The sequence below is a fragment of the Capricornis sumatraensis genome, chromosome 9 (genome assembly GCF_032405125.1).
Source record: "Capricornis sumatraensis isolate serow.1 chromosome 9, serow.2, whole genome shotgun sequence".
Taxonomy (NCBI): Eukaryota; Metazoa; Chordata; class Mammalia; order Artiodactyla; family Bovidae; genus Capricornis; species Capricornis sumatraensis.
In genome coordinates, this window is record NC_091077.1 from 57,259,528 (window position 1) to 57,399,469 (window position 139,942).

Consider the following 139,942-nt stretch of genomic DNA (forward strand, 5'->3'; position numbering starts at 1 on the left):
GCCCCACGTTTGGCTTTCCTGGAAGCCGACAGACACGTGGCTACCTGAGGCCTAGCCGTACGTGGGAGGACCTAGTTACGCTAACCTCGAGAGGGCGCCGGCGGCTCCTCGTTGCTAAAGTCTCGTTTTCCCATAAAGCCTCTGAGCAACCAATCAACTGACTGTCTCCATACCGCTTTTAAAGTCGGCGGGCCCTTTAACCAATAATAAGGCAGACACCACCCTCACCTTGGGGATTGATGGAGAGTTTGACCAATCACCTTACAGATCTTTGCTATCTCCGCCTCTCTCTCGCGGGATTGACGATCCACCCGGCCAATAGGGGACGCCCAGTCGGCGGGTGGATGAAAGCGGCCCTCTGTAATGGCGGAGCGTGGTGGGGACGGGGGAGACGGTGAGCGATTCAACCCCGGGGAGCTCAGGTAAGGGCACTGCTCCACCTTACATCTTGGCGCTCTGGCGTCCCAGAGGCTAAGCCTGCTGCGCGGAGAACCGAGGTGGAGAGTGGGCTGAGGAGGCGCGGCGGCTAAGAGCCGGGACCGCATGGGGTTGGAGAAGGGGGAAGGGAAGGCGGGTTGAATGAGGGAGCCGGGCCGGGTCTCGGCCGCGGCCTCCTGTGGGTTCTCGGGGCGCTCATTTCCGTTTTCGTGGGGCCCAGGCGCCCCTAGCAGCTTGCGGCCCACAGGCTGGGCCCGGGGTTCCCGCTTTGGGGCCCCGCCTCAGACGCAGTCCGCCTCCGCTTGGGCGGCCCTCAGCCTGACTCCCAGCTCGGCGCCGCCGCGGGCCCAGTTTTCCTCCCTGAAGCCCTCCATGCCGCGGGGCAACTCCTCGGCGTCCTGGCTCGGCCTTCTTCACGTCCTCCGCCGCCTTTTGGTGTCCCCGCTTCCGCCTGGTTCCTTTTTGCCCGCGTCGCTTGCTTTCCTTTAACTTCACTGGGCCTCCGTTTCTCTTATCGTTTGATCCCTTATCCCGAGTTTATAAGGAGTAACAATAGCGGCAGTCATTTGTTTCGTGCTTCCGAGAGCCAGAGAGCACTTTTCTTAGTGTTTTCTCTTGTGATCCTCACACCCACCTTTTGGAGTAGTTGCTCTTCTCGTTTTGCAGGCCCCGGAGCAAGAGCCACCTTCAGTTAAGTGACTTGCCTATCCTTCAGGTGAGGAAACTGACGTAGGGCCAGGTGTCTTTGGTAGAATCTTGGCTTCAGGAAGTGGCTTGAACGCCGGCAGCCAGGCTTGAGATCCTGCACTTTTCTGTCCTCCTTCCTTCTAGTCGTCTGCCCACGCTGTCTCCCTAAGGACGGCAGCAGTGACCTTTCTCGCCCTGGTTTCTGGGCTGCCTCTGGAATTTTTAATTGTCGTGGAGAGAAAAATCTTTAGTCAGTGGTTTTTAAGGAAAACGAGGTACAGAGCTTTACGTCTGTTTGATACTGTCTTTTTCTTGGATGGAAAAAAATGGCATTTCAGATGTTTAGTCCCCATTCTGAATAGTGCCCGTTGACATCCTTTGAGAATGAGGAAGAGTAGAATAAGTTATGAGGACTCTAGCATTGTCTAGAGCTCCAGATAAAATTGTATAAGGAAACTGGGTATTGTTACTAAAGTTTTCAGGGCGGGGGGAAAGCATGTCTTTGAGATGATGAGTTGTCACAAAAATTTTTAGTTTGGCAGGAATAAAGTCTTATTTCAGGGATGGATCTCAAATCTTTTAAACCCCACGTGTATACTTCAATACTAAGTGATCACAGTGCATTGTCAGGGTCGTTTAGTATTAGTAATGAAAGGGTTATACCTGATTTTGATCTCCAGAGGTACTTAAGCTAGCTTTATGGATTGATTTGGAAACATTACTTTGCATTTAAGAGAGTATCTTACTTCAGTTTTACAGTGAGTAGCCTTTTAGATTTTATTAATAGTAAGTGTAGACACTGCTGCAAAACTGATTTGAATAGTGCTTTAAATTAGGTGTTCTCTTGCAAATGTTTCATACCTTAACTTCTGGGGTTGGAAATTCCTTCCACAGCATGTGGTACAGACTTTTATTTTAGCATTTCTCATGTTTTAAGAGAGATTAGTTTTTTGTGGCCTCTGATGACGGAAATTGGGGCTTAATTTTTTGTATTTGTATTCTGAATATATGTCATGGTGTTGTCACTGTCATAGTGCCTTGCGAAGTCAGGTTTTCAGGTATATATATTGTAAATAAATTGTTACAGGAGATTTAGAGATGGTCCATTTATTGGACTCACATTTATTGTGTGCTATATGAGAGTCATGGACCTAGGTGCTGGCAGTAGTCTTGAACCGGACTAAAATCCTTTGTCCTCCAGGAGCTTCCATGCTGATTAAGATTGATCTAAATTTCAAACTAACCACATCAGATGAGGAAATCAGCCTACAAGTGTGAAGAGATTTACACAAGGTCACTGGGTCCGGATTAAGACCTAGGTTTCCTCACTTAGTCTACTTTATAATTTGCCTCCCATATATCAGCATTTAAAAATTTTTGCTCTGTTGTGCTAAAGTATTTGCAGTCCTCACCATTGGGAAGATTACATATCTAGATATAGTACTTCGAGGGAAATAATTTGTTCTTGGAAAAAAATTTTTCTGCATTTCTGTTCATGCATGTATGCTTCTATTTTCATAAAGATCCAAAGTGGTAGGAATGGGAATAATCCACAATAAGATTTATTTGGAGATCCAATACCTTTCTATTCCTTTATGAGTAAGAATCATTAAGATAACTTTTAGAGTCATGTTGGTACAGATACTTTACCCAGGGCCTTTATTTACTTATTAATGCTTTATGACTTATGACAAGGTGCTTGTCTGAATTTCCTCAACTGTATACTGGGAATAAGAATACGCTGGTGTTAGCACTAACTAACATGAAACAAGTTCTTTTTCTGTGCTATAGTTTCCTCAGTAAAACCGGTGCCAAACTTATCTCATTGAGTTTTTGTGATGATTGAAAGACTTAGTACATGTACTAAGTACATGTACTTAGTGCTTAGTACATAATGTCCCTATAAATGTGCTTGGTATAGAAGAAATACCTAGGGTTCACTCATTATTAAAACAGTAATTGAACACCTGGCTTCTGGGCTCTGGGTGGCATCAGTATACTAAGGAGAAAATACTAGTGAGTATAGGTAATATAAAACTAAATAAGTGTGAGATTTTTTTTCATAGCATTTACCTCATAGTTGTAAACTCAGATTGGGTAATGAGATAGAAAGGTGGTGGGAGAGACTAAGGTGGGAAAGAACTTGGAGCTTAAACTGAAGAATGAGAGAGTCTGTTACATAAAGCTCTGGGGAAGAGTATGCCAGGCAGAGGAAACAAGTGCAAAGGCTTTAGGGTAATGAAGTAGTTGATCAAAAGGATTAGAGTCTGTAGAGAGATCAGCAACGGCCAGGTTATATAGAGCCTGCTAATAATGATTATAATAATATTAACACTGCTACTAATATTAATACTGTTTAACAAGGTAATTTTAGTAGTCACTAAATTATGGGTTTTGATTACTACTGTTACTATACTGATGTTGTAGTAACAGCAATAGTAACTAATAAAAATGTGCTGAACACTGTTCCAAGTACTTCATTAGCTTCTTTAACCCTTCACTGCAGGTAAGGTTGTTGTGATAAAGTGCATATAAAGAGCTCAGCACATGTGCTGTACATATCTGACATTAGAAAATGGCAACTTGAGGCTGTCGATAGAGGAAATTATGTGAATTTTGCTACCATTTCACTGCAGACATTTGAAAACATCTACGTTTTCAGTTAGAGTACTATGCTAGGTTTTGTGGGAGAATGAAAGTAATGGTGGTTAAAATAGTTCACTGTGTCACAGGTACCATCCTAAATGTTTCACGGGGATTATCTTATTGAACAGAGAGAGAGGTTTTATTTCTGTCCCCAGTGCCCCTCACTTAAATCTGAGTATATTCAGGCTCAGAAACTATGTAAGAAGCCTGAAACAGAAGGCAGAGCCCTGATTTGACTTCCCATGGTTTTAGAGCCTAAAATACTTAAGTTATAGCTAGAAAGTGTGACATTCAAAAGAAAGAAATAATGTATAGCTGAAGGCTGAGATGGAGTATCTTTCCTTGGTGAAGATCTTTCCTGTCCCAAAGGTTAAGACATTGCTTCGGTAACAGTGACCATCAGCCTTTTGGGAGTGCGTATAATTTGAAAAACGCTGATTATTGTTTCTGCAGTCATTGCTTTTAACTCATACTTCTACCATTGAGTGTAGGATGATTTGCAGATTTGGTGAAATGTGTTTGGTATAGTAGTTCTGGATGTGTTTACAATCCTAGTGCTCTCCTAGAAGGCAAATTGGTTCTTTTATTAGGATTTTTTAAAATGTCAGAATTGAACGACAATGTGGAAAATTTAGAGAAAGTTGAAAGGGTAGTCTTAAGCACAGGGTTGAAAAGTGTAGGAAAGTTGGAAGAATCTGGTGAGGCCAGAGTGTCAGAATGATTATTATCAGATGCACATGAGGATATAATGGTTAATCTTCTCCTGAGCACTGGAATGTAAATTTCGTGTTTATAATGGAGAGAATTATTGTAGCTACTAGGTAGACTGTGACAAGTGCTCAGTAAATTCACAATGGTATATTACAGTAAAGATTTTTATAAGATTCTACATACCCTATTTATAAGGTACAGTATCACCTACATACTCATTGGTGCATTCAGCAAATACTTACTGAGCCCTACTATGCTGCTGCTAAGTTGCTTCAGTTGTGTCCGACTCTGTGCGACCCCATGGACTGTAGCCTATCGGGACTCCTCTGTCCATGGGATTTTCCTGGGAAAGGTACTGGAGTGGGTTGCCATTTCCTTCTCCAGAGGATCTTCCTGACCCAGGGATCGAACCCAGGTCTACCTGTGTTGCGGGCAGACGCTTTACCCTGAGAGCCACTAAGGAAGCTCTTTTTGAGCCCTACTATGGGCAGGCATAAGTAACTATGTGCTGGGGATATAAAGGTGAACGGGACAGACAATTCTTGCTCTAAAGGGGCTTACATAGCATGGTGTAGTTTGTAAGAGCCTTTCGCTGGTGTTTGAATACTGTCTTTACCACTGAACCAGCTGTGTGGCCTTGGACAAGTTGTTTTACTTCTGTGTGCCTTAATCTGTAAAGTGAGGTTGATAAAATCTATTTCAGAGTTACGTTGATTGTGTAAATGCTAAGTTGCTTCAGTTGTGTCCAACTCTTTGTGACCCTGTAGACTGTAGCAGGTCAAGCTCCTCTGTCCATGGGATTCTCCAGGCAAGGATACTGGAGTGGGTTCCCACATCCTCCAGCAGGAGATCTTCCTGACCCAAATCTTTTATGTCTCCTGCGTTGGCAAGCCGGTTCTTTACCACTAGAACCACCTGGGAAGCCCAGTAAGCACTTGTAAGAGTTAAAACATTATTAAAAAAAAAGCACTTAGGAGATGAAGAAAACCATCTAATGTGATATTGCTTATCTGCTTGAATGCCATGGAGAAAATAAAGGTGTTTTGCTAGAGATTGAGGACTGGGGTGGCGTGCAGTGTACAGAAGGGCATTTCCTTCTATATGAGAATGCTAATTATGTCTTAAGCTGTTAGCCTCCCCTGCTATAAAAACATTGTGTTTAGAAGTAGTTTCAAGATTCCAAAAAGTCGCAAAAACAAAAATAGTATGCTTAATGTTAATATTTTACCTATTCTCCTTTGTTGCTTGGTCGCATACGTGCTCTGTTACTCTGAACCATTTGTGGTAAAGGGCCACACACAGCATGGCCCTTTACCTCTAAATGCTCGAGTGCTTGTTTTCTGAGAATAGTGATCTTCTCTGATGGACAGCACGGTTACCTACTTTGTAAATTTAAATTTGCACTGATAAAAAGTAATCTTTTGTCTTTATTCCAGTGATGTCTGTTAATGCAGGATGTTCTTTATTGTATTTCTTCCCTCTAGTTTAGTATCCTGTCTAGAGTTGGAATTGTATTGTCATGTCTCTTGGGATTCCTTTAATCTAGAACATTTCCACAGCCTTCCTTTTTTCTTCTTTTTATAACAGCATTTCTGAAGAATATACTCCTGCTCCCCCCTTGGTTAGAACATTATTTTGTGTTTGTCGAATAACTCATTATTATTATGTTGAGATTAAACATTTTGCTTGGAATAGGTGGTATTGTGTCCCTCTCAGTTGTATTAGGTCAGTTTCTCTATTCCATAGTGTTTTGTTTATCCTTATTTCTATTGTAAGAAACATGTGGGAAGATACATTAAGACCATGCAAATAACCCCCTCATTTCCTCCTAGATTTGGTGTCCATTGATCATTCTTACTGATGCACTCTGCTACAGTGATACAAAATGATGAGTTTGCAACTCTGCTTGCTCTTAAGGGCTTTAAAAATTTGATGTAATCAGAGTTTAGTAGCTATATTTTTCTTACTTTGAGAAAGAAAATTTTATTCTTTGGTTTCCCATACAGGATGGCTCAACAGCAGGCCTTGAGATTCCGAGGCCCAGCTCCCCCACCAAACGCAGTGATGCGAGGCCCACCACCTCTGATGCGACCTCCTCCACCTTTTGGTATGATGCGAGGCCCTCCTCCACCACCTCGGCCCCCATTTGGGCGCCCCCCTTTTGATCCTAATATGCCACCAATGCCTCCTCCAGGAGGGATTCCTCCACCTATGGGCCCTCCACACCTTCAGGTAAAGAATGTAGAGATAGCTATTTCTTTATTGAGGTTAGTGTCAATAGTATGTATGAGTTTTGGTTTTAAAACTTGTATTCTTGGGTTTATAGGAGAATGAGAACTAAAGAGAACATCTTTATACTAATGTGTTGCTTCAAAAGCACTGATAATGATAATTCGTATGGAAATTCAGAAGGGAAATTTATATGGTGATGAAAAAATATGTATATTAGGATTGAATAAGGTTCTAACTTGCTTTCATCTCTGACCATTGTCTTTAATAATCTTCTTTATGGGAAATGATATTTGAAAGCTTATGTGTAAAGAGAGCGACGTTTGTTTTCAATGATATATATTACTAATGCGTTTAAATATATCTGTATATATCTATATATTCCTGAAGAATTCTTTCCGCGAATGATCCCTAGTATAGAATCTAGAATGTGACAATCAGCACATTTTGTAAGCACAGTATTTGAATTTTTTTCCTTTCCCAGGAAAAAATATGAGTGTCTCAGTTTTAGAAATCGAATTTTTGTGAAATTTCCTTAAATGGAAATTTTCCTAGTGTTTTAACCGGAAGCATATATCCTTCTTTAGTGAAGTTATGAAGGTATCAACTCTCAAATACCTACTTTTGAGGTTGTATTCTTTTTGACTATTTGAGTTTTCTGTTTATTTAACCTGTACAGTTCTGAAACCAAATACAGTAATATCACATGCCTCCTGTTAGTTTAGATAATCAAGAATGAATTTACTAAAAATAGAGATAATGAGGTACTATTTAAGTGATGTTAGTGCTGATAGAATTGTATTTATGGCAGACACACCAGATTTTAGTACTTTGCTTATTTTATTACCTTCCTAGAATAACAGCCTGTCCCTCCTTTCCCCCCAGCCCTCTTAAACAGTTAAATGGTTTTATATTTTCTTTAGAATTAGAATACGAAGTAACTTTTTGACTTGTTGACTGTGATATAACTTGTTATATGTGAATTTACTTTGTGCCTTTAAGAGTTAAACCTCCTTGTAGAATATTATAAAATGTCATGGGTTAATGTAGCCCTCTAATGGAAATATATCAGATGTTGTAATGGGATGCTTCCTAATGTGATGCTTTTTTTGGTCTTGATGGACCATTGTGTGATTTTACATTAAATCCAAATAATTTTCAGATAACTTTCACATTATTGGCATAGTGCCAATTCCATTATCCAGATTAAGATGCTTTGGATAATTAAGTTCTAATGTTACTTGTAGATTATAGAGGAAATCTTTTAATCCCTGTTCAAAATCTGTTTTCAGAATTGCAGACCTTTTTTCTACTTTAGTGAGTAAGATATAGCAGTTACAGTTAAATTCTTTGATTCAGGATCTTGGGTTGAGTCAGCAATCATTGAAGGAATTATGAGGGCTAGTGCTGAATCAGTGGTGGTTTCAGGAGATTTATTTTTCTAATTGTAATATATACCATTTAAATTCTTTTCCCAAAAGTAAAGTGAATAATTATTTTACTGTATCTTTTAAACTTACTAATGTTAGCATCTTTGGTGAGCTACATTATTATTATTTGAAAACTAGGAAATAAATGTTTTCCTAGCTAATAATTTTTTTCTTATAGGAAAAGAGAATAAAAGGTTAGGTATATCTGATTTTTCTTTTTAAGTTATTACTTGTTATTTGTAAAATAACATTTCTCTTACAGTTTTTTGGTTCCTGTTGTAGGTGAGCTGTCAATGCATTGGGTGGCTGGTGTTAAGAGAATCAGTTTTTTTCTTCTGAAAGTAATCTAGTGCCCAATATATGAACTAGCAGTTAAGGTATAAATAATAAAGCAAAACTTACCTATAATTCTACAACCCAGAGATGACTGTTATTAGTATCTTGGCATACTTTCTTCTAGTTTGTTTAGTAATCATTTTTATTACAGAAAAACTTTGCTTACACAACAACTTAGGTAAATGTATTTGAATTGACTATAAAGCTAATATCTCTTACCTTTTGGGTAGAATTTAGTAATAATTTGAAGGAAAAAAGACAAATCCAAGTGACATTACTTCTTGTGAATTAACAGAGACCACCTTTCATGCCTCCACCCATGGGAACCATGCCTCCTCCTCCTGGTATGATGTTTCCACCAGGAATGCCTCCTGTGACTGCTCCTGGAACTCCAGCACTGCCTCCTACTGAGGAGATATGGGTTGAAAATAAAACTCCAGATGGGAAGGTAAATTATGAAATGTAGTTAGGTTGTTACCTTCTTGGTGACAGAAGAGTAAAACCTGGGAGTTTGGCAGATTGAGATCAGTGACTGTATCCTTGCCAATTAAGAATGAAACTCAAGTAAGCCAGGGTAGGGCGGGACTCCAGGAAAGGTTCACTTGATTGGACTTTTGCACAGACATGAGGTGGCCTGGAGCACCTTCATAGGTTTGCCTGTGATTCTGAAACCTGTGTTTTTAAATACACACCTTAGGTCCCCTAACAGTTCTCAGGTTTAGTGATTACTGGGAGAACTCACAGGACTCAGCAGGTAGTTGTATTTGCAGCTATGACTAATTATAGAAAAAGGATACAGAGCAAAACCAGCAAAGAAAAAAAAGGTGCATGGGGCGTAGTCCGAAGGAAACCAAGCACAAGCTTTCAGGAGTCCTTTCAGTTGGAGTCTCATAACAGTGTGTTTAATTCCTGTGCCATGGAATTGTGAAAACACTGATACAGTGTTGTCTGCCAGGGATGCTGTCCTGAGCTGAGGAATCAAGGTTTTCATTGGGGACTGGTCCCATATCTGGTACCATCTGTCTTGCACCTAGCAAATTACAGACTTCCAGAAGGAAGGCAGGTATAGAGCATAATCTGCATTGTTTGCATAAATAGTTGAGCCATTCCTATCAGTTAGGGAATGGTGGACAATGGCTTTCTAGGGATAGTGGTCTTAGATCTGCTGTGTTAACTGTGCACAAAACATAGCCTTGGTTCTCCTTTTTTGATGTGTTAAAAATACAATATGCTCTTTATAGAAAATTGAGGGAAAAGGAAAAAGTGAAAAATTACCAATAATTTCATATGAACAGCCAATTTTGATGTGGTTTCTCTTTTCTAGGTTTTTAAAAAATGCTATTTAAGACAAAATATAATTATATTACTTATACATGATAGTTGACAGGTTCTTTGAAACTGATGATTTTGCTTCTTCTGCAGGTTTATTATTATAACGCTCGGACACGTGAATCTGCATGGACCAAGCCAGATGGAGTTAAGGTTATTCAACAGTCAGAACTGACGCCTATGCTTGCAGCCCAGGCGCAGGTTCAGGCCCAAGCACAGGCCCAGGCACAAGCACAAGCCCAGGCCCAGGCTCAGGCGCAAGTGCAAGTGCAGGCGCAAGCAGTTGGTGCTCCCACCCCCACGACCAGTAGCCCAGCACCTGCAGTGTCTACTTCAACATCATCATCAACCCCATCCTCTACCACTTCCACCACAACAACTGCCTCTTCAGTTTCGCAGACGGTATCAAGTGAGTATTAGTCAGCGTGTGTTTTCATTTAGGGACTAGAGAAATGGACAAGTAGGAATGCATTCCCTTATGGTCCTAGTTTAAGTATTATCCTTGATATTATTTAAAATACATTTTTGACATTAAGACTTTTGGCTAAAAAGAACAGAAATTTATATCAGTAGAAGAAATTATTTGTTCAATTGAAATTCATGAAGCTAAACTGGAAAAGTGCAGAGTTAGCTGTTCAACTTGGCCAACAGTAATGTTGGGTGCTGTGGATTTGCAAAATAAGTGTGAGTCTTGGCCCCTATCTTGCAGAGTTTCCAGTTTTTCTAATTGAGGAGGCAAGAAAAATGCATGTGAAACAATTAGAAAATAGTGTGCAGAGTTATACAGCGAAGCTAGAAGATATAAGAATTCAAGAAAACGGAGAGACAAGTGAGTGGACTACATGGGTATTGAGATGGATCATAAAGGGTGTGTAATAGGATTTGAATAGGTTCAAAATTTCAGAGAGGTGTTTAAGATGGGGGAAACATAGGTCAGGAAATGACGGTAAATATAGTTTGTAAGATTGTTAGGTGGGAAGATTTTTATTAGTTAATATATTGAATAAGAGACCAGGTTATGGAGAGTTTTAAGAACCAGGCAGATGAGTGAGGCAGGCAGGCGCTAGGTGGTTTGTATAAATTCAGTATTCTGGAAGATTTTTTCTTGTGCTCATTTTTTGGCTAGTGTTGAAATTGGGGAAACTTAGGGAAACTTGCAGTAATGTTTAAAGGTAGATAGGCCTCGGAATGATGTGCAGGCAGATGTAATGAGGACTTGAGTTAGAAGCAGTCCAAAAGGTAAGAGAACTTTCAGGTATGAAATCACAGAAGCCCAAAGGTACGTCTTTTCTCTAAAGATTAGCAGTGATGAACAGATTTCAGGGGTGAGGAGAGAAGAATGTTAATTTGCTTAAAAGACTGTCATTAATAGTTACGATACTGTTTCTGGGTTTATTTTTTTATATATAAATGCTGTACTTATTCTGCAGGTTCAGATTGAGCACCCAAATATTTAAATAATTTTATTGATTTGATTATTTAATATGATATGAAGATACATAGTTATCCTTATAAGGCGATTACAATCCTTAGAGTCTTTTCCTACCTGGATAATAGGTGAGAATAAGGGGGAAAAAAGAAACTCTTCTCCCTCCACCAGTAGCTTTGGGGACTAGGGAATTATTAGTGTATATTACCTTATAAGAAATAAGAGAAATCTAGTCATTTTAAAAATTCAAATTTGATTTTATTTATACAAGGAGTAACCGAAGTAGTAAGGTACCTGTGATAGGGAGACAGTTTTTTCAAAGGCCTTATCTGATATTTTTTAGATAGCTTTCGAGAAAATATGCTTAATAGAAAGATGTAAATAATGCTTTATTAGTCTGATTTCTTCTGTAGCTACGTTGAATTCTGAAAATATAGAAGTTTAGCAGTGATACTAGCTAGTTGGTTGAGGATCTTTGCCTTTTTATAGGCAAATGTTTCTTAAACCTGTGCAGCAAGGCAGAAAGCTGCCAGTTTTTATGGGGTACTTTTGGTTGAAATGGGAGATGGAGATCGTTAAAAGCAGTGTGGTTCTATGGGGGAGGCTCTGTGTTGATTCTGTTTTTCTCCCTGCCTTCTTCGAAAAGAGAAGTCCGTAGTACTTGTTAAGGAAAGTGGATAGCCAAAAACTTTGAACTGTTCTCTATATATTCCATTTCTGTATTGGAGTGGTCTATCAGTAAGCCCATAAGTGTCTTGTTAACCATTTTATTCAGAATTCCTGTGTTTTCATTTTTTTTTTTTTTGCACTACTCTTTAGTGATAGAAAGGAACATCTTTATTCTAAGAACAAAACAGTGAAATCTTGTTCTTTTTACTGCCTTTAAACATCAGTTTTGATGTTGTCTTTGAGTATTCCTGACATCTATTTTTATTTCGCTTGATTTACTGTATTGAAGTGTTACCATACTATAATTCTTAATATATTTTTTCCATCTCTTAGAGGTAGTCACTTGTCTTTAGTTAAGGTCCGAGGCTGGATTAGTAGTATATTTTGAGTTCTAGTGTTATACTAGTCATTTTAGCAAATGGAGTTAATAGAAATTTACTTACTATAAAGTCCTAGCTACCATTCTCCCAGCTCCTCATTTAATTCTTTTATTTCCTTTGTCCCTTTTCTGTCATGACTTGGCGGCCACTAATCAAATTCAGAAAATCCTGTTTCAGCAAGAGGATGAGTGAATACTTTCTGCCACCTCATTGGTGTACCTTTCCCCTTGAAATTTGATTCCTTTCTAACTCATTTTCCTGATTCCAGTACTTTATCATAATTTTAACAAATATTACTAAGTACTATTACCATAATTCTTTGAAAAAATGTAATTCTATTAATTGCAGTATAAATCTGTGGGTAAATGGAACTAAAAATTAAGGAGTTTATATTTAAACCCCAGTTGAGCCTAAACTCGTTTTATCTTGTGCAAGTTTGTGAAAAATGCTGATGAAATCCTACTTCTCAGGGAAGTTGGGAAATAACTAGATATATTTTCAGCCATTGCAGTAGATTACAAATGATAAATGGTATATGTATGGGACTGGGCAAATGTTGCATGTAATTTGTATTTTTCACACTGTTATAAAATTATATTAATATGATACTGTACCCTAAGGCTAGGTCTATGCTAGACCACCAATTCATTCCTGGGCCCCTGAAGATACTTGTTTGGCCCTGCTGTCTATTTAGCCAAGGTGAGTCCCTCATTAACAAGTATGAAATTGCACACATCTTCCCAGCCTAAGTGAGTTTTTCATTGTTAGGAGCTGAAGGAAAGATAGTGACAAATTTTTCAGTTGAATTATTGGGTGGTTTGCATTAAACAGTGTGCTTTCCCTTAGAATAAATTTGGCATAAAGGTTGGGAAAGCACTGTTTTATTTATAAATCTGATGAATTCATTCTTAGTCCAATATAGGTAAATTTGACATTTTTTCTTCTGTCAAGATAAAGATGACGTATTTGTTACCAATGAATTATAAAAACAAATTTTGTTTTGGAACTAGATGGTTTAGTTTTGTACTGTATTACATTTGAGAACTGAAACTTTAAAGAAGGGAAATATGAATTTTATATATTTCGAGAGTCACAGTTTGATTTTCTGTGCGATTACCGGGGGTGAAATGTTTTTATTTTTCATATCTAAAAAGAATGTGTTAGCAGAACCAGATTATCCTAAATTTCACAGTCTCCTGATCTCACATTGGAAACCTGAGTGGTTTCTTTTTTCCCCTCTTTTTTTAACCTTTTTATTTTGAAATAATTATAAAGAAATCCGTTTTTTTTTTTTTTTTTTTTTACTCCATTTGTTCATATCCAGTCAGTCATTAGTTATTGCATATCTTTTTCCCTCTGTTCTTCCTTCCTTGGACAACTCCAGATGTGTTGAAATTGATTTTCACATCTCTGTTTTTCCTTTTCTTCCTATGCATCTGCCAGGTTAATTCATCAAATGAACAGTGATTATTACTCTCATTCAGAAACCTTCATTCTGCCTCCACCCATCCCTTTTACATTCATGAAGTCACATAAATAACACGTGAATGCATTCTTATTAAAAAAGAAAAATCAAATCTGAAGCATGTGTAGTAAAAACAAGAGAGTGTATACAGATATAGTTTGGTGTTCATTCTTTTAGATTATGTCTCTGCATTTACATGAGTTCTTCCCTTTCCCTACCCAGTCAAGTGCAAACTCATTAGTTGTGTGTTCAAGGCTTCCCAGATTATGCTTCTTGCCTACCTTTCCAGTTGTAATTTACTGGTTCTGTTGGTATGCCTAGTGTTTGACTAGTTAACTGCTTGCCTTCTGTTTTCTAAACAGTTCCTTTTTGTCCTCTACTCTTTGCTTTTACTCAGTTTTCTCACCACTTGCTTATTTTCTCTTTTCACTTTGTCATTTTCCTTGTTAAAATCATAATCTTTCAAGGCCTGTCATCACAGTATAAAATTTTCTGTACTGTCTCACAGTAGAAGTGGTCTTTGGGTCTTGATTCACACTCCTGTACATTTATCCCATCTCACTTTGTATTTTAGTTATTTTTTGTGTTTCATTTGACTATTTTCAAGCTTCTTGAAGACAGAGACCTTGTTATAAATAGCTTGCAGTGCATGGAATGGGCCCTTAAATACTGAATGAGTGAATGATGAATGAGTATAGTAAAATCGTTTATGAACGAGTGATACATATTTTTGTTTTATTTCTTATCAGCACCCACAACACAAGATCAGACCCCAAGTTCTGCTGTTTCAGTTGCCACGCCTACAGTTAGTGTTTCAACTCCTGCTCCTACAGCCACGCCTGTGCAAACCGTTCCTCAGCCGCACCCGCAGACGTTGCCGCCTGCTGTTCCGCATTCAGTGCCTCAGCCAGCAGCAGCAATCCCTGCTTTTCCGCCTGTCATGGTGCCTCCGTTCCGAGTCCCCCTTCCCGGCATGCCAATTCCACTTCCAGGTAACCAGCGGGTGATAGCGGTTTCCCAGCTATGTTTCATATTGTCAGTTAGTTTGTTCTCATGTGTCTGTTACATTTGAAATTTGCCTTGAATCTCACTTGTTTGAAACATTTTTGAAAGATTCATGGCTAACTGCAATATTTTCTCTTCAGTTTTGGTAAATGTCCTTTTTTGTTATTGTTGTTTACATGTCTTAAAATTAGAGCCACATTTAAAGCTACACTCATTTTGGATAATGGCCTCAATGAATTAAAAGTGATCATCTTTCTGTGTAAATATGTTCTAAATGCCATATTTTAAGGGATTGACTGTATGAAGTTAAGAAATCACGTCATAAGAGTTACCACAAGTGATTTATATATCATCCATTGGTCCAAGGACTTTACATGTAACAAGTCGTGTAATTTTCACCACCATCTTAGGAGGTAGATAAACAGACAGGTTAAGGTTATTTGCCCATGGTCACATAGCTGCTGATAAGGTGTTGGGGTTTGAGTCTGGGCACTTCAGATCCAAATACTGTGCTCATAATAATTATGTTATACTGAGAAAAAATTGTGAGTCATGTAATTTTAAAAATTCATGTGAAACAAAACACATGCTTCCCCTGTAACAGTTGTGAAGTATAACACAGCACTTAAATGTTTACATAATTGCAGTGAATTCATGTGTTTTATTTTCTTAGGGGAAATCATTTCAACTAGAAAAGGAATTAAAAGATTTTGGAGTAAATTTTCCCCCATAGGAATTAAACAGTGATAGTGTTCAGCATCCTAAATAGGAGAGTGTTTGTTGTTGTCAGACACATTTACTCCTTAATCCACTGTCTGTTCTCCTAGATTTATAGTTCAAAATATTGATCCTTTAAAGAGGTCAGGGCTTCCCTGGTGGCTCAGACAGTAAAGAATCTGCCTGCAGTTCAGGAAACCCAGTTTGGATCCCTGGGTTGGGAAGATACCCTGGAGGAGGAAATGGCAACCCGTTTCAGGATTCTTGCCTGGGAAATCCCATGGACAGAGGAGCCTGGTGGGCTATAGTCCATGGTTGGACATGACTGAGCGACTGACACTTTCACTAAAGAGATCAAGTTTACAAGGCTAGTTTGTAGCAAAGATGAATAGAACCTAGGCCTCCTGTCTAATTTCACATTTCTTCCACGTGACTGCTGCTTTATTGCTTTATTGTGTTAGTTTTTGTGTAAAATAGGGTTGTGATACAGCTGTTAAGAGTTGTACACATGAATTATCACTGTTGCTCTAATTGTCTATTTCCTTGTAACTACTTTGAAAAGAATACTTCCAGCTATTATACCTGAGGAAGAAAGAAGCCAGAAATTTAAGAATTAGTGGGTTTTTTTGTAAAATCTTTTTCATGTTCTTGTAGTGTTAGATAATGCATAGTATATAATATTTAAGAAACTGAAATCATTTGAACGTAAGAAGAAAATAAATTTTCTCAAATACTAGGTATTACCCTTTTTCAAAATTAAAGATAAACAGCTACATACTTTCCTGTTTGGAGTACTCTTTGTAGAAAATGATGTGATAAATGGATAAAAGCATGATATAACCTCTTGCAATCTTGGTCTGCTTCAGGGCCAGGACAGTGTTAAGACCAGATCCTGAATTCTGAGTCATCTTAAGGAGCTGGGGTTGTTAATTCTGTAGAGAGAAGATTGAGAGGTAGCATAGTAACATGTATGAAACATTGGAAAGGCTGTTATCTAAAAGAGTAGTTTTGCTATGGAGGTTCTTAATAGTACCAGTGACTAGCAAAGAGTAGCTACTCTTGCTAGTACCAAAGAATAGCCAAAATTATTTTTATAGGAAGTGGAATTTTCTCACAATAAAATCCCTTCAGTTACAGCTGTCTTTGAATATTTTGGTCTTCTCTGGCCCTCACCCACCATTACAGTTGGTAAACATTTGGGTTACCAGATGAGGTAGCACCTAAGTTTGACAGCAAAAGATGTTTAATAAATGGCAGCCATTAATGACATTTTGTAGGTCAGTTGGAAGATGACCTGAATTAGATAATCTATAAAATTTTGTGCATGATACCAAAGATTCTTTGGAGAGGGAACTAATTTTTTATAGAAAGTAATATTAATATTTTTGAAGTAATATTTGTTGAATATTTATAGTAAGGTAAATGGGGGATCTGGATGTAATTATTCTTGGAGCCTTAAATGCTGTTTGAGACAGCAGTATGGCTCTGAGGATGATTAAAGAGGGGATACTCAAACAAAAAGAAGGAAAGGAGTGGAAGAGTTAGGTGTAAAATAAAACCTTCAGAGGTGGGCTTTGGGATAGTGAATTGGATTAGGATTATAGGATATCTACTGTAAAATCTTATTTGGAATTTTAAGAAGTTTATAGTCAGTGACATCAGGATTATCCAGAATACTAAATGGAATTTTTTAATTTCCTGGTAGAACATAATTTGAGGATGGATGGAGTTGTAGGGAAATTGAACAAATGCTCCTTTTAAAAAGAAGACTAAAAAAATAAAATTTAAAAAAATTTTTAAAAAAGTAAAAAGAAGACTAAAAATTTAGCTCTTTGGTTATTTTGTGAGTCTTCATGGTATGCATATAGTCACCCTCAGAAAACCTTAATTTGGTCTTTTTAACATGAGAGGAAAGAGACATGTTCTTTTATCGTGACCTGTGATAGTCAAATACAAGAGTTCTCTGTTGGCCCAGTTGATATTAGACAATGGCAGTTAGGCCTAAATATCAGTAGGTAGGATTTTCTTCTGTTTTAGTTGTATAGTTGAAATTATTTATTGGGGAATGTCTTCAGGAACAATCTTTGAGAATAAAGTTCATATATTCTAAGAATTGAATTTCTAGTGCTGGCTTACTAGGCTCAGTGGTCCTGCAGATGGCAGTATTTATACTAATTTAAACCTAATACATGTTGTAACTTCCTTAACCAAATGAATTTTTCCATTGCTTTCTTTAAACATGGAAAATAAAACTGTACATATAGCTACTCAGCATGCTTTTATGATCCAGTGCATTTGTTTTAGTTTCAGTGTTAATAGAAGGTTTAGCTTTATGTTTTTATTTAAAATGTAATTAAGAAGTTAAGGCAGTTTGCAAAAATTGGCAGTATTTTTGTGTGTGTGTGAGTGAACATAGGCACATTATTTATAAACCCAGGGGTTTAGCTTTAATTTTTTTCTCTGAATCATGAAGAATTTCTTTTCATGTACTTTGTGGGGAAAATAGTTTATTCGTTTTAATTTTTGTCAGTACCAAAATAGGTTTAGTATTTTTTTAGCCAAAACAAATAGGAGATAAAATTTAATTTCCAAACCCTTTGCTTTAGGCCTTTTCCTTTAAAGTTTTTTAAAAATTCACTCTAATTTCAACTTTCCTCAATTAAAAAAATCTTAGTTTTCCAGCTTTTCCTTTCAATCCCTTTTTATCATCATTGTACTGCATCGTGATGAGGCTTCATTCTTCTAAGAACTGTACGTAATTTCCATTCCTTTAGCTAGCTTAAACAAACTGAGGTTTCTAAATTAATCAACCCATGTAGTCATCAGTGGGGCTGTATTTTTCCTAATTTGATAGCCTACCTCCACAGTGTCCCAAGCCCATGGCATTCCACAGAGCAGGCACTACACGTGGATATTCTGTCTTCAGTTGAATGCTACCCTCCTCTTCATCCTTGCCCTTGTTATTATTTGCAGTAGAATATATGGATCTGTCTCCTACTTAATTTTCTTCCTTGCTCTCTCACTCTTTGTCCTATCTTACTGTTCTCCTTCTGCATGGTTGTGCTCCATGCCTCTGCTTCTGCATGTAGTTCCCACTTAGCAGCAGCACAGAGAAGGTGTCTTGTCAGTGCCATGCTGTGTCTGCCTTTCACTGGTTTCTTAAGCAGCATAGACTTGATGTCCTGTGGGAAAATGTCCCACATGGAAACCTGTTATGCATATGTAATGAAGGGACTCTTCCTTTGTTGCCTTTAAACTCTTAAGACTCCTTCAAAAATTACCAGCTGGTTTGATAAAAAGGTAATTGATGCTATAACTTAGAATTAGTTATCATTGAATTTGGCACCACTTCCCACAAAATGTCAAACAGAAATTTTACTCCATCCTTGGTCTTTTTCATTTGGAAATAACATTCTAAATTGTAGTGGTAAATTATTTCCCTGAATCCCAGTGGTAGCCGACATACAATGGCAGCTTTCCAACGTATGCTTGCTTATCCATTTTACAGGTGTAGCAATGATGCAAATAGTCAGCTGCCCGTATGTAAAGACAGTCGCTACCACCAAGACCGGTAATTTTTAAAACCATCTTAGTTTGTTTTGTCTGTAAGTTGGCATGGTAGTGAATGTTGTTGTTTATCCTTTTATTTCTTTATTTTGCCCAAGTGAGTGGATTTTTTTTTATATTTTTCTTTTTAATGAGCAGTATAAATACAGTTGTCATATTTGGCCAACACTTAATTTTCCCAGTTGCCTGTAGTATTAGCTTTGTTGGTTCACAAAAGCAAATAAGGTCAGATCACTTTATATCTTGATTTCTGTAATAAGTGTAAACAACTTCATTCTCATATTCATAACATTTAATTTTATTTTTGATGTGTGTTTTTAAGTTAAATATAAAAAATCATTTCCATGTGTAAAGTGATGTGATTATGCTTGCATGCTAGTGAGTTTATGTGTGTGAATATTTGTGTGTGTATAGTATAAATTTGCATTTTAAAGTTACTGAAGTTAACTACCTGAAACTTAAATTCTAGTATAGGATATGAAAATTCTTTTTTTCCAATTTTAATTCACATTTTTGATTATGTAGCACCAGCTTATTTAGCTGTCTGGTGAAAAATATAAATCTTGGCTTATCTTTTAAAAATAAAAGAAATGTTGCTCTCTTTTTGGAAAATAATAAACTGTCAGTTTACAGGGCTATGTGACTTCATCACTTAGTATGCTAAAATTGATTTGATAACAAAGTCAGGGACTTATTTTTGCTTATTTATTTTTTCAATAATTTACTTTTAAATAGAGTTTTATTCATATCCTTTTTAGGTATCTTAGAATAAGAAAATAATTTTACCTCAGGAAATATTCTTAGTGAATGTGCTTGTTGCTTTGATTTCATTAGAACTTAAGAAATTCTTTATAAAAATTAGAGAACTTATCATTTTTATAGTTTTATGTTATTATGATTTATCAAGATTTCATTATAGGTGTGACGCAAATTTCTGACTTTAAGGTACTTCTTGGGTTGAATTTCTGAATCTAATTGAATTTAGGCATTAGAAGTAAGCCAGATTTAAGTAATTAAATAATATTTTATATGATTTTTTTGTTTCATTTGGCTCATTCATTTATTGATGTTTAATAGAAAGATTTAGCTCATATTTTAAAGTCTTACTTTGTATCACAATTTGGTACTTGGATCTAATATTTTCTATTATTCTTCTTTTAGGTGTATTGCCAGGAATGGCCCCTCCTATCGTACCTATGATACATCCCCAGGTTGCTATTGCAGCTTCACCTGCTACCTTAGCTGGAGCAACAGCAGTTTCTGAGTGGACTGAATATAAAACAGCAGATGGGAAGACATATTATTATAATAATAGAACATTAGAATCAACCTGGGAAAAACCCCAAGAGCTAAAGGAAAAAGGTATAGTTGTAATGACTTAGTGGGACATAGTATACATAGAATGGTATTTGAAATTCTGAATTAATTCCTTTTTAAAACATTTGAGGGATTTTCTGTTTATGTAGTGTTGGATTATTTATTTCCACTGAATTGATAATGTATTTATTTAAAAAGCCACAGTTGTTCTGCTTACAGGTTTGTCTGTCATTTTACCATCTAGAGAAGTTAAATTATATGTCCACAGTAACAGATATATTTTTTACTGTTGTCAGGAATTGCATAATTGCCTAATTAGCTGTTGAATTACTGTCATCATGCTTACTGAGATTGATAGTAGTGACCAGGAAGGAGTGTGTGTATTGTGTGCGTGCTGAAGAAAAACTTTAGGCTGTTGGAACCTTGGAGGAAGAGGATTCATACCCTGTTTCTGTTTTTTAGTATGTTATCCCTTTCATTTGTAGCAAAAATGATACATGAACATAAGACTTTATGTCCTTCTGAAATCAGTAGTTCTTTTCTGCTGACAGTTTCCTAATTACTATAGCAAGGTATTTGAAGTTGAGTATGATATTACAGGAAGAATGTTTTATTTTTGTGGTTAAAAGCTAGAAATGGAATATCCTAACTTCTTAGTCTCAGAGTTCATCAGAAGTTACATCAGAATCACTATGTGATGTTATCTCCATTTTTTAATAGAAAAACTAGAGGAGAAGATTAAAGAGCCAATTAAAGAACCTTCTGAAGAACCTCTGCCAATGGAGACGGAGGAGGAGGATCCTAAAGAAGAGCCAATAAAGGAGATAAAGGAGGTAAAGGGCCATTTCCTACTGACGTGAGAGCCAGCGTTGATTGTTGGGTACAGTTTACTGGTAACTGAAAATCTGTTTGCTGTAGTTTTAGATAATTGCTGTAAATCTGATCCCTGAAATTTTAGGGTTCTTTGAAATTTGTAATTTAATTTTCCCTTTGAAAATTTCATTAAATTACTTCTTACGTGAAACCAAAGCCCCCCTAGAAAGAAAGGGCCCTAGACCAGAGCTGATGTCTCCTCCTGACTTACAGACTGGTACATGTTATAATTTTAAGTACAACTTCATATTTGGGGATTGTTCATTGTATTTTACCTGTCCTTTCTTGCATGGAATAATCTCTGAACAGCACTAAAAGAGCTCTGCTTTTTGGACGTTCTGCTGAGTAAGGAATTTAGCAGAAAAAGGAACAACCTTAAATGAAGAAATCTAATATTCTATACCCCTTTCCTTATTTCTACTCAGATAGTTAGTGACTCTCTAAGTTAGAAACATCTTCTGACGGGGTCTATATTTCTATGTGCATGCCTTCTCAGTCATGTCTAACTCTTTGCAACCCCATGGACAGTAGCCCACCAGGCTCCTCTGTCCATGGAATTTTCCAGGCAAGAATACTGGAGTGGGTTGCCATTTTCCTACTCCCAGGGATCTGCCAGACCCAGGGATTAAACTTGGATCTCCTGCATTGGCAGGCAAATTCTTTATCACTGTGCCATCTGGGAAGCCAATGGGTTCTACTGTCGTGGAATTCAGCTCTGCCTAAGGGGCAAAGATTTAGAAATTCTGACTCAGTCTCCCCTCTCTATGGTGGCAACAGACGTTATGTTAGTTTTACTTTAAGGTATTTGCAGTCTTGTGTTTGTGGGATATTCAAGTATAAATTTGTGATATGAATTTAATGGGAGTAATACAATTTCCCATAGGAGCCCAAAGAAGAAGAGATGACTGAGGAAGAAAAAGCTGCCCAGAAGGCAAAGCCAGTAGCTACTACCCCTATTCCTGGTACTCCGTGGTATGTAGGTTACTTAATTAGTAAGTTGTTTTATTTATTTATTTATTGCCATGTTTGATTATTACATTATTACACAATATATAGAGAAAGTACTTGAAAAAAAGTATGTCAAATACTGAAGGTTTTTTGGTTGTTTTATTTTGGATTCTCAAATCTAAAACTCAACTGCTGTAGTGTCTTGCTCTCACAGAATTCTCTGTTAATATTTACTGATTATAATTATAGATTTGAACCACTGTAAGATCCTGAATCTCCTTTTTTATTGTTTGAAATGTTTAAAAATTGCTTTTATATATATTCTCATAAATGAGTATGTTTATGAGAACTTTGTAAAAGTACATCTTTTTATCTTAGCTTTGAGTAGTCTGTTTTTCTTTCCTTTTTTTGTTTGGTTCTCCCTTTTCTTCCTCTCCCCACATCAGGACTTTAGTTACCTATTCTGTTTAATCTGTATTTGGTCTACTCATGGCAATGAGTTGGCTTGTTTCTTGAGTCTTGTAATGTGTAGATTCCCTTTCAAGTTAGTTTCCTTTTTTCTCCTTGGTTTTATTATTTGTTCTATAGAATCCCACAGTCTGGGTTTTATTACTGTATCCTAGTGGTACTTTTTAATAGAATCCTCCATTCTGAATTTCCTGTAAATTTAGCAGGCAGTTACAGAGATGTGATGAAATTTATGTTTGATCTTTTTGGCAGACCAACTGATGATGACCTTTCCCTCAGGATACATCTAGTTGTTCCTTTTGTGTGTGTGATTTTAGTGGTCATTGCTGATTTTTGCCTAGGTCAGTGGTATTCAACCAGAAGTAATTTTGGCCTCCTCCCTTTAGCCCCCTCCTCCCTGAAGTGGATGTTGGGCAAAGTCTGCAGGCATTTTTGGTTGTCGTAAGTGGAAGGTATTAAAAGCATGTAGTTACAGGCCTGGGCTGCTCCTAAACACCCTACCATATACAGGGCAGCTCCCTGTAAGAATTAATTATTTGGCCCAAATGCCAGTAATGCGGAGATCCAAAAACCTGGCCTTTTGGCATATTTACTCATTTACTTTTCCCACAGATAAGACCAGTAGTGTCAGCAACAGTATGATTACTAAAGACAGTTTAAGATTTTTTTCTGGTTATTTTTCTACCTAGGTGTGCTAATACAGCTCCAGTGTTATGAGCTGTCAGTGTGGAGTGAGAAGCTGTCAGGACATTTCAGAATTAATAGAAAGACTATGGACAAAGAATTCTTGTGTCACCAGGGCTTCCCTGGTGGCTCAGATGGTAAAGAATCCACCTGCAGTGCAGGAGACCTGGGTTCGATCCCTTAGAGGAGGGCATGGCAACCCACTCCAGTATTCTTTGCCTGGAGAATCCCCATGGACAGAGGAACCTGGAGGGCTACAATTCACGGGGTCGAAGAGAGTCAGAGAGAACTAAGCACTCAACACATGGACAAAGAATTCTTGTGTCACAAAACTACCTTGTGCTAATAATATGCATGATAAAGTGCTTAGGGTGAAGTGTACTGATAATCTGCATCATTTAATATATCAAAAAAATAAGACTGCTAAGATACTCAGAGGAAGGATAGTGATAAAATATTAAGTCTAAATCTAAAAAAATCTAGATGGTCAGTATATTGTGTTCACTGTTCTAGAGACATTCTTTGAATATTCTGTATACTTCAATTTTTTCATAATACTGAGTAAAAACCTATGGAAATAAACTAAAGAAATGCATCAGCAATTAATCAATTGATATAAATACGTAAATAAAAATAGTCACCATGCCAGTCTAGGTAAATATGAAATTTCAAATACTATAAGTTCAAAGATAAATTTTTCATAAGTTAAAATCCAACACAGGTTACAAACAAATTGTGAATGGCAAATAAAGGCAGCCTCACTTAGACTTCGTTGTTCAGTTGCTCAGTCATGTCTGACCCTTTTGGACCCCATGGACTGCAGTACGCCAAGCTTTCCTGTCCTTCACCATCTTATGGGGCTTGCTCAAACACATGTCCATTGAGTTGGTGATGCCATCCAAGCATCTCGTCCTCTGTCGTCCCCTTCTCCTCCTGCCTTCAGTCTTTCCCCGCATCAGGGTCTTTTCCAGGGAGATGGCTCTTCTCATCATGTGGCCAAAGTATTGGAGCTTCAGCTTCAGCATCAGTTCTTCAGTGAATATTCAGGGTTGATTTCCTTTAGATTGGATTTAGATTGGTTGGATCTCCTTGCAGTCCAAGGTCCTCTCAAGAATCTTCTCCAACACCACAGTTCAAAAGCAGCAGTTCTTCAGCGCTCAGCTTTCTTTATGGTCCTGCTCTCACATTCATACATGACTACTGGAAAAACCATAGCTTTGACTAAATGGACCTTTGTTGGCAAAGGAATGTCTCTGCTTTTTAATAGGCTGTCTTATGTTTGTCATAGCTTTTCTTCCAAGGAACAAGCGTCTTAATTTCATGGCTGCTGTCACCATCTACAGGGATTTTGGGGCCCCCAAAACTAAAGTGTCTCACTGATTCCATTATTTCCCCATCTGTTTGTCATGAAGTAATGGGACTGAATGCCATGATCTTCATTTTTTGAATGTTGAGTTTTAAGCCAGCTTTTTCACTCTCCTCTTGCACTTTCATCAAGAGGCTCTTTAGTTCCTCATTGCTTTCTGCCATAAGGGTGGTATCATCTGCATATCTGAGATTATTGATATTTCTCCCAGCAGTCTTTAATTCCAGCTTGTGTGCTTCATGTAGTCCAACATTTCTCATGATGTACTCTGCATATAAATTAAATAAGCAGGGTGACTGTACACAGCCTGGACATTCTCCTTTCCCAGTTTGGAACCAGTCCATTATTCCATGTCCGGTTCTAACTGTTGGTTCTTGACCTGCACACAGGTTTCTCAGGAGGCAGGTAAGGTGGTCTGGTATTCCTATCCCAGTTTGTTGTGATTCACGGTCAGAGGCTTTAGCATAGCCAGTGAAGCAGAATTAGATGTTTTTCTGGAATTCTCTTGCTTTTTCTCTGATACAGCAGATGTTGGCAGTTTGATCTCTGGTTCCTCTGCCTTTATGGCAGGCTAAATCTTTCTGATGCAGTCTTAGAACCAATTGGAAAAGTTACAAGTCTCCATGACCTTAAAGACTTTTGTTTTGTCAAAACATTAAAAACTTTCTTAGAACCAGAAACTAAAGTTTACTGAACCTAGCAAATTTCTAATTTTTGATCCTTCTTTATTCTTAAAAAACAAAAAAGTAAAATACAGTCAAACCTATGCTCTGAAATCCCAAGAAAAAAATTCCGGTGTAATTATTCTTGTTGCTAGGACTATTACATCAGTGCAATGCTAAGTAGAAGAAATGAACATCCCTGCCTTATTCTCCATGTAGGGGGAGAAATTCAGTCTTTTACATCAGATATAATATTAGCTTATATGGTTTTTAAAAATTTTGATAATGTTTTTATCATAAATCTGCATCTTTTGAAATGAGTTTTTCTCCTATATTCTTTTAATATGGAGAATTACTCTGAATTTTGATTGTTTAACTTTGCATTTCTGTAATAAACCTTAATCATGGTAGATTAATCTTTTTAATGTATTGTTGGATTTGATTTACTAATATTTTACTGAGTATTTTTGCATCTATACTTGTGGCATATGAATCCATAAGTTTCTTTTGTAATGTTTTTGTTGGATTTTGGTATTAGGGTTTTGCTGGTTTCAGGAAAGGAGTTGGATGGTGGCTGGTGATTTCTATTCCACTATTTACTGAAAAAGTTTGTAAGATAATACTTTCTCATTAAGGTTTTATAGAATTAACAAATTGTCTGTGATCAGAGTTTTTTGGGGGAAGATTTTTGGTAACAATTTAAACTTCTTTAATAGCTATAGGACCATTTTTTGTTTGTTTCTTCTGTTGTCTTTGGTTAAGTTGTATTTTTCAGGAAATTTGTTTATTTTGTGTAAGTTGAATTTGTTGTAATTATTTTCTTAGTATCCTTTGAATGTTTCTGTTATTATTTTTCTCTTAATATTGTTTAAATGTCTATGATCTGTGGTGATAACCCCTTTTTCTTTCCACATAGTGGTGATTTGTTCTCTATTCTGGACCAGTCAAGCCAAAAGTTCGCCTGTTTTGTGGTCTTTGCATAAAGACCACAAGTTTTAGGGTGGTTGGGCCTCTCCACTCTTGCCCATTCTTACTTCCTTTTTTCTGATTACTTTGGGTTTACTTTATACTTTTTCTAGCTGCTTTTTCTAGTAATTATGAAATTACTCTTAAGTCAGTGTTCTTTTCTTATCGTTTAAAGCTTAACGTAGTTTGCTTTTAAGCACTGCTTCAGCACCAGCCTACAAATTTTGATGTGTTGTATTTTCATTGCCATTCAATTTTTATTGTAAAATTTATTTTTGATTTTTGTCTTTGACTCACTCATATTATTTACAAGTCTTTTGTTTCAGTTCCTTAATTTGAATTTTTTGTATTTCACTTGTACTGATTTAATCGTCCTGTGGTCAGAGAATGCGCTTCCTTTGGTTTTGATACTTTCAAGTTCATTAAGATTTTTTTTTTTAATTGTTCACCAGGTGGTCTTTCTTGGTACTGTTGTTTTAGGGTTTCGTTGGTCTGGCAGTTGTTGAGAGAGTTCTGTTAATCTGTTATAAGAGTGGAATTGCCTATTTCATCTACTTTTAAGCTCTGTAAACAGGCTTATTATATATGTTTTACAGTTGTTACATGTTCCTGATTGTCTTTTTTTTTTTTTAAACCATTATGAAAAGACCCTATTTCTCTCTCATACCCTTTGTCTTGTGCTTTTTCCATCCATTTACTTTCAAGCTTTCTATAATTTTATGTTTAGAGTTTGTCTCTTAAAACAGCTTATAGTAGTGTCTTGTGTTTTTACTCACTTTGTCAATTCTTGCTTTTTAAATGGGAGTGTTTAGGCTGTTAACAGGAATGTAACTTTCGGTTGGATTTAAACCTGTTATTTTCTGTCTTCTCTATTTTTGTTCCTCCATTCGCCCTTTACTCTCTTCATTTGAATTATTTGAACATTTTCTAGCATTCCATTTAGTAATTTATCTCTTGGCTTTCGGTTGATATCTCCTTGGGTTAATTTTTAGTTTTTCTTGTATTATAATATATCCACTTAACCATCATAGCCTACTTAGAGCTTTTATTGTAGCACTTCATGTAAAATGTGGGAGCCTCATTATCATATAGGTTCTTTTTTAACCTTGTACCTACTGACCTTTATGTTACAGTTGTCATATGTATTACTATTACATACATTGAAAACCCCAACATGCATTGTTCATGATTTTTCATACATGTTTTGAAGAACTTAAGAGCAAAAAAATCTTTGATATTTTCCATTTCAGTTTTTTTTTCCCTTCATTACTGAAGATCCAGGTGCTGTTTGGTAGTTTTTTAGGTATTATTTCCTTTCAGCCTGAAAAACTTTCTTACAGGGTAATTCTGATAGAAATGAAATCTCTTCGTTTCCCTTCATTGAGAATATCTTCTTTTCCTTTGTTACTGAAGGATGTTTTTGCTCTGGATGGTATTCTAGGTTGGCATTTCCTTTTTTCTCCTGACTTTAATGATGTTGTTTTCATGTATTTTCGCCTCTGTGGTTTCTGGTAGGAAATCCACAGTCCCTGGACTTGTTTACCTGTTTGTTTTCTGCCATACTTTTTGTTAGCTGCTCTCAAGGATTTTTCTTTATATCGATTTCCATCTGTCTATGTTGTGTCTAAAATTGATTTTCTTGAAGTCTATCTTGTTTGGGGTTCACTGAACTTCCTTAGTATTTATGTCTTTTACCAAATTTGGAGATATCTTTGAACCATTTTGTCTTTAAATTTTTTCTGCCCCAATATTCTCTTCTGGGATCCCAGTGACATATCTGTTAGGCATTTTGATATAGTCCCATAGGTTCCTGAAACACCATTCTTTTTTTTTTTCCTTTTTTAACAGTTTCTCTGCTGAGAACCTCTGTCTTCTTTCAAGTTTTGGTGTATCTTTGTTTCGTTTTTCTTTATCTCATTAAGTGTAATTATAATTGCTGCTGTAAAGTGTTTGATCATTTCAACAATAGAGGCTTTGTCTGATTAATTTTAACATCTAGGTTACCTTGAGCTTGGCAGCTGTTGATTAACTTTAATTATCTGGTCATAAAGACCTGATTTCTCTTAGTTTTAGCTGCCTGTGCTACTATTACTGTGTAGCCGGGGGCCTCAGCAGAGGTTTGAGGGAGAAGAAATTTATACCCTTGCTTCTCTAAATTTTGACTCCATATCTGTGTGTTTTTTTTTTTTTTTAAACCTTAGAGAGCTCTTATGTACTTGTTTTTTTCTATATTGTTGCTGAGTTTTTAGTTGTAATTAATAGGAACAGTGGGTTGTACTGGGCTATAGTGTCATAGCACAATAGGTGCTTTTGTTTTTAAATACTTGATATAGTCAATTATTAAAAGCTTCATAAATAATTGCATTTGAGTTTGTAGTCTGGTTTGGTAAGAAATAGTAAGTATTACGTAATAGGTCAGATGCTGTGGTGTGTTCTTTAGCTTTAGAACTGCTTAATAGCATTATTATTTGCTGTTAGGTTAACACTGAGTGTGCCAGACATGTTCCTGAGCACTCTAACTGATCATGAATATTTTGCTTTTCCTAGTTTTCTGTTAGTATGTTGAGTTGCTGTTTTACCTCACCCATAGCCAGTCACCTCTCCTGTTCTGAAAATCATATTTGGCTCTCTGTAAGGAAAAATAATATGAGTGTGTCCTTTCCCACCACCACCACTTCCCCTTTTGATTGGATGGCATTAAAAGACCTAACTATAAAATATGTTCCATAACGTAAGAAAATGTTTAAATCTGTTCCTAGGTGTGTTGTTTGGACTGGTGATGAGAGGGTCTTCTTTTATAATCCTACCACCCGTCTTTCTATGTGGGACCGACCTGATGATCTGATTGGAAGGGCAGATGTTGACAAAATTATTCAAGAGCCCCCTCATAAAAAAGGAATGGAAGAAGTGAAGAAACTAAGTAAGTCTTAAATTAGGATTTATCCTCTAATTTTAATATTCTTTTAATATTTTTATGGAATATATGAGGCAGTTTAGAAATGTCTATTTTCAAGAAATATAAGGAAAGGAATATTTGAGAAATGGAAAGTAAACTGCGCTTCTAGATTGAGTTCATATAATTAAAAAATAAAGAATTTGGATAAAATTATGGTTTGTAAAATATTTATATATGTATTTTAAAAACATCTTGTTCTTTTCAAGGTTGTCAGTTAGTCCAGGATATGTTGGTACTGCTGATGCTTGCTTCATTCTTATTAATGGTACTAAAAATGCTCCTCAGTGAGCCTTTTAGCACCTTTTGTGATTAGTGTTACATATTTTGAAATAATCAAGCTGTGCAGAGTATTTTTAAAATATTTTTAATTAAAATTTCATTAAAACTGCAGTCTTTTAAACTTGATGAAATTTAGGGAAGTAAACCTTATTCTTGGGACTAGAGAGACACCTGCACCTTATTAAGAGTTAATCTTTTAATTCACCTTACCCTCAGACAGCCTTTCAGTATATAAGATATATAGTAAATATAAATATTTGTATATAATTTTTATTGCATTTTTTATTGAAAATTTGCCATGGTATTGATAAGATCGTGTTTTTTAAAAAACCCTTTATGTAGTATAGAAGCATGATAAATGACTCATTTAATACTTTAGTTGAAACAAATCCTGATTATATCATTTATAATAATTGAGAAATCTTCATATATTATATGTATACACATGGTACTAACATTTTCTGCTTGCTAGTGATTTCCAAATTATTGGAACTTGGTCTACCTGGTGCAAAAGGTATAAGGGTTTTATCCATTTATTTGATAAATTTTATGTTAATAAAAATTTCAGAATGAGTTAAGTTTAATGTAAAGGAAGAGTAATAGAGGAGTTGTAGAATTATCACGATTTGTTTACTGTTTTTTAAAGAAGTGTTATAGATAGATAAATAGTAATTTTATTAAAGAAAAGATTGTATAATATATGCATATAACTATTCATAATTTTTGAAATTTTTTTTGCCAGGGCACCCAACTCCGACAATGCTGTCCATCCAAAAGTGGCAGTTCTCTATGAGTGCAAGTGAGTGAGCTATAAGTTGCAGCTTTAAAAAATACTGCTGACACAAGTGTTCTAGCAGTGGTTAGCAGAAGGATTCATACCTAAGTATTTAAATTGTTGCTTGCTTATTTTTATTCTGACAGTTAAATTAAATTTTCTTATAGTTAAAGAAGAACAAGAATTAATGGAAGAAATGAATGAAGATGAACCTGTTAAAGCCAAAAAACGGAAGTAAGTAATACTTATAGTTTATGTAATTTAGGTAGATTTTTAACTTTAAAAGATGATTAGGCTACAGTCAGTTCATGATTAGAACAGGTAATGTGTGTGTGTTAGGAGGCAGAAGTTATCATTGCTCTCTTTAGGCCTATTACTAAGCCTTGGTTTAAGATGTAGAAATGGTGTCCCTTCTGTTTCTAGATGTGGGAGAGTTTTGGTTATTTAAATATGTATTATGAAGCCAAATGACATTATTATGATAAATTGTTTTCAGAAATTCATTACACCTGAATTTTATTAAAAAAATTTCCTTCCTAATGTAGACCCCAACAGATACTGTTCCAAAAATCTGATAAATGTAGACCCAGACTTCTCTCTCTTTTTATATACTTGTCATTTCACTTAGTCCTTGTATCCGTGGTCATTACTTGTTGAAGAGGGAACCCCTGAGGCTATTATTATTAGAAAGTGCGCTGAGAGAAAGAGAGTGGTATAAATGGAAGCCTTAGTTTGACCAGTGTGCAGTAAAATATGAATGTTACTAGTTATGGGGGGTGAATGGGTGGGGTAGAAGGTGTTTGTATATGAGTGGGGGAGGCATGGGACCATTATTTAGCAGCAAGAAGGAAAGTTTGAAGACATTATTATGGATTGGTTTATCATAGTCCTTATCTGAGGACAGATTGAATGCAGCCAAATTATGGCAAGAAATCAGTAAGACAACCCCTGTTAAGGGTGTTTCTTTTTTTAAAAAAGTTTCTTCATTGGCAACAGTGTTAAAGAAATTCAGATATTAAAGTGTGACTCATAATTGACTACAGTAACAACAGCTGTTTGAATTTTTACAGTTGACTTTTTAGTTCTTGACCAAATGTATTTTTTATTAGTTGTAATCAACTGAATTTGTGTTCTTTTAAAAATCTAGAATAAGAATTTGTTTTCTTAATTATTATAAATGACTGTATTCATTCTGTTTATGTACCATGATTTTGGATGTTCCTACAATGTTAAACTTTTAGGTTGTTTTTAATTGTTTGTTCTTATAGACAACTCTGTAAGGTTTTTAACTGCTTTTATCAGGAGAATGTCAAAGAAGTCCTTTATGTGGATTGCCCGAGCTTCTCTATTTAGGTACAAAGCTAAAAGCCTGTTTTTCCTGGCTTAGTTTTTCTTTTATTTCTTTTATTGAGATAGATAGTGATAGTTTGTATTGTGACATTTTCATTTAGTATAATTCTTTAAAGGTTATTTGTTTTCATTAGTTGTATTTCTTGTCTTTTAACTCTTTATATAAATAGTTCTTAAATAAATTATTATAAGAGGGTATATTGTTTGGCAAATTGCTTTTACCTGTTTGTTTTGTGCATATCTTAGGTCACAGACTATCTCGCTAAGTTCCTGCAGGTCACGGATTATATCTTCTATTTTTGATTCATTCCCTAAATTGCTAAATACCTCTCACCATATTTGTGGGCTAGCCTTAGTTCCATTTAAATCTCCTGGACTACCTTCATTTCCCTATATAGCATGATTTTGAATTTCCTAATGTTCTGTTTTCCTAATTCCCTTAAGTTTATGCAGGAAATATGAACCAATTTTATTTGTATACAAAGCAGATCAAATTTAAGATGGAAGATCTGCTTAAACACACCTGAATATTACTGAATTACTTTTTTTGATTATTCACATGAATGGGCCTTCTTCATAGGGCAGATGTGTGAGAGGTGACTTGATTTCATGTTCACAATGTCACCTGAGTACTGTACAACAGCAGGGTTGCCCTTAGCCCTGAGGTGCACTTTTGGAGAAACAAGAAGTAGTTTAGTCATTGATGAACAGTTCTAATTCCACCTAACTACTCCGGGGCCTATGTTGCTCTCTGGGACCTGTCCTTCAACTTAAATCTCAACTTATCACCCAGAAAGTGAGTAAAAAAAATGTCAGGTAGGTAAGGTATATATCTCACATATCCACTTGGCCAAATTTGCAGATATTTTATTTTCAAAATAAATATTTGAGATTAGTAAGACTTTTACCAGTTTTTCTTAGATTAAAAATCGTATGCATTTATAATGTAAAAACATTTTGGAAAATACTGTTTTTCCTATATCATTTCAAAAACTAAAAATTATATTCTGTGCTGTTTGATTCTAACACTTAGAGTTTATTGCAATATTGGATAAGTTTTGTTTTTAAGTAAGGTCGTTTATTTTGTGTATCAAGTAGTATCAGGGAGAGACAGCATATTAAAGGTATTTTTCTTTCCTAACAATGTAGCCATTGTAACATCATTAGAAGCTCATTGTAACTTTATTATTATAATGAAAGTTGCTTATCCCTTAGAGTTGATTTGAAAAGCTCAGTATAATTTGTTTTTGCCAAAAATACTCTGCTCAGTAGTGAGTCTTGAATATTCCAGTGATTTTAAGATTTTAGTAAGATTATATATTAATATTTTGTCAGTTGATGCCTGTATTTTCTTTTTTATAGGAGAGACGATAATAAAGACATTGATTCAGAGAAAGAAGCTGCCATGGAAGCTGAAATTAAAGCTGCCCGAGAAAGGGCCATTGTCCCTCTGGAGGCCCGAATGAAGCAGTTCAAGGACATGCTGCTAGAGAGAGGGGTCAGAAAACAATCTTTGGGGGAGATATTTCTGTTTTGTATAAGTAATATAAATATGTCTTGCTAAAAGGTCACATCTAAGGTTAGTGCTCATGTCGTGGGGGTGGGATAAGGGAAGCCTGTCAAATCACTGTGCTGTTTTTCAGATGGCCATTTTCTTGGCTAATTATATTATGTTTTAACTAAATGCCATTTTATTATCCTTTTAAGTACAAATAACATTTAACATTTATTGGGTCATTAAATTTTGGTAAGTAATATGACGAGTATTAACATTACAGAATGGCGGACTACTCGGGATAGGTAAGGTAAATGTGATTCTTTTAATATCTATAGAATGGCTTTTGGTTAAAGGAGTACTGGTACTTTATGATATTACTATTAATGAAGCTTAATTGCGAAGGGATTTCAACCTTTTGATTATATTCACAGATTCATTTGAGTAAGTAAAATTGTTCAACTTTACATCACAACATTGTTCACAAGATTAGAGCAAGCTTGGGAAATCAAAATGCAAATCTTCAAGGCTTTTTCTGATGTACTGATTTTTAAAATGTCACACAGTAGTGGTTATTTTAATGAGTAATTAAGTGTGTTATTTCTATATAATATAGAAATGTTCAGAGCCAATTAGTGTGGAAATTTGCTTTTGCCTAGCCTCCCACTGCTTGTCATTTATTAGTGATGGAAACTGCAGTATGGTTTTTATTATGTGTCCTTTTTAAGTAGACGTCCCGTAGATTTCAAGCAAAATTATATGACCTTTCAGTTTTTAGAGCCAACTTAATTTATGAGGCAATACATTTTTTTTTATTTTAAAGGTGTCTGCTTTTTCAACATGGGAGAAGGAGTTGCACAAGATAGTTTTTGATCCTCGGTACTTATTGCTCAATCCTAAAGAGAGAAAACAGGTAAAATGAAAATAACAGTAAGAAATGTATATCCCTTGCCAGCATAACTTTTAAATTGAACCTTTTCATACCTTAGTGACCCTCTGTGTGGACATTTCTGCCTCAGAAATACTTTGATATTTTTGCCATTACGGACGTGGCTTTTGCCTCATGAACATTTTGTCCTTATGTTTCATATATACTGATGTTATACAAAGGTTTCAAAATCAACTCATGTACATTTATTAATTTTTACTGGACAGTTCTTCCGAACTGATAGTTCCAGTGTTTGAGCCTTCCCAACTATTATGTGTCGGTATATACATATATATGTATCTGTATTGTAGACAGACAAGACTCAGCATGTTTTATCTCACACCTACGTATACATCTGTTAAGTGGCAGCTGTTAGGATGTCTTTTCATAATAAACTTAATGGACTCTTCAGGTCTCTACTGAACTAGAATTATAAGAACTAGAGTTGCCTTATTACCGAGCTGCTGTTTATTCCCATTGTGATTCAGTGATATATATCTCATAGTGAATGCTTCCTCTAAAGTATTGCACACTGCAGACTTTCCTGAATTACCTGGACCACCCTGACACTGATCTGTGTAAAACGTTGAGTATGTTGAACCACTTGCTATAGTGCTATTGAGGTACACAATTTCATTGGTAGAAGTAGTTGTCCATCTTCCATATTTATAATTTAATGGTTGGAATAATTTAGGTCTAATCATAGACTTTTTATGAAAAGAGGAAGTTTACACTGTGTCAGAAATGTATTTGAGACTCGAAATAGGAAGACATGACTTTCCATATGTATTTACACCTGTATTTCATGCACAGTAGTCTTTTTTATTTTAAACTCTTCATGTGTGATGGTCTCATTTTCACTCAGTTGATGGCCCTATCAGAACCTGTAAATTAGCCTTGATTTTTTACTTTCCCCACTGTGCATTTCAAGTCTTATCAGCACAGTCTACCTCAAAAACCTTTTCTAAATCCAACCTCTTATTTACCATTTCCCTCACTAAACCCTAATTCAAAATACTGTGATTGTGGTGCCTAATTGAACTCCTTGCCTCCTCCGTTCTTTCTGTCCTCTGTAGTCAAGTTCTTTTTCCACACAGCAGCCAGACTAATCTTAAAATTTAAATGACAAATTAAGGCAGTATTCTGTTGCTTGAAAAATGTGCACTGCTTACTGTTTGAGTTAGAATAGAGTTTCCATGGCTGTAAGATTCTCTATATACTCATATCTGCATAGTTCTCAAGGCTCTTAGGTTCATTTATTCACTAACACTGATATGCCTTGGCCAGTACTGGAATATTCTGATACTTACTAGTCCCTCTTCTGGAGTGTTCTTCCCCCAGGTGTTTCCATAACTTACTAAATCATTTACATTCAGATACTTGTCCAGATGCCTTCTGATCAACCTCTTTGCCTTCATTACTCTCAGTAGCACTCAGAACTCTCATCTAAAATTATTTTACCATCTGTCTTTTCCTATCACAACCTGGGGACTTTGATGTTTGAGAGTTTGCTTAGATGTCTTTGTAGACCCTGACTGCTAATGATTAAGAACAAGGCACTAAAATGCTCTTTGGGCTCTCTTAGCATCTGGGTGGGCTCTTACGATTGTTGGCTTTACTGTAGAACAGTGGTTCTCAACCAGGGTTTTTTTACACTGGAGGACATTTTAGTTTGCCCCAGTGAGGGAGTGCTGCTGGCATCTGGCAGCCAGAGATGCTTCTGAACATGGTCTGGTCAGTGCTGAGGTTAGAAACTGCCCTGCTGTAGGATGATTTCAGCTGGTTTATTGAGATCCTCTAGAGCAGGTCATTTTTAAGCTGGTGAGATCCTGGATAAGGGCTGAGTCTTGATAACATGGTATATTTTCTCAACGTGGTATGTTTCCTCAATGTATATTTTCTCAATCTAGTTCGCCTCAATCCTAATTTATGTTCTCCCAGTCCAGAGACGGTTTTGCCTTTTAGAGGAAGGGTCAGCAAAATGTTAACATGTAGGATTAGATAATAAATACTTCAGGTTTTGTGGGCTGTATGGTCTCTGTCATAATTGTGTAACTCTGCTGTTGTGATGTGAGAACACCTGTAGATTTATGTGAAGGAATGAGTGGACACTGAAGTTTGAATCTTATTTAATTTTATGTGTAATTAAGTTTTCTATTTTTTCCCCCACCTTTAAAAGTATCAGAACTATTCTTAGGCTGTATAGGAACGGGCAGCAGGCCAGATTTGGCCAACAGATAGTGATTTGCTAACCCTTGCTTTCTAAAATCACTCCTTGCCTTTTACTGAGTTTCAAAAGTGTCCTAGATACATAAAATTGGCAAGGAGGATCTAGTGATTAAACTGCTTTTTCAAAATCTTTGTTATAGCTGTAGTGTGTCCGTACTTCATGGGTATCTGGTGCTGTCAATTCTCGAGCTAGTGAAGGAGTCTCTAATTTTAAAAACTGGCTCTTGGTTTCCTGACTGCTGGTTTAGGGTCAGCTTTCTCTTGTCTGCCAAATCCTTTATTGCCTGTCCATGTGCTTTTCAAGTTCCCAGAGTTGCTGTTTCTTTTTCCCCCATTTCTCTGTTCTTACTGATTTGTAACTTAAAAATGGAGATCCTCTATTGTCATTTTATTGTTGTTTCAAGAAAGCAAGCAATAGATATGTATGTTCAGTTCATAATCTTGACTGTACATTATTAAATGGAGAAAATACACAGAATATACATATTCTATGTATATACATACATATATATGTATGCATGATTACATTTTGGTGAAAATAATTATATCTTAAAGAAAAGCACAGAAATAAGATTCCAGTATAGATTCCATCCATATTGTTAATGTTTTTTCTAAAAGGGATTTGTGAAGACAGATTTCTCTTTAACTTTTTATATTGCTTAAAATTTTAAAAATAAACCTGTACAGAAAGTAAAGCCATCAGGCACAGGCTTTTAACTTTTTAATTCTGGAAGCCTAAAAACAAGACTTGTATGCTTGTGTAATTCTGTCAATTGAAGCTTTAAAGTTGAGATTTGCTATAGATCATTGGCATATAATTGAGTTACCTATAATTAATATACTTTTCCTTTTTTGGGACAGATACTGACATAGCATTTTTTTTTCATAGATTCTATAGTTTGGTATTTAGAGTACCAGCTGAAAGACTGACATCGATTTGTGTTTTTTTTCTAATAGGTATTTGATCAGTATGTAAAGACCAGGGCAGAGGAAGAACGCAGGGAAAAGAAAAACAAAATAATGCAAGCCAAGGAAGATTTCAAAAAAATGATGGAGGAAGCAAAATTTAATCCGAGGTATATGGTTTATTACTGTCAAATATCAAAGCATGTATGTATTTTCTCCTAGATCAGTTAAACCATATATATATATATATCTTTTGGATTTGGAGACATGAAAAGCTTCTTGTTTGATTATTGATTTCTGGCTTTCCAAGAATCTTCTTTCTTAATACATTTTCTTTGGAGGATTCCTGGTACTGGTTCCTGAGGCACTGGTTTTCAAGAACGTAGCTTGTTTTAAAAGATTCTCTTTGAGAATAAGTTTCTTTCTCTGAAAATAGTAAATGATTAAAAATCTACTGTCTCTTAAAGGTTTACACATAATAAATTGCAGAGCAGGGATATTATTTTGATTCAATTGAAATAATGTAGGATCTTTCATTTTAAAAATTTCTAAATCTGTTGATGATTGTTCGACACTTCTAATTGATTGTTAGTATATATTGAATATATAAGATGGCTGAAGGAAAGGAGATATTTTAAATTTACATGCTTAGGATTATAATAATGTCATCAATTATTGGATATCTTAGATATATGAACTTATACATATATGCAGTTAAAGTAACATGCATATGTATGTGTGTATTACCACATTCAGTCTTCAAAACAGCCAATATGATTTAGGCACTCATATCCTACTTTTTTTAGAAATAAGGAAAGTAAGATTTATACACATTAGGTCACTTCACTGAGTGGATGTAGAATTTCAACTAGATTGCAGTATTTTAAATTGCTATGAATATCCCAGAATATGGAGAATTTCTGAAACTATGGGGTAGAATCATGGAATCTCTGGGTTAAATGGTACTGTTTAAGGGTAATAGAGTTTGAGACTCTCCAGGAGATCTTGTGCTTTTTTCTTAATCAAAAGAGTAAAAATTCATGGGTCCGTGTAGTTGTGACTCTGTTATAAAATATTTTTTGGAAAAGGATTTACTCTTAGGAGATGCATGCTGAAATATTTATTGATGGAATCTCATGATGTCTACAGGTTACTTCCAAATGATTCCGGAAAATATATCCATAAAAACCCTTTGTGGATCTGGGAATAATTGAGACTCCAATGAGATTTCTCTTTTGTAGATTTGAAAAGTTAAATCTTGCTGTATCACAGTACCCTACTAATATTCTTTTGGGGCAGATAAAATTGTTTGAGTGATTTTTACTATGCAGGTTATATCAGAAAGTAAAGCCATCAGGCACAGAACTGGAAGTCTTACCACTTGGGGCATTGGGCCATATTGCTAAATTGACGCATTTGACAATTGGCGTAGAGATTACGACCCATTTTAGTAAGTATGAAACAAAGAGGAAAAACTTACTAAAGTTGAGAAAATACCATCCATAGACTTTCTTTGAATTGGAAAAAGACTACAAGCACAGAACTCTAAAGCACTAGAGTATATTCCAAGGGAAAGAATGACTGGGAAGAATTACCTGACTTTAGTGCCTGTTTTTTCTATGTCTTTTTTCTTTTTTGTTGGAAATTTCAGGTGTACTTCCTATGGTTAACTTCAAGTCATTATTACTCTTTCTCATCCATTATCACCAAAAACTATCCACCTCACTCTTTTCTGTAAAGAACTGTTATACCATGTCTGTTATGAAGTATGTAGCAAAATGCTATTATAAATCCTTTGCAGTAGCATTTTTGGAGTTAAAACATGAGTCATATGAAAACATCTCTATGGAATCTAATGCTAAAACTTCATTTTAGTCTGTCCTGATAAAAATTTGCTACCATTTTTTTAAACCTATGTTAAGTAATAGAAATATGTATTAAATGATTGAATTCTCACTTGTTCATTGATTTTACATTTTTAAGAAGTTTGTTCTTTCATCATTGTAATACTTTTTCTTAAAATTATAAAGTAGGGTACCTAATTTAACATGAAAAGAAAATAGATTTATTGGACTTAATCTTTGTTTTAATACATGAGATAAAGTATTTTATTTTTGTATTGAGATAGATGCTTTTTAAGGGAAAAGTAAGTTTTATTTTTCACCTCTAAAAATAAGCTAAACATGGGAGCATTTGAATTCTTAAACTATGTATAATAAGGTAAAAAGCTTCAGATATTGAAATATATCCAAATATATGAAAGCTTTAGAAATGCTTCTTTTATTCATGGAAAAACTTCTTTAATACTTGGTTTCATTGTCCCTCATAGACTTGATTTTCCATATTTCTACCGAAGCTACCTAATTGTTCATCCATTTTGATCATATTTTAAATTTTTTGAACATATTTTTATTTAATTCTTCCAATATAATTATAGTAGTTTGAAAGATTTGTCTATAACTCAAGCAACAACTGGGTATCTTGGGTTACTTTTTGTTGCTTAAGGTTTCCCCCCCTCCTGTGAATCACATGTTTCTTTGTATGTGTGTGATTTTTAATTGAATATTGAAAACTGTGGAATAATAGGTATCTTCCTCTCAAGAGTATGGATTCTTGTTTTAGCAGGCAGTTCAGTTACAGGCTGATGCCTTTAATTTTAGGTTTGATTTTATGCTGTTACTGTGAATCTCAGAAGGTGGGAATTGTTTTTGTCAAACTTCCAGCTTTGTCTCCCTGTGGATCTTTTGTGAGTTTTGTTGTCCTCATATTGTTCTTTTTCCAACACTTCTTAGTGTCTAGTGTCTCGTTTTTGCTCTTAAGCATGTAGCAGTTTGGTACAGGGAGTAGTTTTTCTGCTGTTTTATAGCTTGGTCTTGGCTGTCTACTTACTCATGGGGAATTTCTAAATGGTATTTTTCTGGGGTACCTTCTTTCTATAGTTTCTTCCTCTGCCATTTTTTTTTAGCACCCCCAACTCTGATCTTTGCTGCTTCTAGCTCATGGGGATTGCTGTACTCTTTTTGGACTCTAGCTGTTTGCATTTTGGGAAATTGTCCTGAGGCAAAGGGGCCATGGGGCTTCTTACACAGTTTTACCCTACCTGTTGTCCAGTGCTTGAAATCAGTTGCCTCATATATTTTGTCTGATTTTATAGTTGCTTTTGGAGGGAGAGCTAATTCATGAAGAGTTACTCAGTCTCATCTTAGAGTGGAACTAAAGGAACTCTGAAGTTTCTTGAAATACACAGATTTTTTGCTCTCCGATGTCTGTCCCCCTAACATCATGCTGATAGTAATACAGAGCTCTAACCATGTTTTCACTCTTTAGCCCTTTTACTCTTTTCTGTTGGTAGATGTTGGGACTCATTGTCTTGTTGGCACATACTCTTAATGGGAAGATGATATCATCTGTTCCTTTCTTTAAGTAGAAATAGCTCTACCAAAGTTAGCACACTTGCCATTTTGTTGCAGAGTTACATTTAGTGAATTTGCAGCCAAGCATGCTAAAGATTCAAGATTTAAAGCAATTGAAAAGATGAAAGATCGAGAAGCCTTGTTTAATGAATTTGTGGCAGCTGCAAGGAAGAAAGAGAAAGAAGATTCGAAGACAAGAGGTGAGAAGGTAAGAAGGTTTTTGGTTCGAGTGGTGTGATTGATGGGAGTATGAATGGGAAGGGACTAACCTGGTGCTGTGTCTAATCTCATTCATGAGCATAAATATTAAGTTGGCTAAAAGGTTCATCTGGTTTTTCTATAACATTGTATGTATGGAAAAACCCAAACAAACTTTTCAGCCAACCCAATAACAAGAGCCATATTTACTGTCTAGCTTTTAAAGTTAACTTTTACAGTTGTTTATGTGTGTGTGTTTGACTGCTTCCATAATGCACATTTAGTAATGTCACGAAACTGCATAGATTTTCTTTATATTTTGTTAATTCTGTGCCCATTAAATCCAGAACTGGTTATTAGGCTGTTCACTGGTGCTTGTCTGCTAACATTTCGAGGTTCTTCATAGGCAGTAACATTTAAATTTTTCAAAAAGCTTCTTTATATTTTTTGCCCTCTAAAAGATAGCATTTTAGTGACTTTCTAATCTTTTAGTAAACATATCTTACATATGAATTATTGCTTATCAGAATTAAAGGTCAGCTATTAAAGATTAATGAATTCCAAATGTCATTTGATAGTGGTGTCACAAATGAAGAGGAGCACACCACTGGGGAGGCACACTGGTAGGGAGGTGGCACCAGTGGTGCGTGAACCATCAAAACATGCCGCCTCTCTTCTCAGTGACCCTGTGTGCTTTTGAATGGAGAAAAAGAACCTCTGAAGCTTTATTAGTCTTGACATTTAAAATTGCCTCTAATTCCAGAGGGTTAAAATATTTCAAATTCTATTGAGAAATGTTGTTGTGGAAATAACACCACTCTTGTTGAAAAGAAGCGTCTTTAATTGAACAATAACAGCAGTATTAAGTGAAATAACTTTTGTCAGAAATAACTGAAATTTCCTGATTATGTGATTTATTATGCTTCATGGTAGATTTTTCCAGAATCCTTTCACTATTAACTTTTTTGGGAGTAAATGATGGTGTTTCTCAGAGGAAGATTGAGTTTTACATAAGCATTTTGTCTGTTGAATTAGAATCATGTCAATGAATTGTTTGCTACGATTGACTTGATTGCTTTTAAACAAATTGAATGTTTTTGCATTTGTAACTGATGTTCTTTCTCTAAACATGTTTTTTGTAGCTATTTTATGTATTGTTTTATAACAAGTGAATAGACTTTTCAGTTTTGTGCTGTGTGGCCTGTCAGTCAGTTTGGTCTGACAGCTGTTCAGTTACTGATAATGTAATTCTCTGATGAGGAAAGAATTGGCATCTCCTTGGTGGCGTAGATGGTAAAGAATTTGCCTGTAGTACAGGAGACTTGGGTTCAATCCCTGGGTTGGGAAGATTTCCTGGAGAAGGGGATGACTATCCACTCCAGTATTCTTGGCTGGAGAATTCCATTAACAGAGGAACCTGGCAGGCTGCAGTCCGCGGGATCGCACAGAGTCAGACATACAATAAGCAACACTTCACTACACTTGTGTGATGCTTTCAGCCTCATGTGGTTCTGGTACATTGCTTTTAGGGGGGGGCAGTCTTTTTTCTTATAAAGTAATGAGAGTTGTGTCCAGAATGTGTTAATTAAAATAAGACATTAAATAAACATTACATCTAAATAAACTTAATTATTCAGCTTTGTTTTCTTTTGATTGTAAAATTTGAATTCTCTAAAGGTTTAGCCTTGTACTATTACATTTTGGGGGAAAAATAGGAAATTACTAAAGTGAAACTTTTCTTAGCCAATTTAAAGAATGCAAAGTCAATTACTAACTAGGTATTGAAAGTAGAGGTTTAAATGTATATTTTATATTCAAATTTGAGAAGTATCTGGCTAATGAAGTTTTATCTCTTCATGACTGCTGCTGTATATTCTTATGAAGTATATTGGCAGTACATTAAAAATTTCTCTTTTAGTATTTATTTACTTTTGGCTGTGCTGGATCTTTGTTGCTGCACACGGGCTTTCTCTAGACTCAGCAGGTGAGGGCTACTCTAGTTGTGGCATGTGGGCTTTTTGTTGCAGTGGTTTCTCTTGTAGAGCAAAGGTCTAGGGTACATGGGATTGATAGTTGTTCCTCGCAGGCTTCCTTGTCCCACATCATGTGGAATCTTCCCAGGCTAGAGATCGAACCCATGTTCCTTGGATTAGCAGGAGGATTCCTTACTACTGGACCACCAGCGAAGTCCTGAAGTACATTTTTTAATTGCATTTTAACTGTGTATGATTGAATAGTAAACTGATACATTGGAATTTCTTTGTTCTTAGGATTCCTAACTGGTCTTTGTAACAGATAATTGAATCAATAGCTGAATAGTAGTAATTGAAAGGTAATTTACTTTCTGAGTCAAAACTCATGAATGATACTGACTTTTGATGAAATACTTTTTTTTCTCTTTAGTTGGGATTTTCAAACTAGAGTGCAGTCATCATTTTCATGTAGCTTTCATGGGTAGTTTTATTTTAAAAATGCCCCTAAAACTTTTACTGGGCAGTTTTGTTTACCAGAGTAGCTACCCTTGAGTTTTTGTTTGTTTGATAATAATTTTTTATTATTATTATTCTAACCAATTTTTATTATTGTTTCAAATAATTTATTTTTTGGAACAACAGATTTGAAGCTGCACATAATGGGGTTAATCCTTTTGTAAAGTTGGCATTTTTCTCTCTTCCCTCTCTTTCAAATTAGCTGCTAAACATTTTTTGTTGCAGTACATTTGACTGAGGAGACTATTTCTCCCTTAACTAAACAGCTTAGTTGGTAAGATGCTTTTATTTTTAGAGAGGAAAATAGGGACGATAGGGTCTTAAATTGTTGCTAATGATAATTGACATTTTATAGTTTAGAAAGATTCTTATTTGATGCAGCTTAGCTATTTTATTAACATAAATTTTGCTTTCTGGGAATTTAGTGTTCATTGTATCATATACAAAGTAGATATGAACAGAAAAAGTGTTACATTGCTATTACATCAAGTAGTTTCTTTATTGCTATCTAGAAATACTGGGTTTATGAGTTATTTCTTATTAATCCAAACAAAGTCAAGAGCAGAGTTCCATGAATGGAGAAATACACTGAATAGTTCCTATCTTTTAGAAAAGTCTCTAATACAGAAGCTGTGTTTCTTATAACCTTACAAGTGTTTTCCAAAAAGGACATCCACCTCCCTTTTAATCCTCTTTTAGGAGAAATGAAGTTACAGGGAGAAGGGAGAGGGTTGAAATAGAACTAAAGGAATGATTCATTTTATTTTGTGGCCCCACAGAAATTCTGTTTCTCATTCCCTTGGTCAGATGGGAGACAGCAAATTTAATCCCTATGGGGAAGAGAGGATCTTGACATGGTTAGAATCCTCTGCTGAAATGAGTTTAGCTACCTCAGATGTCTTCACTGGTAACAATACACAATAACCTAAATGAGACTGAATTTTAAAATGGATCCTCAAAGTCCATAGAAACAAATGCTTGTTTATTCTCTTCTTCTCGTATTAAAAAATAAAAAGTAAAATTGAGAAGAGGCTTTCTAAGTATTGCATATGTTGACACTAAAGGATTGATATATAATATCTTTAGTATAATGTTACTAATTTGGTACTTAATTTGTTAACATAATTTCATTGACACATATTCTGGTGAAGGCATACATGTTTAATGGCTAAAAAGTGCAAGAAATCTGAATATAGGTTTTTTGTTTTAGAAATGACTAATTATAGAAATTATACAGTTTTCTTATACATACAAAGGTAAAAACATTGCTCTTTTTTTAAAGCAAAATATAAAAGTTTATTTTTTGTTTTTACACTTTTGACAGTAAGTTTCAGATTTGTAATAAGACTTGCTGTTTGGGTGCAGCTGTTTCCAAATTCCTCTATTAATTTTAACAGTTGTATTAATCTACTTTAAAAAATATTCTTACCATATTGATGTTGAAGTATTTTTGCCATTTGTTCATAAGCCTTAATTTTATTTTATTTTTATTTTTTTATAATTAATTTTTTTAAATTTAATTTTAAAATCTTTAATTCTTACATGTATTCCCAAACATGAAACCCCCATAAGCCTTAATTTTAATTTCTCATAAAAGAGCAGTTCTGATACTTTTTTGTTTTTGACTAAAATTTCACTTTAAATGTATTAAATTATTCTCATCTTTAAGGTCAGTGAGCTTTGTTCTAGTTGTAAATCTTTATGAAGAGTTTCTCATGGCATATTGTTTTCCTCCCACCTTACACCTGTTTTGAAATATAGATTAAATCGGATTTCTTTGAACTACTATCTAATCATCACTTGGACAGTCAGTCTCGATGGAGCAAAGTAAAAGACAAAGTAGAAAGTGATCCACGTTACAAAGCAGTGGATAGTTCATCCATGAGAGAAGACCTTTTCAAACAGTACATTGAAAAAATAGCCAAGGTAACCATTGTGTTTACTTTCATGGTAACCATGGAATAGTAAAACTGTTAATTGCGTTATAAAGGTATTTGCCACTTCTTCAGGGTTTAGAATTTTTCTTGTTGGTATTCCTAATAGAACCTTTAGTAATTAATTTTGGAATAAGTGTTTAGGTATATTCTTGGTAAAAACTAGGTTTGAAACCTTGTATTTGGCAAATTAGTTATTCTGTGGGATCATATGTTAATGGAGTTGGTAATTTCACTTTTACAGAATTTAGACTCAGAAAAAGAAAAGGAGCTTGAAAGGCAAGCCCGCATTGAGGCAAGCCTTCGAGAACGAGAGAGAGAGGTTCAGAAAGCTCGTTCAGAACAAACAAAAGAAATAGATCGAGAGAGAGAACAGCACAAACGAGAAGAAGCTATCCAGAATTTCAAGGCTCTTCTGTCTGATATGGTACATATTACTGTTTTGCTTTTTTCTGTAAAGTATTGGGTATTAGAAATCTGTTATATTACCTCATTAGTGGACATTTTAATATTCTTTAAATTGACTCTGAGAGTTGTAATTTATAAGTTACCTATAAAGTATTTTAAAATTGAGTACTTGGTATTAACACCAACAGAATAGGAAATCGTAGTTATTTAATATTTTCAGAAGTTTGATGTTTTGTATTTGTAAAATTTCATAATCTTTTAGTCTCAGAGCTTTTAAAAAATTGTCCTTGATGAAGTTGTCTTAAATCATCATATACTTGCATGGGACTTAAAAAAAAAATCCTCCTGTATTACCCAGGTTGTTCAGATATGTAGGGTTTTTTGTCCCTACAGTGAATGCCCTCAGGCCACCCTGCTGTTCTGCTTGCTTTTTCCTCCTCGTTACTGTCTCTCCTCCTATTTCTTCTAACAAGGCTCCTGTCATCACTCCTGTTGCTTCCTCTGATTTCTTCCCTTGCTTCTCCTGGTCGGTTCTCAGTGACTTTTTTTCTGTTTCCTGCGCAGTTACAGTTGTTTCCTGTTTTTTCTCCCTGCCTCTGCATCCCCCCGATTTATCCTCTTTATGGCAATCACAGAAATATTTGTAAAAGGCACATCTGATTCTTGTCACTCTCCCTGTTGCTTGAAGAGAGTGAAGGTCCTTGCTACTCCTGGCAGTTCTTTTTTATTTTGTATTCCCAGTGCCAAGCTCAGTGTTCACTTGACATGTTTTTAGGTACTTTTTTTTGGGGTAAATAAATATTTTTATATTTTTCTTCATTACTTTTTTTTTTTTGGCTTTTCAGCATCCTGTATTTCTTGGTGTTGGCAGCAGGGTGACTTAACTTGTAATGCCATTGCTATCCATGAAGCATGCCTTTCTGCTGGTTGCAGACCCAGCCAGAGCTATCACGTTGTCTGTTCTCTTATCTTCTTAATGATGTTCATTCCTGCTTGTATGTGCAAGTGTCACTTCCAGGGTATAGTTAAGTCCCAATTTGACCTTAAGAAATTTTTTCTTTGATCTGGTGAGCTGCTTATGCTGTAAGACAGTCCATTTTCTCTCTTATTTATATCCATTTCTACTACTAGAAGTTGGTAAGGTCTTCAGTAAAGTACCTAGGAACTTAAAGTTCTTAGGGACCGTGGTTTATGGGCGATAACTTCTCTGCATCCTTCTTACCTCTCAGCCCATACTATATAGCTTAGATGTGCTCTGGTAGATGAGATTTCTGGTTTTAAAGGAGTAGATTTTCAGTTACTGCTTGGCTAAGACGGAGTCATCAGAAGCTTTTTTTATTAAATGTATTGTTCCTAAACAAAATAAATGAGTCTTTTATTGACGAAATATAAAAAGATAAGTCTGTCTCAGGTGATGGACAGCATTCTCTGTTTTTAGGTACGTTCTTCAGATGTGTCCTGGTCTGATACTCGGAGAACTCTACGGAAAGATCACCGCTGGGAATCTGGATCCTTGTTGGAAAGAGAGGAGAAAGAGAAGCTTTTTAATGAACACATTGAAGCACTTACCAAAAAGAAGAGGGAGCACTTTAGGCAACTTTTGGATGAAACTTCTGCAGTAAGAGTCTTCTACTTTTCTGCTTTAATCTGGATGAATCTTTGTTAATAATTCCTATAAGTAAAATATTGATGTGATTTTTAATGTCATTGTCTTTAGGACCATTACTGAAGTTCATGGGTTTCATGGCTCTTCTCTGAGTTTTTTAAGTAAAATGGTACTCTTACTATTTAGAACTTACTTCATTTTTATTTTGTATTCCCAGTGCCAAGTTCATATCTATTCCCTTAGTAATTCCAGATGTTCTTATCTGTGTGTGAACATTGATGCTTCCTGATGATCGATTTAATAGATCCCTTCCTTTGCTCTATTTTCAATTTGGTACCTTCTTCCCCTAGTTTGGCAGTTTGTGCTCTCTGCAGGTTTTGCTCCTATTTGATCTCTTTTTTGGTGGTGGTTTCTTTAAAAGTTACGATATTGCCCATGGAGATACAGGGTTTGCAGTTGATTGTCATAGGTCACCTTGACTTGACAGTATGGCCATGAAAATAACTTGTGGCAAGCCAACAAAAAGAAATTGCGTTAAAGCTGCCTCCCTCTCCCTCACTAGTCCCATCACACTCGGGCCTAACGAGTGATTGCAGATCATTGTGTGCTATGATGTATCACCCCTCAAGAAAAGTCAGTTCTGTTTTTTTATTCACTTGTCTTTCAAAGATTACCTTAACATCCACATGGAAAGAAGTTAAAAAAATCATTAAGGAAGATCCTCGGTGCATTAAATTCTCCTCCAGTGACAGGGTAAGAAAATTTTGTCTTGAGATTTACTTTCAGTTTATAAATATTAACTGGGTGTTTAATCAGCAGCACTAGTATCTTGACTAAAATGAGGTTGATGGTTTTAAGTAAATAATGTTGAAAGAAATAAATCTTAAATTTTAAGTTTATGTTTTCTTTCTTGTATGATATCTTTAGCAAGACAACACAAGAGGAACTTTAAAATTTTAATCGTTGGGTTTAAACCTGTGTTTTGGGATCTTCTAAGAGATTAAATGAAGCTGTAGTTTTTATTTATTGTATAGTCAGGTCCCACTAGATATATTCAGGCTGGTAATTGGTGCTAGGCTACCAAAAGTGCTTAACCCTTACAACCACGCCAGCAGGAAAACGTAACATGATCTCTAGTTCTTAATGTCCCAGAAACTTAGGGGAGCCTCAGCTGTGTGAACCTTGTAGAAGCCCTCTTCTGGTACACTCTGACTCCTCTGTAGGAAAAAAACTCACCAGGGGTCTGAATTAGTGAGTGATGTCAAGGAAAGTGTAGCTTATTCCCATCCATTTTGTCCCTCGGCCTTCATATTTTCCTTCTTCCCATTGTTCTTTGTCCTGGTTGGTTTCTCTAGGTCTAGAGTTCAAAAAGCCCATGATCTAATATTCTTCCCCCTCCTACTCCATTAAATTTTAGATGTATGGACCACAAAATATACATGATTGGAAAAGTGTGGTAGCTGGATAGCTGAGAGATCCATGCAGTCTCTGAACTTTTCTGATTGTTTAGAATTAATAATGCCTTTTTAAAGCTTGGAGTTTCTGCATGTCTTTGCTGGTCCCTTACTAAGCTCTCTTACTGAGCTAAATGCTCAGTTGAACTTACTAAAGTTCTGAGTATTACTTTATAAATTATGCCACATTATTTTTGTGCTTGAAGATATACAGTCTTTAGGAATGCACATTTAAACCTTAATTTCTGTATTTTTAAGAGTGTCTACCATGTGAAGCTGTGATGAAGGGTTAAGGAGATATTTTATAAAAGCCTCAGCACAGTGTAGCACGTAGCAAGCCCCCAATATATGGTTATAACATAAAACATATATTAGCTGCTACTAATATATGGTTTCTTATTCTTGCTTTTTACCTTTAAAATGTACACTGCAGATTTTACCTTTAATGAATGTTGCATGAACAGAAATGTGTCTTACTGCTTTTTTCTTTTGAATTATTTTATGTTGTGACTTATCGCTCATTAGTTTAATAAATAATTGATAATAATTTTGGAATTAGTGGAATTTTCTCCCTAATCTTACTGTCTTTTTGCAGAAAAAACAAAGAGAGTTTGAAGAATACATCAGAGACAAATACATCACAGCCAAAGCTGACTTCAGGACACTTTTGAAAGAGACCAAATTTATAACATATAGGTATGTGCAATGAAATGTTTCATATTGCCAATCATTGTCTTTACTAGTCCTACTCTGATGGCCAAGCCTACTTTGCATTCACACACATGTTGACATTGTTAATTTTTAGGAATAAGAAGCAGCCAACTTTTCTCAAAGGCTGAATACAGCCTATATCTACCTTTTTTTTTTTTTTTTAAGAAAGGGCCCAGATGTTAATTCTTATTTTGCGTTACCCACCCATCTATTTTTTAAACACTCTTTTGTTTTTACTTCACTGCTTTTTCAGAAGTATTTTCAAATACATAAAAGTTGTATTTCATGAAGAGACTTAAAAAAAAATCCTTCACTGTCAATTATCTTTCCTCCTCTGAAGACTAAATATTTAGTGTGTTCATTCTAAAGCTTGAAATCATCCTGTTTAAACTCAGCAAATGCATTTTTTTCTCAGATGAAAGCAGTTTGCTGGATACATTTAAATTAAAACTTCAAAATTATAAAATCAGCACTTTAAAACAAGATTTTGCTGTAACATACCCAATAGTTCCCCACCCCCTAACAAGTTGTCATCGGGAAAACAGTTTTATATCGCTTAGCAGTCAGTGTGCAGGAAACTTTTTTGTTTCATGCTCCAACTTTTCTTCTTTTAAGAAAACAATTTGAAACATCTTAATGAAGGGTATGCACGGGAGGATAGATAGTGCTGAGGGTGTGGTTTTTAGGATTTTGTCATTGGATTTTTTGGTCAGGATCCTTAATGTTTTGCATCAGCTTGGGCTTTTAAATTAGATGTGAAGTAAGACTTCTTTCTACATTTTTGTAGTTAATTTAGTGAAAGATGTGAAAGTGAAAAAGCTTGTGAAAGATGCTGGGATTGGCAGCCCCGCAGACTGAAGTCCTCTGTTCATCCACAGAACAGGTACAGCACGGGCAAGGTTACCCACCCACCCTCAGCCCTGATCTGGAGGGACCACCAGCAGGGGTGGGAGGGTAATTCAGCTTCTGAGGCCCTTTCACTCCTTGGAGTCTTTGCTGAGGCGACTTACAAAGGTGACCACTGCAGTGAAATTTTTCTTTAAAAAAAAAAAATGGAAACACAATTAGGAACTAGATGGACATTTCCAGTTCATTTCTGAAAGACCTGTGAACAGCAGTAAGTAATTCTTGGACTTCTTTTCTTATTTCAGATCCAAAAAGCTAATCCAGGAATCTGACCAGCACCTGAAAGACGTAGAAAAAATTTTGCAGAACGACAAACGGTATCTAGTACTAGACTGTGTGCCAGAGGAGAGGCGTAAACTGATTGTGGCATATGTGGATGACCTGGATCGCCGGGGTCCACCCCCACCTCCCACAGCGTCAGAGCCCACAAGACGGTCAACAAAATAATTTGGAATACTCTTCCACAGGGTGTCTGTTCATTCAAAACGCTTGCATGAGCCAGTTTTCAGGTTTTTCATGTATGTGCATTAGTCAGACTATTGCAGAACCATCTGATGAGCAGAAGGAGAAGCATCCGTGAACAGTTTCTGAACAGAGAACACTTTGGAAATATTTATGCTTTTCTTTGTATGGCATGACTGACTTACATACTCAAAATATAGGCTGTCTCTAGTAAATCTAAAATCTTGAAGCTAAAAAATCATCCTTTTATGAGATGTGGAAGTCAGTGACTTTTGGTGATGTTCTTTCTAGCAGTGTTATAATACATGCAAGATGTAAGAGCATTTGTGGTTTGAACTTGCAAGATGCAAATACCACAGATTTCCCCCCCCAAAAAAACCTAAGTTAGGGTTTGTTTGTTTTGATTTTGTTTTTTAAAGCGGGTAAAAGAAAAAAACACTGAAAATTGAATTATCTTCCAGAGGCTAAGATTATTATAATGGACATGCTTTGACCTTTGTCTCTAAAGAATACTTTAGTTTCATTTGTTCACTTATGTGCTTTGATTATCCCCTTTGAATTATAGGCCAAGTCTTGTTGTTTAGCCTAAGAGAAGATTTATTTAGGAATTTCTTCTCAGGTATGGAGCCACAGTCATAACTAACATGTTGGCCAGACTAGGACTGCTGGTTAAACATTTTATTCACCATTAAGTGATCTTTATCAATATTCTGGATTAGACAACAAATTACCTTTCTTGGATGTTCCTTGTAAACTATACTCCTGTTTGAATGTTAATTTTTTGTTTCTAAAGTTTAATTTTGAGATGTTTGAATGTTCAGTTTATGTATTTGAACTACAATAAACCAACCCTTTTTATATATGTGGATTGTATATGATTACTGTTATATAATGTATAAATACTTCTTTTAAACCTGTTCTTAAAAGCAGCAGCAAATGCTGCAAAGAAGGTTTGAATCTTGAGTATCACGTCATTTAAAAGGCTTGAATATAATAAATTACTTGTACCATAAAAGGGAAGAAATTTGTAAAGAACCATTTTGGTGCTCAGTCTCGTAGCAATATCTTATTGCTTCATAGCAAGAAGATGCTGATGTTTGTCTGTTTTCTTGTTCTCATCTTTTATATTAACATATTGATGAATGCCTTTTTGGATTCCTTTCAGTGTGTTGAGTGCATCATACCATGAAACTTAGATTCCTGGTTACTCTGTCTAGCTTTACCTCTCCAGTTTAGAAAGATCTCTATTCATTCCTTCATAGATTTCTAGTTTGAATCACCACCATAAATAAAATGTTTAAGAAAAAATATACGTTAATAGGATAATTTATTTTCCCTGTTATCTCACACCTTCTACAATGGCGACAAAACCTTTAAAAGGGACGGCAATAGATACGTTTTATATGCATACAGACCCAGACACACATCACACACATACAAAAACACAGTCACATCTCTGTGATATAGTGCTTAGCTTAAATATATTAAGCGCCACAGAAATTATGTGGACTCTATATGTAGAGTTGGCTTCCCTGGTGGCTCAGAGGGTAAAGCGTCTGTCTGCAATGCAGGAGACCTGGGGTCAATCCCTGGGTCAGGAAGATCCCCTGGAGAAGGAAATGGCAACCCACTCCAGTACTCTTGCCTGGAAGATCCCATGGATGTAGAAGCATGGTAGGCTACAGTCCATGGGGTCCCAAATAGTTGGACACGACTCAGTGACTTCTCTTTCTTTCTGTAGAATGGATTATCTACAGTTTTAACTTACAAAATTGGTAATTGATGGTATTTTTACATAAATCCATGGATTGAAGTCTGAAGTGAAACTGAAAATGCGTGACAAAAGAAACAACTATTATAGAATTAAGATTGTCTTACAAAGGTAAAGTTTCTGGAATATTTATTTTGTTACCCTGAAATCCACATAGTATTGTGTGCCTGCTCAATACGCTGTTTCACACTGTAGAAAACTATGAAGAAAATGATTTGGTGATACCTATTTTAGTTGCCTACTTTTGCTGTAAAATACTTGGAATTAACCACATATGGTATAAATCAAACTTTTCTATGCAGATTTCTTTAAGGGGGCAGGTCAAGACTTTGTGTATTAGGTGTTTTTTTTTTTTTAATACAGCTGATTCGGAATATCAGGTTAGTGTCAGATTACAACACAGTGATTCATTTTTATATGTATATACATATATATTCTTTTTCAGGTTCTTTTCCCTAAAAGTTATTACAAGATAACAAGGATAATTCCCTATGCTATACAGCAAGTCCTTGTTAATCTCTTAATTAGTAATGTGTGTATGTTATACCTAAACTCATAATTTAAAACACACACACACACCCCCATAGGTTCTTATTAATGACAGGGTCATTGTAGTTACATTGTGTTTCAGTATCTTCATTTTGATTTGGTGCTTATCAGCAAACTTTTTAAGAATACATGATTCCTTGCTCTCTGATACCTGTGCCAGTGTTAAGTTCTCACCTTCCTGTAAAGCCCCCATGTGCTAAATGATAATTTTGAAAGCAGCATTGACAGGGTCATTGTAGTTACATTGTGTTTCAGTATCTTCATTTTGATTTGGTGCTTATCAGCAAACTTTTTAAGAATACATGATTCCTTGCTCTCTGATACCTGTGCCAGTGTTAAGTTCTCACCTTCTTGTAAAGCCCCCATGTGGTAAATGATAATTTTGAAAGCAGCATTCAAGACAAAGCTTAAGTCTCCAAAACTATCTGAAGCAAAGCATAATGTTTTTATTTGTTTACAAGTTGAAATAGTGAAAGCTTACATCCTCCATTTACTATAGATAATGATCACAAGTCTTTAATTGAGATAGTTCATCACAGTTTTAAAGGTAATCCTATTATATAACTGTTGCCTCACAAGACAGTGTTTTAGATACCTGTGTTTATTGTAGTTTAATGTGCTTTTGTGAGCCTTAAAATGAAACATGAACCAAGGCAAAAAGCCCTATCTTCTGTGTTAAAACAGTAAATCATGACCATTTATAAGGAATAAACAAAGCCACAGACTGTACATTAAAAAATTCCATCCACAGCATGTTTCTATATTTTCTCCATTGCTTAGCCTAAATGTAGTTTTGTTTTTCTCCAGAGAGAACTCTGACAATATCCCAGAATTCCATTACAGAGTAACTAAAAACCATGGATAAATATCTTTTTTATATTCAATAGGGGAAGAGATATGTCATAATTGTTTTGTTGGGTGTGTGTTATGCTATACATTTAACAGTTATTGCTTGTTACTCAAATTATACTGGTAATATATTTGGAAGCACAAAATTTAGTTTTACTGCTTAAGTTCAGTGTTAACTGCTAAAATCCCCAGACTTAGAAACTGGAAACTCACTGAGGTGCTTTAAAAAGATCAGTGAAGCAGATTTTTGCATGAGGCAAAGTCTGAATTCACTTAGACTTTGCCTGTAAAATAAGCCATGGTTTGAAATTAGCTCAGGATCAGAATAAGGATGTTCCTTATTCTGCAACACACAGTCATGGAAATTACGGATTTTCATCAAGTAAATTAACATTTCTAAAGCAAATGAAGATAACATTAAAATTTATATGTTAAATCTCTTAGAAGTAAATTTTGAGCTCTGGTTATGTGAAATAAGGTTTGATAGGTAAAGTTAGAGTTAGCAGGTTCAGGAAGAAACTAAAAGGAAGGAGACTGAGCCTCTGACATAAGCTTTACTCCAGCCAGTACACAGCTGGCCCTACAGACTACCCAGGGAAACAGCCACTGTGGACAAGTGAAAAAAGAGCTGGCCTTTCTAATCAGTCACTTCTGACAGAAGCATCTTAAATACAGCAGTTAAATCTTTGACAGCCAGATGATAACAGTTACTCTAATATGATGTCCTACTTAACCAAATTGTACATTTTGCAAATGCAGACTGCAAAGCATTTTTGTAATTCCTAATGGTATTAATTCTACTGTGTTTCATATGGCAAAGTCAATGGTACTGATAAGCAGCATTATAAATAAATACAGTAACCACAATTTATTTTGCTTTGAAACTATTCATCACAGTCTCCTGTCTCTTGATCTTCGTGTTCCCAGGGAATAGGATCATTGTCCTGTACACAAGGGACTGTGTCTCTGTCATGCCAAAACTGCTCGACATCAGGGAGGATGGGAATCTCTGCCTTCTTGGCTTTCTCTTTGCTGAAGGAAGGAGAGCCAGTTTTCTCTTTCTCTGACATGAATGGTGGGGATTCCAGAGATGGAATACTATCACGAAGGACCTGGGAGTTATCAGCTGGTGTCTCCTGAGACTCTGAAGCAGGTGGATGTTTTTTGGTTATCATCCATTTCCATATGCCTTTCAAGCCTTCCTTGAACTCCTCTGACATCACTAGAAAAATGAGAGGATTTGCTGAAGAGATGGAAAACATGAGGACTTGAGACAGGGCTATAAAACCTTGTGGGGGGGGCGGGCCTCCAGCCTTCAGATGCCACATCCACAGCCAGGCTATCCACTCAGGAAGCCACAGGATAGCAGAGGTGATGGCAATGCTCAGCAGCATCACTGTGAGTTGCTTTGAGCGCATCTGGTTTCTAAGATTTTGAGTTTTAGTTCCTCGTTTCTGACATTGGCCATAAGCTCTCCAGAAATAAAAGCTAGCAGAGAGTAACGGGAGGCAAAATGCCAGCAGCGGGTAGAGCTTACCAAACGTTGACGTGAACTCTCTCGCCATAGCGGGCACATCCACAAGGCACATTTCCACACCTGCGTGATGCCTGGTGGTGCTGAAGAACCATTCTGGCAGGGGTAGCAGGCTTGCCACAGCCCAAATAGCCACCAGCACTGACCAGATGGTGCGGTTGTGGATACTTACTGGCTTGGCTGGGTCACATGCATACATGAAGCATACCTTGGCCACTGCAACGATCGTCAGGCTCTTGGCTGCCATGCACGTGTGGATGAACCAGTCAGAGGACTTGCAGACAAACCAGCCTAGATCCCAAACACCTCTGGAGTATGCTGTAGCTCGGACAGGTGCAGAAAACAGCAGGAGAGAGAGATCAGCCAGGCTGAGGTTGAGAATCAGGGAGTGGATCATGGATGGCTTTCCTTTCCAAGCACTGTGGAGGAGGATGCCAATGACACAGACATTCCCCACGAAACCCACCAGGCAGATAGCCACCAGGAGAGCTGGGACTAGAGTCCTCCAGTCCTTGGAGTCTGAGGGCAGGTACCCGCCGGCAAAGTGGAGGTGAGCAAAAGACACGTTCATGGTGTTGGAGTCTGCCGAGGCAGCTGTCAGTGCATCCGCTTCCTCTAGCGCCTACTTGCAAAAGTTAGCTTCTTTTTGTCTTTCTGCCTTGGCTCTTTGGTGTAGGAAATAAATAACGTCATCGTCAGTGTCCAATGACACCTCTGGGCCCTCCCCTTGCTTTATTCCCTGAGAGCAGACTGTGAAGAAGGTTGACTGCTAAGCTCTTTGCTGTGTGTGCTAGTCCTTGACTGCATTGAGTGACAAGCAGCAGGAGCTCATGGTTGCTGCTCATTAGCAAGTCTAATGACATTGTCAGCCCAGCGGAGTGAAACGCCCCCCCCCCCCCATAGACCCATCAATGATAAATGAGAACATAGCATGTAAGTGGGTTATGTTCCTGGGGGGTCACTAGAGCCAGTCAAGGTAATTATTTTCAACTAGCTGATTTTAAATCTAGACCCACATCTGTAACACAGTCAACACCACATATGAGTAACCCACTTCTTTAAATGTAAGCATGCTTCAGAATCACCTGCACGGCTTGATCCATCAGGTCTGGAGTAGGGCCCCCAAACTTGCATTTCTATCAGGTTTCCCAGGGATGTTATGATGTGAGTCGGGACCACCCTGTTCAAGGAACTGGTGCTTCCCCTTTCAGCTGCAGGAATGAGCTTCCTCTTCTTTTACCCAAACCTCACCACCACTTCGGGTAAAGAATCCATCTGCAAATGCAGGAGACATGGGTTCAATCCCTGAGTCAGGAAGATCCTCTGGACAAAGAAATGGCAACCTGCTCCAGTATTCTTGCCTGGAGAATTTCAGTGAACAGAGGAGCCTGGAGGCTATTGTCCATGGCGGGACATGACTTAGCGGCTAAACAGCACCACCACTTCAGCCTATCAACACCTGGCTGAGATCAAATGCACAGAACTGGATAATGGAAGAAAAAAAAAGCTGCTGGTAAGAAGTCCTATTAAAAAGTCTAATTATGGATTACTCTAAGTTTAGTCTATTGTGAATTTTTTAGAGGTGATTTTAGAACAGTGCATTAGAATGAGTTTACATACTAAGAAGACTCTTAAACAAGTGATGGTGATTAAACCAACCAAATGTTGAATTAGATTTTCTTTTAGAGAGAATTCCTAAAGGATTTATGGAGACAAATGAAATAAAAGAAAATAATTTATTTGCAGAAGGCATGTAAGAGACTTTAAAGAAAACGACATTTTAAAGTTGGGAAAAGAAAAAAGATTCTAGAACCAGTCTTGAAATTTTACAATAGGCAGTGGAAAGATACTCTGGAGGAGGTCAGAGGAGCTGGAATTGTTCATGGAGAAGAGTTTGTGGAATTGAAAGGATTTTGAGGTCTACTCTGTGCTCAGTCAGAAATGCTTAATGTCGTATAGTGGAAAGTGTGCTGAGCTCAGAATCTGACCTTTAGGTTCTGGTTCTAACTCTGCTTTCACTAGTTTTTCTCTGGCAATTAAGGATGACATTTAAAATCTCCCTAAAAAAAACAAAAACAACTCCCTGAAATCCCAGAACTCAACAAGTAAGTACTGACTCAATAAAAACATACTGAATATCAGCAAAGCTGTCAGTGGTTCTTGATTATCTTTTCTGTTTTCCTTTCCCTCTAGGAAGTAGTTGTGTCTATGAAACAGTGGGGGTAATAACGTCTTGTCCCAGCAACTCACAGTAACCTCTAGTTAGTGCTGTGGACAGTGAAATAGCAAGTCTCAATAGCACCATTTTTTGGGGTGAAGAAGCCCACACCATCATATGGGAAGGCAAATGGTTGGGGGCAGGGTGTGCAGAGACACACCCTGAGTACTACTTAGAGCAAACGAATGTCTTGTGAATTACAGGCTACAACAGAGATAGTTCTACTTGATGTATGTGGAAGAGATGAGCTCAGGACCAGAAAGCAAATACTACTTTACATTATGGCTTATAAACTTGGGATGCTCAGGCTCCTGAAGATACAGAAAGCAAAAAGCTAAATGAGTTTGAAAAGGCTTTAAAAGCATGGAAATTTGATTCTAACTTTTTATTTTAAAATAATTGCAAACTTATAGGGAAAAATGCAAAAATAGTACAAAGAATTATCATTCTGATTTTCCAGCTGTCAACAATTTTTCACGTTTGTGCTCGTGCCCTCTCTCTGCACACACACATACGCTTATATGCATAGACACATAAACATATACATTGTTTTCTGAACCAGTTGAGAGTTGGTTTTCAGAAACTTTTGAGTTTTCTTCCTGGATTATCATTAGATATAAAAATCAAAATGAGACTATGTGCTTATAGCAAAAAGGAATTCTTTCCTTTGGCAATACTCATCACCCAATCCAAGTTTCTGTTTATCTTCTGATATACCAGCACTTGTGCATCTAAATATTAGACAAATATAATATGTAGCAGTATGTACCTTATATCCACTTTTTAACATCATTTCCATTTAGAGGATAAGTGTAACTTAGCCAACCTAAAAGAAGAATTACATCCTATGCATTTTTCTTATTTATATCATGAATTCAAATTATTTTGATCTTTCTTCATAGCACATAGTTAAAAAAAATTTTTTTAATACAGTATTCAATTGTATGCCTGGTGGACATTTGCCAAGTTTCCTTATTTTCATTGATTTTTGGAAGTTGCCTAGTATGTGAAAGTGTAAGTGTTAGTCACTCAGTTAGTTGTGTCTGACTCTTTGCGACTCCTTGGACTGTAGCCTGCCAGGCTACTCTGTGGGATTCTCCAGGCAAGAATACTGGAGTGGGTAGATATTCCCTTCTCCAGGGGATCTTCCTGATCCAGGGTTCAAAGCCAGGTCTCCTGCATTGCAGGCAGATACTTTACCATCTGAGCCACCAGGGAAGCCCCGCTTTCTTGTTTGATAGAAGGGATCTTGGAGAGAAATGATTTGGATGAGATAGATGGAGAAGTACAGTAAAAATACTTTAGAGTATTTGGGACGAAAACTGAAAACAACCCACCACCCCCACCCCAAAATACTGGAAACAGCTCTCCACCAGTTGGTGAATGGATAAAGAAATGGCTGTATTCATACAATAGACTAGTATTTAGCAATATAAAGGAATACATGCTGCCACATGTAAGAACCTCACAAATACTATGCCAATTGAAGCCAGAGACAATGACGTATTGAGAGATTCCGCCTATATGAAATATCCAGAAAAGGCAAATCTATAGAGAAGCAAAGTAGAACAGTGGTTCCCTGGGGCTACGGGTGGGAAATGGGAGTGACTGCAAATGGGCACAAAGCATCTTTTGGGGGTGAGAAAAATGTACTCAGTTGGGATTGTGGGGGTGGTTATACAACTCTGTAACAATGTACTGAAAACCTTGAATTGTACACTGAAAATGGGTGAATTTTATGGTATGTAAATCATACCTCAATGAAACTTTTTTTTAAAAAGAGTTATTTGGGATGGAGGAAAGGTAAAGAGCAGATGTCATAGCTCTTAGAATGCTGAGTGACCTTCAGTAAGAGGGAATATCCCATTCTGAGACTGTGATTAAAGTATATTATGTGGAGCCAGGGAGAGACTGTGATCTGGCAGGACCAAACCAAAGGCCAGTACTAGGTGGAAAGGGGCCGTGGGGAGAAGGGAATCCCAGGATGCTGGGATTCAGAGCCCTGAGGCTTGGCTTCCCCAGCTTGGAAATGGGCTTTTGGCAGAGCCCTCTCCCTCTGTTTCCACACTCCTGCTGAGACACCAGCAACAGGGCAGCCATTCCCAACAAGTATCTCAGTTGGGTTCCAGTCTGCACGTCCTTCCCCTGACAGGGACACCACTTGCAGTGATGATGCCAAGAGATAACTCTTGGAAATTGAGAAACGGTAAGAAAATAGATAAATCTGAGCCATAGACACGCCCCATTCCTTTAAAAATTTTTAATTTACAAGGGACCTCAGCCAGCTCAAAGGAACCAAGGCTAAGCAAATTGGTGGCTAAGATTTTAAGTGGCTCCTGATAAAAGCAGAACTAGGTGTGAGCTCTTACTAGGAGCAGGTAAAGTTTATCCTATAGCTCAGTTCCATCCAGGGAAGGGGGAATAATAAAAACGTCCATTTTTTGGAGTCCTCAGTGCCCATCTTTGTGCTAAGCATTCTATGCCCCAAATCTTCACAATAGCTCCTAGAAATACTATTACTTTCTCCTTCTTACAGGTGATGACCTTGGGGCATAAAGAGGTGAATAACTTGCCTATGAGGCTTTCCTCGTGACTCAGGGGTAAAGAATCCGCCTGCCAATGCGAGAGATGTGGGTTTGATCTCTGGGTCAGAAGGTTCCCTGGAGAAGGAAATAGCAACCCAATCGAGTATTCTTGCCTGGAGAATACCATAGACAGAGGAGCCTGGTGAGCTATAGTTCATAAGTTCTCAAAGAGTCAGACGTGACTTAGCAACTGAACAACAACAAACACCCCCATGGGAATGTAGGTTGTACAGCTACTAGATGAGAGTTGGGACAGAGACCCCCATGGGTCTGACCCCAGAGTCGGGGTTCCAGAGTGAGTATTGGTAAGCGGTATGCTGCTATTCTGCCCCACTAAGAACGTTCTGGGTACTCACTGTTCTCTAAACACTACAGTTGTGAAACTGATCCAACCAAGGCCAATATTCTAAGGCCCAAATAATGGACTATAGGTCACTTCAACAAGCATGTTTTGAGCCCTTGTGCACTGGGAATATAAAGTTCATGTATTCTTTTCTTCTTTTCTGGGGACCTGGAATCATGAGTTTAGGGTGGAGCTGGGACTGATGTACCTGGGTCTCTAGTGGTAGGTCGGGGACCTGGAATACCCTGGGTCTAAGAGGAAGTTGGGTGCTTCCGATTCCTGAGTCCAAGAGAGGTGCTGGGTATAGAGGATCCCTGAGTCTAGAGAGGGAGCTGGCTGTCTGGGATCCCTCAGTCCTGGCGAGGGGATAGGTACCTTGGGCCCCATAGTCTTGAGTGGGAGTTGGAAGCCTGCATGATGCTTGGGTTCAGGAGAGAAGCTGAGGGCCTAGGATCAGAGCTTGGACCTTATATGAAGCAGCTGTGAGGTGTGGAACTGGAGTGTGGTTCCGTTGGTCTTAGGAGGGAACTGAAGGCCCTAGCCTCTTGAGTTCTGGAGGGGAGCTGTTCCATGAGTCCTGGAAGAGAAGTCAGGGTTCTAGATCCCTAGCTGGAGAGAGAAAGGGCAGAGGGGATTGCTGGGTTTCCTCTTGCTCTCTGGGTCCCCCCACCCCCACCTTCACTCCCACCCCTGGAAGCACTTGTCTGCAAGGCCTCAAGCAGGCAGGTGCCTGGCCCACCTGGCGCTACCCCAGACTCCACCTATTTTTCTTTCAGTGAATATTTGCTGAGCCACTTTCCCTGGGCCACACCCAACGCCAGCCTCCGGGAACCCACTGTGGTTAGAAGAGTCCCATTTTCTCCAGGAGCTACCAGGTAGTGGGAGAGATGGACAAAGGAGAAGCTGTGGAGAGAGTGCTGCGAGATACTGGCTGAGGAGCCAAGGCCAGAGAACAGCCGCTTCTCATCAGAGAGGTGAGCGTGGCTGGCTCGCGGGGTCTGAGAATAACCTGCTTCCACCTGTGGGCTGTCAGGCCCTGAATGTTGCACGGAAGCTCTGGGAGGGGCAGAGTGGGGGCGCGCGGGGCGGTTCGGCCAGCTGCCTTTGGTTGGCTTGTTAGACAGCGCTCCGTTCCGTCTCTTCCGGCAGTAGGGAGCTCAGCCCTCGGGTCGGCAGCGTTTTTTGCCACCCGCGCTCCCACTCCCAAGGTCAGTAAACCGGTTGGTGGTTCCTTCTTTGAGGACAGCCTTGCTTGCTGAAGCGTCCTCTCTTCGGTCCGCTCACAGTGCTCCTTTCTGGATCACAGTTCCTGGTTTTTGTGAGGCATCCTTGGCCGTGGGGCTTTCCTGAGTGGCGTGTCCCATTACTTCTTGTCTGGCATCTTGGAGTGTTGTTCCAGACTGCGGGTGCAAAGCTGCGTGACCTTCCATCTCTAACGTGAGTAGGGGTAGGTCTGGCTGGGCCCGACGAGCCGGCACCTCGCCCGTCCCTTTTGTTTCTGCTGTTGGTTAAGCGGCTCTTAAGTCCACCGTGGGGAAGGTGGTGGAAGCAGATGGATTGTGCTGTTAGTTACAAAATGGGCACCAAGTATGGATACATAGGTCATCAACTTACCTTGTTTACATCAATAACCGTTTGTTTTATTGGAGTATAACTGCTTTACAGTGTCGTGTTGATTTCTGCTGTACAGCAACGTGGATCACCTCCCTCCCCGCAACCGCGTCCCACCCTGTTAGATCGTCACAGAGCCCTCCGCTGGGCTCCCCGCGCTACACAGCAGGTTTCCACTGGCTGTGTGTTTTACACAAGCTGGTGCATCTATGTCAGCCCCAGTCACCCTCCCCATGATGACCACTTGTCTGTCCTCTGCGTCTGTCTCTATTCCTGCCCTGCAAATAGGCTCGCCAGTACCGTTTTTCTAGATTCCACATATATGCGTTAATATATGATAGTTGGTTTTCTCTCTCTGACTTCACTCTGTATGACAGACTCTAGGTACGTCTGCCTCACTACGGCTGACTCACATTTCAGCCCTTTTATGGCCGAGTACTATTCCGTTGTAGGAACCGTTTATTCTGTGTTGGCACATGTTTCCAGACTGGATGGCCATCCTGCTGTATTTTACCTTCCTGACTGGGAGTCAGGTGATCTGCACCCTTCCCCGCAAAGGCAGACTGTTGCATCTGCCAGGGACCCTTTTGGATTGTCTGTGTCACGATTTTCCAGACGGGGAGGGAGATGCTCAGAAAGTGTAAGTGACCTGTTCTAGGTCACTTGGTTTCTCGGTAGCTGGGCAGCAACCAGGATTCAGGAGTCTCTTATTTTTTGTTCTTCATACTGTTGCGGACTTCTTCCTGCTGTGCTTTTTTCCCCTCTGTTAATAACTTGTGTTTTGACTTTAACAAGGGTAAAATTTGTAGATGTAGATGGGAAGCCTCTTTGGAAAGCAAGAGGATGGTGAGAACATAGGAGGTAGCTGCAGTGTATCAGCTGAGAACTTAAACTTTCTTTTCTAGAAACCAAATTTCCAGTCTTATAAAACACAGCAATGGTTGATATGATGATGTATTTCCTTTTATCTGTTTTTTTTCTTTGCAAGACTTTGTTTGCTTTTTACATTGTTAGAATGGAAATTATAATTGCAGCTCTGATTTTTTTTTCTTTTAATATTTTATTTGTTTGGCTGTGCTGGGTCTTAGTTGTAGTATGTGGGATCTAGTTCCTGATCAGGAATCAAACCTGGGCCCCCTGCACTGGGCATGTGGAGTCTTAGCCACTGGACCATCAGGGAAGTCCTGAAGCTCTGATTTTTGTTGTAATGAGAGGCTGTGATTGTCCAAAATGACCGTAGGGAGAACTGTCTCAGGGATTGATTTCACAAGTAGCGAAGATGACAGGTTGCTTTTTGTAGAGGCCATAGTCCTAGGAGAACAGCAAATAAAGGACTAACACATACATATGGGTACAGAATGGTTAAAGTCACGCTTTGAATGCAATGAGCGCATTCCTGGTTACAGCTATTTTGTTTTTGTAGGGTACAGTTTGCTGTGGATTCTTATTGAATGACACATTCCATTATTTAGAGGAAGGTCTAGTTGTTTAAAAAAATCAAAATTTTATTGCCACGTCCACCTTGTACAGTGAATTTTTTTGTATTCCTTTTAAAAAGCTTCATAGAGAGAGAGTTCACGTACCCTTAGCACACAGGCACGCACACGTCACCCAGTGAACGTTCAATTCAGTGGCTTTTGTTATTTTACTCTTTCACGTTCTTGTCCATGCTAAGTGGCTACTGTGGGTGTGATGCTCTCTTCAGCACCAGCTAGAGCTGTTTCCATGACTACCAAATCCAGCAGGTAGAGTGGCATCATTGTGCACATTTCAGACATCCCAGGACTAGATGGGCTGGGCATGGAACACGCAGCCTTCAGAGATCCCATGCTGTCTCAGGTTCCTGGGGGCCCATTAGAAAAGAGCGTACGCTGCCATCCCTGAGTCCCAGACTTTGCCCTCCTCTTTAAAATGGAAGAGGCAATCTATAGGTGTTGGCCTTCCCGTTTACTTTGAGGAGGAAAACATTTTTTTTAATTTTAAAAAATCCTCAGTAATGAAATATCATACTCCATATCTTGGAAAGAAAAGGTGTTTGGATGAAGGGGAATGAGGATTAGAGTTTGATTTCAAATGTTTCAACCTGGGTACAAAATGTTTGTCAATCAGCTATTCTGCTGAGTGCATTAAAACAAAAACTTGTTTAACATTTTTCAGTCCCTCATTCCCTGTTCCTTTAGGAAATTCTCCTAAAAGTTTAAAACTTTTCCACCTTGCTTTTTATTTATTTATTTGGTTGTGCATTATTTCCCTCCTTGTTCAGTAGTTGAAAAATTGAACTTTGCAAGTTTGAGTGCTTCCTGTGATGTCTATAAATTTTACCTTCATAAACATTCTAAAAATTAGGTAGAAGAGTTGATATTGTCATTATTTTGTATAGAAGAAACTAAAGCATCCCAGAGGTTTTTGACTTGCCAGTAGTTTCAGAACTTGTTAGTTGCTGGATTAAGAGAGACCCTGGATTCCTGATTCTGCTTCCAACTCTTCCACCAGATCAACCTTGCAGTGGAACATAAATCAGTATACTGAGAGATGTTTTCAGGTGTTCTGTATTAGTTGCTTGTTGCTTCTGTAATAAATTATCATGAATTTATAGCAGCTGAAAGCAACACAAATCATCTTACAGTCCTGGAGACCCAGAGTCCTAAAATCAAGGTGTCAGCAGGCTGCATTTCTTCTGGAGGATTTAGGGGAGCATCCATTTCTTTGTCTTTTCCAGCGTCTAGAGGCTGCTCACATTTCTTGACTCCTGGCCCCTTCATCTGCTAAGACAGCAGCATAGCATCTTTGTAACCAAAACTGGGGTCCAGCTGCTCCCCACTCAAAAGCCAGTAAAGAGGCAAGGTTGGTCATTATGTAGTTAACATCTTCCACCTGATGGGGGTTTCAGTATCGGCAAGACAGTTCACAGGATATGGCCCAGAATATTGTCTATAGCCCTTGAGAAGGAAATAAATGTCTTTAACTGTGCTTAATGACTCAACTGTTATTGTTTAGTCTTGTTGGACTGTTTATCTTTGTTTAGGCATTTTCTCACTTCTGTAATTAAACTTGCTCTTTGGCTACAGTTTCTCCACAGACAAAAGGCAGATGGAGGACATGGGGGACAAGGACCATAGGGTCCTGCTCCTTTTCATCTTTCCCTCTCTCTGTAACTTCTGCGTTCATCATCACATCTCCTTCTCTGGCTTCTGTCCCTTCTGCTTCCTTTTGTGATTACATCATACCCACTGAATAATCCATGAATGTCTCTCCATCTCCAAATCCTTACCTTAATCATATCTGCAAAGTTCCTTTGGTCATGTAAGGTGAATAGTCACAGGTTTCTGGGGTTAGGGCATAGGCATCTTCTGGAAATCTATTATTGTCACTTCCGTGTATTCTAAAAAAAGTTTGGTGGTAGTACATTTGGGACTTGCTGGACTAAACAGAATTAAACAGAATTTCTTTGCACTTTAAAAATGGTGATCAAAGCTTCCATTTGTTGAGACTTTAGTATCTGTGAAGCACTTTGTTAAATTTTATGTTGATTATCTCATTTCATTCTTGTGACAGTACAAAAAGGAGTTCTGTTCCCATTTATCAAATAAACTGAAGTTCAAGGTTAAGTGACTTATTCAAACTCACACTGCTAATAAGTGGCAGAGCTGGGATTCAAACTCAGATCTATGTGATGTTGGAGCATGAGTCTTGGAGAGTCCTTATATTAATGCTTTAATCTGGAAAGCAGGGGGTTTAGGGTACAGATATTTTCATATTACTTGAGCCAAAATCATAGCACCTTGGCTTTACAGGTGGCTCTAGTGGTGAAGGATCTGCCTGCCAATGTGGGAGATGTAAGAGACACAGATTCAATCCCTGGGTAGGGAAGATTCCCTGGAGAAGGGCGTGGCAACCCACTGCAGTACTTTTGCCTGGAGAATCCTATGCACAGAGGCTCCTGGTGGGCTACACAGTCCATTGGGTCACAAGGAATTGGACACGACTGAAGTGACTTAGCATGCATAGCATCTTACCAGGCTAGTGTTCTTCAGAGAACTTTATGAAACAATAAACTTGGTGGCCTTCATATCAGTGTTACCTGATAGAACTTTGTGTGATGATGGGCATATTCTGTATCTGTGCTATCCAATGTGGGAGCTGCCAGCCACATCTGGCTGTTGAGCACTTGAAATGTGGTCAGAGCAACTGAGGGACTGAATTTTAAATTTCATGTGATTTAAATTATAGAAATAATCATGTGCAACTAATGGTTTCTATATTGGACAGCCCAGTCTTTATTCTTCTAATACCTGATGTTTTGGTTTAGCCCAGGCGCATGCAGTTACTTTACTTTTGAGCATAATACTATCTTTGACAGTTTCTTGGTATCAAATGTCATTTGAAGAATGGTTGTTGAAAGCTTCTTCAGAAGGTGCTCCTGTAAAGAATGTGTCTTTGTGGTGGAAGATAATAGTAAAACAGGATTTCAGGTGTCTTGGGCAGAGTCAGTAGAAATTTGTAGACCACTGAGTCCTGTCTTTTTTAAAAATTTTATTAATTTTTTAATTGAAGGATAATTGCCTTACAGAATTTTGTTGTTTTCTGTCAAACTTCAACATGAATCAGCCATAGGTATATATATATCCCCTCCTTTTTGAACTTCCCTCCCATCTTCCTCCTCATCCCACCCCTCTAGGTTGATACAGAGCCCCTGTGAGTTTCCTGAGTCATACAGCAAATTCCCGTTGGCTGTCTATTTTACATATGGTAATGTAAGTTTCCATGTTACTCTTTCCATACATCTCACCCTCTCTATCCTCTCCCCATGTCTGTAAGTCTGTTCTCTATGTCAGTTTCTCCATTGCTGACCTGTAAATAAATTCTGGAAGACAGTATGGAGATTTCTTAAAAAACTAGGAATAAAACCACCATATGACCCAGCAATCCCACTCCTAGGCATATACCCTGAGGAAACCAAAATTGAAAAAACACATGCATCCCATTGTTCACTGCAGCACTATTTACAAAAGCTAGAACATGGAAGCAACCCAGATGTCCATTGACAGATGAATGGGTAAAGAAGTTTTGGTCCATATACGCAATGGAATATTACTCAGCCATATATATACAATGGAATATTACTCAGCCATATATACACAATGGAATATTACTCAGCCATATGCACACAATGGAATATTACTCAGCCATATACACACAATGGAATATTACTCAGCCATATACACACAATGGAATATTACTCAGCCATATACACACAATGGAATATTACTCAGCCATATACACACAATGGAATATTACTCAGCCTTAAAATGGAAAGCATTTGAGTCAGTTCTAATGAGGGGAATGAACCTAGAACCTATTATACAGAGTGAAATCAGTCAGAAAGAGAAAGATAAATATTGTATTCTAAGCATATATATGGAATCTAGAAAAATGGTTACTGTCTTTGATAAAACTACCTGGGGAGCTGGTTAGCTGACAGTTTCCCCTAAAGATGGATGTCCTAGTAGAAGAACTCTTCAGTCATTCAACAAGAAGCTGTGAAAAGATGGCCTAGATATTGTGGGAGAATCAAGGAAATAAGAAGGTCCTGTCCAGCCTTTGAAACAACTCTGGGGGAACAGCGTGCACTTTGGTGAAAAGACCATCTGTAATATCAGTGTGCTTAGTGCTTAGTCGTTCAGTTGTGTCTGACTCCTCAAGACGCCATGGACTGTAGCCCACCAGGCTCCTCTGTCCATGGAATTTTCCAGGCAGGAATACCGGAGTGGGTTGCCATTTCCTGTAATGCTGCATAAGACTGTATCATCGGAAACGCTGTAAAGAAAGTACCAAGTTAATGTTGCGGCCAGCGATGTTCGTATCTACTTCAGCTGTGGAAGACACCTTTTCAGGTGAAATCACAGGCAGAAGCTCAATAGCTGAGACAAAGGGAGAGCTGCCCTGGGACTCCCTTGGTGGTCCAGTGTTAGCACTCTGTACTCTCACTGCTGAGGTCCTGGGTTCAATTCCTGGTCAGGGAACTAAGATCCCACAAACCAAGCCACATGACAGAAAAAAACCAAAAAACGAAACAGCGCTGTCCTATGTGAAGCAAGTGTTGGGTGGAATCCTGGTCCTGGTTCCTGAGGCCCTCCCCTCATTTCCTGCTGTGGTCCTTGGCGTGCCCCCCTGAAACTCCAGGGCAGTGGTCCCCAGCCTTTTTGGCACCAGGGACTGATTTTGTGAAAGACAGTTTTTCCATGGACCGAGAGTAGGCAGGGGATGGTTTTGGGATGATTCAAGCCCATTTCATTTATTGTTCACTTTATTTCTTATTTAATGCTACTGCTGATCTGATAGGAGGTCCTCTGCCTGGAGGTTGGGGATCCTGTTCTAGGAGATGTAAGTCACTGACAGAGTCTAGAAAAGAGTTTAAAAACTCAGAGGCAGGAGCGTTCCTGGGTTTATGAGGAAATGCTGCATAGAAAGGTGAACTATGATACTTTCCAGGTAGCTCTCTATATATATTTTCAAATACATTTTCTACACACACACATATTTTGGTGGGAAAGAATGGCCCTTATTACTCTTAAACAGAAATGTGATATAATTATATGCTTATGGCCTCTGGTACACGCATATATAATTTTGAAAGGATCCTGCTGTATGCTATTGCTAATTTGCCTTTTCTTTTTATATCATCTCATATGCAACTGTCTGTCATTATGTGATCTGCAGCTTTAAAATGGTAGTTGAACATTCTCTGTTGTGTTTGTGCAGAACAGAGTACAAGTGGAGGAAAAGGGGCCTCCTTAGATCTCATGTCACTGATACAAGTCAAGTTCTTCCCAACATCCTTGGGTAGATTCTTCACCCAGAACCAGCCTCCCCCGCGCCCCCCGCCCCCAGAAAGAGCTATCCTTGTGCATAAATTCCAAATTACACTGGAAATCAGTGTGCTATGCTGTGTGTGCTATACTCAGTTGCTTCAGTCGAGTCTGACTCTTTGCAACTCTGTGGACTGTAGAGATCAGTGAATTGGCTTTAAATCTTGCTACCGAAGTGTGTATTTCCTGTGTTGTATGGGTACAGGGATCTCCTGGATAACTGAATCAGCTTGAATCTTTGAGTTCTTTATAGCATCTGTTTCAAGGTCTCATCTCACCCAATCTTTTTTTTTCCCCTTGCAGTATTTTATTATTTTTAATTTGTTTTTTCTTTTTAAAAATTATTTTTAATTGGAGGATAATTGCTTTACAGAGTCGTGTTGGTTTCTGCCATTTATTGACATGAATTAGCCATAGGTATACTTCTGTCCCCTCCCTCTTGAACCTCCCTGTCACCCCATCTCACCCCTCTAGCTTGTCACAGAGCACTGGTTTGAACTCCCTGAGTCATACAGCAAATGCCCACTGGCTGTCTGTTTACATATGGTAATATGTATGTTTCAGTACTGCTCTCTCAATTCATCCCACTCTGTCCTTCCCCCACTGTGTCCACAAGTCTGCACTCTATGTCTGCGTCTCCAACGCTACCCTGCACGCAGGCTCATCAGTACAAGCTTTCTAGATTCTATGTGTATGTGTTAATACATATTTGTCTTTCTGACTTACTTTACTCTGTATAAAAGGCTCTAGGTTTATCCACCTTATTAGAACCGAGTCAAATGCACTCTTGTTATGGCAGAGCACTATTCCACTGTATATATGTACCGCAGTTTCTTTATCCATTCATCTGTCAATGGACAGCTAGGTTGCTTCCATGTCCTTGCTATTGTAAATAGTGCTGTGATGAACTTTGGGGTCCATGTGTCTTTTTCACTTATGGTTTCCTCAGGGTATATGCCCAGTAGTAGGATTGTTGGGTCATATGGCAATTTTATTCCTAGTTTTTAAGGAATCTCCATACTGTTCTCCATATCAATTTGCATTCCCATCCACAGTACAAGAGACTTCCCTTTTCTCCACACCCTCTCCGGCATTTATTGTTTGTATATGTTTTAATGGTGGCCATTCTGACCAGCGTAAGCATTCCATTTCAAGAAGTAATGGATTCAAAAATTACGTGGCTAGTGAGTGATAGGCCTGAAATTGAACCCAGGTAGTCTGACTTTAGCATTTGTGCTCCAGTGGATCAACTTGTCTCCAAAATAGGCTTGCTTTCTGATAACTGTAATAGTAGGTAATGACTTGTCAAAGGAGTTCCTGGTGAATGGAGCAAATGTTAATAAGCACCGTCTCTCTTTCTCATATGAGGTGGGTATTTCTCCCTTCATATGGGCCAGAACCTAGATATTTCCTCATTGGGCTCCCCTCTCAACAGCAGCCTGCTTCATGTGAAAGTAACTCAGTGGTTTGGTGAACACCTTTCCATAGATGTCTTTATCCAGATTTACAAATAAATGATATATGTGTTCGTGATTTCAAATGGGATCCTGCTGCTGCTGCTAAGTTGCTTCAGTCGTGTCCGATTCTGTGCGACCCCATAGACAGCAGCCCATGAGGCTCTCCCATCCCTGGGATTCTCTAGGCAAGAACACTGGAGTGGGTTGTCATTTCCTTCTCCAATGCAGGAAAGTGAAAAGTGAAAATGAAGTCGCTCAGTTGTGTCCGACTCTTAGCCACCCCATGGACTGCAGCCTACCAGGCTCCTCCATCCATGGGATTTTCCAGGCAAGAGCACTGGAGAGGGGTGCCATTGCCTTCTCCGGGGATCCTGCTAGATTCCATCATACATGAATCCAGTCTTTCTTTCTGTGTGCTATGTGCAATACTATTGCTTAAAAGACTTTTTTTGCCAGAAGTGTGTGTGTGTGGAGGTGACCACGGGGAAGATGAGGCCGAACTCTGTTCAAGGTACGATTAATAAATATTATAAAATACCTAATAATGACTTGGCTTTAGCATTAATACTTGGTCTATTTCTTGGCATCAGACAAGTTCTTAGTTTCCTTGTCTCTCATAAACAAACAGTTGATTGTCATAAAGCTTCTACTAAGGCCAAATAGTTTTCCTCTTTATTTCATTTGGGCATACTTAATTATGGCTATTGCTGTATCAGTGGTGTTACATTTGGGAGTTATGCTTCTGGCCACTTACGCTTCTGCAATTTAATTTTTCATTTTCCCATTTGTTTTTAACACATTCACGTAATCACTCAATTCCACAGCTCTACCAGGCCTGCTACCTAACCTGAACTACTGATGGACAGACACTGCCCTCTGTGGACAGCTCAAAACACTGTCGGATGATGAAGAAAAGAGTGCATTTATTTGTTCTAAAGGGAGTTGGTTTTTTGCCCCTGTTTGTAGCAACAGGGATGGACCTAGAGATTATCATAGTCAGTGAAATCAGTCAAAGACATATACCATATGATGTCACTTATATGTGGAATTAAAAAAAATGATATAAATGAAGTTCTTTACAAAACAGAAATAGACTCAGGACATAGAAAACAAACTTATGGCTACCAAAGGGGAAAGGGAGGGGGGATAAACTAGGAGTTTAGGGTTAGCAGATACACCAACAAGGACCTACTGTATAGCACAGGGAACTATACTCAATGTTTTGCAATAACCTATAAGAGAAAGAACCTGAAAAAGATTTATATATATATAATATGTATACATAAAACAATCACTTTATACACATGAAACTAACACAATGTTGTGAATCAACTACACTTCAATAAAAAAATAAAAGTAGTTTGTAGGCATCAGTGACTAACATACAAAATAAAAGTTGACTGAAGTTTAGGGACTATTGTTGAATGGGGCATGGATGAAAATTACTTTAGCATAAGCATATTTGAGTGTACACAAGGAAAACGAACACAAAGAAAAAATGGTACCAGATGCCCATGAGAGGAGGTATACAGTCTTTTAAATTGTGGCTTGAGGTCCAGCTGCTTGGGTACTGCTTTTGAACCCATTAGAAATGCAGAATCCCAGGTCCCACCCCAAACTCGTATCAGAGTCTGCATTTAACAGGGACTTGAGATGACTCATCCACATGGTGAAGCATGAGAACCTCTTGTGTACAGCGAGGCAGGTGTTTGGCCCGTGGGCTTGAGATGTAGGTAGAATTGGGCTGGATTCCCAGCTCTGCCACTTATTACCTGTGTGAACTTGAGCAGGTGACATTTCTGTGCCTCAGTTTCCTTATCTGTAAATGGGGAATGTAACCAGTACATCCCTCACAGGAATATTGTCAGGCAACTGTCACTAGCAACATCACCACCATCATCACTAAGGATTAATGAGGGCCCACCCTACCCCAGGTGCTGTTACTAACACTTGTTACTAATTTGTGAATGGGATGAGGGAAGGCTGCATGCCTGGCAAAAGGTAAGTCTCATCAAATCTCAAAACCTGATGGCTTGTGATTGTTATGATCACTCTAAAGCATGGTCTTTAGCAAGTGGGATAGAATGGTCTTCCCCAGCTGAACAACTGAAGGTTGTGGATTTGGGAGTGGAGGTGGGTGCTGGGCCTGCTAGGGCGTTCAGGACCAAACTGAATGTCTGACCCCAGCTTTTCATTAGTGATGTAAAAAGGATTATTTAGGGTAAAACCAGTTTTCTGTTTTTGTTCACTCACTAAGTCATGTCCAACTCTTTGCAACCCAGGGGCTGCCGCATGCCAGGCTCCCCTTCATACACTATCTCTTAGAGCTTGCTCAAACTTATGTCCATCGAGTCGGTGATGCCATCCAACTACCTCATCCTCTGTCGTCCCCTTCTCCTGCCTTCAGTCTTTCCCAGCATTAGGGTCTTTTCCAGTGAGTTGGCTCTTCACATCAGGTGGCCAAAGCATTGGAGTTTCAGCTTCAGCATCAGTCCTTCCAATGAATATTCTGGACTGATTTCCTTTAGGATGGACTGGTTCGATCTCCTTGCTGTCCAAGGGACTCTCAAGAGTCTTCCCTAACTCCACAATTCAAAAGCATCAATTCACTGGTGCTCTGCCTTCTTTATGGTTCAACTCTCACATTCTTAATGAGTCAGTTTTCTGAGCATTTGCTTAATTTAGGAAGCAGCAGGAGAACTGTGTTTAAAACAGTGGTTCTCAGACTTTTTGGTCTGAGAGGACCTCTTTATCCTTTAAAAATTATTGAGAACGCCATAGAGCTTTTTGTTTATGTGATTATATCTATTGATATTGATCTTATTAGAAACTAAAGCTGAGAAAATTAAAAAAAATTTTTTTGAGGGGACTTCCTTGATGGTCCAGTGGTTAAGACTCTGTGCTTCCACAGGGGCACAGATTTGATACCTGGGTACAGCAAAAACAACTTGTGTCTTTTTTTATGATTTATTTTTCTGTTTTATTATTATTGTACATTTCAGTGCTCTCTCTCATTCATCCATTTCTGTTTCTTGTAAACTGCATAGTTAGGAAAATTCCTACCTAAACTTCTTGATTTTGATAGCATTCCATGTAAGAAAATTTTAAAATATTAATTCACTTAAAAGAAACTGTAATCAACCCGGTACATGTTAATGTTAAGCAATAGTTTTATAAGAAATAAATATATTTTCTAAAACAACAAAAAAAATAGTTCCTTGATGGCCTGCCTGTTAGGATTCTGGGCATTCATTGCTGGGGCCTGGGTTCAGTCCCCGGTTGGGGAACTGAGATCCTGTAAGTGGTGTGGCATGGCCACAATAAAAAAGGAAAAATCAGTGAGAAGAGTGGTGTTTTTCCACATTTTTGCAAATCTCCTTAAAGCCTGGCTTAATAGAATGAAACTGGATTCTCCTGTCTGCTTTTGCATTTGGTCTGTGGAAGTATCACTCATCTTGTGGCCTCTAGAAAACTCCACTGTATACTCACGAGTGAATGAGAGTGCAAAAGGCACATGATATTTTAGTATTACTAAAAATTAGTTTTGATCTTGTAGAGCCCCTGATAGGGTCTCAGGGAATCCCAGGAAACTGGAAATTTAAGAGATGAAAGTACACTCATTACAAACAAATATATGTAGTTGAAGTATTTATTCTTCTACATTAATTAAGTGCTTTATAGAGCAGAGCTCTGCTGGGACCCCATGATAAACTTGAAATGCATTAAACAGAATTTCTGCAAAATTTATAATTCTCCATTTTTGCTAATTTGGATTGGTCTTACACACCTGTGGGTTTTGTCATGTTTCCACAGGAGTTTTTGATTAGGGCACTTGGCAATTACCCTTAGACTTCCAGTTCAGCTGCAGAAAAATATTTGTTTTAACATTCTGTATTCTTTGGCTGTTGCTGCTGCAAGTTGGAAATTGGTGATTAACTTACAGGATGTGATCAAAGCATTGCTCTCTTGTCACATTTTATCTTTAGAGAGAAGAGAATAGTGGTGAGAATAGTGGTAAAATTAGAGCGGAAATCTCTTTAGTTGAATATATGACTTTCAAAATGGAGCTGTTAAGTACATCAGGTTGGTATGCTGCATGTGCTTAGCTGCTCAATCGTGTCCGACTCTTTGTGACCCCATGGAGTGTAGCCCGCCAGGCTTCTCTGTCCATGGGGATTCTCCAGGCAAGAAGAGTGGGTTGCCATGCCCTCCTCCAGGGGATCTTTCCAACCCAGGTCTCCCACATTGCAGGCTAATTCTTCACCTGAGCCACCAGGGAAGCCCACATCAGGTTGGAGTTGGTTATCAAATCTGCATGCAGATTGGGGCTACCCTGTAAGGCAGCGGCTTTCCCTGTTTGGAGTGTTGCCCTTGGCAGTAGCTCAGTGACTAAGAACCCCTGTGATGGCTACTGTGAGCACCGTCATGACAAGAATTCAGTCTTTGGGATGGCTAAGTTCAGTGTAGCTCACAGAAACTTCAGGATGAAATTAATCGTGCCTTAATCATATTCAGGAATGTGGTGGAAAATGATTTAATATGCTGTTTTGGGGGAAAAAATTAAAGCTTTGTTATGTAAGTGAAGTAATTCTGAATTCCATTCACAAATTATACTATAATGAGATTTGTGTTTGACGTTCTTGTGCACTTTTCAAATGATAGTCTATGAAAACAAAATCCAGTTTGCATTTCTTAAATACATATCATCTGATGCTGGGAGGAGATGAGGAATTTTTGTTTTGGTATTGATAAAGAATTTTGGTTTTTGAGTGGCTGACCTATTTGCAGACGATCAACAGGCTGGAATAACTTGGCAGTTTAGTGCAGTTGCACGGAATGGTCAGAAGAGGGCGAGAGACAGTTGCTGATGCTAACGCCAAGGAGGTGTATAGCCTGTGTGAACTCAGATACCTAGATGGTGAGGGTGGTGATGTTAATGAGCTGGAGAGGGGTTCCAGGTCTGAAAGCACAAGCTTGCAGTTAGTTCTAGCTGATGGTTGTTTTGTGAAAGAAAGCCCTCATGTTGCCAGTTCTGATTTTTCAGGAGAAAAAAGCATTCCAGGTTTCTCCTTAAAATTTTCTGACTTAAAAAGATAATTTAATTTCTTTTAAAGCATCATTCAGTCCAAAAAAAAAAAAAAAATCACATTAGTGGGCTGAACTTGGCCTGTGGTCCGCCAAGAATCTCAGGATTATATCAATACATGGCCCAGACTTATTCTTCTCTTTTTCTTAAAGGACATTGCCATAGTATTTCTTTAAAAGAGGGAAGAGTAGAGTAGAGACAATGAAAGTAGACTGGGTTTAATATTTTAGGGGAAAGTTGTGCCGTTTCCACCGGGATTAGAATTTCAAGGTGAATGATACATTTTTATGGAATTCTGATAGGAGTTGGCTTGCTTGTTAAGCATTCTCCTTCAAGTAATAAATTACTTTAAGTATTACAATCCAGACTTTGTGGGATTGTTGAACTTCTAAATACTCTGCCTTGTTTCCCTGTAACTACTTCTGTATTTGTCAGGATGGTGTCTTGTTTTTAACTTGGGAGATGGAGTGACCCTCTGGCTGGTGCCTCGCAGCCTGCCCTCCACCGTGTTAGTCTCCTGAGAGCTCTGTCTGCATTTTCCCCCACCTCCTCCCACATTGTTCTTTGTAATATTCCTCAGCAGGCAACCAGAGTCATCTTTTGAAAACTCAAATTTGATTAACTTTTTCCTGCTTCCGCATTCTTCCCTGTCCTCTTATAATCCTCCAGGGCCCTCCTACTGCTCCTTAGATTAAAGATAGACCTCTCCAGGACTATTTCTCCCATTTTATCTCAACCGTCTCCTCCTCTTTGCATTCCTGCCACCCTGGCCTTGTAATTGCCATGTTTCCTTCCCCTCACAGCTTTGAAATAAAGCTATTTTAAACCCCCCAAGAGAGCTTTGCTTAAAGTTAGTTAGAACTATACACAACAAGTTCCTTGGAGTGGGATGAGAAGCATTAAGTCAAGGCGGTGTAGACACAGGAGTTTCGAGTTAGGGTTATTCTTTTATTTAGTGACCTAAAGGAAAAGGATAGAGAATATCGGCAAACTGGGGAACATCACATTTGAGTTAAATCTCTCTGATTATCTTATTAATATAAACCTGCACTTCTGATTGTTCACTTAGGGGACTTCCCTGGTGGCCCAGTAGTTAAGACTGTGTTTCCAATGCAGGGGGATGGGTCCAATCCCTGGTCAGGGAACTAGATCCCACATGTCATGAGGTGCAAGCAAAAAAAAAAGTGGAGTGCCAAGAACTTTCTGGTAATAGTCAGTGTTTGGGTTGAATAGTTACCTTCCTAGGATTGTAGACCTGTAACTTTGAAACTGCTTTTACATGTAAGTAAAATGGCATTAACATGTTAACATGTTTGTTGAAGAATATCATTCACCAAATTTGTACACAGACCATAAGTTGATCGATCTTTTCTAATTAAATCCAAATGAAATATTTACAAAGAAAATCAAACAGAACCGCAACCTCATATCTCCTTCCCTGCTTCTAGTAGTTTGGATCAGCAAGGTCCAATAGCCCTTTGTAAGATGATGGAAATGGTCTCTCTGGACTGTCCAGTATGAAATGTGGTTGGTGCAACTGAGGAACTGGATAGTTAATTTTATTTTTAATATTTAAAACTTTATTTATTTTCGGCTGTACTGCATCTGTGTGACTGCACGCGGGCTCTCTCTAGCTGTGGTTCCTGGGCTTCTTATTGTAGTGACTTCTTTTGTTGCAGAGCATGGGCTTTAGGGAGCGTGGGCTCCAGTAGTTAGAGCTCATGGGCTTGGTTGCCCTGTGGCATATGGAATCTTCCTAGACCAGGGGTTGAACCTGTCTCCCCTATGTTGTCAGGCAGATTATTAACCACTGGAGTGCCAGGGAAATCCAGTTCATTTTATTTAATTTTAGTTAAAATTGCCACATATGAATATTGGTTAGTGCTATGGTCTATATGTTTATGTCCCTCCAAAATTCATATGTTGAAATCCTAACCCCCAAGGTGATGGTATTAGGAAGTGGAGCCTTTAGGAGGTGATTAGGTCATGAGGGCTGAGGCTTCAAGCATGGAATTAGTGCCCTTCTCAAGGAAAACCCACAGAGCTCCCTAGCCCCTTCTGCCATGTCAAGATAGAATGAGTTTATGATCCTCACTTGGCCATGTTGGCACCTGATCTTAGACTTCCAGCCTCCAGAACTGGGAGAAAAATATTTCTATAAGCCGCCCAGTGTGTGGGATTTTGTTATAGCAGCCTGAAAGGACCGAGACAGCTAACAGATACAGACTACTTGGTTGTTACATGTCTGAAAGACTATCTGCCTTCAGAATTTATTTTTGCAAGTGGGGCTTCCCTGGTAGTCCAGTGGTTAACAATTTGCCTGCCAATGCAGGGGACACAGGTTCAGTCCCCGGTCTAGGAAGATCGCACACGCCGCAGAGCAGCCAAGCCCACGTGCAGCAACTACTGAAGCCTGTGGGCCTAGAGCATGTGCTCTGCAGCTCAAGAGCAGAACCTGCTCTCAGCAGCTAGAGAAAGCTCATGCACAGCAATGAAGGTCCAAGAGAGCCAGAAATAAACAAATTAAAAAAAATAGGTGATTCTAACAGTTGAATTTCAAAGTGCCATGTGAACTCTGTTTTTTCATGAGATCTATGAACAAGGAACGATATAAGCATCTGAATGCAGAGTTCCAAAGAATAGCAAGAAGAGATAAGGAAGCCTTCCTCAGTGATCAATGCAAAGAAACAGAGGAAACAACAGAATGGGAAAGACTAGAGATCTCTTCAAGAAAATTAGAGATACCAAGGGAACATTTCATGCAAAGATGGGCTCAATAAAGGACAGAAATGGTCTGGACCTAACAGTAGCAGAAGATATTAAGAAGAGGTGGCAAGAATACACAGAAGAACTGTACGAAAAAGATCTTTACGACCAAGATAATCACGATGGTGTGATCACTCACCTAGAGCCAGACATCCTGGACTGTGAAGTCAAGTGGGCCTTAGCAAGCATCACTACGAACAAAGCTAGTGGAGGTGATGGAATTCCAGTGGAGCTATTTCAAATACTAAATGATGATACTGTGAAAATGTTGCACTCAATATGCCATCAAATTTGGAAAACTCAGCAGTGGCCACAGGACTGGAAAAGGTCAGTTTTCATTCCAATCCCAAAGAAAGGCAATGCCAAAGAATGCTCAAACTACCGCACAATTGCACTCATCTCACATGCTAGTAAAGTAATGCTCAAAATTCTCCAAGCCAGGCTTCAGCAATATGGGAACTGTGAACTTCCAGATGTTCAAGCTGGATTTAGAAAAGGCAAAGGAACCAGAGATCAAATTGCCAACATCCGCTGGATCATTGAAAAAGCAAGAGAGTTCCAGAAAAACATCTATTTCTGCTTTATTGACTATGCCAAATCCTTTGAATTTGTGGATCACAACAAACTGTGGAAAAATCTTCAAGAGATGGGAATACCATACCACCTGACCTGCCTCTTGAGGAACCTGTATGCAGGTCAAGAAGGAATAGTTAGAACTGTACATGGAACAACGGACTGGTTCCAAATAGGAAAAGGAGTACGTCAAGGCTGTATATTGTCACCCTGCTTATTTAACTTCTATGCAGAGTACATCATGAGAAACGCTGGACTGGAAGAAACACAAGCTGGAATCAAGATTGCTGGGAGAAATATCAATAACCTCAGATATGCAGATGATACCAACCTTATGGCCGAAAGTGTAGAAGAACTAAAGAGCCTCTTGATGAAAGTGAAAGAGGAGAGTGAAAAAGTTGGCTGAAAGCTCAATATTCAGAAAATGAAGATCAGGGCATCCAGTCTTATCACTTCATGCAAATAGATGGGCAAACAGCAGAAACAGTGGCTGGCTTTATTTTTTGGGCTCCAAAATCACTGCAGATCATGACTGCGGCCATGAAATTAAAAAACTTTTACTCCTTGGAATGGAGAAGGCAATGGCACCCCACTCTGGTACTCTTGCCTGGAAACTCCCATAGACCGAGGAGCCTGGTAGGCTGCAGTCCATGGGGTCGCTAAGAGTCAGACACGACTGAGCGACTTCAATTTCACTTTTCACTTTCATGCATTGGAGAAGGAAATGGCAACCCACTCCAGTGTTCTTGCCTGGAGAATCCCAGGGATGGGGGAGCCTGGTGGCTGCTGTCTATGGGGTCGCACAGAGTCGGACACTACTGAAGGGACTTAGCAGCAGCACACCTTGTAAGGAAAGTTATGATCAACCTAGATAGCATATTAAAAACCAGAGACATTACTTTGTCAACAAAGGACTGTCTAGTCAAAGCTATTGTTTTTCCAGTAGTCATGTATGGATGTGAGAGTTGGACTATAAAGAAAGCTGAGTGCCGAGGAATTGATGCTTTTGAACTGTGTTGTTGGAGAAGACTCTGGAGAGTCCGTTGAACTGGAAGGAGATCCAACCAGTCCATCGTAAAGGAGATTAGTCCTGGGTGTTCATTGAAAGGACTGATGTTGACGCTGAAACTCTAGTACTTTGGCCATCTGATGCAAAGAGCTGACTCATTTGAAAAGACCCTGATGTTGGGAAAGATTGAGGGCAGGAGGAGAAGGGGATGACAGAGAATGAGATGATTGGATGGCATCACTGACTCAATGGATGTGAGTTTGAGTAAACTCCAGGAGTTGGTGATGGACAGGGAGCCTAGAGTGCTGCAGTTCATGGGGCCGCAAAGAGTTGGACATGACTGAACGACTGAACTGAACTTTGTTGGTTCAGTCTGACTGTTGGTTCTTGACCTGTGTACATTTTCTCAGGAGGTTGGTAAAGTGGTCTGGTATTCCCATCTCTTAAAAATTTTCCACGTTTTCTTGTGATCCACACAGTCAAGGGCTTTAGTGTAGTCAATGAAGCAGAAGTAGATATTTTTCTGGAATTATCTTGCTTTTTCTATGATCCAGCAGATATTGGTAATTTGATCTCTGGTTCCTCTGCCTTTTAAAATAGAGCTTGTACATCTGGAAGTTCTTGGCTCATGTACTGTTGAAGTGTAGCTTGAAGAATTTTAAGCATTGCCTTGCTAGCCTGTGAAATAGCACAATTGTGTGGTAGTTTGAACATTGTTTGGCATTGCCCTTCTTTGATATTGGACTGAAAACTGACCTTTTCCAGTCCTGTGGCCATTGCTGAGTTTTCCAAATTTACTGGCAATTGCATAGCATTATTTTTACATATTGTACCCCACGTGCAATATTTCAACTTCAACTCCCCCCAACCCCCACCCCATACAGTATGTTTTAGAGATCTTAGCATGTTAGTACATATTGGGTTGGCCAAAAAGTTTGTTTAGGTTTTTCTGTAAGCTCTTATGGGGAAAACCCAAACAAATTTTTTGACCAACCCAGTATAAGTCTACCGCATTTCACTCACTCATGCATAGTATTCTGTATTCTAAAAATACTGTGATTTTAAAGCTATTTCTCCATGATAATCATTCCAGCTGTTCACTATTACAAGCAGTAGTGTAATGAATACCTTTATACAGTATTTTTTAGGCACACTTGGGTGTTACCTTAGTCTGTTCAGGTTGCTATAACAAAATACCACAGACCGGGTGGTATTAGCACAGAAATGCATCTCTTGCAGTTCTGGGGACTAGAAGTCCAAGATGTGGGTGCCAGCATGGCCAGGTGAGGGCCTTCTTCCGGATTTCTCTGACTGATGACTTCTTGCTATGTCCTCACCAGCTAGAAAGGGCTAGGGAGCTCTGTGGGTCTCTGATATAAGGGCACTAATTCCATTCAGGGGGACTCCACCATCATGACCTAATCACCCCCAAAGGCCCCACCACCTAACACCATCACATTGAATGTTGGGATTCCAAAGTGAATTTTCAGTTCAGTTCAGTTGCTCAGTTGTGTCTGACTCTTTGCAACCCCATGAACTGGATCATGCTGGGCTTCCCTGTCCATCACCAACTCCCAGAGCCTGCTCAAACTCATATTCTTTGTGTCAGTGATGCCATCCAACCATCTCATCCTCTGTTGTCTCTTTCTCCTGCCTTTAATCTTTCCCAGCGTTAGAGTGAATTTTAGGGGGACTTAAACCTTCAGAGCAAAGTAAGTGTCATATTCTAGAAGAGATAGTTGAGAATTAAACTGGTCAGTTGAAGCTTGTACACATTCAAAAATGGATAAGATTTGGCCAAATTCATCTCTGAACTGGCTCTCTGGTTTTATGCCCTTTCCATCTGTGGATGAGGGTTTTGTCTTACATAACTTTGCCTATATTCATGTTCTTCTGCTGTAAAGTTTTGAGCAGTTTAATACTGGATCCATAGAGTTGTCTGCTGAGACTAATGAGTTTGCCACTGATTTGATCCCTAAATTAGTTTTTATTTAAAGCTTAAAACATCCAGTCTATTCTGTAATTTTACCACCAACTTTGTTTCTCATTTTGAATGGAAGTGTCTCGTTTTACAGCACATGTTGGCCATCAGTGGCACAGGATTTATGTCAATAAGAGAGAAGACCTTTGTGTATTGGGGGCCTATTACTGAGAGCTGACATTGACTGAGCACTGAGTATAAGCTTGACATGCTATGTCCAAAGGTCTTCCCATTATTGACTTTCTCCTGACACATAAAGAAGGTTCAGTAAATTGACCACGTAGAAACTGGTAGAGTTGAGATTCAGATCAGGCTAAGATCTATTAAACATTCTGAAATATTACATATGTCTATGGTAGATTAATATTTTGAATGCGTAATGGTTATTGAGTCCTTCCACTCTGATAATGAGCGGTGTGGACATTGGGAGTAGGGAAACAGACAAGAGAGTGAATGGAGAAGTCTTAGCAAGGTCTTCTGTGCAGCCTTGGTGTTACCTTCAAGGCCCAGCTCCAAGCTGGAGGGAGATTGCGTAGGACTCTGCTGGTTTTTGCTGTAACCCTTCTTTCAGTCACAAACTTGTGTTTCATCATGACCATGATGTGCTGTAGGGGTTTCTGGGATGGGGAGGATGACTTTACATGGGAAGAGGTAGGCTGGGCAATTTATGGCAAACCTTAGTTGAAGTCACTGCCTTCCAGATCCTTCTTCTCATCTCCTTTCTTCTGCCTTTGTCCCATGTGGCACACAGCATGCTCTTTTTTTTTTTTTAATATTTTAAAAAGTGATTTCATTATTTATTTCTGGCTGTGCTAAGTCTTTGGTGCTGTGCAGGCTTTCTCTAGCTGTGGGGAGAGGGCTCTCTAGTTGTGGCGCAGGCTTCTCAGGGCTGTGGCTTGTCTTGTTGCAGAGCATGGGCTCTGGCGAGCATAGCCTGCAGTAGCTGCTGCTCCAGGGCTCAGGCATGTTGTGCTCCATGGTGTGCGGAGTCTTCCCAGATCATGGGTTGAACCCGTGGCTCCTGTATTGGCAGGTGGATTTCTTACCGCTGAGCCCCCAGGGAAGCCTCGGGGTGATCTTTTAGAAGTGAAAGCATCCCTGTAACCAGTGCTCTAACTAATCTGATCTTCTTGCTGGAATATACCAGGACACTTTCTCACTTCAACGTCTTGACACTTGCTCTTTTCTCTGGAATACTCTTCCTGGAGCCCTTCTCCTGGCAGCCTTCGGTTCTCCTCCAGGAGTTGGTTTTAGTGTCCTGTCAGGGAGGAGCTCCCTCACTTGTTCCTGTGGTCCCAGTGGGAGCCACCCAACCCTCTCCTCTGACCTCTGGTCCTGCAGGTCACTCCCTGGAAGTTCTCGAGCATCATGAGGAGCCAGGGTGGGAGCTCCACCAGGCAGAACCCTTGTCATGCTGCATCCCTGCCTGGAATAGCACCCTGGACAATACATGGCCGTTTCGTGAACGATGAAAGCTAGGGCTCTGGTGGATCAGTGTTTGTATTTTAAAAATTCACTATATTTATTTGGCTGTGCTGGGTCTTAGTTGCAGCATGCAAGATCTTTGTTGGGGCACGTGGGATCTAGTTCTCCTCCCAGGTATCAAACCTGGACCCCCTGCACTGGGAGCGCAGTCTTAGCCACTGGACCACCGGAGAAGTCCTCCAGATCTATGCTTAGTCCACTTGTGAGTTGGTCCTTTTTGGGATCTGCTTTTTCCCTTATGAAATCGAGGGAAATGAATATGTATATAAATTAACATAAGCAACTGCTATGCAGCATACATTGTGCTAGTTACTTGACTTACATATGATCTCATGAGAAGCTCATCACCATCCCATGAGAAAACTGGTGTTTCCATTATGCCGGTAGGGAAACTGAGGCAAGTGAGCCAAATCTGTCCCTCGAAAGCTCACGTCCTTCTCACTGCCCAAGAACTCCATGTTTCTAGAATTTTTCTTTTTAACCCCCACCCCAGGACACAACACAGTGGGGTTCTTTTAAAGATCCACAAGCAATTAAATCTATCTTCTATTCTTACCTTTCAAAGTAAAAACAAGCAAAGCAGTCACATCTTTACTTGGTATTGTCAGACTGGGTGGCACGGTATCTGCCCAGCTCAGCTCCCAGTTTGCCCCGTTTCACCACTAAATGCATTTTCTTAGACTGGCTGGGCTTGGCGGGAGATCACACGTGTGATGTCGGTGTACTTAAAATGTGGGTAATTCATTTGTTAAATGAATACAACCATTATTAATTTCAATTTATCCTGTTTATTGGGAACAGATGTTCATTAACATTTATTTAACTGCTAATTTTAGAGCCAAGCTAATTACCTCAAACACACAGCGCAGTGGTATCCAGTATGGAGAAGTGCTCTGACTGCCCTGCCTGTGCCAGAATGTGAGAATAGTGAGCTCTCTAGGGTGCTGTTTTGCAGGTGGCCAGGTGGGGGCTCCCTTCAATTGGAGTTCAGACCTTATGCCTCAATCCTGTCCTCAGGACCTGAATGCTACCAGATGCTCTAAGGCCAGAGGAGCAAATTGTCATGGATGAAAGGCTGTTGGGGTGGGGAGGGGACAGTGGTGAGGCTGGCAACAAAAATGAATGAAATGGGAAGGTCTAAGAACTCAACACGGTTTTAATCAACATATAGTTTTGAGAAATCTTTTCCTCTTTTTTATGGATATATCTTTTTCATATTCTTTTCCACTGTGGTTTGTTACAGAATAGTGAATATATATATCAATATCCCTGTGGTATACAGTAGAACCATGCTGCCCATCCATTCTATATATAATAGTTTGCCTCTGTTAGTCCCAGCCTCCCAATCCTGTCCATCCCCTACCCCTTGTTCCCTTGGCAGCCACAAATCTGTTGTCGACGTCTGGCAGTCTGTTTCTGCTTCAGAAATCTTTCTTTGCAGTGAGAAAAGAAATCTATTTCAAGCACGGTAATAATGGCCATTGACCCTCAGCATGAAATTCCTGGAGACAGTAAGGAGGGGTGGGAATTGAAGCAAAGATAGAGGGGATTCGCACCTGCTTCCCAGAGGACCTAATTGTCAGCAACCAGATACATAGATTTTTACATGAAATCTCCTGAATTGTAGATGTTAGCTCAAGTGTTAAAAGAATACACAGTGGACAGTAAAAGAGTACAGTTGTGGCTTGAGTGCTGCCCATTTATAACTTCTACATTAAGAGTTACTGAGATCTGTGGGTAATGCTCAGGTGGCCGGTGAATAGACTTGTCTTCTGAGGTCAAATCTGATTTATTTGGTTTTCAGTCATGTCTTTGGTCCACAGAGTTCTCTGACTAAAAATATTTCACCTTAAGGAAAATTCTTAACCTGTCTGTGCTTCATTTTCTTCGTTTTTAAAATGAAGGAGTTGGGTTTTATTTTCTCTGAAGTCTAAATATAACCTTTGTGATTTGCAAATGTAATATGATTTAAAACTATGCAAGAAACATGAGCCTTATAGGGGACCATTAAAATAGCAAAACAATTTTTTTTTTGTGTAGGAGTCATTTTGTTTTGAATCTTTCTCTCCACACCCCACTCCTCTAGCCTCACCATCACTTTTATAGGTAAATTCCTTTTGCTATAATCCAGAGGATCTCAACCTTTAGTGTGTATCAAAGGATTCTTGGGGCTCTGTCAAAATGTAGATGCCCAGACTTCCTGAGATTCTGACCATATATGTTTGACATTTGCTGGTATGCACCCCCACGGTTCTGAGGCAGAGGGTCCCTGGAGCACACTGAGAATTTGTGCTAGATACTGAGTTCTGGCACTCAGCGTCTGTTTCCATAACCTTCTGTGTCCCCATACCCCTCTGTCATAGAGGCTGGCAGGCTAAGAACCACCCTTTCCTGACTCTGGCCACTAGCATACTGGATGAGGTTTAAGTTTTGATAAGGAGATGCCCTGGAGGTTTTGAAGGTAGAAGGGAGGCAAAGACCATTCTTTTTTTTTTTTCCCCCTGAGACTTTTGTGCTGCTGATATATGTGAATGTTGGCAGTAGCTGGACTTCACAGTCACAGTTTATTTAGCTTCACCATCTGGAGAAGCTATGGCTTCAGCAGTGGCGGTAGCTATGGAAACAGTAAATAGCCTGACATCTCCCTGGCAGCAATAGTCCCTGCCCTCTGGATTGTGGCTGTGGAGGTTATAATCTTGAAATCAGAACCCATTTCAGTCAGCATAGGTGAGGTTCTGCTGGGGTAACAAGCAACCTTGAAACCTGAAGTGTGTTTTCCTTTTACAATCAATTTCTTTTGTTTCTGTGATGTGCCCAGTGTGGATTGCTGAAGGACTGTGCCTCATGTTGCCTCAAACTAGGATTTACACTGATGCAGCAGGCATCAACCCCTGCTTTGCTGGGTACACGTGAAGGGGTGGCAAGGTATAGGGAAATCGTGCTGGCAATTAAATGCTCTAACCTAGAAGCAATACGTGTCACACAAAAAACTAATGGTCATAACTAGTCAAGTCCCACCTAATCACAAAGGGGTTAGGACGTGTGCCTAGAATGTGGAGAGCTGAAAAGTCTTGGTGAACAGTCCTCACGACTCCCACAGGACCCTAGAGGCAGCCTTTTAATATTAATACCATTCAGTTAATTCTTCCACTGATGTTGCATCTTATCTCTGATTTAAATCTCATTGTTCTGAACATATTAGAGTGGTTTTTGCCTCCTGCACTGAACTCCAATCAGTAAATAAACATTACCTTAGACCTTCTCTTTCTCTCATACACACACACACATATAATTGTGTAATTGATTTTGTATATATCACATATAAATCAATCGTGAGTTTGTGTTTAGTTCCCGGGTGGTACAGTGGTAAAGAATCTGCCTGCCAATGCAAGAGATGTGGGTTTGATCTCTGGGTGGGGAAGATCTCCTGGAGAATGGAGTGGCAACCCACTCCAGTATTCTTGCCTGGAAAATCCCATGGACAGAGGAGCCTGGCGGGCTATAGTCCATGGGGTCGCAGAATTGGACAGGACTTAGCAACTGAGCACACACATGCTATATTAAATTAATGTTCTTTGAAAATGTGTAATCGTGTCGTGTTCTCACCCATGGAGGCCCCAGCTTATCTTTCTCCGCTAGTTAAATGCTGTTCTGTATGTTCTTAAAACAGTGGGTATATACCATCCATCAAAACTCTGCATTTCCAGAGACTCTCATCCCTTGACATCTTCAGTAACTATTCAGGTCAGTTTTCCCACAATGTCACTCTACAGAGATGCTTCAGCCAGAACAGTGTTCTAGTTAGGGGTGGCCTCTGGAGCTAGGTTGACTGGGTTTGAATACCAGCTCTATGATTTCCTGGTAGTATGACTCAGGGAAATTTCTTAACCTCATGTCCCATTTTTTCTCATATATAACGTGGAGTTTTTGGAGCATAATGCTTTAAAAATGATGACTGGTACAGGCTCAATAAATTTTAGCCAATTTATACATTGTCCAATATATCAAAACTGTGAAACTTACATGGTCCAATAGATGGGGTTTTGGTAGCACTGAAGCCTAATATAGGTAGCCTTTGACTCACACAGGTGTACTTTCCTTCAATGCTCTTCTCATCTTTCAAAGACAAAGTCTTCATTAGTTTCTAGTATGGCCATTACCACCTCTTCTACACTCACTAACAAAAATGGTATGAATAAAGCTTGAAAAACTCCAGGCCAGTCCATTAACACACTGCTGCAGTTGCACAATTTGCTACATGGTCTCCAGGATCAATTCTGTAACCTCTTAAATGAAGAACTTATTCATACCTACGCAAAATAGCCTGGATTTGTGGTTTTCTCTAGCAGAGAGGGCTCAAGAGAGTGAATATTGATCTCAAAGCACCTTTCTGAGGCTGATTTCCAGGTTAACAGGTCTTGCTGAATTTTCCTAGTTTGCACCTAGACACATCTTTACCAACATATTAGCCTTTTTTATTTGTCTCCAGGAGAAGGCAATGGCACCCCACTCCAGTACTCTTGCCTGGAAAATCCCATGGACGGAGGAGCCTGGTAGGCTGTAGTTCATGGGGTTGCTAAGAGTCGGACACGACTGAGCGACTTCCCTTTCACTTTTCACTTTCATGCATTGGAGAAGGAAATGGCAACCCACTCCAGTGTTCTTGCCTGGAGAATCCCAGGGACGGGGAAGCCTAGTGGGCTGCTGTCTCTGGGGTCGCACACAGGCGGACACGACTGAAGTGACTTAGCAGCAGCAGCAGCATTTCCCTCCAAGCTCAGCTCCCTCTCTTCTCTCCCCTGGATTTGTAAATGGTGCCACAATTTTGGTGGATAAGTTTCATGTTTTAGCTTATCAGGAGTGGTTTCCTGGAAGGTAAGATCCTGCAATCTAAGAAGAGTAGAATGGAGGTCAGTTACTATTTTCTGCCCTGGGTACAGAGTGAACAGAGTTGATCAGCTCTTCAGTTACAATGAAACTGGACATTTAGTCCCTTTTCTTTGACTTTATTCATTCCTCCATTACATCTCCTTGGGTTTACATGTCTTTATTTCCCCACCAATTCAATTTCTACTCCTCCTAAAGACGCAACGAAAGCCCTATCTTTTTTTTTCTAAAGCCTTTGTTTTAGAGCTGTTTCAAGCTTGTAGCAACCCTTAGAGAAAGGTGCAGAGATTTCCTGTATACCTTCTGTCCCCACATGCGCATAACCTCCCCCTTATTAATGTCACTTACCAGCATGGTATAATTTTCACCAGGATGAACCTTTGTTGACATCATAATCACTTGAAGTCCACAGTTTACTTTAGGGTTCACTCTTGAGATTGTATGTTCTATGGGTTTGGATAAATATATAATGCTGTGTATCCATCTTTATATCATACAGAGTAGTTTTACTGCCCTAAAAAATCACTGTGCTCTCACACACCCTGTCTCCCCTGCAACCACTATTGTTTTTTATTGTCTCAATAATTCTGCTTTTTTTTCCCCAGAGCTCTGCCTTTTTTTAATGTAGTTAGAATTATATAGTATGATTTTCTTTTCTTTTTAATTTATTTGGCTGTGCTGGGTCTTGGTTGTGGAACATTGGATATTTAGTTGTGGTGTGACAAGTGGGATCAGCTCCCTGAGCAGGAATCAAGCCCAGGTTCCGTGCACTGCAAGTCTTAACCACTGGCTGCTAGAGAAGTCCCTAGAGTTGGATTGTCTAAGAGGCGGCCTTTCCAGGTTGACTTCTTTCACTTACTAATATGCATGTAAGTTTTCTCCACATCTTTTTATGGCCCGGTAACTCATTCTTTTTAGTGCCAAATAATATTTCACTGGATAAACAGCAGTTTATCCATTCACCTACTGAAGGATATCTTTGTTGCTTTCGAGTGTTGGCAGTCGAGTGAAGCGGCTATAAACATCCATGTGGATTTTGTATGGCTACAAGTTTTCAGCTCCTTTGGGTAAATACCAAGGCGCATGATTACTGGATCACGGTTTTGTAAGAAACTGTCTTCCTGGGAAGCTCTTCCAAAGTGGCCGTAGCATTGTGCATCCCCTCTAACAGTGATCCTGTCTCTCCACGTCCTCTTCAACATCTGGTGGTGTCAGTGTTCTGGATTTTGGCCAACCGGATAGGTGTGTGGTGAATCCTATTTTCTTGACCCAGAGAATGAGTCTCAGTCATTTTGGTTTCCCACACAATGTTGAGTCCATAATGACTGCTAAATAAATATTTGCTGAATGAATGGAAGAGTCTGCCTTCTTTTATGTAGGTTGTTGCATTGAACAGCCTACATATTTTCCTTAACTGCTTACAAACGTGTTTTCAGAACTAAACCGGGCACTGTGGAGGGCAGGAATCAACCCGACCTTACTCTCACTTGTGTAATGTTCATTGCCTTGTTCACAAACTTTCAATTTGAGAATTTTGTCCTTCAGGTTGTTGGCACGCCAGGTCTAGGGAATATACTTCCCAGCCTATTAATGGTGATGTTCAGGGACCTTTGAATTTCCAGGGGAGGGCTGAGGATAAAGGCAAGTTGGATTTCTGCCTGACAAAGTATCCTCCTCTCCACCTACCCCCATCCACTTTTCACCTTGGTACCAACTCACATCCTTTGGGTCTCAGCTTGTTGGCCGCATTTCCTCAGAGAAGCCTTCAGTGGTTTTTTTTTTCTTTTCTTCAATATTTATTTGTTTATTTGATTTGGCTGTGCTGGGTTTTCGTTGCCGCGTACGGGATCCTTAGTTGCAGTATATGGGAGGATGTTTTTGTTGCAGCATATGGACTCTTAGTTGAGGAATCTAGTTCCCTGACCAGGGCTTGAACCTGGGCCCCCTGCGCTGGGATCTGGGAGTCTTAGTCACTGGACCACCAGGGGAGCCCTGAGAAGCCTGCAGTTTTTACCTGGAGAGAGTATCCCTCTGATAGTCCTGGCAACTTTTATTACTTTGTGTTTCTTTGTACAATCACTAGCATAGCCTGGGAAATCCCCAGGGTCCCTGACTGCCACTATTTCTGCCCTGCAGCCCCAGACACAGCATGGTTCCTGGCAGACAGTAGGCCTTGTGTTGAGATTGTTCAGATGAAGGAATGACTACCTAGTATATTAACTTCTAACTGAATTTTGACTGATTACCATCATTTAGCCTTATCACTCTCACAAAGTTGGATCACAACTTTCTATTAGGATGAGTGAAAGATTTGGCATGGTGTGGAGGGTGGATTTACACTCACTGCTAGATTTTCTCTTAACTTCACTAAAATTTACCCAATACCAAATAGGTTTCTTTCTTTTCTTTTTGTTAAAAATTTTTTAAAAAATATGATTGACTTACAATGTTACAATGCTGTGTTAGTTTCAGGTGTACAGCTAAGTGATTCAGTTATACAAATTGTTTTCTTTTTAATTTAAAAAAACTCTTCTGGCCTTTCAAGGCCTCGGCTTTATCATGTACATACCATCATATACCCTGGCTGTGAGAAAAGGCAAAGCAATTCAGGGTCAGTTTAGGACTGTCAGAGGCGATTCAGTCCACACATATTTAAGAGAACAGTTCTCTTCCTCTGCAATATCAGAATGACTTCAGGACCACAGCTTCCAAGGTAGTATTTCACTTTTAATTTTAGCTCTAAGCCGCTGACTAATAGGACTTGAATCTGTGCTGAGAACTCGGACCATAAAAAAAAAAAAAAATCCCTGTCGTAGACAGCAGAGGAATGCAAAGAATTAATTGCCATGTCAGGCTTCATTTTCTGCATAGTTACACTGGGCTAATCTTTAGGCTTTACCCATGTTTTTGAGGCAAACAGTGCATAAACATGCCCCTGCCCTTTTTTAAATGACAAGGTTGTTGGAGCCTGTTCGTGAACCCCAGGAGGACCTCAGATCCCTCTTCTCTTACACATGCGAGTTGAGGCAAGTCATTAAAATGGAAAAACCCTCCTGTGTGGAGCTAAGAAGCCTGCGTGTGGTGTAGTAAAACCTGGAAAATGCAAGGGAGGCCCTGGCATCCCAGGGTTGGTTTAGCTGTAGAGCAGACGATGGTCCCTGGGTGAGGAGGTGACCAGGCTGACAGTGATATCAAGGGTAGTTCACAAGTAGACTTGGTGTTCTCAGGTGTCAGAGGCACTGGCCTCTATTGAATTGTCTATAGTTCCACCCTCTCCCCATGACTCTCATCATGATTTCATCTAAAATGAGTCTATTTCTATCATCTGCATGGATTCCCCCCAGCAGCCAGGGTGGTAGTCGCTGAAAATAATGCTAATTACAGCAATAATAATAGCTGCCATTTATTGGCCATCTGCTAGGTTCTAGTAAGTTGCTAAGGGCTCTGTGTGTGTTTTCTCATTTATTCTCCACAACCATCCTGTTGTGGCAGGCATTTCTCCCTGGGGCTGGGGTGGGGGAGTCACCCTTGTGCATGTCTTCATGTGACTCTCCCTTGCGGGAGGCGGGTCCAGACAGGGCCCCAGCTCCACGGATGCCTCATGTTCCTGCTCCCTGCCTCCAGCAGACAGGCCAGCCCTCAGACACTCCTGCTGGATTCTTTGAATGTGAGTCTGAGCCGAGAGTTATGAGGGCAGAGACGGGATGGGAGCCTGCCCTGCCGTGGCAGCGTTCTAGATGAGGTACTGCCCAGTGGTCAGAGATCCTGGGGGTCCTACAGCTCCTGCAGGGTGCCCATCTTGACTTCTGTGAATTCCCACACACACACTTAAAACAAAATTGGCTGCTCTGGGTTTTCATTGTGAACTCCAGAGGAGGTGGGCTTAGTAGTTGCAGCACGTGGGTTTAGTAGCCCTGCGGCATGTGGGATCTTAGTACCCCGATTGGGGATCGACTTCTCATCTCTTATATTGGAAGGTGGATTCTTTACTACTGGACCACCAGGAAAGTCCCCCAGTACACTGCTCTTGCTTTCAACCGAGCACCCTGTCACATCTCTGAATCCAGTGCTGTTATCCTTCCTACGTTACAGGAGAGGAGACTGAAACTCACATAAGGTAAATAACTTGACCAAGGTCATGGGCGTGTGGCAGGGCTGGAACTCTATCCCACACACATCGGATACCAGAATCGTTCTTTCCATCGGGCGATTAAAAGGACCCTTACCTCTGCTTGCCTGGTCTGTTAGATGGGGTTGCAGCTTCTGAGAAAAAGAATGAAAGGGCCTTTTCCTTAGAAAAGACACATGACTAGGTGTTTTCTCCCTTTAACACAAGAAGAGCAGCCTTGATTTTCTTTACCCGCTTGATCTATTCGATCCCTTCTCCCCTTTTTGTTCATCACTCTTTCCCGTCTTTTAGTGCACCAAAGGATTGCAAACCCATGGGTGACTTTAAATCCAACACTATTTTTTTAATCTCTTGAGATCGAAAGCTCCAATTAAAAGGGGGAAAAAAACCCCCCACAACTACATAAAACTTTATCACTTGAGCCCCAAGACAGGAAGCAGTGATAAAACAGTGACACACTAGAAACAAATTAGATGCATTTATCAGTAAATGGGGGTGTGTATGCTAATGGGCTTCAGCTTGGGAATAGGAGGCCTGGCTGCATCAGGCTGGTTAAAAGCGGGAATCATTACCGGGAGCCAGTGAGGGATAGACTTGCAGTGGAGAGTGCCTGCCTTGGGTCCCACTAGAGCAGTGGGGCATGTGCATTTCCCTTAGGAATGAGTTCTGCAGAGCTATCGGTGTGAAGGGCTGGGACTGAGTGGACACTTCTGAGAAAATAGCACCATGCTGATCCAGCCAAGGCAGGGGAACCTCAGACCAGCACTTGTCAAGCTCCTGGGATGTGCCAATTACTGTACTCGGAGCTTTATTTACATATTTATTTATGTCATTTAATCCTCAAGGTAACTCTTGGATATAGGCAGTAATAACCCCATTTAATAGGGGAAAAAATTGGGGATTCAGAGGGACAATCCTGAAGGTCACTGGGGAGGAATAGTAGAATTTGAACCCACGGTTCACGCCAGAGCTCTATCTATGACCTTGGCAGTTGCTTTATCTCACAGGACCTGTTTCTGAGTTCGAGGATGGACTTTGATATTGGGCAGACCTGGTTTCAAGTCTCTTTCTCTAACTGCCTGGATGACATCTGATAAATAACCTCTTTGAGTGTCTTTCTCTACTGGTTATGCAGGGTTTTAGTTGTCAAAAGACATAGTAAGATCACATCAATATGATATAGTGTAGGACATGTTGACAGTAGATGTTTGTGGATATTGCTCTTTTTTTAAAAAAAAAACTTATTTTGCCTCTGAAGGCTATGTATTCTTTGTATTTATTTCCTTCTAGGCTTCCTTTTCCTGGCTCTAGCCCTGTTAATGCTGAGAGGCTGGGTGCCGCCAGAAATGCAAGTGAGAATGGAACTGTATCTCTTCCTCCTCCTTCTCTTCTTCTACAAGGGCATTGGTGTTGTACGCTAAAAAAAAAAAATGTCTGAACTCTTTCTCTTCTCATATGCAAGCTTGGTGGAGGCAAATTAAAACAGAATTGAGATTTCAGGGAGAGGAGCATTTAAGACCATGCACTAGAACTGCTTTGCAGCGTTTTTCCTTTTCCAGTGAAGTTTGAAAAAAGTCAAGATAATGTATTGAGTTATTTAAAAAGCTGAATTTATTCTGTCTTAAAGGGTTAAAAAATTCCTGAGTCTATGTCCTTCCTACCACTTTTTGTCTTCCTTTACAAATTATGGTAAAGTTGGGGAATCATTCTTCCTTTTCTTAAGGCAAAAAAGGCAAAAAACCCAACCCCCCAAAACATGTGGGTCTCCATTTTGGGGGTAGGTGGGCAAATTTTATGAAATTTGAAGGTCTAAAAGAGAAGAGAGGGCTCTGCACTTTTTAGGTCATATATCTCTTTTTACAAAATTTTGAGTGGGCTTCTCTGGTGGCTCAGCAGTAAAGGATTGGCCTGTGATGCAGGAGATGCAGGTTCAGTCCCTGGATCGGGAAGATCCTCTGGAGGAGGGCATGGCAACCCACTCTAGTATTCTTGCCTAGACAGTCCCATGGGCAGAGGAGCCTGGAGGGCTACAGTCCATGGGACCACAGAGAGTCGGACACAACTGAAGCAACTTGGCATGCTTGCATACAAATTTTTGAGTAGAAAATCTTATCTTATATATATTTATAAATTCTATGTCTATTACTGATTAAACATAGGTTAAATATTAGTACAGTATAAGTACTTATTTTTTTGATTAAAACAATAAATATTTCCATACTTCAGTGTACCAATTTGCATTTTAGAGGCCATTGGTTTGGTTTAGAAAATAAAGAACCTCCAATGTTAGAACAAAGAGTCTGAGAAAACATCTCTTCAGGGCTACCTACCCTGGCTTCTATGGATGGTCTTCAGATCATTTTCATCCCCCTGGGATCCTATGCAAAAGTGGTATATTTGTAGTCATTTCCCCAGAGTTTTGGTTCATTGCTTGAGTCAGATTCTCAAAGATTAAGTTCTAAAGACAAATCCAGTAATCTGTTCCAGCTGCTCCGCAAGATGGAAAAGAGAGCAAATTGCCAGGGTGAAGGCAGTCAGTTTAGTCCTGAGATGGGATTTACTTTTACTGAGTTCCTACTTATTGGTTTTAGGATTGTGCAGGTTTCTGTTTCAATCTCATTTTTGGGTATTATGTATTCACAAACAAAACTGTGTAACACATTTTCTCAACTGTAGATTTTTTATCTTTTTAATGCTAACAATACTTAACGAATAGTTTATCTAGAGTCACGCACAGTTCTTAAATGTGTAACTTGATGAGTTTTGACAATACATACATGTGTGTAGCCATCACCCAGGTTAAGATATGGTAGTTTTCCACCACTTTGAATCTTCTCTTGTTCCCTGTTGCAGGCAACCCTTCCTTCTCACCAGAGGCAATCACTATTAGAATTTCTACCACTGGAGATTATTTGGGCTGGTTTCAAATTTCTTATAGATGAGATCATTTGGTGTTCATTTCTTTGTTTGGTGACTGATTTCTTTCATTCAGCATGTTTTTGACATTCGTCTAAGTTGTTTGTAGTAGTCCACCCTAACTGCTGAGCAGTATTTGATGGTATAGATATACCACAGTTCATCATTCTCCTGTTAAGGAATATTTAGATCATCTTCATTTTGTTGTTTAGTCACTAAGTTGCATCTGACTCTTTTTGCAACACCATGGACTATAGCCTGCCATGTTCCTCTGTCCGTGGGATTTCCCAAGCAAGTATGCTGAAATGTGGTGCAATTGCCTTCTCTAGGAGCTCTTCTGACTGAGCCCACATCTCTTGCATTGTAGGTAGATTCTTTACAACTGAGCTACCAGGATGCTCTGGACACATAGATGCATTACTGTGGACAAATGCACTTACTTCTCTTAGGAATATAGGAGTGAAACTTATGGGTCATACTGTAGGAAACTACCAAAGTGTTTTCAAAAGTGATTGTACCATTTTACATTTGTATCAGAAGTATGTGATTTTGTTTTGTTTTTGTTTCTGTTTTTTTTTTTTTAAACTAAAGCTATATAAAACTTGTGGATTAAACAGAATAAACTTCTAAATTAAAAAAAAAAGAAGAATGCGATGGTTCCAACTGCTCTGCATTCTTGCCCACACTTAGTATTGTCTTTTAAAATCTAGCCATGCTTGTGTCCTTTTCCTTCCTGCCCTTCATTTTAACACATCTGAAGTTAAGACGCTTTCTGAGTTCATATCAAAGAAATTTACCAAGCAGAGGAATAAGTAGTGACAGGTCAGAGATTGTCTTTGATTGTTCAAATTCAAAATTAGAATTCATAGAAGGACTCTGTCCACCAATTATCACCTTACCTGAGAGAGTTTTTTGGTAGCACTGTTCAAAGTAAATCTAAAATTAAATGTGGATTGCTCATTGCAATTTAAACTGTCTTCAAACGGATCATACTGTCATGTACCATAGAAACAAAATAATTGTAAATATACATTGCTGAAGTTGCAACTAAAGCAGGAATATTTTCTAAACGTCTTGGAATGATTGATAGAGTTCTCTAAGCTGTAAGAAGCTGGTATGATAATTCATGTGCTTGAACTTTCTATGATTGGCTTTAGAAAGAAGCTGTTTATACATATATTTCAGTTAAGGACACTAGAAATGCAGAATTCATAGAAAATGAAGGTGAAGGCTTATTATACTTTAAGTTGCCTTGTATAATTTTTAAAAATACTTTCCTTTATGTGATTTCAAATTCAAGAGTTACAAAGCTAAACAGTTGAATGCCTCTCTCTTGCCCTTTCCTCCTCCCTGGAAACAGCAAGTGTTCGTTTCTTATGTGAAATTAGTGTGAAAACAAGCAAGTATGTTTATCTTCTCTTGTTAACACATTGTTCTCTTCTTCTTTAAAACCAGACTAACTACGATGAGGTATCACTTCATACCAGTCAGATCAGCAAAAAATCTACAAACAATAAATGCTGGAGAGGATATGGAGAAAAGAGAGCCCTCACAACTGGTGCACAACTGGTGGGAATGTAAATCGATACAATCACTGTGGAGAACAGTATGGAGATTTCTTGAAAGACTAGGAATAAAAATACCATATTACCAGCAATCCCACTACTAGGCATAGTGAGTGAAGTTGCTCAGTCATGTCTGACTCTTTGCAACCCCATGGAGTGTAGCCTATGAGGTTCTTCCATCCATGGAATTTTCCGAGCAAGAGTACTGGAGTGGGTTGCCATTTCCTCTTCCAACTACTAGGCATATACCCTGAGAAAACCATAATTGAGAAAGATTCATGTACCCTAGTGTTCATTGCAGCATTATTTGTAATAGCTAGGACATGGAAGCAACCTATGTCCATCTACAGATGAATGAATAAAGAAGTTGTGGTACACACACACACACACACACACACACACAGACACAGAGGCATGTTACTCTGTCATAAAAAGGAATTAATTTGAGTTGGTTCTAGTAAGGTAGATGAACCTTGAGCCTGTTACACAGAGTGAAGTAAGTCAAAGTGAAAAGCAAATATTATCTAATAATGCAAATATGTAGAGTCTAAGAAAATGGTGCTGCTGAAGCTATTTGCAGGGCAGGAATAGAAGTAGAGGCAAAGAACAGACTTGTGGACATAGCGGGGGAGGAGACGGTGGGGCGAATTGAGAGAGTAGCATCGAAACATATACATTGCCTTATGTAAAATAGATAGCCAGTGGTAAGCTGCTGTATAACACAGGAAGCTCAACCTGGTGCTCTTTAACAACCAAGAGGGGTGGAATTGGATTGGGGTGGGAGGAAGATTCAAAAGAGAAGGGACATATGTACACTTATGGCTGACTCACAGTGTTGTATGGCAGAAACCAGCACATTATAAAGCAGTTATCCTCCAATTAGAAATTTTTTTTAAATTAAAGAAAACCAAGCTAAATATAAAACCCTCAAAGCAAAACAAACCAAAGTAAGAAAAACATACAAAGCATACTGTTCAATACTCCGCTTTTTCCATTTAACATTCTTTGGCATTGACCTTCTTTGGAATTGAATGAAAACTGACCTTTTCCAGTTCTGTGGCTGCTGCTGAGTTTTCCAAATTTGCTAACTTGTTGCATACAGCACTTTAACAGCATTACCTTTTAGGATTTAAAAAGCCCAGCTGTAATCTATAATTCTATCACCTCTACTAGCTTTGTTTTCAGTAATGCTTCCTAAAAGGCCCACTTAACTTCACACTCCAGAATGTCTGTCTTTAGGTGAGTGACCGCAGCATTGTGGCTATCTGGGTCATTAAGAACTTTTTTGCATAGTACTTCTGTGTAATATTGCCTCTTCTTTTTAATCTGTTCAGCTTCTGTTAAATCCTTACCATTTCTGTCCTTTATCATGCCCATCCTTGTATGAAATGTTCCCTTGATAGCTTGTTTTCTTGAAGAGATCTCTAGTCTTTCCCATTCTACTGTTTACTTCTTTGCATTGTACACTTACGGTCTTCTTTATCTTCTTGCTATCCTCTGGAACTCTGCATTCAAATGGGTATCTTTCCCTTTCTCTCTTGCTTTTTTTGGCTTCTCCTCTTTCCTCAGCTATTTGTAAAGCATCCCCAGACAACCAGTTTGCCTTCTTACATTCCTTTTTTCTTTGGGATGGCTTTGATCACTGCCTCTTGTACAATGTTACAAGCCTCCATCCATAGTTCTTCAGGCACTCTGTTTACTGTATCTAATCCTTTGAACTATTTGTCACCTCCACTGTATAATCATAAGGGATTTGATTTGTGGTTTTCCCTACTTTCTTCAAGTTAAGCCTGAATTTTGTAATAAGGAGTTCATGATATGAACCACAGTCAGCTCCAGGTCTTATTTTTGCTAACTGTATAGAGCTTCTGCATCTTCAGCTGCAAAGAATGTAATCAATCTGATTTTAGTATTGACCATTTGGTTATGTCCAAGTGTAGAGTCATCTCTTATGCTGCTGGAAAAAGATGTTTGCTATGACCCGTGTGTTCTCTTGACAAAACTCTGTTAGCCTTTGCCTTGATTCATTTTGCACTCCAAGGCCAAACTTCCCTGTTACTACAGGTGTCTCTTGACTTCCTGCTTTTGCATTCCAATCCCATATGATGAAAAGGACATATTTTTTCAGTGTTAGTTCTAGAAGGTCTTATAGTTGTTCATAGAACCATTCAACTTCATCTTCTTCAGCCTTAGTAGTTGGGGCATAGACTTGGGTTACTGTGATGTTGAATGGTTTACCTTGGAAATGAATTGAGGTCATTCTGTTGTCTTTGAGATTGCACCCAAGTACTGCATTTCAAGATTCTTTTGTTAACTATGTGGGCTACTCCATTTCTTCTAAGGGATTCTTGCCCACAGTAGTAGATATAATGGTCATCTGAATTAAATTAGGGAAAGCTAAGTGTTGGTACAATGCCAACAAGACTGCCTAAGGCCAAAAGTGACTCAGAAGAATCTTTTCCTTCCTAAGGCTGTCTCAGATACTGCTTGAGAGGAGTCAAGAAGAGTTATGCTTTATATGAATAAGGGTATACAGTTATTAGCAAAGTTCCAAATCATATGTCTTTAATAGAATTTCCTTTTTAATTCCTTGGAACGTTGGTATTTTATTGGTGGGCACCTTTGAGGAAGATGAAATTTCTAGGTGCTATTCTTTTGGTACAGTGATTGTTCAGTCCCCAAGTCATGTCCATCTCTTTGCAACCCCATGAAATGCAGCACACCAAGCTTTCCTGTTCCTCACCATCTCCCAGAGTTTGCCCAAGTTCATGTCCATTGAATCGGTGATGCCATCCAACCATCTCATCCTCCGTCACCCTGTTCTTCTTCTGCCTTCAGTCTTTCCCAGTATTAGGGTCTTTTTCAATGAGTTGGCTGTTCCCATCAGGTGGCCAAAGTATTGTAGCTTTAGCCTCCATCCTTCCAATGAGTATTCATGGTTGATTTCCTTTAAGATTGACTAGTTTGATCTCCTTGCTGTCCAAGGGACTCTGAAAAGTCTTCTCCAGGACCACAATTCAAAAACATCAATTCTTTGGCACTCTGCCTTTTTTATGGTCCATCTCCCATACAGATATGATTATTGGAGAGATGGATAGCTTTGACTATACAGACCTTCAAAGGCAAAGTGATGTCTTTGCCTTTTAACACACTGTCTAGGTTTGTCATAGCTTTCCTGCCAAGGAAAGCATGCAGTATCTAAATATTATTTCTCATGTAGTGGTCCTGTAGCTCTTTGCAAAACCAGTCAAAACTGTGGGCTTTTATGCTAGAAAAATGCACGTGGATACAGATAAATTTGACTTTCACTTTAGGAGGGGCTTCATAGATTACCTGAAGCTTGTTGGTGGCAAATGCCCTGAATTGTTCTAATTTTCCTGAGGAATAAGGGTAGTTTATATTCTGTTGGTTGACTATCACTTGGGATTATTAGCATGGAAGGTATCATTTTTATGACTTCAGAAACCATAGTAAATTTGAAAAATGACTACAACTTTTTGAGGGGCATATGTTAGAATGCATAAGCTTCCAATTGATTTCTTTCCACCATTTTCCCCAAAACAATGTGTTTGAGTTTTGGCCACTGAGAAATAACATACAATAATGTTATGAGCCTGGGCTTAATAGTTGTTAAGAGCATGGGCTTTATGTCAGAATTTGAGGATGGGGAGCAAGATCCAAACTTTATTCTGCCACTCACCTAGTACAGGACAGTTGAATCTTTCTTTACCTTACTTTTTTCATCTATAAATAGGGTTAACAGTGCATTTTATGGCATGGTGTGAGGATTACATGAGCTAATGAATGAAAAGCTCTATGTAGAATGTCTGGCATGAATAAGAATTCAGTTAATAATATCTGTCATTTCTTCTCTGTCAGAGATTCTTAATATTTTGTAATTGTATCAGATGACTCTGGATCATATTCACTGTTATTTTAAATTATCAAATCACCTTGAGACTAATTGAGAAGTTCAGACCACGGATAGCCAAGTGGCAAAATTGTAGTTAAAACATATGGTTAGAGTGCTTTGGGCCACTTGGGGAAATGGATTTTATAGAGATGCTGCTGCTGCTGCTGCTGCTGCTAAGTCACTTCAGTCGTGTCCGACTCTGTGCGACCCCATAGATGGCAGCCCACCAGGCTCCTCTGTCTCTAGGATTCTCCAGGCAAGAACACTGGAGTGGGTCGCCATTTCCTTCTCCAAGGCATGAAAGTGAAAAGTGAAAGTGAAGTCGCTCAGTCGTGTCCGACTCTGTGCGACTCCATGGACGTAGCCCACCAGGCTCCTCCGTCCATGGGATTCCCAGGCAAGAGTACTGGAGTGGGGTGCCATTGCCTTCTCCATGCTAGAGATGCTAGAAATGTTAAATAAAGTTTATAGAACAGAATAATTATTGTTACCAGTAACTTCAATATCTTGTGTTCATACGTATTGGTCTCACTGCTAGGAAGAGTTTTATTATTATCACTGTTAACAGATAGGTTAAACAGGATCCCATTCACAAAAGCAAGCTGAGAAACTTAAAATTACAGCATATGTTTGTCCTTGAATTGATCCCATGATTCTTGAGAATTCAAAGGAGCCTCTGGAATATTTCTCAAAATCTAGTTTGAAAGAATTTATCCATATTCAAACAAGATACTAGGTTTCCTAAATTTGGAAGATTCTCCCTGCCTTTTTGATTTTTAAGACAAACCTCACCCTGCAGTCATTTATTTTCTGACTTTTTTTAAACCTAAACAGGGAGCACCCTAGCAGGCTGTCTGAAAACTCAGCAGACTGTGTGTATCTCTGTGTATATGTATCCAGTGTGTGTGCATGTATCTATGTTTGTGTCTACCTGTGTATCTCTTTCTGGATGTATTTATCTGTGTGTGTGCATGTTCCTGCATCTGTATTCTTTCCCAGTCATCTTATGACTGAGAACAGAAAAGACACCAAGAAATAAAGGCCTGAGAAGACTATTCATCCCTGGGGGCTGCCCCTCAGCCTGACTAGTAGCTCCCCAGGGAGTCTTAACAAAGCACTGCAGAGTCCAAATTCTTCTCCCCACCCCCACCCAATCCGGAAGACTCCGTACTTTGAGGCTGTACTATCACCTTCACCCTCAGACTTTGCAGAACCTCCCCTCCCCCATTCATCTCTGGGCCCATCAGGGATGTGAGCAAAGGAAGCATTAAAATGGGTAGATTGATAGCCTTGGGATCACATCGATCTTCATATGTGTTGAATATTATGTCAATTATTCATCACTCAGAGATATCATTGCAGGGAAAAATCACATTAAGAGGAGCCAGGAAAACTAGAGGTTATAAATTCCAACCCCAGCCATGACTGTGCTGGAATTCAGTGCCAGCTCCTCTGTGGTGGTCTCGTTGGAAGGCTGGAGTCTCAGACTTTCAGAAATATTTTTTCTCCTGTCTTACCTTCTAGCAGGCAGAGACTCAACCTTCCAGTGGTGAAAAAGAGCTGATATATCTGTGGATACAATGCTCCTAAGTTTCCTTTGAATTCTGCCATCACCTCGAGTTGGCTGTCTAGAAAATGCCATTTTCTCTCTGTTGACTCAAGGAAGCTTTTTTCCCCCAGCACTAGATGATACCAAAAATGGGTGTCTCAGAAGATGGCGAATGCCACAGAGCAAATATAACTCAGCCCAGCATACAGAGTTGTTGACGAAGAGTGTAGGAGTGTAAGGACTCGACCACCAGGCAATGACTCAGCCTTTCCAAACTTACATTTCCTCATCTTGTGAGTTTAGGGATCCTGCCAGTTCCAGTGGGTGGTTGTGAAGACTAAATTAGGTAACCTAGATCACATAATTCTGAGTCCCTCAACCGTATGGAGCTACTGGTACTTTATGACACACTATGTGGGAGGGCCACCGAGTTGTTCTTCAGAGTGTCTGAAGGTTCTGAGGAGAAGCCTAGATGTCTTCTGTGCAGGAGCGTCTTCTGCTGGAGAGCTGGTCCTACAGGTACCAGTCTCCATCCCCAGCTTCCTTGTCACCAGTAGACGTGACTCCCTTAATTCATTCCCTCAGAGAAACACCAACACAGGCACTATTTATCTATCCATTCACAGAGTGACTGCTTCCTGAGCTCATACTATGGGCCATGGAGCAAGTTTTGAACAAGAGGAAAGGTCCTCCTCTCTTCAAGCTTATATTCAAGCCTGATTGACCTAAAATCAGTCTACAGCAGATACACCAGCAAGTTCAGGTGTAACAGGCACTTTGAAGGTGATAACACAGGGTGACATGATGCAGCGTGGAGTGTGGTGTGAGGTCAGAGAGGGCTTTTGAGGAGGTGATAATGAAGCCATCACCTGAAAGGCAGGAGGGAGCCAGTTATGTGAAGATCTCCGGGAAGAGTGTTCCAGGCAAAGGGGGCTGTGAGTTTGAGTCTGAGGTGGGAAGGAGATGAAGTTGTTTTAGAAAGGAAACTGTGGTCTGAGATGATCCGAGGGATAAGCAGAACTTGGGAGGCCAGGATAAGCGATTTGGCTTGTATTCTTGTGCAACGGGATTTCCGGCAGGTGCGTGACATATTTTGGTTCGTGGTTCAGGCAGGGAGGTCGCTTTAGCTTGCGTAGAATGGGTTGTGGTGGAGGAACAGGAGTGGGAAGAGCAGGGAGAGGCTCTGTGGTCGAGAAGCTGAGACACGGCGGTGGCTTGGATGGGGTTGCACCAGTGGAAAGCTGTCAGTAGATGACTGGGCTCAGGAGCAGATCTGAGAGCTTTGGGATTCAGGGCTAGCTCCTGTGCCCTGAGAGACTCTACCAAGGGACTGAATGTGGACCAGCGTGGGGGAGGAAAGAGGATGCTCCTAGGTATTTTGTAAGCTTTGGCTACCCTGCAATCTAGGGGAGAAAAATGGCAGATATGGGTCATGAAATGTGTCAGCTTTTCCCCGCCTTGGGAATGTTCTCACTGGGGCCGTGACTCCATGGGCCCTGGTCTCCTGCTGTCTCTCTCCCTTGGCTTTCTCCTTTTCTGTGTGTGCTCTGTTCTGAGGACTGAATATCCTTATGCAGAGGGTGACATTATTCAGAGCTTTATATTGCGAGCCTTCTGAGCGCCCAGACCTGTGCTAGTCCCAGTATGCCATATGGGCAGACTTCTGGAAGCCAAGCTCATGCTAATATTTCTTGTGCCGCTTCTATGAAGAGCATCCTCTCCCCTTTGCCCCCAGAACTTTCCTGAGGGACTTGTCTACCGCTGATCACAAGATAGTTCTGCATCACACACTGTTCAGGAGCTCTCAGCTCTGAGCAAGCTATGTAACACATGCCAGGCCTATTTTCTGCATCTGTGAAATGGGAAATCTGCTTTCTAGAACACATAGGAAGATTTTAGGAAACCCTACAGGGGACCTGGCAGATACTGCTCAGAGCAAAAGTAACCTAGCTGGTGGTTACTGCTTTTTTTTTCCCCCCTCTTGTTTGTATTGAATTGAACAAAGAAGTCCTGAACCAGTTAAATGAAACAGGAAGTAGTGGGTTCTGATATTTTGTCATTTTCAACTGGTCATGGAATCAGAGGGGTGGTGAGGACTTTAGAGAGTATTTCTGCTAATCCCTTGGTGTAACCAGACAGGAATACTTGTGAAGAGGACCCTTGCAGAGATTTCATGTGGCGGCACATTTCTGAGGGTGTTGTGCAGAATAGTAACCATGCAATGATTTGCTCAAAGAAAGACTTTGTGGTCCAATAACCAAGAAATGTTGCATGTCAGATCTCCTCCTTGTAGGTGTACAGACTGTTTGCCCAATAAAGGCTCTGATGAGGCCTGTAATGAAGAAATCTGCCAGTCCCTTTTTATTATAGCATTCGCCACTGGCCTTAACTGGAGAATATTTTGTCTGTCAGCTTTAGTAACATCTTGTAGAATGTGTGTTCTTTAGAATGTCCTTGGGAAATCCTACTTTAGCCAAAGGAGCCCATATTTCAAACTGAGGGTTGGTTTCTTGAGAGAGTTCTGTTACTGGACCAAACTTGAGTCGGCTTACCCACCATGTAGCAAAGTACATCTACCGACACTGGGTTGTGGTGAAGAAGGGGGTATACAGCATCTACTTGCAGAGACATGGAAGAATGATACAAAAAGATCTTCATGACCCAGATAATCACGATGGTGTGATCACTCATCTAGAGCCAGATATCCTGGAATGTGAAGTCAAGTGGGCCTTAGGAAGCATCACTACGAACAAAGCTAGTGGAGGTGATGGAATCCCAGTTGAGCTATTTCAAATCCTAAAAGATGATGCTGTGAAAGTGTTGCACTCAATATGCTAGCAAATTTGGAAAACTCAGCAGTGGCCACAGGACTGGAAAAGTTTTTATTCCACTCCCAAAGAAAGGCAATGCCAAAGAATGCTCAAACTACTGCACAGTTGCACTCATCTCACACACTAGTAAAGTAATGCTCAAAATTCTCCAAGCCAGGCTTCAGCAATACATGAGCCATGAACTTCCAGATGTTCAAGCTGGTTTTAGAAAAGGCAGAGGAACCAGAGATCAAATTGCTAACATCCGCTGGATCATCGAAAAAGCAAGAGAGTTCTAGAAAACCATCTGTTTCTGCTTTATTGACTATGCCAAAGCCTTTGACTATGTGGATCACAACAAACTGTGGAAAATTCTGAAAGAGATAGGAATACCAGACCACCTGACCTGCCTTGTGAGAAATCTGTATGCAGGTCAGGAAGCAACAGTTAGAACTGGACATGGAGCAACAGACTGGTTCCAAATAGGAAAAGGAGTACATCATGGCTGTCTATTGTCACCCTGCTTATTTAACTTCTATGCAGAGTACATCATGAGAAACGCTGGGGTGGATGAAGCACAAGCTGGAGTCAAGCTTGCTGAGAGAAATATCAATAACCTCCAGATACACAGATGACACTACCCTTAATGCAGAAAGCTAAGAAGAATTGAAGAACCTCTTGATGAAAGTGAAAGAGGAGAGTGAAAAAGTTGGCTTAAAGCTCAACATTCAGAAAACAAAGATCATGGCACTTCATGGCAAATAGATGGGGAAACAGTGGAAACAGTGGCAGGCTTTATTTTTGGGGGCTCCAAAATCGCTGCAGATGGTGACTGCAGCCATGAAATTAAAAGATGCTTACTCCTTGCACGAAAAGTTATGACCAACCCAGACAGCATATTAAAAAGCTTTGCCCACAAAGGTCCATCTAGTCAAGGCTATGGTTTTTCCAGTAGTCATGTATGGATGTGAGAGTTGGACTGTAAAGAAAGCTGAGTGCTGAAGAATTGATGCTTTTGAACTGTGGTGTTGGAGAAGACTCTTGAGGGTCCCTTGGACTGCAAGGAGATCCAATCAGTCCATCCTAAAGGAAATCAACCCTGAATATTCCTTTGAACGACTGATACTGAAGCTGAAACTCCAGTACTTTGGCCACCTGATATGAAGAACTGACTCATTTGAAAAGACCTGATGCAGGCAAAGGTTGAAGGCAGGAGGAGAAGGGGATGACAGAAGATGAGATGGTTGGATGGTATCAACGACTCAATGGACATGAGTTTGAGTAAACTCCAGGAGTTGGTGATGGACAGGGAGGCCTGGCATGCTGTAGTCCACGGGGGAGCAAAGAGTCAGACACGACTGACCAACTGACCTGAACCAACCTGAAGCGAAGATAAGACTTCCCTTCGAGCTCAGATGGTAGAGAATCTGCCTGCAATGTAGGAGACCTCGGTTCAGTCCCTGGGGTGGGAAGATACCCTAGAGAGAGGCATGGCAACCCATTCCAGTATTGTTGCCTGGAGAATTCCTTGGACAGAGAAACCTGTTGGGCTACAGGCAAAGAGTCAGACATGACTGAGCGACTAACGCTTCACTTCAGGCAAGGATAATGAACAGGAGGCTTGTGCTCAGAAGACCTCAGCTATCCAGTGGCTTTCAGGGAAGGATTTTTAAAGGCAGCATTTGGGGTGAGGGTTGCAGCTCCTGGACTTTATTCTGATTGGTTTGTGGTGAGGTAACAGGGTGCTGTTTTGGAAATCTTAATCATCAATCTTCTAGTTCAGCTAGTCTGGGGTCTATGTGCTTAGGGTCAGCAGATAGTCACCATCTTCCACCTGGGTGAGGGTCTTAGGTTCTGCAATAAAACTCAAAAATTTATGTCAGGTTGTTACTTATACATCCCTTGAGAAGGAACTGGGGCTCTATTTTATGGCTGTACTATCGTGCAAGCTATCTTGCTTAGCTGCTTCTTTGTGTCCCATCACTTCTCTAATTAGTCACCAGCTTGAATCTGCTCTTTGAAACTCAGGAAAGACCTAGGAGACTAAAGCCTCTTGCCTCTACAAACAAGAGAGATCTTGCCACTGGGGATACTTCACAGGATCCTGCGTGGTTTCAGTCCCTCTTCCTTTCCTTAGATACTCCTCCGTCCTGAGGGAATCAGGTGGGACAAGGAAGGGAAGAAAGTTTTGGATAAAGAGTTTAATCATAAACTCAGCAGAGAACTCAGTTGTAAGGGACTCAGTTTCAGTTCCCAGTAGCAGAGACTACAGCAACCATGAGAGACAATTAAGAGGCTCCTTCCTCCCCAGCCCGCTGACCCCACCCCAATCTCTGCATCCCCTCTGCCCCAGCAACACCTGGAGTCCTTCGGTTCACCTAAGACATGATTCTCAGCAACTCCGAACAGCAGGGGCTTTTGGGGAAACAGAATCCCATGGGACTCCAGGGGTTTTTACAGACAAGATGGCATCATCTGCCCATGTAGGTTAACTGTTGAATGTCAGCCAAGAAGACCTAAATGAAGTGGACTTCATCTTGTGGCTTTCCTGTACTTCCCACATGTGGGCCTGGAGAAGCTGGTCAGCTCAATCAGCCAGAGAAAGTGTGATTGGGCGGTGGGAGAGAGTTTAGACAGAGTTGAAAACTAAGATATAAAGCTATGAAAATGGGAAGAAGACATTTTCACCTTTAAAAATAAAAGAAGAAATTCCTTAACTGCCCAGTGATTAGAACTCAGTTCTTTCACTGTGTGGTTCCGGGTTCAATCCATGGTTGAGAAACTAAGATCTGATAAGTCATGTGGTGCAGCAGGAAAAAAGAAAAAAGAAAAATGACCTCACAGCATAGTTTGAGAGAGAAACAGACAAGCTTTTTAGGTAGAAGAAAATCTGGCAGGTTGGATGTCACTTTCTTATGGTCTAGGAAGACTTCCCCTGGAGGTTGTCTGTCGTGGTAGCAGAAGGACAAGTATGAAAAAGAACTTGGTTAGCAACCACTACTTGATTGCATCCAGTGGGTGGGTGGGCAGGGCCCAGTCGTGTCTGACTCTTTGTGACTCCATGGAGCCCACCAAGCTCCTCTGTCCATGGGATTCTCCATGCAAGAATACTGGAGTGGGTTGCCATTTCCTCCTCCAGGAGATCTTCCCAACTCAGGAATCAAACCTTTGTCTCTTGCAACTCCTGCATTGCAGGTGGATTCTTTACCACTAGCACTAGCCCCTAGGTTTCAGCAAGACAGAGGGTGATAATCCAGGAAAAGGATTTGTGTTCATTCTGATTACCTTACCACCAAAAGACGCCTTGTCAATGGGGAATGTTTCCCCACCACCCCCACCCCCTCCAGATTTCTAGCTTGAGTTCTTGTGCATCTTACTGTTACAAAGCTAGTAGCTCTCTTGTCACTTCAGGGATGTATTTTGAGCTAATAGTTAGAGTTGGGAGAGGGTCGCCCCAGTGCCCTTGTGGTTAGTGGCCCATAAGGAAGTAGAGGAATTAGATATCTCAAAAAACACCATTTATTTTGTGCTTTGTAAAGCCTTAGAGCATCTGTCAAATATTTGAGCTTGAGGGCTCAACAGTTTAAATCCAAATCTACTCAGCTTGCCAGGAACCACATTTCAAAATCTGTGGACCTCTGTCATAGTATTTTCCGTATGGCATCCTAATTTGGGGCTGCGCTTTTATGAGTTGTAACCCTGAGGAGGTAACTCTGAGATCCATAGGTGGTCGGTCGGTCAAGGCAGCAGGAGAGGAGAACAGGGAGCGTCCAAGGCTCTGAAAGCTTGGAGGTGAGACCACCAGGGCCTGGTCTCTCCACTTCATCCAGGCAGAGAGACTCGAGCCGGACCATTGATTTTAATGACCTTCAACAGTTAAAAAAAATTAGTACATCTGCATGGTAAAAATTTAAATCATACAAATAAATACTCAGTAAAAAATAAATTCCTTTCCTTTCTTGGACCCCAGTAACCCAGTTTATTGACTTATCATTTCTAAGTTTTTTATGTATATGATCTCACTTAATCCTTATAACAGCTATAAGATTTAGGTTCCATTATTATTACCATGTCAGGTGAGGCCTTGTGTCTCAGAGAGGTGAAATAATTCACTTGTAAGGTGGTATGGGCGAGGGAACAAGAGATAAAGTAGGGGATTGCTGTTGAGAACTTCAAGGCATTATAAGTGTGACTTGTGTGAGATGGATTAGAACACTTCATGGTTGGTAGAGCCTTTTAGCCACAGGGAAAACTCACTTCTTTTCCCATCTTGGAGAATACAAGTCTGCTGTGGATTTTAGAGTGATTTTGAAAAATATTTTATTTCTGCCAAGTAGCTGTTGATGTGGAGAAGGCAATGGCACCCCACTCCAAGTACTCTTGCCTGGAAAATCCCATGGATGGAGGAGCCTGGTAGGGTGCAGTCCACGGGTCGCTAGGAGTCGGACACACCTGAGCGACTTCACTTTCACTTTTCACTTTCATGCCTTGGAGAAGGAAATGGCAACCCACTCCAGTGTTCTTGCCTGGAGAATCCCAGGGACAGAGCAGCCTGGTGGGCTGCCGTCTATGGGGTCGCACAGAGTTGGACACGACTGAAGCGACTTAGCAGCAGCTGTTGATGACAGTTTCATGAAATAGAAGTCTGGACAATCTAGTGGAATTGTGGAGATTGAAGGATCTGGATATGTAAGAGCCAGATGCAACTTAGCAACTGAACAATTTAAAAATGTTTAGTTTAACCGGTATATTTAGATTATTTCTATTTCAGCATTTCAGTATAAAAATTGAGATTGTATTGTCTTTTTCTTACTATTTAGTGTGAATTTTACATGTAATAGCACATCTCAAGTGCTTAATAGCCAAGTGTGACCAGAGCAGTTCTAAAGAGTTACTATTTTTACCTTTTCATATTTATATCTATGTTCTCTCTGAAATTTTTGTGTGTAGTGCAAGGTAGTAACCTAGCTTAAATTTTTTTATATGAATATCCAACCGACTCAGAACCAGTTTATTGAAAAGATAGCCCTAACCCCATGAAACGTCTGTCTTAAATATCCACACATGTGTGAATCTGTTTCTGGACTCCGTTCTACACCATCTGTCTATTTGTCTCTGCTTACACCAGTAGACACTGGCTTAACTACTATAATTTTAGATTTAAGAATAACTTGCTATGTTGGGAGAGTGCAAAGAACCAGCCATGTTAATAACTTAACACTATCTTAACTACTATAATTTTCACAGTGAGTCCTGATATCTGGTAGGGAAGTTGTTCCTACTAGTTCTTAAGAGAATCTTGGCCATTATCGGTTTATTGCCTTTCCATATAAATTACTTGCTAAGTTCCCCCAAAATATCTGTAAAGATTTTGATTGAGATTGTATTGAATCATATATCAGTTTGAAGAGAGCACTTAAAAAATAATACATGTTCATCTGATGCTGTCTTCTAGGTAGGATCTGGACCTGTCTTTGCCTTCCAGTCTCTGCTACCTTCCACATTCTAGGGTATGATCAGCTGACTGAGAAAGAGGCTCAAGCTTTACACTCTTTGATGAGAACACAGTGGAGGGTCCCCTCCTCTTCTCAGGGCCAGAAAGTCCCTGGCAAGGTTCTAGAATTCTAGGATACAGAAAATAAATGGGAGTCTTGGAAGAACCAGACTAAAATCCCTTGAGTTCCCATCTATCTGGAGCAGGGACCTTGTGCCCCATATGTGAGTTTTCAGGGGTCACCCATGCTTGGGCTCACTTTAACCCAGGGTAGATCAATAGAACTTACCCACCTAGAGATAAGGTAAGATGCTTTCTGCTCCTCCCTCTTCTCTACCTTCTCTGTCACTGGTCTCACTATTTGCTTTGTGGCCACAGAGCAAGTTTCATGGAGAAGTCAACTGGAAATGTAGAGAATTGTGCAGACTTGGTGATCAGGCAGGAGAGGAGAGGGACAGAAGAAAAGAGTTTGTTGAAGATGTCTCCGGCATCTGAAGAGATGTGACAAGATGAAGATGAAGACAAACTAGGGATCGTAGTAAGATAACGAGGATGGAGAAGGTCCTGCAAGGAACCGAGCTTACCTTTTATGCTGAATGTTGTTTGGCCGTTATCTTGAATTCCCTATGTCCACCAGGGAATCCACAATCTAATTCCTGATTGAACTTCATCAGATTAGTCCCCTTGTAGGGAACCCATGTCTCCAGGACGATACTTGTGAATTACCAGCTTGGGGGTAGCTGGAGTGTTAGTGAGAATCAGAGTCCAAGGGACTAGAAGGGGTCGGAGGAGGAGTAGGGGCAAGAACAAAGGAGTAAAGAGACAATGGGCCAAGACGAACAGGGTGGCAAGTGGATGGTCTGCAGGGAATAACGGAAGAGCCGGACCTGGAAATCCTTAAGGTAGAGTGGCAGGAAGGGATGACACTAGTCAGAGGAGGGAAACAGGTGGGGCTCAAAACTGAGAGAGGAGGATGGTGCTGGGGAGGAGGCCAAGGGCTAAAAGATGGAGGAGACAGGGGAGGAAGGTGAGTTGGACAGTGAGAGCAAGAAGGAGCAGGAAGAGGGGGTGGAGGCTGGAATTGAGAGGAGGAAATTGCAGGTAGTTTTCTTGTCTTTTTTTCAGTTGGCACTCTGTGCATACTCATCCTGTGAAAATCGGTAACTGGTGGAAACTCAGACCTGGTCCAGCAGTTAGGTCACACTGCTGAGCGCATCACCCATTCATAATGGAAATGCCTTCTATGAAGTGTCCATGCCACTCCCTTTGTGACCAGTCAGTAATCTCCACCAATCATGAAAGTGGTCCCAGTTTCTAGGCTGAAGAATGGTCAGAGGAATTGGTGAAGCGAGGAAGTGGAGTCTAATAGTCGTCCCTGTTCCCTGGGATAACATGTAGTTTTGCCCCTTGGTAGGCAAAGATTTATCAAAAGGTTAGGATAGAGTTGGAGGCTAGGACCTGGGAGAATGGCTCTGAAGCAGGAATGGCCAAATTGGGAAGAAGTCATTGCTCCATCCCCCAGCCCCACTCTATTTAACTTACTGCATTTCCCCAAATCCTTTCATATCCATATCACTCCATGAATACAAGATAATCAGAGATTGCCATTCTACCAATAAATATACTGAAGGCCAGAGAGGAAACTATTAATATAGAGGCAGGCAGCAGATGACAGATTGTCCACATTAGAACTTGGGCCAAAAGTCAAGGAGTAGGGGGTATCCAGAAGGGAGCACAAATGGCCCATGACAGCATGATCCTGCCCCGTGTTTCTGGACAGAATCATACAGGGCTGCTTCAGAGCAAAGCTTTGTGTTAGTAGTATAGCCTCCTCCCGGTCCCTATGATCCCTTGGTATTTTATCTGACCCTTAACTAGAACCAGAAACACAGGGTCAAGCTGATAGGTCAAGCTCAGGAGCTACTCACTCCTGAGTGCCTAAGGACTAGATTTGGACTTTCTTGCTCAGTACCCTAGATGCCCATCTCCATGTCAGGTGATTTAGGAAGCTACTGTACCTGCTCCTTTTCTTTTATCTGATGTAGCAATTCTATTTGCTTATCATTCCTTTTTTAAAAAATTGAAGTATAGTTCAATTACTATATTAGTTTCAGATGTACAAGATAGTGTTTAAAAATTTTTATAGTCTATATCCCATATAAGGTTATTATAAAATATTGGTTATGTTCCCTGTGCTTTACATTATATCCTTGTAACTTATACCTAATAGTATTCACAGGTGGCTCAGAGGTAAAGAATTCGCCTGCCAAGCAGGAGATTCTGGTTCAGTTCCTAGATTGGGAAGCTCCCCTGGAGAAGGAGATGGCAACCTACTCCAGTATTCTTGCCTAGGAAATCCCCTGGACAGAGGACCACAGTCCATGGGGTTGCAAAGGGTCGGACACAACTTAGTGACTAAACGATAGCGACAGTAGTCTGTACCTCTTCATTCCCTTCCTTGCCCGTCCCATCCCCTTCCTTGCCCCTCCCATCACCCTTTTCCCAACCAGTAACCACTAGTTTGTTCTCTGTATCTGTGAGTCTGTTTCTGTTTTGTTAGATTTGTCAGTTATTTTTTAGATGCCACACATAAGTGAAAACATAAGGTATTTGTCTTTCTCTGTCAAAATTGTTTCATTAAGTATAACACACTCTAGGTCTGTCCATATTGTTGGAGATGGCAAAATGTTATGACTGAGTGATATTCCATTGTGTGTGTGTATCACATTATCCATTCATCTGTCAACACTTAAGTTGCTTCCATATCTTGGCAATCATAAATAATGCTGCTGTGAACATTGAGGTGCCTGCATCTTTTTGAATTAGTGTTTTTGTTTTCTTTGGATAAGTACCCAAGAGTAGAATTACTGGGTCTTATGATAGTTCCATTTTTAACGTTTTAAGGAAACTCCATGCTGTTTTCCTTAGTAACTGCACTGATTTACATTCACATCATCAGTGCACAAGGGTTCTCTTCTCCACATCCTCACTAACACTTGTTATTTGTAGACTTTTCTGATAATGGCCATTGTGACATATCTGAGGTGATATCTCACTGTGGATTTTGTGGTTCCCTGTTTAGTGATGTTGAGCATGTTTTCATGTGCCTGTTGGCCATCTGTATATCTTCTTTGGAAAAATGCCTATTCAGGTTCTCTGCCCATTTTAAAGTCAGATTATTTGTTTTTTTTGATGTTGAATTATATGATTTCTTTACATATTTTGGATAAGAACCCCTTATAAGACATATCATTTGCAAATATCTTCTCCCATTCAGTAGGTTGTCTTTTCATTTTGTTGACAGTTCCTTTCACTTTGCAAAAGCCTTTAAGTTGATCCCCTTTTTAAGTTGGGTCCCCTTTGTTTATTTTTGCTTTTTCCCTTTCCCAAGGAGATCCAAAGAAATATGGCTAAGACCAGTGTCAAAGAACACACACCTATTTTTTTCTTATAGGAGTTTTATGGCTTCTTGTCTTACATTTAGATTTAATTCATTTTGAATTTATTTTTGTATATGATGTGAGAAAATGTTGTAATTTCATTCGTTTATTTGCAAGTTGTCCAGATATGCCAGCACCACTTATTAAAGAGACTGCCCTTTCTCATTGTATAGTCTTGCCTTCTCTGTCATAGATTAATTGGCCATATGTGCGTGGGTTAATTTCTGGGCTTTCTATTCTGTTTTGTTGTGTTTGTCTGTTTTGGGTGCTAGTACATACTGTTTTGATTACTGTAGCTTTGTAGTATAGTCTGAAGTCAGGGAGTGTGATACCTCCAGCTTAGTTCTTTTTCTTTCCTTAAATTTATTTTATTGAAGTATCGTTGATTTACAACGTCATGTTAATTTCTGCTGTATGGCAAAGTGATTCATGTATACATATATCGTATTCTTTTCATTATGGTTTATCACAGGATATTGAACATAGTTCGTTGTGCTATACAGTAGGACTGTGTTGTTTATCCATTCTTTAATAGTTTGCATCTGCTAGTCACAAACTCTCAGTGCATCCCTCCCTTACCCCCTCTTCCTCGGCAACCGCAACTCTGTGTCTGTGAGTCTGTTTCTATTTCAAAGATAAGTTCATTTATGTCACATTTTAGATTTCATGTATAAGTGACATCATACAGGATTTTCCTTCCCTTTCCTTCTCTTTCTTCACTTAGTAGGATAATCTCTAGATCCATCCTTGTTGCTGCAAATGGCATTATTTCATTCTTTTTTATGGCTGAGTAGTATTCCATTGTGTGTGTGTGTGTGTGTGTGTGTGTGTGTGTGTGTGTATGAAAAGTGAAAGTGAAGTTGCTCAGTCATGTCCGACTCTTTACGACCCTATGGACGGTAGCCTAGCAGGCTCTGCCATCCATGGGATTTTCCAGGCAAGAGTACTGGAGTGGGCTGTCATTTCCTTCTCCAGGGGATCTTCCCAACCCAGGGATCGAACCTGGGTCTCCTGCATTGCAGACAGATGCTTTACCGTCTGAGCCACCAGGGAAGTGTGTGTGTATATATATATATATATATAAGTGTGTGTATATATGTGTGTGTATATATATATATATAAGTGTACATCTTTATGCATTCATCTGTCAATGGGCATTTAGGTTTTTTTCATGTCTTGACTATTGTGAATAGTGCCACAGACTATTGTGAATAGTTTAACAGAGAGATGCATGTATATTTTTGAATTATAGTTTGATCTGAATATATGCCCAGGAATGGGATTGCTGGTCATATGGCAACTCCATTTTTAGTGTTTTGAGGAACCTCCATGCTCTTTTCCATAGTGGCTGTACCAATTTACATTCATACCAACAATATAAGAGGGTTCCTTTTTCTCCACACTCTCTCTAGCATTTGTTATTTAATTTTTAAAATGATGGCTGTTCTGAGTGGTGTAAGGTGGCACACCATTGTAGTTTTGATTTGCATTTTTTTCCTGTCACGATTGCTTTGGCTGTTTGTTTTTTTGTGGCTCCATACACATTTTAATGTTATTCTAGGTCTGTGAGAAATGTCATGGGTATTTGGATATGGATTGTATTAAATCTAGATTGCTTTGGGTAGTATGGACATTTTAACAATTTTAATTCTTCTAATCCATGAGTGTGCAATATATTTCCATTTATTTATATCATCTTCAATTTCTTTACTCAGTGTCTCATAGTTTTCAGAATTTAGATCTTTTACCTCCTTGATTAAAATTATTCCTATGTATTTTACTCTTTTTGATATAATTGTACATTATTTTCTTGATTTCTCTTTCCAATGGTTCATTATTAGTGTACAGAAATGCAACAAATTTATTTACATTAATTTTGTATCCTGCAGCTTTACAATCTGCAATTCATGGATAAGCTCTAGTAGTTTTTGGTGACTTCTGGGTAGGATTTTCTCTATATAGTATCATGTTACATGCAGACAGTGAGAGTTGTTTTTCTTCCTTTCCAATTTGGATTCTTTTTATTTCTTTTTCTTGTCCAATTGCTGTGCCCCAAACTTCCAATACCATGTTGAATAAAAGTGGTGAGAATGGGTGTTTTTTGTTTTGTTTCTAGTCTTAGTATGTTTGCTGTTGGTATATCATATATAGCCTTTACTCTGTTGAGGTATGTTCCCTTTATATCCCCCTTTCTATGAGTTCTTATCATGATTAAATGTTAAATTAAAAAGTTTTTATTTATTTAGCTGCACCAGGTCTTAGTTGCAGCATATGGAATCTTTAGTTGTGGCTTGTGGGCTCCAAAATCACTGCAGATGGTGATTGCAGCCATGAAATTAAAAAATGCTTACTCCTTGGAAGGAAAGTTATGACCAACCTAGACAGCATATTAAAAAGCAGAGACAGTACTTTGCCAACAAAGGTCTGTCTAGTCAAGGCTATGGTTTTTCCAGTGGTCATGTATGGATGTGAGAGTTGGACTGTGAAGAAAGCTGAGCACCGAAGAATGGATGCTTTTGAACTGTGGTGTTGGAGAAGACTCTTGAGGGTCCCTTGAACTGCAAGGAGATCCAACCAGTCCATCCTAAAGGAGATCTGTCCTGGGTGTTCATTGGAAGGACTGATGCTGAGGCTGAAACTCCAATACTTTGGCCACTTCATGCAAACAGTTGACTCATTGGAAAAGACCCTGATGCTGGGAGGGATTGGGGGCAGGAGGAGAAGGGGACGACAGAGGATGAGATGGCTGGAGGGCATCCCTGACTCGATGGACATGAGTTTGGGTAAACTCTGGGAGTTGGTGATGGACAGGGAGGCCTGGTGCGATTCACAGGGTTGCAAAGAGTCGGACACGACTGAGTGAGTGAACTGAACTGTGGGATTTTTAGCTGTGGCCTGCGAGTTTTAGTTGTGGCATGTGGGACCTAGCTCCCTGACCAGAGACTGAAGCTGGGCTGCCTGCACTGGGAGCGCAGAGTTTAGTCACTGTACCACCAGGAAAATCTCTGATTTTATTAACTGCTTTTTCTGCATTAATAAGATTGTGTGATTTTAATGTTTTGTTTTGCTAAAGTGGTATGTCACATTGTTTGATTTATGAATGTTGACCCACCTTTGCATCCCTGAAATAAATCCCACTTATTTTAGGAACAAATCCTACTTGTTCCTGGTATATGATCCTTTTTATGTTTTGTTGAATGTGATTTGCTAATCTTTTGTGGAGTATTTCTGTATCTATGTTTATCAGGGGTATTGGCCTATAATTTTTTTTTTTAATGTCTGTCTGGTTTTGGAATCAAGATAATACTGGGCTCTTAGAATGAGTTGGGAAATTTAATTTTTTTGAAGTAGTTTGTAAAGGTATTAACTCTTCCTTAAATGTTTAGTAAAATTCTCCTATGAAGTTGTCCAGTCCTGGAGTTTTTCTGTTCTTGCTGGCAGTTCTTCGATTACTAGTAATTGGTCTCCTCAGATTTTCTGTTTCTTCCTAATTCAGTCTTGAAAGATTGTGTATTTTTAGGAATTTATCCATTTCTTCTAGGTTGTCCAGTTTGTTGATGTGTAACTGCTTATTGTTGTTGTTCAGTCTCTACGTTTTGTCCAACTCTTTGTGACCCCATGGACTGCAGCACGCCAGGCTTCCCTGTCCTTCACTGTCTCCCAGAGTTTGATCAAACTAATGTCCATTGAGTCAGTGATACCATCCAACCATTTCATCCTCTGTCGCTCCCTTCTCTGCCTTTTCTAAATTCAGTTCGTACATCTGGAAGTTCTCAGTTCATGTACAGCTGAAGCCAGCTTGAAGGATTTTGAGCATAATCTTGTTGGCATGTGAAATGAGCGCAGTTGTATGGTAATTTGAACATTCTTTGGCATTGCCTTTCTTTGGGATTGGAATGAAAACTGACCTTTTCCAGTCCTGTGGCCACTGCTGAGTTTTTCAAATTTGCTGGCATAGTGAGTGCAGCACTTTAACAGCGTCATCTTTTAGGATTTGAAATAGCTCAGCTGGAATTCCATCACCTCCACTAGCTTTGTTCGTAGTAATGCTTCCTAAGTTCCACTTGACTTGGCATTCCAGAATGTCTGGCTCTAGGAGAGTGACCACAGCATCATGGTTATCTGGGTCATTACAAGCTTTTTTTGTACAGTTCTTCTGTGTATTCTTGCCACATTTTCTTAATCTCTTCTGCTTCCGTTAGGTCCTTGCTGGGTTTTGTCCTTTATTGTGCTTACTTTTGCATGAAATGTTTCCTTGGCACTTCCAATTTTCTTAAAGAGGTATGTAACCTTTCTCATTCAATTGTTTTCCTCTTTATATTGTTCTCATAATTGTGTTTCTGTGATATAGAAACTTCATTTCTAGTTTCTTTTATTTAATTCTCTTTTTTTCAATGAGTGTGGCTAAAGTTTTTTCAATTTTGTTTATTTTTTTGAAAAAACATCTCTTAGTTTCATTGATCTTTGCTCTTTATTATTTCCTTCCTTCTGCTGACTTTGGGCTTTGTTTGTTCTTCTTTTTCTAATTCCTTTAGAGGGTAGGTTAGGTTATTTGAAATTTTTCTAGTTTTTTTGAGGTAGGTAGGCCTTTGTCACTATAAATTTCCCTCTTAGAACGGCTTCCGCTCCATCCCACAGATTTTGAAAAGTTGTGTTTTTCCTTTCATTTGTTTTGAAATATTTTCTGATTTCTCCTTTGATTTCTTCATTTACCCATTGTTTTTTGAGTAGCCTGTTGTTTAGTCTTCACATGTTTGAGTTTTTCCCATTTTTCTTCCTGTAATTAGTTTCTAGTTTCAAACCACTGTGGTCAGAAAAAAAAAAATGCTTGATATAATTTCTGTCCTCTTAAATTTGTTGAAGCATATTTTGCTGTGTTTTGTGAGGCTATGTTTCGCAGCCTAGCAGGTGGTCTAGCATGGAGAATGTTTCCTGTGAACTTAAAAAGAATGTGTGTTCTGCTGCTCTTGGATGGGATGCCCTGTGGCTGTCTACTAAAGTACGTCTGATCTGTTGCTGCGCTAGTGCTTCTGCATTGATTTTTTGTCCGAATGATCTGTCCATTGATATGTGTGGGGCATTCTAAGTCCCCTACTATTATTACATCATTTTCAGTTTCTCCCTTTATGTCTCTCAGTATTTGCTTTACGTATTTAGGTGCTCCTATTTGGGGCGCATACATGTTAATCCTCTTCTTGTATTGATCCCTTTATATATAGAGGGCCCTTCTTGTTTATTTTTGTCTAATATGAGTACTATAAATATTATCCCTGCTTTCTTGTAGTGTCTGTTTTCATGAAGTATCTTTTTCTGTCCTCTCACTTTTAGTCTGTATATCTTTGCTTTGAAATGAGTTTCCTGTGGGCAGTATATAAATGAGTCTGCTTGTTTTTTCACCCAGTCAGCTACCCTTTATGTTTTACTTGGAACATTTAGTCCAGTGATGAAAAGTGATTATTGATGGTTATGTACTTCCTGGCATTTTGTTACTTGTTTTACAGTGTTTTTGTATCTCTTCTCTGTTCTTTTATTCTTCTTTTGGTTTCTCCCCTTGTGATTTGGTGATTTTCTCTAATAGTATGCTTGTATTCCTTTCCTCCTAGTTTTTGTGTATTTACTATGTTTTGAATTTGTGATTACCATGGGGTCCATATATGCTGTTTGTTTAGTCACTAAGTCATGTCTGACTACTTTGCACCCCCATGAACTGTAGCCCACCAGGCTCCTATGTTCATGGGATTTCCCAGGCAAGAATACTGGAGTGGGGAGTGGGTTGCCATTTCTTTCTCCAGGATATCTTCCTGACCTGTAACTATATCCACTTGTTTTAAACTGGCAGTCATTTAAGTTCAAATACATTTGGAAAAAATATACATTATTTCTTACTCCCTTCTCCCACATTTTTGGTTTTTGGTGTCATATTTTACATCTTCATGTCTATCCTGTCACTTGTTTATTGTGGTTATAATTAATTTTTACAATCTTTTCATCCTTTAATCTTTATACTAGCTTGTTTAAGTGGTTGATCCACTACTTTTATTATATATTTGCCTTTCCTCATGTGATTTTTTTTCTTTCTTATGTATTCTTACTTCTTCTTGTAGCCTTTTCTTTTCCCCTGAAGAGAAGTCTTTAACATTTTAGAATAGGTATAGTATTAGTGAGCTTTTAGGTTTTGCTTGCATGAGAAATTCTTTATTTTTTCTTTCATTCTAAATGATAATCTTCCTGGTAGCGTATCCTCGATTGTAGGTATTTTCCTTTCAACATTTTCAATATATCATGGAGCTGCTCTCTGAAGCAAGAGCCTAGTGGGGGTTGGAGAGTGGGCAGTGTTCTGGGGCAGTCTTGGTAAGCTGACGAGAGCACCTGGCAATTTTTAATCTGCTGCCTCTGTGCTAAGACTGGTAGCAAGCAAGTCTGTACATGATCTTCAAGAGCAAAGTCTTAGTTTCTTATAGCCTTACAGTAAGCCTCACTGCTTTTCAATTCAGCCAAGGGGGCTTATCCTTCCAGTGCCAGACCCTAGGGCTGGGGTGCCTAGTCTGGGGGTCAAACCCTTGCTCCTTAAGGAAGATCCCTGAGCCTCTGATACTCTTCTCCTCTTCTGGGTCACCCACTCGGGGCTTGATGGCTTCTCCTCCACTCCTACCAGACTCCATGTGGTTCTTTCTTTATAGCCCTGGTGGTCAAGAGCTATTCTGCTAGTCTTCAGGTCATTCTCTGCAAGAACTACTCTATATGTAGTTGTGGTTTTGATGTCTTCAATGGGGGAAGAGGAACTCAGGTCTTCCCACCGTGTTCCTACTCTTGATCCTGTCTCCTGAGTTTAGATTTGAATCAGACCTGAAGTGGGCTTCCCTGGTGGCTCAGCTGATAAAGAATCTGCCTGCAGTGCGGGAGACCTGGGTTCAATCCCTGGGCTGGGAAGATCCCTGCAGAAAGGAATGGCTACCACTCCAATATGTTGGCCTGGATAATTCCATGGATTATACAGTCCATGGGGTCGCAAAGAGTCGGACATGACTGAGCTACTTTCACTTTCACCTGAGGTATCCTTGGTAAACACTTTCTAAGCTTGAATTTAATTTTTCCTTAAAGTGGGGATAATACTCTCTACACCATAGGGCTGTAGTAACACTTAGCCTGGTGGGATCTGACAGAAAAATAGTGTTTGTTGAGCACTTAATATTATTGTTAGTGATATCTGGTCAACTATAACTCTTAAATGAATAGCACATGGTGTGTTTGCAGAGAGCTAATTTTACTAAGGGCTTCCCTTGTGGCTCAACTGATAAAGGATCCGCCTGCAATGTGGGAGACCTGGGTTCGATCCCTGGGTTGGGAAGATCCCCTGGAGAAGAGAAAGGCTACCCACTCCAATATTCTGGCCTGGAGAATTCCATGGACTGTATATAGTCCATGGCGTTGCAAAGAGTTGGACACAACTGAGTGATCAAGTTAATTACCAAGTTAATTTTAAAATAATAAAATATATTTTAAAAATTGCTTTAGTATACATTTACTTAATAAGCATCATGCAGGTAAATCCAATAAAAATTATCTTAGATTGTAGCAAATTCTAGACTTCTAAAGTTGGAATGGATTTTTTTTATTGCACTAGAGCCATCATCCCATAAATCTTTTCCATACCTGAAGGCACCCAGGTTTCTTGTGCTCATCCTCGCTCATTGCCTGGATGTCAGGGGATCTGCCTGGAGCTGATTATGGGGCCTAAATTCAAAATCTGCCTACCAATAAGTTCCAGAAGATGGACGACTTCAGTCACCCGAAACTGTTATTAGAAAACACATGCATTAACCTATCAAGAGAAAAAGAGTGAGAGGGAGAGAGGTACGCCCTCGAGAGAGGGAGGACATGGCTTAAATGGTGGAGGGGGTTTGTGATCGATTGAGTAGCATCTGTAAGCAAAGACCTGAGCCCCAGGCTCTTCTGGCTGTTGGAAATCCAGTCCAGATGTTCAATGATTCACTGAATCGCTGTTCAGCCTAAGTTCGTGGCATTTGTACATCTGATGGATTTGAAGAGACATCTTACAGCCATTTCTTGCCACTGCTTGGAGAAATAGCATCATAAGATCCAACTTTATTTCCTGTTCTGTTTTGTGAGATGCTTTCTGCAAAGATAGCTTTTATGTTACCAACAGTAGCCAAGTGCTTTGGGCCACATAAAAGCTTTTTTTAGGTGTATATTTTATATAAATTTTATATAAATATATATGTATAAATGAATATATGTATGTATAAATATATATGCATGTATATGTATATATAAATGAATCACTCTGCTGTACACCTGAAACAAACATGTTGTAAACAAACTATACTTCATTTAATTAAAAAAAAGCTTTTTTGTGGCCTAAAGTACTTGGCTACTGTTGGTTTCTACTAACTGATAACCGCCAGCCTCACAAAACAGGAGGCCTTTGCATTTGGTTTTCAGAAGGGAATATATATGTGAAGGGATTTCATGGTCCTTTTTTTCTAAGAAGCAAGAGTGTTTGAGCCTGACTGTTCTGAGTGACCAAAAAATAAACAAAATAGTCATGTTGCTGAGGCTCACCTTTTTGTTCTGTTGCTCTCCACGAGTGGTTAATGGTATGCGCTTTGGGATAAAATATTTAGTTTCATACCCTGCCTTCATGTCTTCCCAACTGTTATCTTGGGCATGTTAGGGGATCTCTCTGAACATTCCCCCCATCTGTAAAATGGGGATGACAACAGCATTTCCTAGGGTTGTTGTGAGGGTACTTAAAGTATTTAGCAGGCCTGGCATAGAGTTTTTAATAAATGATTTTTTTTTAATAATTATTGGCCTTTCTTCCCTACTTCACCTTCCTCCTTATCTTAGCTGGTGGTTTTGAGGGGCTGGTCTGTTTTCCCTGTCATATATAATTTCCTTCTTTGTATGTATCATTCTCTGAAATAGTCTTGTTTATTGACTTGTCAGCACTCTCCTCCCATTATGACCTGAATTACATATGGCAACCTGCATATACCTGTTCACACCTGTTGACTAAATGAGAGCACCTAGTAGACTCTCTCTACATGTTGATTGACTAATGCTCCTCTGTCTCAACCATTTTCCTTCTCTTTTCCATGATTCCTACATAAACCACCATTTCATGAGAATGAAAGAGTGATTGTTCTGAATTGCTTTGATGGAGTCTCAGATTAGGAGACATTCTTAGGAAACTAGGATAAAGACCAGTGGGGCGTTTTTCCTCCTCTGAGATTGATGAGAATGTATTCACTAGGACTCCAGTTTGAAGGCCCATAACATTGCATGAGCAAGTTTCAGCAGAAAAGGCATGTTCATCACAAGGACTCAGGAATGTTTTTGGAATCTAATGACATGTGTGCACATGCTCAGTCGCTCAGTCGTGTCCACCTCTTTGTGACCCCATGGACTGCAGCCTGCCAGGCTCCTCTGTCCATGGAATTTTCCAGGCAAGAATACTGGGGTGGATTGTCACTTCCTTCTCCAGGGGATCCTCCCAACCCAGGGATTGAACCTGTGTCTCGTGTAGGTGATCCTTTACCACTGGCGCCACTTAAGAAGCCCCTAATGACACGGGGGTAATCAAGTCTCAGGAATGTTCGGAACTGATATCAAGGACCCCTTCACAAACACCTGCCTTTGCCTCTTCTTTAAATGTCTGCAGATCTATTGTTGCTTCTCTGAAATCCAGTGTTCCCCAAACTCTGCCAAAACACAATAAAGCTTATTATGCCAAAATAAAGTATACTGAGATTTTGATTGCTAGATTCCGTAGTCCTAAAATTACTCTGTCAAAGTTCTATAAGAATTTAATATTTACTTGGTTGTGTTGGGTCTTGGCTGCAGCCGACAGGATCTTCTCGTGTCTTGTGGGCTTCGCTTGTTGCTGGTGAAGGCTTAGTTGTCTTGTGGCATGTGGGACCTCAGTTCCCCCACTATGAGTTTCTAAATGCTTTCAATTTCTGTACATAATTTCTCATGGACTGTTAAAGAACTAGTGGGCAGGCATGGCTGTATTTCACACTGAAACTGTAGAGCACCTCCCCTCAGCTGTCAAGTTTGCACCCCTCTGCAGGAAACTAGAACAAAATTACTGGCCCCAGCCCCGCTCTGTGTCAGACTTTGCTTTGAGGGTCTTGCACAGCACTTTGGTCTGTGCAGCTGTGGCCACTAGGTGGCAGCACAGGGTGAAACCATGGCAGCCTGGAGCATGGCCCCGTGGGTGGGAACACAGTCAAGGTGTGAGCCCAAGGATACCCTAGAATGTGTCCACAAGGGAGGTCTCCAGCACTGTTGATTTCTATTTCTCTTCTAAACATGTCATCAGAAGGTTTTGGTTGCTTGGTTGCCAGGGACTCTGGGAGGTGACTCTAATTAAATGTGTGACTGAGCTCAGAGAAGAAAAGTCATAAATAAGCCTGTTTCATGATTGTCCTCACCAGAGCCTTTAGGGAAGTTACCTGCCTGATAATTTAGGAGACATAAGAGATGCAGGTTCAATCCCTGAGTCAAGAAGATCGTCTGGAGGAGGGCATGGCAACCCCCTCCAGTTGCCTGCAGAATCCTATGGACAGAGGAACCCGGTGGGCTACAGTCCATAGGGTTGCACAGAGTTGGACATGACTGAAGCAACTTAACACGCACGCACACACCATCATGTTTACACTTCCTGCCAGCCTACTTCTGTTTCTTTATCCCAATATTTTTTGAGCATCCAACTTTCCAGATGGCACTAACTCTTAGAGCTCTTGTGTCTTTCCCACACAATGTTTTGTGGGTTAATTTTCTATTTCATGGGAAGGATTTGAAATGTCCACTTGGGGTTTAGTCAAGCAAAGGTCAAGGTCTTTCAAGGATGGTGAGGACTTCAAAAACCATTAGGATCTAGGGAAGACGTGCAGATTAAATCCTAAATGTTTGTCAGTGCTCTTCCTTACGTTACCTAAGAAAGAGTGTGCGGTATAAACTTACAGGAGTGTAGGCCTTGGTTGTAACAGGTGGTTCTCTTTCTCATCGTCCTCTCTTAAAATAGGCTTGCTTGACAGGCAGATCCCTGTAAGAACCGGGACTGGTACACACGAAAAAGACTTTGGTTTAAGTGAAAAGTGAAAGTGTTAGTTGCTCAGTCGTGTCCGACTCTTTGTGACCCTGTGGACTGCAGCCCACCAGTCTCCTTTGTCCATGGAATTCTCCAGGCAAGAATATTGAAATGGGCCATACCCTTCTCCAGGGGATCTTCCTGACCCAGGGATCAAGCCTGGATCCCCTGCATTGCAGGCAGATTCTCTACTGTCTGAGCCACCAGGGAAGCTGGTTTAAGAGACTTAGGCCAATTTAAGTCCCGTTTTTAAACTGCCAAAATTTACTGTGATATGGCAATTCCACAGCTGAGAAGTGAAGTGTTACAGAAGAGTATTAATGGGTGTGGACTTCGGAGTGAGGCAGTTGAGTTTGAATCCTGTCTCTGTGTGGCTTTAGGCAAGATACTTAATTTCTCAGCACGTTTCCTCATCTTTGAAATGGGCATAATAACTTCTTCCAAGGGTTTTCGGTCACTCCACTCATTTTACTGAGAGCCTACAAGTGGCCAGACACTGGGTTGACACTGGTAAAGTAGTGAAAAAGAGAGACAATCTGTACTCCTAATGGGATATTAGAGGAGAATGTTTGCTTTCAAACCATCTAGCATGACGCCTGGCGTATAGTCAGTGCTCAAATGATCAGTATAAATAGTAATGACAGTTATAGTTTATTTTTTTAAATGGAAGTATGGTTGATTTACAGTGTTGTATTAATTATTGCTGTACAGCGAAGTGACTTGGTTATACACACACACACATATATACATACACACACACACATATAAATTCCTTTTCATACTTTCCACTGTGGTTTATCACAGTATATTGAATCCAGTTCCCATGTTATACAGTACAACCTTGCTGTTTATCCATTCTGTAAATGCCAGTTTCCATCTGGTAATCACCGAATCCCAATCCATCCCTTTCCCACCTCCCTTCCCCTTGGCAACTAGCAGTCTCTCCTCTACATCTGTGATTCTCTGCTTCATAGATAGGGTCATTTGTGTCAGATTTTAGATCCCACATATAAGTGATATCATGTGGTATTTTTCTTTCTCTTTCTGAGTTACTTCACTTAGTATGACAACCTCTAATTGCATCCATGTCACTGCAAATGCATTCTTTTTTATGGCTGAATACGTATATTCGTAATACATATATTAACTGTATACATGGTGCCACAGCCTCTTTATCCATTCATCTGTTGAGGGACATTTAGGCTGTTTGCATGACAACAGTTATAAACTGAAGTACCGTGGTCAAGCACAAGATGAAGCTTCAAAGCATACGTGTCAAATCTTTCAGCAATCTCAACTGAAACCTAGTTAATGTTTAAATATCTGTTATGTGAAGTGTGTTACCCTCTGAAGCCAGAATTGTGCACACGTCATTAGAATTTTGCTTAGGATTATGATTGCTTCCTTCTTCAGTTCTTTTGTCCAGTCATATTGCACGTAATCACATGTGTCGTTTACTTTTTCCAGAAGCTTTCAAATTAAAGTTGAAACAAGTAGGGAAGAAAAGGTCTTCACTAGGAGGTAATAGTATAGAATTCATCAGTTAGTTTGGCTATCTGGTGTTTATGGAATATCTTTTGGCACTCAGTGTTTGGTGTTGAGGACATTGATATAAAATGGTACTTTTCAATAAGGGAATAGATGGGCAAATTTATAATTCAATACTGTGAGTTTAGGTACTGTGATAGAAGTAGGGGTAGGCAGAATTCTGGGATGGCCTCTGTGATTCTGGAGTTCCTGGTGTATACTGCTTACCTTCCCCCTGGTATAATCCTCTCATTTCAAGTGTGGGTGGAACCTGTGAATAGATGGGATAGCACTCCTGAGATGGGGTTACTCATCAGTTGACTTTGAGTTCATCCAAAGAGAAATTAACCTGGGTGGGCCTGACCTAATCAGGTGAGTCCTTAAACGGGACCCTGTCATCCTGAGGGCAGAAGAGTTTCAGAGTGTGAGAGAAACCCCCCTACTGGCCTTGATGAGACAGCTTCCATGACTTCCACAGGTGCAAGGAAATGAGTTCTGCCAACACCCTTGTAATAATGGACAGATACCCCAGCTCTGGCACCTTGGAGGCTGTGGGCAGAAAGCACAGCTAACTCATGGCCAGACTCCTGACCTAGAGAAACAGTGAGAGAATATACTTGTGTTTTGCAAAGGTCCTAAGTTTGTGGTAATTTATTGCCTGGTGCAGAAAACTAACACAAATATTTCACTTGTAGCTAAGCATCACATCACTTGAGAACTAGTTAAAAATCCAGATTCCCAGGCACCACCCAAGACCTACTGAATTGGAACGTCTGCAGTGTGGGTTTTAATGAGCTCTCAGGGTGATTTTGATGCAGATTCATGTTTGAGGACCTCTGCTCTGCACAGTTCATAAATAGCTGTAGCATTACCAGGAATCCTTTTCTTAATGAACATATGGTATCTTTATTGATTTGAGGAGACAAAATGTGTCTGAATAGGTTTTCAGGGAGGTGGCAGTGGTATTCCCACCTTGCGAGCTAAGGATTTGGGAAGTATGGAATGTTGCTGCTGCTGCTGCTGCTGCTGCTGCTGCTGCTGCTGCTGCAAAGCGCTTCAGTTGTGTCCGATTCTGTATGACCCCATAGACGGCGGCCCAGCAGGCTCCCCCATCCCTGGGATTCTCCAGGCAAGAACACTGGAGTGGGTTGCCATTTCCTTCTCCAAGGCATGAAAGTGAAAAGTGAAAGTGAAGCCGCTCAGTCATGTTCAACTCTTAGTAACCCCATGGACTGCAGCCTACCAGGCTCATCCGTCCATGGGATTTTCCAGGCAAAAGTACTGGAGTGTGTTGCCATTGCCTTCTCCCATGGAATATTGCTAGCAATAGCTAATTAAAAGAAAAATATCCAGGTTCTTGGCTCATTTGCATTTTAAATTCAAGATCCCCTCTTTCTATGACTGTAAAACAAATCAATTATGTGACTGTTTTTTCTACTGTAGATTAAGGACATTACATTCATCAGTGACACACTACATTTTCAAGTCTATTAATTTTATCACTTCCTAGGTAAGAGGAGAAACTTGGTCTTTACAAGCCTTTACTGGCCTCATTCATGCAAACAGCATTTATTGCATGTTCTAAGAGAAAAGGTGCCTGGTGAAAAGAGAAAGAAATATAGGATGATTTCAAGTGTTTTTTTTTTTTTTTTGCAGGCAGTTTAAAGTATATGGATTTGAAATGGAATAAAGACTCATAAATGAGAGGTTAGAGATGGAGATTACACATCTCAAAATGTATATAGCACTTTGTGCAAATTTCTTGCTCTCACAAGCATATACTAAAGAGACCATTTACAAAGCTCATTAATATTACTTGGGATCAGCCCCTAGAATTCATGACTTAAAGCAGGGATAAAGAGGTTTCATTTCACGTACTGACTTTGATTGATTGAGAGAGACTGCTTAGGTCTTGTTTTGAGGGGAAAACATGTCTGTCTTAATCAACCAGGGCTGCTGTAACAAAACACCGTAGACTGGGTGGCTTAAACAATAGGAGTTTGCTTCTCTTCCTTCCGGGGACTGGCAGTCTGAAGTGCCAGTAGGGTCAGTGACTGGTGCAAACCCTCTCTTAGGTTTGTAGATGGCTGTCATCTCACTGTGCTGCCCTGTGTCCTTTCTTTAGTGTGAGCAGGTGGAGAGAAAGAGAGGAAGAAAGCCCCGTACTATTTCTTCTTATAAAGATGCTAATTCCATCCTAAGGACCCCACACTCCTGACCTCAACTAATCCTAATGGCCTCCCAAAGCCCCATCTGCAAATACCATTACACGGGGCTTCACCATATGAAGGGGGTGGGATATAATTCAGCTCACAGCCATGTCTAAGGCCCTGTCTGAGCTTAGTGAGAGAAAATGATGTGTTCGATTGGTGATGTCTGTGATGCATCACAGTTGTCAGGTTGTTGTCATTTCTATCTGGTTTCATTCATTTATTCAGTTGGAGTAATTTCAGTTATAAGATGAAAAACCAGTTCAAACTGTTTTAAGCAAAAACAGAATTTATTACCTCATGCAACTAAACAGCCTGGGCTAAGAACATGGGTCCATTTTGATCTTGGGCTCCAGTGATACAAGCCCGGTTTCTTTTTCTTGGCACCTGTGATAGAGATGATGATGATGAAAGTGATAGCAGGGAGTACACACAGCACTTCAGTGTGCCAGGCACTGTTTTAAGCGCTTGACACTAATTCATTTAATCCTCCTGAGTCTACGAGGTTGTTGTTATTGTTCCATTGCTTAGTCACATCCGATTCTTTGCGACCCCATGGACTTCAGCATACCAGGCTTCCTTGTCCTTCACCATCTCCCAGAGTTTGCGCAAACTCTTGTCCATTGAGTCGATGATGCCATCCAACAGTCTCATCCTCTGTTGCCCCCTTCTGCTCCTGCCTCGATCTTTCCCAGCATCAGGGTCTTTTCCAGTGGCTGATTGCATCCAGTGACAAGGTGTTGGAGCTTCAGCTTCCACGTTAGTCCTTCCTGTGAATATTCAGGGTTGATTCCCTTTAGGATTGACTGGTTTGATCTCCTTGCTGTCTAAGGGGCTCTCAAGAGTCCTTCTCCATCACCGCAGTTCAAAAGCATCAATTCTTCAGTGCTCAGCCTTCTTTATAGTCCAACTCTCACATCTGTACATGGCCACTGGAAAAACCAGAGCTTTGACTATACAGACCTTTGTTAGCAAAGTGATATCTGCTTTTTAACACACTGTGTAGGTTTGTTGTAGCTTTTCTTCCAAGAAGCAAGCCTCTTTTAATTTCATGGCTGCAGTCACTACTTAGGAGGTAGGTATTTCCATTTACAGATGAGGCAAGTGAGGTATGGTGAGATGAAGTCACTGGTTCAGGACTATGCACATAAGAGAGGCAGGATTCACGTCTATGTGATATTTCTAGTTTTTAGAACCTATGCATTAAAACAGGGGTTGGAGAACTCTGGCCTACAGGCCAGATTCCACCTCCACTCATTCTTGTAAATAAAGCTTTATTGGAACACAGCCACCCTCATTTATTTATGTTTGCATGCTGCAAAGACACAGTTGAGCAGTTACAGCACAGACAGTACAGCTTGTGAAACCTAAAATGTTTCTGTCTGGCCCTTTATAGGGGGAGTTGACTGACTCCTACTCTATTGGATTTTACCATTCTTGGGCTTATATGGTGGCGAGATGGCTGTAGCTGTTCCTGTTTCTAACCCCTTTCTGTTCATATTCTTCAAGAAAGAACATGTTCAGTTCTCTCATTGTTCAAACGAAGTCCAAGAATTCACCCTTGCTGGCCCTGATTGGCGTGACTTAGGTCATCTGTTATGAATAGTGGCCAAGGCTCATTGGCTTGGCCCGGATATCATGCTCCATCCTTGGAGCTAAGAGTGAGGTCAGCTTCATTCAAGGTATGTGAATGGGTATGTGCTGGGAGGGAGCTGTCTACTCTAAGATTGTGCTCAGTTGTATCTGACTCCAACCCCATGGACTGTAGCCCTCTAGGCTCCTCTGTCCATGGGATTCTCCAGACAAGAATACTGGAGTGGGCTGCCGTTTCCTCCTCCTGGGAATCTTCTCGACCCAGGGATTGAAGCCACATCTCCTGTGCTTCCTGCAGCAGGCAGATTCTTTACCCCTGAGCCACCTGGGAGGCCCTATCCTAAGAGACATCTAGAGATTTTTTGGTAAGAGGGCAGAAGTCTGGGTAGTGAAAACAAATGTGGGCTGCATTAGTAATGCTCTGTTTAGTTCATTTTGCTATTTAATAAGGCAAATGGAAATATTGGATGGAAATAGTCCAGCAATGCACCCAGATATCTTGAGAAGGTGATGTTTCCACCCAGTTTCTTGATGGTATGCTTATTCCCCACTAGAAGCTGGACAGTAACAGTGCTGTTCTTTCTCGGGAAGAGTTAAGAAAAAGATCATTGAAGAGAGAGGGATGAGGAACAGTCCTGGAAGGAAGGGAGAGAATTTGAATTTACATTCAACTCCTAGGTTGAGCACTGGTGTTCTTTCAGCTACGGCTGCTGCCACCTCTGTAACTTGCCTTTGTTTTTTACGTATTTCATGCTTCCTTGCCTTGTCCAGCATCACATGCAGAATGAACTTGGTATTTTCTTGATAACTTATGGTCATCATTGTAAACATGTCCTCTGTTGTGATTCAATGATGCCCTGTAGGGCTCTTGGCATGTAGTCAGAACTGTTTTCCCCAACATGTAACACTGTCATATAGTCAAAGGGATTGCGTACTTCTCTTAGCTTTAAAAAAATGTTTGTGAAATATAATACACAGAAAACTGAAAAGCACAAATGGAAACCTTAGTGAATTATTCTCAAGGGAATCCTTTAGAATGGTGAATCAGTGTTGTGTCAGTTTTCAGAGGAGCCTCCCAGGTGACTCGGTGGTGAAGGATCCACTTGCAATGCAGCAGCTGCAGGAGACACAGGTTCACTCCCTGGGTTGGGAAGATCCCCTGGAGGAGGAAACGCAATCCACTCTGGTATTTTTTTGCCTGGAAAATTCCATGGAGAGAGGAGCCTGGTGGGTTGCAGTCCATGGCATTGCAGAGTCAGATGCAACTGAATGAGCACACACATAGAGCTTTTCAAAGTCCTCTGAATGCTTCTTCCCAGTCACACCTTTTGTCCAAAGATAACCAGTGTCCTTAATTCTATAATGACCGCTTCCTTGTTTTTCTTTATGGTTTTACTACCTAAGTATGCGTCATAGACATTATAGTTCAGTCTTGCCTGTCTGTGAATCTATAAAATTGCTTTTGAATTGTATATACCTGTATTCACGAAGCAAATATTTTTTGTTTGATTTCTCTTACTTAACCTACTATTTGTAAAATTCATCCGTGTTGGCTAAAGTTGTCGTTCACTTATTTTTGATAGAATTCCACACTTCGAGAGGAACATACTGTTTTGTTCTATTGGTTGTCATTTGGGTTCTTATCTAATTTTAACATTTACACATAGTGTTGCTATGAACTTGCCTCTTGCTGCACATGTGCATAAATGACCTGGGTGTATACTTAGAATGTGCTGCTGGGTCACTGGGTGTGAATATCTCCAACGTTAGTAGATAGTGCCACAGTTGTTTTTCAAAGTGGTGGATCGATAATCTCACCAGCAGTGTGTGAGCGTGTCAGTTGTGCCAAAGCTTTGCCAATGCTTGTTAGTGTCAGCCCTTCTGTTTGCAGCCGTTTATACTACTGACATTTTCCTGATTACTAAGTCGAGCACGTTTCCTATGTTCATTAATTTTTCTGGATATTATATGTGAATTGCCTTCAAGTCCATTACCCACTTTTTTTGCTGAATTTATATACATTTTTTTAGTTGGAGTTTAGTTGCTTTAAGATGCTGTGTTCGTTTTCTGCTGTGCGACAGTGTGAGTGAGCTTTGTGCGTCACACCCCCTCCATGGTGAGCCCCCCGCGTGCCACCCCTCTGGGTCATCGCGGGGCACGGAGCTGAGGCCCCTGTGCTGTGGTGCAGGCTCCCACTGGCTGCATATTCCACGCGTGGTGGTGTCATACGTCAGTACTGCTCTCATCTGCCCCACCCTCTCCTTTCCCCACTGTGTCCATAAGCCTGTTCCCTAGGTCTGCGTCTTTTTTCCTGCCCTGAAATAGGGTCATCTGTACCATTTTTCTAGATTCCACATATATGTATTAATATATGATATTTATTTTCCTCTTTCTGACTTACTTCACTCTGTATGACAGACTCTAAGTCCGTCTACATCTCTGCAAATGACCCAGTTTCTTTCCCTTTTATGACTGAGTAATATTCCATTTGATATTTCCATGTGACAGAGTACCACATCTTTTTTATACATTCATCCATCGATGGACATTAGGTTGTTTGGTTTTTTTAACATAGATTTACAGGAAGTACATTTTTCAGTGGGGGAGCTCTACTTCCTTATCTCCATGATATCCTTTGTCCCCAGTTTTCTCATGACTTCACTGCTTCCTTCTCTATTGCTTGGGCGGCTGCCCCGCTCTGTCGATTCCTCAACATACTGCTCCCCAGGGCCCTCTCCTCAGCCAGTGTAGTCTCTCTCTACTTTCTCCCTACGGGGTCTCTCTCTACTCTCTCCCTATGTCATCCTCTCCATAAAGGCCGGGACACACTAGTGACTACCTCTCCGTCTTATCAATGACATTTTGGCCACAGATCTTTTTATCTTGATGTCTGCTGGGATTCTCCCTTCATTTGGCTGTCCCAGTAGCTGCTTGAGCTCACTGTGTCCCAAATCATGCTTGAGCTCACTGTGTCCCAAATCACACTCTTCATCTTTCTCTTTTCCTGCCCCTAAACCCTTCTCTCCCGTTCCTTTAGTCTCCAGCTCTGCTCATGCCATTGCTGATCACCTGAGCTATCCACCTGGGCATCTTTAACTTCTCTCTTTGCTCTCATCAAGTCAGTCTCTACATTATGTTGATCCCACCTTTTCAATCTTTTCTCCATCCCTAATTTGGGCCCTTCATCATTGCTTTCCTGGATTACTGCAACAGCTTCCTATTTTCAATCTTGTCTATTTCAGATATGTCATTTACTCAGCTGCCAGAGGGATCTTTGGAAATGCAAATTCCAGCCATGTTCATTCTCTTCTTAAAATCAATCTTCCAGTAGTACTCCGTTGGCTGCTAAGGACATCTAAGTTCTCTAAATGGCCTTCTGAAGTCTGGGCCTCGGTCTCTCAGAAGCACTCCAGGCAGTTCTGGGCAAGCGTCTGTAGCAAAATCAGCCTGATGGTAGTTCTCAGAGACAGGTGGGGCTTCTCAGCCTTGTGCCTTTGCTCACGTCGCTGGTCGCCTGGTTGCCCTGTCCTCCTCCAGGGTTGAACTTCATTTCACCTCCAGGAGATCGTATTCTTTAACTCTGTTCACCCCTGATCACTTACGCACATCTCTGCCATTACTTTAGCCATGTTATATTGAAGTCACCTGTTGGAATTTCATTTTCTGTTAAGACTATAATCCTTGAGGACAGAAATCATGCCTTGATTACCTACATTGCTTATTCTGAAACACATGGTCAGGTGTGAATAATTTATAGCATTTAATCTTCAAAAAAGTTTTGGAAATAATTGATTTAAAGTGTGTTTCTGCTGTGCAGCATGATAGCATTTACTCTTGTAGATAAGTAATGTGTCATGTGAATGAATGCAGTGGGTCTATCCGTACGAATCTGTGCCAACCTGGACACCGGGGAACTTGGGTATGAGGCAGTCCTCGGAGCACCACTGGGGAAGCGGTCTTTGGTACTGCAGGCAGAAATGCTGAAATGCTCCTTGAGCAGAAATTAAATATCTTACCAAGCCCTTCAGTCTAGGTTTGAGTTGACCCACTGGTTTTAGACACGTGGAAAAAATGAAAAATAACCATGAAATAAGATCTTAGAGATTCCAAAGACCTGGTTTCAGTGGTGGTTTTGGAGTGACTCTGTGTATAACCTTGGGCAGTTGGCATCACTCTTCTAGTTGTGAAAGTGCCTCAGTCAATTGCAATGTCTCCACAACCAATAATGTTCAATTATTGTTCATCACCAGGTCACTTATTCCACCCAAAGTAAGCAATATCATGAGCAGGTGAAAAAAAGAGTTGTTACAGTCTCATGTGGAGTCATATAAGTTTATTATCAACCAGGCCAGTGGGGTTTTCATTTGTAAATGGATCTCCGGTCCTGATATAAAATACAGTAAAGCAAATTTACAGCCTTTGTTTCCAGGCTGTGTCCTTAATCAGCCGGGAAGCATCCACCATTCCTAAAGGAAGGATCACAAATTCAGAGATGATTCTATGAGAGAGGGGGAGTCTGTTAGCCGGATGTTGAGGCTGTGTACATGTTTGTGTGTGTGTGATGTTAAGAAAAATCCATCATGTGTTTAATGCTGGAGAAGAGGGAAAAGCCGTAATCACTGCTCCTGCAGGAGCGTCCGCAATGCCCCTCTCGGGACATCATCTGACACCGACGGAGTTCCTTAACTGTTCCTGTGCTGGTCAAAGGGAAGAGCTGCTTTGAACCACGTTCCCTTCCTGAAATGGTATTCTTTCTGTACTTTGGAAGGTTTTAGCTTTAGAATTGAGCTTTCTTGTTCCACGATGACACTTCATAATCTTCTATGGTGTTTGTCGCATCTTCAATGAATATAACCATCTTTGAGTTTCAGCTGATTCTTTTTAAGAACCATTTCAAATATAACTAATTAACCTTTCTGCCTTTTCAAAAAGAATATGAAAACTAAGAGCCATATCTTTCATCTTGTCAGAGAGGAAATGAGGGGCTGGAAAATGGAGGCTGCCGTTAAATAAATGCACCTCGGAACTAAGAAAACAGCCCTGGTAGTCCTAGCCCCAGCCTTCTTCCTGTTCGAGTCCCCCCAGAGGCTAAGGAAGCAGGCCGCAGTGGACCTGTCAGCGGAACTGTGTGGGGGCTGGGATGTGACATGACCTGCTTCCCCTGCTGAGAAAGGGGTGCTGTTTAACATGCAATTGTTTGCTGCTCTCTTTGATGAATTTGGGCTGACTGTTCATAAGCCACCTGCACTTGGCGTTGGAAATCACTGGCCTAGATGAAATATGACTTTCAATTATGCCACAGTCAGAAAAGGTGAAATAAGAAAGCCATCTGGGCCGGGGGCGGTGGGTGGCAGTCAAGTTGTTTTTTATTAGAGTGACTTGGGCATGCGAGTGAATGTAGCATTCACACCTCACACATCCTGCCAACCCTTCTAATTTATTGTTGTGCCTCTCAGTTGCCCACAGAACCTCCCCTTCTATACTGTGGACACCCAGGCAAATGAAAATGCCAATCTTCCGCATCCCTGTCTTGCTGTATTAAGCGTGGGCTCAGCTCTGAGCAGTTTCTCTGGGGGAACTGGCTTGCCTTCCTTTAAGCACATCCAGGGAAAGGTTCACCTCACCTCTTGCTTCCATGTGGAAGGGTTAAAAGTAATAGCTCCTGTCACTTCCAGTAGCCTTGTTATAGGGAATATTTAGTGCTTGAGCCGGGATGTGGGAGTGATATCCTGGATGTGATAATGTCGCTTCCTGCGTCGGTGAACACGGTATTGATTGTAAGCTGTCAACCTTTTTGTATGCTTTGCGAGGCCCCCGAAGGCTCACTGCGGCTGGAAGCGTAATGCATCAGGCAGGCACACATGTGCTTTATTAACTAATGCTGCTATCTGAGCTCGGTCACTTGCTCTGAACACATCTTGGCTCACTGGCTTTCCATTTTTTCTTTTTCATTCCTTGGCTCATCTGAGCAGTCTTGTGATGACCTATACCAAACTTCCCTTAAACTCCCATGGGACTGTGCTCAGCTTGTAAACTTCCTGAGGGCAGAGGCTGTGCCTGTCTTTCTCACTTGTTTGTTCATTCACTCATTCAACCACTATTTTATGAGCACTTACCCTGTGCCAGACCCTTCTCAATGCTATGGGGATACCAGAGGGGGAGAATACCAGAGGGTGGTGCTAGTGGTAAAGAACCCACCTGCCAATGCAGGAGACCTGGGTTTGATCTCTGGGTTGGGAGGAATCCCTGGAGGAGGGCCTGGCAACCCACTGTAGTATTCTTGCCTGGAGAATCTCATGGGCAGAGGAGCTTGGCGGGCTACAGTCCATGTGGTCGCAAAAAGTTGGACACAATTGACTGACTAAGCATGCACAAACGCATTATGAGCCTGGCCCTTCTCAATGTTTTGTAAGAAGGGGGAGAATAAAGAATACCTTGGTTCTCCTGGAAGTTAGGGTGGTCAAGAAAGTCCTCTCCAAGGAGCTGACACTTGAGCTGAGTTTTTCTGTATACTCCCTGTGCCCGGACCATTCATATTTGCTGTGTTGTGGACCTATGATTCCTAGTTGAGCAGATCATAGTCTAGCTATAGGAGTGCCCTCCAGTGATATGTAAACCTCACTAAGGCCATGCATCGTTGTTTCTCATATCATGCATTGCTGTCCCTTGACCTTATGTCTTCTTACTTCTCTTGGTCTACATTCTTGTGTTTTATTGGTCAGTCATACCAGAACATTGTAAGTTCCTGCAATACACCATGCTCCTCTGCCTTTACCTAGACCATCTTAATACGCGGAGCACTCTTTTCTTCTCTCATCCCCTGGATAACTCATTCCCCACTTATCTTTCAGGCTTACTGTAGCCATCATCTCCTCTGGGGAACTTGTGGTCTGGGTTCCTTTGTATTCTCCTAGGAGGGCATACATGTGCCATTGTACAGTACTAAGAGAACACAAGCAAGAAACGTGTGTTGACTCTTTGTTGGCTAGGAATCTTCACATCTATTTGATAAGACGGGCCATTTTTACCCTTATTTTATCAGTAAGGTCGCTCAGCTTATAGTGGTGAAGTTTAGGTTTCAACCCAGGCAAGCATCCTGGGCCCTTTTCAAAATTTTTTACAAAATTTTATTTATTTGTTTTTGGTTGTACTGGGCCTTCATCGCTGTGCACAGGCTTTCTCTAGTTGCAGCGAGCGGGAGCTGTTCTTCGTTGTGGTATGTGGGCTTCTTATTGCGGTGGCTTCTCTTGTGTAGAGCATGGCCTCTAGGCTTGGGGGCTTCAGTAAAGTTGTGATGTGTGGGCTTAGCAGTTGTGGCACAGAGGCTTAGTTGCCCTGCATCATGTGGGATCCTCCTGGACCATGGATATTGAACCCACATTCCCTGCACTGGCAGGCGGATTTTTAACCACTGGACCACCAGGGAAGTCCCGGACCCTGGGCTCTTAACCTTCTTGATCTTCTACTGCTCTCATTGCCTGGGGGCTTGCTGGCTTCTTCCATGACCCCATAAGCCCTGTGAAGACAGGGACTGTCACGACTCCTTCCCTAAGACCACTCTAGCACAGGGCTTGGCATGACCAGTCTTTTAACTGTTTATTGAGGACTGAGCAAATGAATGCATGAAAATCACCCAGCTGAGAGACTGCTTACAGAGTGCCCCAACACTGCTTTTTACCTTTGCCAGTGAGGTAGTCTTCTCTCCTCGCTTCTGCTTCAGCCTTCCTGGGATTCCCTTTGACCTCCACGAGAACTTAATGTTTTGATTGGGAGGCTGTGTCTCACTAGCTAACCACAGCAGGAATCCAAGGACTTGTGGATGGTCCCACTTTATTGTGGTCTCAGGGTTCCCACACAAGGATGAGTTCAGGAGAAATGCCCTCTTCAACTCAAACCGACTACAGTAAGCCAAGTGATTGGGATTGCAACTGGGAGTTCTGAGATGGCACAAGGGGCTCTGGTGGGGAATAGTCTGTCCATCCAAGAGATCAGGCTTGACAGGGTAGGGAGTGGACTGGGAATCTGGAAACAATCACCAAACTCCTGTTTCTGATCCCACAGTGATCACTGCTTTTGAGTGATCTGAGTGATTCCTGCCTCACAGCATCTGAGGCAGGAATTGGTGGAGACACAGATCACCTTAGTTCTGCCACCAGCAGTTTAACCAATGGGGCGTGGAAGGTCTTAATTGGGGTGATGGTTAAACAGTAATAATAAGGTTAGGGTCAGGGGTTGGAGACCTCTGGGAGCCACTTGACCTCACTCTCTGCTTTGATGACAGAGGAAATTTGTTTTCCTGGTTAGCTGTCAGGCAATGTTTGGTTGCAGAGAGATGGTTTGTGAATATCCTCACTAGTGGAAAGAAACGACAAGATAGCTAGGCATTCCCTTGAAAGAAGTACAGGATCAGGGTCAGGGCAGGTCTAGATAAAACATCTGACGCAGTCACTCACAATGACTGTGTCACTTTTGAGTCTGTTCATCAACTAGAAAAATGGAATAGTGTATTTACCCATCAAGTGATTGTAAGGACTTAAAAAAGTGCCTTGCCCAACACCTGCTACCTAATAAGTGCTCATAATTATTGGTTTCCTTTTATTCCTTCCTTCCATCTATTTTTACATTTAAACAGTCCTTAGACATAGGAGTTTAATAAATATTTATTATTGGATGAATGAAAGAAATAAGGGGTAAGTCAGTTTTGGAAAATTGAAAATGTGTTTTAATAGAAGTAGAGAAATATTGATTTCATGCTCCCATGCCGAATCCATTCTTGCTTTAGTAACTCATATATGTTGTTCTCTCTTGGAAATGTGTGTGTGTGTGTGTGTGTTTTTGGCTGCACCATGGGCATCTGGAACTTTCCCAACCAGGTACTGAACCTAGGCCCCCTGCAGTAGAAATGCAGAGTCTTAACCCCAGGACCACCAGGGACGTCCATGTGTTTCATTTGTTGTTGAGAAAACTGCGTTGGAGCTCTGCTTAGGAGCTCTGCTTAGGAGTCACTTATTCCAAGAAACTTTTTCTTAACTACCAGTCCTCATGAGTTAACCATTTCCTTCTCTGTATCATTTCTGCACTGTATACATTGTAAATATGTCCCCAACACACATGGCTATCATCTCTGGGAGGGTGGTGACCAGTGGCTTACACATGTCAGGAACCCCAGCCCTGTGCCTAGGGGTGATACATACCAGGAGCTCAATAAATATTTAACCTTGATGAACTTACAGGATGTTACCGGAACTTGTTTTCTAATTTGTAACTTCCATCTCTCTCTCTC

At 39.8% G+C, this 139,942-nt stretch overlaps 2 protein-coding genes across 11 annotated transcripts; one reads left to right on the forward strand and one right to left on the reverse strand.

The window, feature by feature from the left end:
* The first annotated feature begins 357 nt into the window (after positions 1-357).
* Positions 358-52,035, forward strand: TCERG1 (transcription elongation regulator 1). Of its 10 annotated transcripts, XM_068980593.1 has the most exons (23): positions 364-422; positions 6,489-6,714; positions 8,773-8,925; positions 9,900-10,215; positions 14,499-14,741; positions 18,980-19,042; positions 20,200-20,400; positions 21,076-21,188; positions 22,112-22,200; positions 29,082-29,242; positions 30,300-30,356; positions 30,500-30,566; positions 31,635-31,685; positions 33,045-33,180; positions 34,001-34,090; positions 37,292-37,410; positions 40,711-40,861; positions 45,102-45,266; positions 45,519-45,701; positions 47,121-47,300; positions 47,958-48,041; positions 49,338-49,438; positions 50,605-52,035. In XM_068980593.1, the coding sequence occupies exons 1-23, from the start codon at positions 364-366 to the stop codon at positions 50,804-50,806; spliced, it is 3,210 nt and encodes a 1,069-aa protein (XP_068836694.1). In that variant the 3' UTR covers positions 50,807-52,035. The 10 variants fall into 10 exon arrangements, with proteins under 10 accessions (XP_068836703.1, XP_068836694.1, XP_068836695.1 ...); XM_068980594.1 differs by lacking the exon at positions 31,635-31,685; XM_068980595.1 differs by lacking the exon at positions 18,980-19,042.
* Positions 52,036-54,874: 2,839 nt separating this feature from the next.
* GPR151 (G protein-coupled receptor 151) lies at positions 54,875-56,113 on the reverse strand. The gene has a single exon (XM_068979425.1). The coding sequence runs from the start codon at positions 56,093-56,095 to the stop codon at positions 54,875-54,877; it is 1,221 nt and encodes a 406-aa protein (XP_068835526.1). The 5' UTR covers positions 56,096-56,113.
* Between the last annotated feature and the right edge of the window lie 83,829 nt (positions 56,114-139,942).

Excerpts from the sequence above, each read along its gene's own strand:
- TCERG1 (XM_068980593.1), top strand. The coding sequence starts at position 364 with ATGGCGGAGCGTGGTGGGGACGGGGGAGACGGTGAGCGATTCAACCCC. Across the intron at positions 14,742-18,979 it reads CATGCCAATTCCACTTCCAG|GTGTAGCAATGATGCAAATA; the intron begins GTAACCAGCGGG and ends TCCATTTTACAG. Across the intron at positions 20,401-21,075 it reads CCAAGAGCTAAAGGAAAAAG|AAAAACTAGAGGAGAAGATT; the intron begins GTATAGTTGTAA and ends ATTTTTTAATAG.
- GPR151 (XM_068979425.1), bottom strand. The coding sequence starts at position 56,095 with ATGAACGTGTCTTTTGCTCACCTCCACTTTGCCGGCGGGTACCTGCCC.